The following is a 107,014-nucleotide window of genomic DNA, read 5'->3' as shown; positions in this document are numbered from 1 at the left end:
GTTATAAAATGGAAAGGATGTAATAAAAGCACACTTTGTTATTGAAATGAGAAGGATGCCTACTTTATGAAAGGGCTCGAGAAGTCGTAAACACATTAGTACCTCATTGAAAAGGGTTTGTTGCAATTCATTCTTGACAACACAATTTTTTTGCATCCTTTCCGTTCTAAGCTTTGGTAAAGGAATGACAGCCATAGTATCGCAATAATCTATAGCACTGTACTAATAACACCATATTATCAGTAACTAGTAGTCCCGCAGCAGTCGAAATTCGACTATAATTAATTGAAATTATAAGCTTGAACATTATTACAGTTCTATTGTCAAAGTAACAAAGACTAATAGATTTCTATAATCACAGATTTCCCCAAGACTACACTATACAAATAATATTTAAGATAAACAATATTATGTAACCTATTCTTAATTTGACCACAGACTTTAAGCAATAACAAAAATTTTAATATCGTAAAATATTGTACAATGTATTGGCGCCAAAATGAGAAAACTCAATGAGCAATCATATAAAAATGACAGATTCCAAATTAAAATGTAATATTTTGTTTATTTTTAATTGTAGCAGTATTTATGGCCAGACTAAGTATATATAGATGCGGGCTAAATATATATAAAAATTAATTGCTGTTCGTTAGTCTCGCTAAAACTCGAGAACGGCTGGACCGATTTGGCTAATTTTGGTCTTGAATTATTTGTGGAAGTCCAGAGAAGGTTTAAAAGGTAGATAAATATGAAAATGCTCGGAAAGAAATGAAAATAATTTTTTTTTTTCCCTTGGATGTGTACCCCGTCGGACGGATTCCTTTTGTTTGTTTTAAGTTTATTTTATACAAAAGTTTAGGTCTTTTTTTTATCGATTGAAGCACTACGAAGTCTGCCAGGTTAGCTAGTAAATTTATAAAACTAAACAACTTTTTCCATTACGCACAGATTTTTTCCTACCTATGCTGATAGCCTTGAGAGACTATTTCAGCTTCACCCTAACGTGTAGGTAAGCTCACGGGGCTCAAACCGGAGTGTTGCTAACACTGACCCTAGCGAAAGCTGTGCTTCGCAGAATCTAGCACCGGATCGGAAACGCGACCATGTGAATTTGATTTTTTACAAAAAAAACTAGTGTAAGTGAAACTATGTCAATTTGTTTTAAGTTTGCACGACTATGCGTTGGTAACTAACTCCTTTGCTTTGTAAGATATCTTTTCTGTTCATTAGAATTCTTTGTTAGGTACTTTGAATCTGTGATTATTTAATTATGCATTAAATTCATTTATTTGCGTAGTTTAAGTTAAGTAAAACATAACTGATGACTCGAATATGCTCAACGGTCTTGCGTTTCACATTTTAAAATTAAACCATTCCTGAAATTCGACAGGTTTAATACTTGATAAGTGTGTAGATTATCATGCTTTTATCCTGTGTATTTACATTATATATTCACGTTGTTAATGATTCGGGCGGATGCAGATAAGGTGCTTATCCGTATTTATCCGAAGATAAACTATTTAAAATACAACAAATAATTATTTTTTACCGGGCTTATTCACGATTATTTCATTCTAAATTTTAAGCAATTTCAATCATAAGACCCGTGGTGCAATTAATGGTTTCTGAGTTTCCGTATGCAGCCATAAAGTCTATGTCTGTTTGGCTCAGTCGTTTTTGGGCTTAGTTGCAAATATCTAAGTATTAGTAAATCGTACAGTGATTTTATTACTGATTTTTTTGTCCTTTTCATTTAAGAAAGAACGAAACAGGCTACCCGTTTTTGTAGATGTACTAAAGCTATACCTAAACACCGCTTCATAGAAACAAGTTCTTTTTTAAACCATTTTAAAGTATCTGCGTTCGTTCAAACACCTTTTATTTCGAGTTTGCCATGTCTATTTGCAGTTTATGACTGCATAAATATTAGAGGCAGTAAACAATCTACTTTCGGTTGGCCTTGCGCGTTGACTTACGGTTTAAGGTGTTTTATCAACATTGAACTAACAGTTTCAAAAATGCCATTTTTATTTTAGCTACAATAATTACTTTCTACGAAAATAATACTTGGCATTCGTTTAATTAAGAGTTTTCCATATCCGTAATTATTTCAGTGATGATTTTTAGGCAATAATTTTCTTCAAAATGATATCATAATATATTACAGAATTTAAACCAGTTATGGAAACATTTTGTTGAAAAACAAAAATATTCCGATATATTCGATATTTATTATTTATTTATTTATAACTTCATATACTAGAAAGTATAAAGGCGGACTTAATGCCATAGGCATTCTCTAACAGTCTACCTTAGGAGAGTGCAGAGATGAATCTTGGTAGGTGTATATAACTAGTCAGGTCATAAGTATTGTCACACAGTAAAAACTTTTCTTTTAGAATGCTGGCCACAAAAAAGTTTATTGAATTCGAATTTCGAATTGTTCATGAAAATAAAAATGTATACTTTTAGAATTTTACTCATTTTTAAATATGGAGTGGACGCTTAAAGAAGACCGTGTTGCAGTTATTGCGTTGCATCGTTGCGGTTACGCGCCAATTCAAATTTTTAACATACTGAAAAATTTGAATATAACCAAAAGATTCGTTTATCGTACCATCAAACGATACAGTGAAGATTCTAGTGTAGATGACAGGCCAAGAAGTGGTCGCCCTCGGTCTGTTAGGACTCCAGCAGTGATAAAAGCTGTGAAGGCGCGAATTCAAAGAAATCCCAAACGTAAGCAGAAACTGTTGGCCCTTCAGATGGGGTTAAGCAGAACCACGGTGAAAAGGGTGTTAAATGAAGACTTAGGGCTTCGGGCATATCGAAGAAAGACAGGACATCGTTTGAATGCTCGTCTAATGGACCTGAGACTGAATAGATGCCGTGCTTTGTTGAAGCGGTACGCGGGAAAAAAATATCGGGAAATTCTTTGAAATGAAAAAAATTTTACCGTAGAAGAGAGCTACAACAAACAAAATGATATGGTGTACGCACACAGTAGTGAAGAAGCGAGCAATCGTATTCCGCGTGTCCAACGAGGTCATTTTCCATCCTCGCTCATGGTATGGTTGGGAGTTTCTTATTGGGGCTTAACAGAGGTACATTTTTGTGAGAAAGGTGTAAAAACGAATGCAGTTGTGTATCAAAATACAGTCCTGACGAACCTTGTGGAACCTGTTTCTCATACCATGTTCAATAACAGGCACTGGGTATTCCAACAAGATTCGGCGCCAGCTCATAGAGCGAAGAACACACAAGACTGGCTGGCGGCGCGTGAAATCGACTTCATCCGGTACGAAGACTGGCCCTCCTCCAGTCCAGATTTGAATCCGTTAGATTACAAGATATGGCAACACTTGGAGGAAAAGGCGTGCTCAAAGCCTCATCCCAATTTGGAGTCACTCAAGACATCCTTGATAAAGGCAGCCGCCGATATTGACATGGACCTCGTTCGTGCTGCGATAGACGACTGGCCGCGCAGATTGAAGGCCTGTATTCAAAATCACGGAGGTCATTTTGAATAAACTTTAGTGTCATAAGAATCTATGTTTTGTTAAGTTCATTTTGGTATATGAATGGTTACATAATGAATAAACTTGTTTCAATTATTTTACATTAAACATGTGACAGAATTTATGACCTGACTAGGTACATATGTGTATATATAACATACATAATATTTATAGATACAAATACTCGTACGTAAATAAATACATAATATACATAAATATATACATATACATTTCATAAATATATACATATAAAACATATACAAACAAATATTATCAATTAGATGACTCTGCTAACTCTCTGAGAAACAGTTCTCGAACCTTCGTCTTAAACGCTTCACGTGTAGTGGCCGACCTTGTTTTGAGTGGGAGGGCATTCCATAGAAGAATAGACTGAATAGTGAATGAAGAATGTAAAAAGTCAGAACTATGTGGAGGACAGCGAAGAAGGAAATTGTGAGATGAACGGAGATTTCGGCTGTGGTCAGTTCTAAGTATTGAAAGGAAGTAGTTAAATAAGCAGGTGGATTTGGGGAGTGCAACAAAGAGTAAAGAGTACTGAGAGCACGCAAGCTACAGCGTTGACGAATAGGGAGCCTATTGAGTTGGGAGCGATAAGAAGATACGTGATCGTTACCAGATATTTCATTACCCAATAATCATACTTTACGAACTGTTACCAATACTGACTCACTGTTAACAAATAAAACCATGAAATATATTTTAGTAAGGTTTTTCACTGAAGCAATCAAAGAAAACACCGCGTTGATTCCACGGGAATACGATTTCACAACCCATATAATCTGGTCATTGGAAACTGGTACATACGTATTCAGTTCGTAAACCAAGTTTTACGATTACCGTAATAAACTAAACGTCGCTTGTAAAATAAGATGCCAATTATTGAAAAAGGTAATGATACAATTTTAGACAAGTAGCAAACTCGCTACATTATTTTTTACACATTTATCTAGCCATGAATTTGGCTAATCAACCTACTGCTTCTTTTGAGCAGAAAAAAAATATGACATCTATTAATTTGGAATCCGTTCCAAGTACTTTAAATTAATTACTAAGACAACAGAGTTTACCTCTTGCAGTAAATATGATTTATTTGGACACAGCCCATCAACAAATAATATTTCTTTGAAAACAACTGTGATCAACCTGGTGCATCAGAACTTACAAGGTTTGATGGGTAAAGAACTTGAAATTGATTTGTTCCTAGATTATAATAAAGTCAATGTTCTATGTGTTACTGAACATTGGCTTAAAAAATATGAATTAAAATGTAATTTTAAAAATCACCAGGTTGTAAGTTCCTTCTGCAGAGAGAATGCTATACGAGGTGGCTCACTGATCATTGTTAATAAAGATTATAAATGTAAGGAACGTAGAGACATTGTGAGCCTCTCTGTGGAACGGATTATTGAAATGGCATGTGTAGAGCTTGAGCGATTCATTGTTGTAAGTGTGTACAGGCCCCCGAATTCGTTATATGATTTTTTTGAAAATATAATGGAACGTGTTTTGTTAAAGCTTTCTGTTTCTAATAAACATGTTTTTATTTGTGGTGATTTTAATATAAATTTATTAGAAAATACAAATGCCACTATTAGACTCAGAACATTGTTAAAATCATATAACCTTAGCAATCTATTTTCAGAGCCCACAAGAATAACTAGCACATCGGCAACCTGTATAGATAATATTTTCACAAATGTAAAACCTTTACATAAATGCATTATTAATCATTTAAGTTCAGACCACAATGGACAATTCTTATCTTTTAAAATTAAATCTGTTTCAGATGTTAATAGTACAAGAAAGCTACCGTTTGTTCCTATTAATATTAGACGTTTGGAGAAGCTTAGAGGTAAAGTTTTGGCAAAAATTCCGAATGTTTGTTATAGTGAAGATCCTAATGTTCATTACATGGATTTATTTAATGTTATTAATTCTGAATTTAGTGCCATCTTTACTTCTAAAACTCTGATCTTACATAATAAAAGATCATTCAATGAATGGGCGACTGTTGGAATTCACAAAAGTAGGCAGAGATTATACGATCTCTATCATGAAAAATCATATAATCATAATAAGTCATTTCATGAGTATGTCTCTAAATATTCCAAGCTGTTTAAAAAAGTCTGTACATTGGCCAAGTCATTGCACTTAGGCAATCTTATAAAAAATGCACCTGACAAAATTAAAATGATTTGGAATATCATTAATAGGGAGACTGGGAATGTCAGAAACAGCAATGCTGAATTAACTTTAAAAATCAATAATCGAATAATAACTTCTCATCAAGAAGTGGTCAGTGCCTTTGAGCACTACTTTGCTGATATCCCAGCTTCTACCACAAAATCTTTAATTTCATCTCCTACCGTCGCCGAATCATTACTGCAAAATCATGTTGATAAATGCAGTGTTAACTTTAAGTTCACAAATATTGATATAAAGGACATAATTGATAATTTCAAGCTCATTAATATTAAGAAAACTGGTGATTTATGGGGAATTTCAATTAATGTTATAAAATCCATTATTGATATAATTGCACCTTACCTTGCTACAATATTTAATGACTGTATTGATGGTGGTGTGTTTCCTGATCTAATGAAATATAGTAAAATAATAGCGTTATTTAAATCTGGTAGTACTTTTGACCCCTCTAACTTTAGGCCCATTTCAGTACTTCCTACATTGAGTAAAATTTTTGAAAAAATTATTCTGGAACAACTTTTGAACCACTTCAATTCCAATAACCTGCTTCATAACAAACAATATGGATTCACTAGAGGTCGGTCAACTATTGATGCAGGTGTAGATCTCATTAAAAATATTTTTCAGGCTTGGGAAGAGTCGCATAATGCCCTTGGGGTTTTCTGCGACTTATCTAAAGCTTTTGATTGTGTTGAGCATAATACATTGTTGAGGAAATTACACCATTATGGTATTAGGGGCGTTTCATTAGAACTTATTAAATCTTATTTATCCGGAAGAATCCAAAAGGTAGACGTTAAAGGAACGAGATCTTCCGGTGTCTTACTTAATATGGGTGTTCCTCAGGGTTCCATATTGGGTCCCTTCCTATTTCTTGTATATATCAATGATTTACCTAAGTTTATTGAAACCCGTCACGAGGTCGTATTATTCGCTGATGATACATCATTATTGTTTAAAATTAAACGACATTTGGAAGATTATGACGATGTGAATGATGCTATCTCGCGCGTGGTACATTGGTTTAGTGTTAATAATCTGTTATTAAATAACAAAAAAACAAAATGTATAAAATTTACCACACCTAATGTTAGACAAGTTGACACTAATATTACTGTAAGTGGAGAGACACTGGAGCTTGTGGATTCGACAGTTTTTCTTGGTATAACAGTTGATTCTAAGCTGCAGTGGGGTCCTCACATATGCAAGTTAGCGAGTAGGCTTAGTTCTGCAGCGTTTGCGGTAAAAAAAATACGAATGTATATTAATGAAGATACGGCACGCCTGGTTTATTTTAGTTATTTTCATAGTGTTATGTCCTATGGCATTTTGCTATGGGGCAATGCTGCCGATGTCGAAACGATTTTCATCCTGCAGAAGAGGGTTATTCGTGCTATTTATAATATGCACCCGAGGGAATCCTTGAGGGACAAGTTTAAGGAAATCAAAATTCTAACTTTAGCGTCCCAATACATTTTTGAAAATTTATTGTACGTGCGTAAAAACATTGAAGAATTCCCGAGAGTCTGCGATTTGCACAATGTGAACACTAGGAACAAACATAGGCTTGCGTTGCCGGCGGCTCGAATTAAGAAAATAAGCAACTCTTTTAGGGGGCTGGGTGTACAGCTTTTCAACAAGATCCCACTAAACGTTCAACTACTACCTGTTCATAGATTTAAGAAAACTGTTAAGGAACGTTTGTGCAACAAGGCATATTATAAAGTTAAGGATTATTTACTAGATGGCACTACGTGGGAATGAGGCGCTCGCTCCTGGCCTTTTCATTTTTCATTATTATTATTATTTTTTTGACTTGTTTTTTCTTTTATTGTGAATATTTCTATTTATTTAAAAAAAGAAAATATTTGAGAAAAAACAAAAAAAAAAAGCCCGCTGAGTTTGTTTCGCCGGTTCTTCTCAGGACTGTGGCTTTTTTTGGAACCGGTGGTAGAGTTAACATTGTTATTTGTATTTTGACATTCAACAAGTGTGTCATACTGACATCTAAGTTGAAATAAATGATTTTGAATTTGAATTTGAATTTTGATAAATAGGTACTATAGAATTTAGAATGAGATTTTTTTGTCAAATATTTCGTAGTTGAAACTAAATATTAAAAGCATTTGCGACTAAAGCCTTGTTCGGACTAGGCGAGTATTTTAGTCGAGTACCGAGTAATTTAGTAGCTAAATATGTCTGAGCACTAAAAATTTAGTCGAGTATGTTAGTAAATAATTTAGTCAAGTCAATCCATTTTGTTCTATTTTTTCGGGCGAGTAGAGAGTAGTTTAACCACTAAATTACTCGGTACTCGACTAAAATACTCGCCTAGTCCGAACAAGGCTTAAGGGCTAGTTTTTAGTTGTCTAGTGTAGACAAAGTTAATTATTCTATTATTTTTCAAATCGTGCATTCTAGTGTATGTTATTAGACAGTATTTATCTTATCTTTCTTATACCTTTAAACGAGCAATTCTTGTATATATGTATATAATCTGAATCTCGGAAACGGCTGCAACGATTTTCATAAAATTTAGTATACAGGGGATTTCGGGGGCGATAAATCGATCTAGCTACGATTTATTTTCGGAAAATGTTGTTTTATTCGTGTTTTCAATAATCAACTCATCCCGACATCTATTAGCGAATAGTAATACTATTTTTCTTAATTGAGGGCAACTAACCGCTTTAAAGACAAACAAGATGGCGTTATCAAAAAAAAATCATCGGTCATCATCTAGTTTCAGTTTAATTGAGACTTAGTGTTTGTCTACGCGTTTACAACACATATCCGCCCGGACGAATATGCATACGCAGTGGTGCTTCAAAACGTAAGACGAGGTATTCAAGGTACGGGGTGTCATCTTCATTTGAAAAGTAGGACAGGCTGAGCCAACCCAAGCTGATGTACGGCGTAAAGGTAGTTGAACAGGCTCCTAACATTGCTAAAATCCACACTAAATGTGGAATGGGGATCCATGGACAAAACCCTTTTCCTTTTTTAATTTTCATTTTTTATGTGTAGATTTAGGATTGGGAGTATTGTTCGGAGTGAAACCCGTATTTAGGTCCTCTACTAACCAGCGGACTGCGGCGATAACCGGTTTACTGGGTCTCCTTATTAATCTGTCAACAGATCACGTTCCATGCGATGGAATCGCACACACGCCTGCTCCGCATGTCCAGGCATTACCGATATTCACCTCCAATCAGAAAAAGGAAAGGAACAGAAGTGTCTCTTCGTTACTGATTATATTAATCATCCTATTTATACTGATGCTACTCAAGCTGTTCACACTGATTATCTATTTAGGTAATACTTATGTATACTATAAATATAATATATTATTACGTCCGTACGTTAAGAATTTTAAATTAGAAAAAGTATAGGTGTCAGTTTTTATTTTGTCTGAGAAAGTAAACGCACTCCGTGTCTAGTTCACCTTCCCAACATGGCTCGAGTAAAGGGCAGAAATACAATTAATTCCAAATCATTTTCTATATTTTGTATTTTGAATTGATACGATGAGCTCCGAACGAATTTTGTATTAAGCACATTATGTTGATGTTAACAAGTTTTGGGTCCAATAATAGGGCTGGTAATCGAATAACTGTCAAGGAAGTCCGCTCGGCTCCTCTTCAATGAAATAAGCGAATACGCAGCAAAATTTTCTTCAATTTCCATTAAATTGTTTTTTGAAAACTTATATCTGAACGAGGAGTTCAGTTACAACTTTTAATATAAATTTAATTATTTTTGTGTTTTATAAGGTTTCATTGGTGCTATCGAGTAACATCGGCTGGTGATGAATATGAAATAAGACTAAAAATCCGATGTTTTCATTGGTTGTGTGGTATCTCAGGGTAACGATTTGATATGAAACTATGAATGAGTAATTTGCTAGGGTGTAAATTTGTTCCTATCTTGAAGGCTGAGACAGCTGTTATGATACAAAATTTTCGACTCTATCCGTATTCGAATGCCGTAGGCACATATCAGTTTTTGTAATGAAATACGAACTTAACAAATATTCACGATTGACTTCCGCGGTGAAGGAATAACATAGTGTAATAAAAAACAATCTCGAATAAGGAATAATTTGGGGAATTACTAGTAATAGGGTAATCTTGTGAGACCGGGTAGATATACTACCTTCCTGCCTATGTTTGCCGAGAAGCAGTAACGCATTTCGATTTGAAGCAACCGTTGTACTGTAAAAACTGAGTCTTACAACTGATGTCTCAAGATGGATGACGGCATTAACGTGTTTGATATCTATGGGCTCCAATAACCACTTAACATCAGGTGGTCCGTGAGGTCATTCAACTATCACATTGTGATTTCTATCGGCTCCAGTAACCACTTTACACTAGGCAAGAAGATAAGACCAGGTCGGTCACCCACTTTTTTTATTGTTTTTATTACCTTTGTAAGCAGATGAGCATACGGCCCACCTGATGTTGGGTGGTTACCGTCGCTCGTGGACGTCAGCAATGCCAGGGGCGGAGCCAGACCAGTGCCTACCGTAAATCTACACAATAAACCTATAAAAGTATTAGTCAATTCGACTCCGACATGCCCCGCCATTCGTTCTCAGTGGAGTGCGGAAGTCCGACTATTTCCTCCTGACCGAAAAAAAAAGATCCATCTTACACGTGTAACTTCAATGAATGAATTACCAAATTAAAATTTAATTCACAATTACCATAACCGGACTGTTAAAAAAAAAGTGCAAACATGCAAACAAAGAACTCAATAACGAAATTTTAACACCTCTCCGCGTTGATGACGTGCAAAAACATTTTTTTATGAAACTGTCACTATAAATTCTGTTCAGTTCCTCGGCTGTGTGTTCGACGAATTTATCGGATGTCACATCTGGTAATATAGAAGGGTCCTTATTCTTGTCGTCTTCATAAAAATGAAGCTTAGTCTTACTGTGCGTATGTTTGTCTTTCTTCATATCGATACCCAAATAATCATCAATCTCTTTATCATAATACAGATCGTCACTATAAACCAAAGTTGTCGTTTTTCGATGCTTCTTTTTTTTTCGATGATTCAAATTATTCATAATATACGGCTGATAGTACGTGTATTTATAAATGTCATCTGTAACAGCAGTCACGTAATATGATTGAAAAGGCACATAAAAAGCTGGATACGGTGTATACGGTAAACTCGATGGCACGCTAGCAACCTCGTACTTATCTGTATGTGTACATATTTTTGTAGAATCCGTTTGATGGTTAAAAGACGTGGGACTCTTCATCATGCAACTACATGCTCCATGCGATTTTTTAACTGATAGTCCGTGGGGCTGCGCTAATGACTCGTGTACAAGACTTCTCAGTCCCAATACTTTATTTTCTGAGTTTTCAACTAAACTATTCCCTACATGTCTAATTTCTCCTTGAGAATCGTTGTTTTGTTGGCTGTCATTTTCGCTTCTACCTGAATTAGCAAGAAACTCAATCACAGGCCATTTTTGTTTCAATTCTAATGTAGGTGTCGGAATACTAGCTTTGTTCCATGTCAGGATTGAAGGGCTATACGTCATGTCTTTCTCGTGAGACTGTTGTTTCATTGAAAGCATCTCATCTGATAGCATTTTGTCGAAAACGTTAGATTTCAAATTAGGCTTTCTATGGTTTGTATAGTTCGAGGTTAATTTTTGATGAGAATTGTGCTTGAAAAAAAAATCTGGAATCATCTCCGACATATCTGAGAAGGAAAGAAATTTGTTTAATAAGCAAAATGTGTGATACGTTATAACATTCTTTTCTAAGATTAAGAAATGACATATTTATTTTAGAAAAGAAAATATCAACAAAATTATAGCCATCAATTACAAATAGGTATAAATAGTTAAATATTTAACACAAATAACACACAGTACTCTCACAACACAGCATAATCAATCATCTTCAAAGTATAGCGAACTGCACAATTATGTCATCACCATCTATCAACGCGGTAATTTATATTAATCTCCATGTTTATTAGCATAACTCTATATGAAATTTCTCAAAGAAGATACTGTATTTTATTTCAATAGATACGTGTGATACCTTCAGAAATTACAACTCTTCGAGATTCATTCCCGTTGCTAAAATTTTTGGTCCCTTGTATTGAAAAATTGTGTATCTCGATTAGGAATATTGCAAACACTAAAATGTGAAACACAAAAATCATAACAAACTCACATAATAATAAATTTAAATGAAGGTTTTTGTGTACCTACAATAAAACAAATCTAGAAAGCCATGGTGGTTTTTTGCTATATATTTTTTTATGTCAATATTTAATAATTTATTATGATAGGACTAAAATTAAGCGTATTATTAATTTACATGATTGCTTTGTGCAGAAGTTTAACTGATTACTGTAAAATATGCCGCAATCATACGCTTTGTTTGTACTCTGTGTGTTTCTTGCTTTTCAATTTATCTTACATTTTAAACATGGGATAAAATATTGTGATGAAATATTGATATTTTATAGTCAACAGGACCAGGCGACAAATGCGATGCGTACGATAAAACTTTATTATTAACAAGCGCAGAAATTTTCCAAATTGTTAGCAGAATAAATGAAAGGAGGAATTTCGTTGCTATGGGACTAGCAAATTTTTTGCCTCAAGCTGCTGACATGAAGGAAATTGTAAGAATTCCTTATTTTCGTACAGTTCTTATTATTAATTCAAAGAATTTGATTTTACACGCAGTAGACGTTCTTTAATAAAGAAGATTTGTTTGATATGGTGAAAGGTGGGGGAGGAAAGTCCTCGAATGGAGGCCACGGATGGGTACAAGGAGCGTGGGGCGTCCTCCAACCAGGTGGACTGACGACTTAGTGCGCAGGGCGGGAAGTCGTTGGATGCGGAAGGCGGAGGACCGCATTATGTGGAAGGCATTGGGGAAGGCCTATGTCAGCAGTAGGCAGATAAAGGCTGATGATGATGATGATGATATTTGATATGACAATTTAATAAATTTTTATTGACCCATAATTCGTTACGCAAGTGTGGCGCTCAACCCATAGGATCCAATCCCATTTCCACAGGAGGTCTTCGTAGGTGAGGAATGTAAATTTTCATGACAATGCCACCCCTATCCGAAAAATTTTGGAAATATGTAGCAACATAGCGCTATTTGGAAGTGTCGGTGCACGATATTCTGCTAATAGTAGCCGCCAAGTCCCGAGCCGAGTCATGCAAGAGCCAACGATCAACGCCCTAGATACGTCCTTACGGATACTTCAGATCCACTTAGTACTGTTTCATGCTACTGTTAGCAGCGACCAAAGCACAGGACATTGTACTCGTCCAACTCTAGAACAGTTCGACGTGAAACTTATCCCAACGCATCCCGATTCGGTGGTAGAAGCACTCATAAAGCAGCCGCTATTGACTGCCTGTTAAGCTTTTTCTAGGGGCGTTCGTCGTTAGGACCTCCTCCAAGCTGAGCTCTTTAGATCTCCCATTCGTCCTAGACAAGACAAGATTCCTAAGCCAGCCTTTTTCAAAATTCTCCTGTCCAAAAAAACATATTTGTTTTTTATGCTTATGCTAATTAGACGCGAAACAGTCGCAGACACCTGACCCTGTTCTGCCAAACACCGTGATCTAATCAGCAAAGGAACAAAATTAAGGATAAAGATTGTCTAGCACAAGTACCGAAATTAAGAAGAGAGAAAATGTCAAAATTCCCAATTAGACTATTTAATTTTGGAACTACACTTCTAAATTCTTGAACCATATTAATGCGATTAGTAAACCGAACTTGGTAAATAACATTGCGTAAATTCATGTGATTATTTCAGATTTGGTCACAAGAATTAGCTAATTTTGCTCAACGTTGGGTTGATCAATGCGACCAAAATATTCAACCAGATAAAGAAGATATCTGTCGTGATTTAGGCTAGTATTATTAATGTTTAAGCCCTTTCTGTTTTTTTTTTTTTAATTAATTAATTTTTTTATTACTCTGGCGTATTTCTCTTCGAATATGTTATAGTCATATCACCACTTATATTAAGTATTTTAGGTGAGATATTTTTAAAGACGACTTTTTGCGCTTCTTATTTATCTAACTTGAAATCGATTATTGCGTTGCAATATAATTGAATCTAACAAAATAATTGATGACATTATAATATATATACGCTTAAGACAACAAGCGATTGCGACAATTATGTTCACAGTTACTGCGAAAGTAGGACAAAATATCGCCACAATTTTGGGAACTACAACAGGCCTTAATGTAAAAAGTTTCGTGGATATGTGGTTTATGCCGATACTGACGTATAAGGGAAACGTCGCCTATTACAATGAGTGAGTAACTTTGCATTAAACTAGAATCGCTTATGACTTTTAACCGATTTATCATTGCATTTAATTTTATTAACTAGCCTTTTCGGCAATGCACCTGCATTATTTTATGTCTACAGACACATTATATACGGTAAAAAGAAATCCGGTTAGTAATTTAAAGTGAAATTTTATGCATAGTCGTCGTCGTGGCCTAAAGGATAAGACGCCCGGTGCATTCGTATGTAGCGATGCACCGGTGTTCGAATCCCGCAGGCGGGTACCAATTTTTCTAATGAAATACGTACTCAACAAATTTTCACGATTGACTTCCATGGTGAAGGAATAACATCGTGTAATAAAAATCAAACCCGCAAAATTATAATTTGCGTAATCACTGGTGGTAGGACCTCTTGTGAGTCCGCACGGGTAGGTACCACCGCCCTGCCTATTTCTGCCGTGAAGCAGTAATGCGTTTCGGTTTGAAGGGTGGGGCAGCCGTCGTAACTATACTTGAGACCTTAGAACTTATATCTCGAGGTGTGTGGTGCATTTACGTTGTAGATGTCTATGGGCTCCAGTAACCACTTAACACCATGTGGGCTGTGAGCTCGTCCATCCATCTAAGCAATAAAAAAAAAAGTTGTGTTTTAAAACGGATGTGCGCGCTCTTCAAACCGAAACAGATGACTAGCTCGCGGCTTAAAAAAAGCTGAAAAAAGCTGAGAGGGTATCTACCTCTGCCGACTTACAATACACCCTACCACCAGTAAGTTGTAGTCGTCGTAGCCTAAGGGATAAGACATCCGGTGCACTAGTGTTGAGCGATGCACCTGTGTTCGAATCTCAGGCGGGTACCAATTTTTCTAATCAATTACGTACTCAACAAATGTTCACGATTTACTTCCACGGTGAAGCAATAACATCGTGTAATAAAAGTGAAACCCACAAAATTATAATTTGCGTAATTACTGGTAGTAGGACCTCTTGTGAGTCCGCGCGGGTAGGTACCACCCTGCCTATTTCTGCCGTGAAGCAGTAATGCGTTTCGGTTTGAAGGGTGGGGCAGCCGTTGTAACTATACTGAGATCTTAGAACTTATATCTCAAGGTGGGTGGCGCATTTATGTTGTAGATGTCCATGGGCTCCAGTAACCACTTAACACCAGGTGGGCTGTGAGCTCGTCCACCCATCTAAGCAATAAAAAAATAAAAAAATTCAATGTATGACTCAATAATTTATATTCTTAGCTTTTTAGTCTAAGATGTGCTTTTATTATATTATTTTATTATTACTCGTGGTAGAACATGCATGCGTTCACATTTAAAATGTTGAGCAAACGATATGCCCTCTTGTTTCAAGTTTTGAAATGGGTCTACCACGATGTAAAAATCATTTTCTATACTAATATTATAAAGAGGAAAGATTTGTTTGTTTGTTTGTTTCGAATAGGCTCCGAAACTACTGGACCGATTTGAAAAATTCTTTTTCCATTAGAAGCCGACATTGTCCCTGATGAACATAGGCTCTTTTTTTTATTTATTTTTTGTTTCATGTGTGTTTTAATGTTTCCGAAGCGAAGCGAGGGCGGGTCGCTAGTTAAACAATAAATAAAACGTATAAACTTCTTGTGTCCTTAGTTACTTAAACTAAAATTACACATTTGACTGAGATGCACGTATAGGAGGAACATGGAAAAACCCTGCGTATTTTTTTAATAAAGGTTGTTCACATCGTGTTTCCTACAAAGCGTTGACTGACAGTTTTTTTCATATGTCACGTTAATGTCAGAGCTAATTAGGGTCCGGATCAGTAAATAGCTGAAAAGTAAAGTAAGTAGGTTAATTCCATTTTAATGCTATCCATGATGACGACTTTTTCCATTGCTTCACCGCATTTTTGGGATAGCATCATTTTTTACGACGACCGCACCATCATCTGCCTAGTGCGTCGTGTGCAGGGCCCTCCCGGAAGAAGCTGTCTATGCGGTATCCATAGAGTTGATCCTTGGCTCTCTGCTGTAGAACATAGACTATGTTTAACTTTTGAGGAATGTCCTCATCTTTGTCATTTGTTTTGCCATTATTAGGGATGGTTTAGGGAATTAAAATATTGAACCAGGACGTGATGTACAGTAATACAGGCACTGTTGTTCCTGCACTGTAGGATCCTCGGAAAGTGTCGCCCGTCGATGCCCAAATGGTGGTTGGAGACGTTCGAATTCAAATAAACATTTTTTTATAATCGGCTACATCATGCTATGCAATATAATTTGTATTTAAATTCTCCTAAATGTTCACTAATACGGCGAAAACTTCGATATTTTTTTATGTCTTATAATTTGAGTTATTCGTTCCGTTTCCTCTACAGATCAGAGAATCACAGCATGAGCTATTTCACACAATTGATCTGGGGCGAAAGTGACTCCGTAGGCTGCGGCAGAGCCAGATTTTATGTAATAATTGTTTTTTAAATATAAATATTAACCTATACATTAAGTACATGTATTTTCTACATGGATGCCAAATCGGATGCATGGTTCAGTAGTTTTAACGGAACATCCGTAAAAACCACTGTAGATTTATATATTAGTATAGTATGTCTATACCTACGTCACTGAAAACACTAATTGACATTTCCGATTTCAGCTTCAATCAAAGCAGAAAATGGCTGTAAGACTTGTTTGTAATTTTGCACCCAAAGGAAATTTTCGTGGAAAACCAATTTACACAATAGGTTACCCTGCAACTCAATGCAGGGGTAATTCAGCACCCAACACAAAATATATTGGACTTTGCACTAAGCAGTTTCTTATACCAGGTACGTTTAATTATCTTTAATCTTAAGAAAGAAATACGAAATTAATGTTTCGATCTAAAAGTTTTCAAATACGGTAATAATAAGGGTTACTCATAATTAATCATGGATTTCAGCAAGAAAATTTACGTCTCGGCCTTTCCCGCCGAGCAGTTTACTCAGGATACTTAATTTATCAAATAATTCAACGAAGGATGAAATGGATTCCAATCGAAATAATTTGAAACAATCGCTTTTTGAAGAAAACGATACAAAAGATCATAGATATCAGAAATCCAGACATATTTATTTTGATAGAACAAGCGGTACGTAGAAATCATTTTAATAGTCATCAATGAATTAAAAAAAATTTTTTTTATTTTTTATTGCTTAGATGGATGGACAAGCTCACAGCCCACCTGGTGTTAAGTGGTTACTGGAGCCCATAGACATCTACAACGTAAATGCGCCACCCACCCCGAGATATAAGTTCCAAGGTCTTAGTATAGTTACAACGGCTACCCCACCCTTCGAACCGAAACGCATTACGGCTTCACGGCGGAAATAGGCGGGGTGGTGGTACCTACCCGTGCGGACTCCCAAGAGGTCCTACCACCAGTAATTTTGCAGGTTTGATTTTTATTACGCGATGTTATTCCATCACCGTGGAAGTCAATCGTGAACATTTGTTATGTACGTATTTCATTAGAAAAATTGGTACCTGCCTGCGGGATTCGAACACCGTTGCATCGCTAGATACGAATGCACCAGACGTCTTATCCTTTAGGCCACGACGACTTCCAAAATTAACTAAAAATTGTGACCATTTTTCGACTATACCATTCCTGACTAGGCTTGTAAAAGATCACTATCTAGACCAGTGATTCTCAACCTTTTTTTTTGTTGCGGCACATATTTAACGATTTCAAAATTTGGCGGCACACAAAAAAAAAGATAAAAATTATTTACTTACTACAACACACTGCATAAATAGTTTATCAAAAAATTTTAATATACGAAATAAACTAAAATATACTATAATTTTTTTTTGTGGATTTCAATATATATTCATGTTTAAAATATTTTTCTTTTAAAATGATATAATTTAATAATATTAACATTATTATATATTCGCAAAATTTGGCGGCACACAAAAGTGCCGCGGAACAGTGGTTGAGAATCACTGATCTAGACGGTCGTTGAAAACGAGCGATGCAAATATTGTAAATATCTTCATTTAAATTCATTTTGACTAGCAAAACTTTTTGCTTCCAGCTATCGTGCTGCATTTTCTAATTTTAGAGATACCTTGCAGGCGTCAAACATAAATAGTAGACGTTATATTTTTTTTTATCTATATCTGTTATGTAATCAAATATAATAATTATAGATAACCATCGAATACCATCTCATTATGGATTTCAAAAACACTCAGCTGTAACAAACATTCACAAAAGTCGAGAGCACCTAAACAAAGAAACTTTACGTATGCTCAAAGTATATTATAATCAAAGATATGATGCCCTTCAGGATAAAAAGGAAAAAAATCTAGATCTCAGAAAAAGATATGACAGTAAGAGAACCTACAAGAATTCAGCTTCTGAGAACAAAATAGACCAATGCACTCGTAAAATCACACCAACTACAACAATAACAACAACTCCAAACAAAATTTCGAAAAAGTATAGAGCAAACGCTTGCACGCGAAAGAGTAATATAAATTGCAAATCAACCACTCCCTTTCAAACAACTTCACATGGACGATGCTCTACTTTGAACGACACCTCGATATTTACGGAACTATGTCCTTGCAATAAGAAAACAACAACTTGTATAACAATTCCTACGATCTGCAACTGTTACACAAACTGCAAATGCTTAGAGAATAAGTCGCCTAAATGGGAATCGATAAAAGATTCTAGAAATTTTGTAATGGATAAGAAAGAAAACCCTAATATCAATTACCAGGAAATGTTTCCTAATATAGAAGTAAAAAATGGCGCTCCAATAATACCAATAAATCACTATCCAATATTATATCCTTGGATTGTAAATACCATGAAGCCTACAACTAATATTTGGACAGCAGCCAAAACTACACCATCAAACTCATACCTTTATTCGAATGAAAAATACACTGGCGAAACACTAGAAACACGAAAAAAAAGACAACATGGATTGAATAGTCAAATTACATTAAAACCATTTTGGCAAATGGATGAACTTCATTACAAAATGCCAACAGAGCTTAGATCTCTTCGTTATACAACAATACCTAGTAGGAGAAGCAAATTAACAACGCGGACATCAAAAATGCAAACCGAAAGTATAACAATAAGACCAAAACAACCTAAAATAAAGAATCAGAAAGACCATGTGTCTGAAAGATATTTATCATTCGAAGAACTTATGCATTTGAGAAAGCTTAGTCCTGGAGATAACAAACAAGATTGGCGTCGGAAAGAAAGTCAAGGAAATATATTGAGAGAAGATACTACGACTCTCAGTACCGATCCGACCACAGCGGAAACTTCAGAAATAACAACCAATACACCTTTTATAAGAAATAAATACTGCACACGCAAACTTACTTGTACATGGACAGCTTTTACTGGGAACGAAACTAGCAACATTGGTGGCATTATCGATCACGGCTCAAGGACTCCACCAGGATACGTTGACGGTTGTACGCGGACGTCGACTTGCACACGAGAGTTCATGGACCGTAATAAAATGGATTCTGTATCTCATGAAGATGCAGGGGCAACAACCATTGAAGATCAAGATTACTGTGAAAAACGCTCTCTGAATGTCAGAAGGAGAAATTTAGAAGTTGTTACAATAGCCGATTATTATAGCAATGCATATCGAGAAACGTATACTCACTCACCTTTAGACAGTAATAAATCATATCGTATACTATCTACAGAAAAAATAATTGAAAGTCTAAGTCCTGGTGAGGATTGTAGCTGTTAAAAAGGATAATCAAGATAAAAAACCATCGAAAATTTAGATTTTTTTTCAAGTTAGGTTTTTTTCAATACTCATCATGACTGTAAATATATTATAAAAAAAATACTTTTGTGGAGAGTTTTTTTTCAGTGCCGTATTAGAACAAATCGATACAGTCAGAAAGTTTGACGTTTTCGGTGTAAATTGTTAAGAACAATTAGGTCGTTCGTTTGTCATTAATTCCTTTAAAAATTTGAGCTATCAAGCAAGTCACTGTCCATTTTTATTTTTTTGTAACAGTTTTGTAGCTTAGAATTTGGTTAATGAGATATTTATTGGAAAATTTGTCTCAATGTATTTTTATATAGATAATCACATTTACAAACTGGAAACGTAAAAAAGATAGGTTAGATTTTGTACAAGTTTCTAAATCAATTTGTTACGCCAATAAACTTTTTTAAGACTTTATGTTCAGTTGGAGTTTCATTTGCCATGATGACACCAAAAGCATTTGCATCTTCAGTGACTTCATCGGAATCTAAGATTTCTCCTAAAAAGTCCTTGACAGTTGTGGACTTCCTTATTTCTTCTATTTCCTGCACAATATCTGATACAGCTAAGTTAGTTGTATCGTAATAGAGTTCAGTGCTGTTCTCAATTTCATCGCCACTGTCAACATCTTCCGGATAAAAGAAATGTCCTGTAAACTCTGTATTTGGTTTAATTTCTGATAGCTCTGCTTGTATTTTTATCGGATTAATACCGTTTACACTATACGTGCTTTCTGTAACTTCTTCGGTTACGTGAGAGTTACCTTAAAAATCATTAATTTATTAAGCGACTAAATAGCAAACACATCAAAATTGAAATCAAAACACCTGAAAATAAACTACATAATTGTTCAACCAATAAAATCCCTCAAAGTGAAATAGGTTAATAATAAGTATTTACATCTACATAAAGGATACACACTCGAACCTCTGAAAATAACAGCTTTAACCAAATCTGTTAGAAGAGTAGAATTAACTAAATCTTGTTCAGTTGATTTAGAAGTTGTTGTGAGCATTTTCTTGCTATAGATCTTACTCACAAATGCTACCACACTCGGATCAGTATAGCCATCATTATAAGGCGACCTTGTTGTTAGTATTTCTTTGAACATGGGGTCTTCACTTAATTTTTTTTTCAACAACTCTATAAAGTCATCCACGGCCAACGACTCTTTGCAAGTATTAGAATTTGTAGTTATTTCACTAACTGCTTGTCTTGTGAAATTGCGTAAATGAGAGAAGTAATTAAACGGTATATTAAATTCATCTTCTATATCCGGTAAGTATGTTACAGGTTTTTGAGATTTTATTTTGTTGTCTTCGCTTGTATTCAGATTGAAATTCATTGTATATTCAGGTTTATTATGATCTTTATCTCTACTTAAAGCTGTACTTGGACCACTTACAATTCTTTTTGTAGAACTTGTGGCATTATTAAAGTGCAAAGCTTGATTTCGATTTAAACCTAAAATTTTAAAAATATTTCATCACGAATTTAGCTGAGCAACTGTGTTCTATGATTAAAGGTTATTTTAATTGTAAGATTACGCAATTTCTCTTGACTTAAAATATTTCCTAATTTCTTCCAGTTGCTTCAAGTCAAAATTTACATTGTGTCAACATATAAGTTCCGATTAACTAACCACATAGTGATCTGTAGTCAGGATCGCAAAACTGTCCCTTTGGGCAGCGGGAGCATGGCATTCCGCTTAGATACACAGGCTTATCCTTTGAATTTCCACCGGGAGCGAAATTGCACACCAACCTATAAACGGTCCTGTTTTTTTGTCCGCCGGAGTCTTCGTAGCGTTCCTGGTAAGAATAATTACTTTTGTTGTATGTTATTTAATTTAATTATCACAATTAACGTACTTTAGATTCAACTTTCGAACGTCGCCTTTTTTAGGTAACTTACGTGGAATGTGTTGATTTTAATAATGGATTCTTAAATGGAGAAACGATGGTGTGTGGTACGCGTTGCTCATGAACACCAGTAATACCAAAAGCACAGATAAGAGGCTGTGTACCACTGAAAAATCTTCTCAAAACCTTCTAATTAGGTATTCGTTAATTATCGCAGTACCACTGGTAAAACATCCACAGCCATAAACAAACATTACTTGGTATTAAAATAGAAAAAAAATAATCTCGAGCGGTTCAATTAATCTCAATAGGTTTAATTAAAACACTCCGTAAATATAAATATATTAGCGTGGAAAATTGTGGCTCTCGGATGCTATGAATGGTTCGTTTGGAAATTAGAGATAATATAATAAAAAGATAAAATATTTAAATCTTAATTAGAATTGGCTGTATCGTAGAATTTCATTTTGTGATTTCTAAATAAGTCAACCATATTTCGAAGTCGTCTCAAATGGAATGAGCTGCCAAATCTCAAAATACTGTTAGCTCTTCCTATTGATGCATAATGTGGGCATTATTCAAATTGCTATCAAAAACATATTATTCGTCAGTAAACACACAAATACCAACATGAAATGTTATTGAAATTACAATACCCAGTAATAAATCGACATTTAAATAATTTTGTGCGTCATACAGAAGCTTAAGAAAATTCTTAAGAGTCTCGATTAGAAATGACTCACTTTGAAAGTTACAGCACCGCATCCAACCTGTCTGGAGTCCGCCCAAACTAACTGTGTGAAGTAATTGTAATGCGAATGGCCGGTCTCAGATGAACTGAAATTTATTGTTAGGCAAATTTATATGCAGACAATTTATCGGGGTTCCGAAATAAATTATCGTTTCCCTTAACAAGATCGGGTGGTTTGATCGAACCGGCATTGGAATGTTTAAGCAACATCAATTTTAATGGAGACTTATAAAAAAAATTGTACTCCGACCCAAATAAATACCCTTTTATGTTGGTTTCGTGTTAAATTAATAATAATAGCCGCTCCACATAGTTATCGATGATTACAGATTTCATAAAATTATTTTCTAATGTTGTTACTATTTACATTTCTAATGTTGTTGTTACAAATGTTTAGTGGGCTTCGTTTTTCCGTGTGTGTGTGTGTGTGTGAGTACGAGCACAACTACAGTTAATTTTAAGTCGAAAAAAAAAACAGGCAGCGACAATATATTTTTATTGTTGTTTTTATTAACAATTAAAATGTTATGAAGATCAGCGATAAACACGTCCCTTGATTTATTCCGATCGTTAATTCAGAACGAAATTAATCACTTTTCTCTAATTATAAAAGTGCACAGATCCCGGACGCGGCGTCAATTTTTTTTATATAAATAAGGATGCGGATAATCGCCGAAGACCACAATGTCTCAGCTAAAATGCGTAATCAATAGTATTTAATGGCGGTAGAGCATATTGTTGTTAATTTAATGTGTTAGGGTCGTTTTCAATTTTGCGGCCAAAAAATTTACGATTTCATTAATTTAAACTTTCTCTAATTTTTTATATTAAGGCGTATTCAGAATAAAAAATGCTTCATCACAATCAAGTCAATCAGTTATTTATTGATAATATTATATAATATCCATTTATATTATTTTACACATTTAATTTTGATAACGCCAATACGGATGAAAATTTATATAGGAACTTTTAAAAGCTTAGAAATCGTACTTCTTTTTTTAATAATATTCTAATATCCAATTAGTTTTCCTTTATTATTGCATTATATTATACTGATTAAATTTGCCGAATTTCAAAACGCATTACTATAAAAATAGCAAACAAGTTAGAATTTGAATTTCGAACCAGTGATACGAATGAGATATGGGGTAGTTTTTAATGTATAACTCCTAATTTAACAGTGGACTTTTGGCGGGAACGCCAGGAGTGAAGTTGTGTGATTTGTTTTATTTTGTCTATTAAGTGTTTCTTCGGGTTTAAATGTGTAATAATGGTGGTTTATTAACTGTTTAATATCTGTGAAAGTGCACAAATGTGGGAAAATTAAACAAAGCCGCTGGACGTAACTTCTCGGGATCCTCCAAAAAGTCCACTGAAAAAATCTTAGTAAATGACCACCATTTCACTGAGATTATATTTCATCTCATATCATCTCATTTAATTTCATCCCAGTTGATTAATGTCTCAAATTAATCATCTTCATTTCATTTCACTCCATAATATCATTTTTCATAAAAATTTGAATATACATTAAAATAAGACATGACTTAAAGGTCTCAGTTACCAGGTCATAAAATCCCTTAAAAAAAAAACTAATTTAACAGTGTTTACGAATATATAATTATAGGTCCACGTGCCTGATATCATGACAACAAATTTACTGTATTTATAATTACGCTAACATTAAGGTTATGAGAATTGAATCAAATAACTCGCTTTTGGCCCCAAATTTGAAAACGACCTGTTAATTCTATAATCGTATCTGCCGTCCTGCCTCTTCTCGCTACAAAGCACTCAGCTACTTCGGCTTAGGAGAAGTTCTAATACGATCTCAACATCATGCCTTCTTAAGACTTGTAGCTCATGTATCAAGGAGGGCGGTAACATTCACTGATTTACTTCCACGGTGAAGGAATAATAACATCGTGTAATAAAAATCAAACTCGCAAAAATTATAATTTGCGAAATGGTAGAACCTCTTGTGAGTCCGCACGGGTAGGTACACCACCCCGCCTATTTCTGCCGTGAAGCAGTAATGCGTTTCGGTTTGAAGGGTGGGGTAGCCGTTGAACTATACTGAGACCTTAGAACTTATATCTCAAGGTGGGTGGCGCATTTACATGGTAGATGTCTATGGGCCCCGGTAACCACTTAACATCAGGTGGGCCGTGAACTCGTCAACCCAACTAAGCAATCTATATATATAAAAATGAATTGCTGTTCGTTAGTCTCGCTAAAACTCGAGAACGGCTGGACCGATTTGGCTAATTTTGGTCTTGAATTATTTGTCGAAGTCCAGAGAAGGTTTAAAAGGTAGATAAATATGAAAATGCTCGGAATTAAATAAAAATAACAATTTTGTTTTTCCTTCCGTCCGTCGGGTTCCTTTTGTTTCTTTAAGTTTATTTTATACAAAAGCTTAGGTCTTTTATTTATCGATGGAGGCACTACCTAGTCAGTCAGCTAGTAAATATATAAAAAAGGTGCCAAGTGACCTTGGTAACAAGTTGAGGAAAGGCGAATGGTATGCTCGTCTCTCGGTCCGGATCAAACAATAAAGCAATTCGGTTTTTAAGTCAGATTTAATAACTTACGGCGTAAATTTTCCTAAAATCGAGACATTGACATGCAATAATTCCATGTACCAAACGTCGACCAGGGACAGCGGAGTCAATCCTGGGGCGTCTCCGTGTATGGTTGCGATATTTTGTCCCACAGAAACGGACCCTGAACACAATAGCTGATTACACAAGTGGAAGATAAACGAATTATCGGCCCTCTTGTGCGCGCCCTAAGAGGAACTACTCGGCTTGTGTAAAAATGAATTACCAAATTATTACTTACTAGCGGACCGCTCCAGCTCCGCTCGGGTCTTTAACAAAAATTTCAATGACAATTGTAACTACATATACTGAGACCTTAGAACTGATATCACTAGGTGGGTGGCGCATTTACGTTGTAGATGTCTATGGGCTCCAGTAACCACTTAACACCAGGTGGGCTGTGAGCTCGTCCACCGATCTAATAAATAAATAAAAAAAAATAAAAACATTCGACGTTGTTTTATTTTTTTAAATAAAAGAACACTTATTGCGGCATAACTATAATAATTAGACATAGCCTGTCGCAACACTTTTTGTAAATAGTAATGTGTTCTACAAAGTCATAGTACATTATTTTATTCTATTATCAATAGTTTTCGCAGGGCACGCGATGTAAAGAATATTCTAGGTAATTTTTTTACTCTTCGGGCTACATTATTGGAGTTTTGGTAAGGATCCCTAAATTTTTTCAAAAAAGATTATAGCCTATGTCACTCGGGAATAGTGTAGCTTCCAAACAGTGAAATAATTTTTCAAATCGGTTCAGTAGTTTCGGAGCCTATTCAATACAAACAAACAAACAAATCTTTCCTCTTTATAATATTATTATTAGTAGAGATTAAAGTGATGTGTGATGAAAAATAAAGCATGTAAAAATATAACCACAGCGTTACAATAAAACCTGGTAAAATATAACGTAGTCCCTTTGGTATTACTGTTCAACTTTTATTGACTTAACCATTTATCAAAGCGGCGTGTTTGTTTGATGCTGTGAATAACTTTATTCATGAATAACTGGAAAGTGAAATATTTTATTCGCAGAGCCTATGAATCCTGCGAAGCGAAACGATTAATACGGGTTTTCTAATTAAAAACACTGTCGTGTCGTGGCACGAAAATTACATCTACCAAATACTATAGTTAATACGAACCTAAATCGCGACAAACATCTTTGATATCGGGCGCTCTATGTTTCACACACTGGTTCGCCCATCGTTGAGCCGATTTTTGCAATTCATCGTTCCATTCCTGCATATTAATTAACGTTTAAATCGTAACGTCAATAGTAAATAATTGAGTGCCTCGGATTTGTTTATTTGAATTCGAAGCCATCTTTGAACCTAGCGTATAGGTTCAGTTTTATTTCCAAAGTTACTCTATGTTGATATAGTGGATGGGGAATGCCCGCGGCTCTATATAAATTAGCAAGGTCCACACTCAAACATAATGATGACCTTTGACATTTTCCAATAAAATCAATCAATGAAAAGTAACCAGCTCGGTCTCCCGTAACGGTAATTTTGATATCGTTACAGTTAAAACGATATTAAAATAGTTACTTAGTTAAGTATTTTGTTTATTCTCTAAAATCGTGTTTTACGTAAGCTACACAAGAAATTACATATCTATTGAAATAACTTCATATATGAAATCTAACAAGGGCAAACCTAAGTAATACATAAATCACACGAGTTCTTTTTTTTCCTGGAAGTAGCAAGTCTTTAGATGTTTTCAAAGACATAATAGAACATATAAAAAAGTGGTTAACCATTTCTTTCCTTTGATGAAACTTGTTCGTTTTCTAGTCGTAATTGTTAAACGTAGGCAAATACATTAATATCTCAACCTCTGTCCAAAGTAAATTTATCACGTTTTCCCACTGGAAAAAGCAATACTGTGCCACCACACATTCAGCTAGGTACATTTATACCAAAACGTGTTACCAATTTTAGCATATTGGAGGCAGGTGGCAGGGATCTTATTTCCCCGGCGGCTACTTTGTTACGCCGACTATTTATTTTGTCCAAAATAGCTTTTACGTCTTCGGCATTTTTAATTGTTTTTTCTAATTGTATACAATGGTCTGCCGGAGCTTCGGACTGCATTAAAAGAAAAACAATTATTAAAGACCGTTAAAAATGTAATTGATTATAATTATTTACTGAACATTAAACTATTTTGTTTATTAACAAATAAGTACATAAAGAATATTATTATTTATTATTTACTTATTATACAAGGGGGAAGTCACGGCTCACCAAAGTTAGATATAATTGATTTGATATTGAAGTGGAGCCTATTGATTCTAGACCTAAATACCACCATCCACCTAAAGATCGAAGTCTCAAATGTATTAATTGCCTAACGAAACCCATGAACGCAACCGCAGTCATGCTTCGCGGCAGAAATAAACAGGAAGGTGAGTGATATACGTTTCCGGTTTTCTTGAAATTTTGGATAAAAAAATATTAAAATTTCTCTTAATAAAGCTCGTCACTAGAAGAATACCGGCTTAATCGCAGTACATGCACTGGACATCTTAACCTTTAAGACTAAGACGGTTTTACACTTCGTTTTTTGAATTTACAGCTCTATGATGATTTTTTTACTTATGTAAATTAGTAAGTTGCATAATACCATGGACCGCCTGAATCTGATAATTCTCAGAACGCACTACCGCCCAGCTTGACATTCGAAATCAAAACAACCGACAGCATCGCTTGGAAATATGACATTTGCGTGCTTAAATTATAAAAAAATGGTATCTACCGGAGGATCAAGGTAACATCGCGTGACTTCAAACACACCAGAATACATTACAATACGAAAGCCAAACTAAAAAACGAACTGTAAGCTTTTGCCGACACACTTTATGCATTGTCATAAAAATGTTTGTATTAAATTTGAACTCGAACAAAAACTATTTCCTCGTGGTGAATTATTTAGTTAAACATAAAACATTTTGTTTCGATTTTAGATATCTAGGTAATTGAGAAACAAAAAAAAGTGAATTCAATTAAATGATAATGTAAACAAATCGTAACCTGCCTGGAATTTGCATAACGTATGTTGTTTACTGTTATTACAAATATCAGCACCACAATAACTCTTGCATTCATATTTTGCAATAAATATTGCTGAAAGAAATGTTAATAATAAAGTATTCAACGTCATCGTTAGAAAATAAAACGAAACGTAGGTATTAGACGGTCTGATCACAAATCCAGTCGGTCACGATTCGCGTCGCGAACTGACTGTATGTAGGTACTCCTTCGCAAATTTGGCACTTTACAAAGAAAGTGTGATGTATTGAAAACGTGCGGCTTGCACTAAAGCTCTGAAAAAAAACGAGAAAATGGAGCGTTGCGGCTTTCCCGTTCGGGTTTACAAAATAAACTTTATTTTCTTTACTAACTGGCCCGGCAGACTTCGTAGTGCCTCAATCGATAAATAAAAGACCAACCGAAGGAATCCGTCCGACGCGACGGGGGGGGACATCAAAGGAAAAACAAATTTGTTATTTTTATTTAATTCCGAGCATTTTCATATTTATCTACCTTTTAAACCTTCTCTGGACTTCCACAAATAATTCAACACTAAAATTAGCCAAATCGGTCCAGCCGTTCTCGAGTTATAGCGAGACTAACGAACAGCAATTCATTTTTATATAGGTATATAGATAGATAGATTACGAAAATCCTATTTCTGCGAAACTGTTTACAGCAGTATTAGTACTGGTATAGGATATTTTGAGGTTTTGGGCTAGAAAGAGACTTTTTTTCTTACCTAAGCTGGTAGCCTAGGGATTATGCCAGCGTATCCGGGCGAGTAGGTGTGCCCATGGAGCTCTAACCTGAGGACGTTGCTAACACTAGTCCTAGCAAGAACAATGCATCGCTGAATCTATCACCGGATCGGAAACGCGACCCACTGAGAAAATCCGGCGAGAAACTCAATGGGCTGTGTCTGAGGGTTAATTTGATCGCCAAGCCTTTCGTCGCAAGTGACGGGTTCGACGAGAACGGTGACTTGTCATTACGGAATCTAAAAGGACCGATAGTTGTGGGAGGATCCGAAATGAGAAGAGACAGTGTGAACATCAACGACGGGTATGTAACTCACTTTCGGGTAACTCAGTAGAGGTTCTATCCGGGTGAACATTAATATGAACATGAACAATACGAAAGTTTTGTTTTCTATGCGTGGTCTGGGGCGGCTGACTCCGAAAGATAGCGCCAGCCGCGCCATCTAGCGCTCGTTTTTATTTTGACTTCATGAATCCGAAGCTAAAATTAAAAAACCTACCTTTATAACGAAACTTGTTTAGTTGTAAGATTATTAGACTTTAGTATTTTCATTCATGACGACTCGGTGGTGCAGTAGTTAGCGGCCCTGACTATTGCGCCGAGGGTCGTGGGTTCGACTCCCGCATCGGGCAAGGATTCATGTGATGAACAGGTTAGTTTACTCATCGTCTGGATGATTATTATCTACATTAGAGATGTTTTGGAGCTCCGTATCTGTAACCGAAACTATCGGATATCCGAAATAAAAAAAATCTACATATCGTAACCGAATCCGATAATATAAAATAAAATATATAATTTCAGATAGGGCGGAATGTTAAGGAGCTATTTTAAGTACCTACCAAAATCACGGTTTTTAACCGACTTCAAAATAGGCGGTTATCAATTCGACCACCGTTTTTATTTTATTTTTATCTATGTACATTCACCGATTTCTGAAGAATACTTGAACCGATTCTTATAATTCTTTTTTTCTCTTTTTTGTTCGAAAGACTTCCCGAATAGTCCTGTAATCATCAGGATCAGGACCTGATTATGGGATCCTGGAGAAATCCAGAGAAATGTACCATTTCCAAGGCCTATCTTGAAGTGATTTGGGTGTTTCTTGTTATTCTTCTTAATCTGCGCCGGTGCGCACCGGCCGGCCAGCGCCTCATTATTACGGGCTTGATTAATATTTTGCTGCGATTTTAAATACTTGTAATGTATAACATATTTATTTGGATAAGGGTTAATATCGTCTTTATAAAAATACCTTCACAAATATTACTTTATTTAAAGAACAAATTTGGTTAGCATATAAAAGGTTATAGTTAGCCAACCTCAGAATGTAGACATATGCTGTCGCAGACTTTTTGTTAGAAATTTTAAAAGGAAACAATTATGTCATACATTATTTTAGCGAAACTTTAACCGTTTCGCAGTTTCGTAACCGCAGCACACGCTGCAGAAGCTCTCAAAAGGAAAAAGAAACCAATTTTCAAACATTCTTTATTAGTGCTCCCCTTTATTGTTCTCAGCTTGTGTTATATAGCCTACAGCCTTCTTCAATACATGGGCTATCTAACACTGAAAGATTTTTTCGAATCGGACCAGTAGTTCAACCAAACCAACTCTTCAACTTTTTAATATTAGTATAGATATAGATTAATTAATATGTAAAAAATTACGAATCTTAATTTTAATTTTTATAATAGGTGCCTATAAAACCTCAAAACGAGTAGCTAGCTGTGAGAAAGAATTACTTGTATGACTAATTTGTAAAACCTTTAGAGTACAACTAAAGTCAAATCATTTGTATTTCAATTTGTATTTTATTTTTACACTTTCTTAAAAATCTCATATCCGTAACCGAAACTATCCGAAATTATCGGATAATCCAAAATAATTTAATATCCATAACCGTAACCGAAACTGTTATAATGTTTTTCATATATCCGTATCGACATCCGGATCCGAAATTATATATCGATAGCATTCCTGATCTATATATATATGGGTTTCAACATAAGTGTTTAAATCTAAGTATGCTAATTTGGTGCCGGATAGCCGTAAGTAATTTTTTCCCATTTAATTATTGTCATTTATTTGTTTATTCATTACCATCATTATCAGCCCACAAAAAAACACTGCAGGACCCATTGTAATTAAATGTTTAACTTTTTTTCATTGATTTATGGGTAAACTTAAACTTAAAATATGCTACTGGCTCTATGCGACGCCCTCTACAGTGAATATCGGAGGATCTACTTTCGAGATTTTTTACATACTAGTAAGTTTACCAGAAACAAATTGTCCAGCTAGGCAGGTTTACGTTTTACATTTAAGAGGTAAATCATCGAATTATATTAGGATGGTAGTCAGCATTCGGAAAACTGAGCAGAATCTTCTCATCAGAAATAGGTAGGTGTGCCTCCGATGATTCATCGTAAACAATTCCCAATTTCGCTCTATAAAAAACATTAAGTAATTAGAAAGAATTTCACTCCAGTGAAACAAAAATATGCAACGAAATGATGCTAAATAAATAAAGCAGATTACGTTCTTTCTCACTGCCGCTATGCCAGATTTAATTGATAGGGGGCAAAATTAAGAGTTACTCGAAATTTACTCTTTTTTTTCCAAAATTACTGCCATTATTTTGTCAAATGTTTATTTAATTCAAAATAACCTAAACGGCGAACAAGAAGCGCTGCTAAGAATAGAGCGCGTCTTTAATTTAATTATTAGACTGCTACGCAGCGCAATTCAATGCCTATTTTGGCTATAAAGTCACGTAAACATAATTTGAACTCAAATGAAAATAATTATGTAATCCAAAACCTTTGATAATTACCTCTTAAGTTTTTGTACTTTGTCCCGGTTTCGACGAAAGAATCCCGCTTTTTTCACTCAAAAAGTTCGAAAACCCGGCATGGCACAAAAAATCGGACAATGCAGCCTGCGGCGCAGGATTGCACTGACGGGTAAATAAGACGATTTGACGAACCCAACAAGCCACACCCAGGAGATTTATTTCATTTTCCTATATTTACGCATTTTCGCAGATACTAAATGGTTAATAAGTCACCATTAATACATGTATAAACCTCAAGAAATACTTTAAAACAATTCACACAACTTCTCCATTCTCTCGTTCCCGCCAAAAATCGTGAACTTATAAACCAACTTAAGGCCTGGTAACGGGAACTTTAAGCCATGTCTTATCTTTTCTAAGACTTTTCTTCATAATTTCTTTTTTGATAAGAAAAACGATATGAAGAGAAATGAGATTATACTCAATGCGTTTAAAAGCTGTAAAGTTTCGAACTGTTGTTATCTGTGATTAAATTTAAGCCGGTTCCAGCGCACTATTTATTAGATTGTTGTGTAGTCTATATTAATTAAATTCAGACTTTTTGGAGGAAAGCGAGGAGTGAAGTTGTGTGATTTGTTTTATTTTGTCTATGTAGTGTTTCTTTAGTTTTAAATGTCACCATCAGGTGGGTCGTATGCTCGTCTTCCCACAAGGGCAATAAAAAATCTTTATCTGACTTATTAACTTACTACATCGTATTGTGGCGGGTAGCCATCATACAACACAAGATATTTGACAGGACTTTTTGGCGGGAACGCGAAGAGTGAAGTTGTGTGATTTGTTTTATTTTGTCTATTTAGAGTTTCTTCAGGTTTAAATGTGTAATAGCGGTGGTTTATTAAATGTTTAGTATCTGAGAAAGTGCACAAATGTGGGAAAATGAAACAAAGCCGTTGAACGTAACTTCTCGGGATCCTCCAAAAAGTCCACTAAAAAAATTTCAGTAAACGACCACCATTTTACTGAGATTATATTTCATCCCATATCATTCATCTCATTTCATTTAATTTCATCCCAGTTGATTAATGTCTCAAATTCTTCATTTCATTTCATATTAAATAAAAATATATATTATATAAAAGATTAGGCTGTATGGTGTGATACCTTTGCTTTTCCATTTGGAAAATAAAACTACTACTACCACACTATTGATAAGATAGCATTGATAACAAAATCACATATGAGTGAAGTTGTTTCAATAAACTGACCTATATTTTTATTACATTAGATTTAAGAGTTTGTTAATTGATGACTTGACTCAACCCAAGTCGAACTTTTGTGAATTCTAAGACTTGAAATTCTTCAGAAGAAAAATAAGATCTAAAATAAACATGACTCGTCATTTAAAAGCGCTTATTGGACCTTCAATCCTCAATGCTGATTTATCTCAATTATATGAAGAATCTCAAAAGTTGCTTGATAATGGAGCAGATTATTTACATTTAGATGTAATGGATGGTCAGTTTGTACCTAACTTAACCTTTGGTCACCCTGTAGTGAAGTGCCTTCGAGGAAAAATAAAAGATGCCTTCTTTGAAACTCACATGATGGTTGAGAAACCAGAGCAAGTAAGTCTATGTACCATTGCCATGCATAATCAAAAATCCACAATTTTTGAATTTGTACTTTGCATGCTTACCATACACTGTGGTGATCTTTAAAGAGCACCCATAGATTTCCAGACACTGATTCGGATTCGAACTTGATTATTTTAAATATGCTGCAATTTTAGTCAGAGTTTAGGTCAGAAGTTAGGAAGGCCTAACTTATTTATCTGACCACTGCCATTTATAAATTCTGACAAAAATTCTCACTATGCTGTATTTTACTCTTAAAAGTTACTGGTAAAGATAGCTCCATAGCATTTATAAAATAGAAAAAAAAAAAAAACTTTTAGTTCATTTAATTATGAAATTAGACTCAAGAGTCACTATTGAGACATTAAGTAAAATAACATATTACAAATATAATAGCAATCCTTAAATAGTCGATGTTTAGCAATAGTTTATAATTGATATTACAATTTGTTTCAGTGGATAACACCAATGGCTGATGCTGGAGTCAATCAATACACATTTCATATAGAACCTGTTAAAGATGTAATAGAAGTGTGCAGAAAAGTTAGAGAGCATGGAATGAAGGTAAATTATTTTCTAAACAAACCAAACAAATGGGTATTAAAATTTTAAAAGGATTAATATTAAAATTCCAGGTAGGAGTTGCAATAAAGCCTGGAACTCCTGTTTCTGAAGTTGAAAAATATATTTCAATATCAGACATGGTCTTAGTAATGACCGTTGAACCAGGGTTTGGTGGCCAGAAGTTTATGGAGAATCAAATGGCCAAAGTGCAATATTTAAGAGAGAATTACCCATTACTGGATATTGAAGTAGATGGTGGTGTAGGGCCATCAACAATAAATTGCTGTGCCAATGTAAGTATCAAACCTAATAACATATAAAAGCTAGAGAATCAATTGATTAATATATATTAATATTTCTGCATTTGGTTGGGTGAGTTGTTATGCAAAACAGTTCATATTGAGACAGGCCCTAGGAGCCCACCCATGGCTCATGGATCCTGAGAGGTCCATGCTTGACTTCTGCAAGTCCACCATCTCGTAGAAGGAGACGACAGAAAGTGAAAGGGAAAGTTTCATTCCTCTCCACACCAATCCCTCGCCACCGCGCTCTAGCGCTCTGCATTATGACGCAAGAGCAACCGGTTAAAGAGGTATCGCGTTCCGACCGCGTAGGGTAGTCCATGTCTGGACGGGTATTCCAGGACAACAGCAGCACTACCTGAGGCGGCCTGATGAGCTACCATGCCGAGACAACCGACGTAGGGTCATCGACTATTTCCTCGAGAACCGATCTGTCGAGCATCCTAGGCATCGCGACTTGATTTTTTTTTTCTCGTACCTAAGCTGATAGCCTTGAGAGGCTATTTCAGCGTAACCTTAACTAGTAGGTGAGCTCACGGGACTCAAACCTGACGACGTTACTAACACGAACCCTAGCAAGAGCCGTGCTTCGCAGAATCTACCACCGGGTCGGAAACGCGATCAACTGAGAAGATCCGGCGAGAAACTCAGTCGGCTGTGTCTGTGGGTCAATTTACTCGTCGAGCCCTTCGACGTGTTCGACGGGAACGATGACTGGTGCTTGAGGTACCTAAAAGCACCGTTAGTGGATCGGGAGGATCCGAAATAACGTGTTTTGGGCGACCTCGACTGCTTTCCATTCTGTCCGCAGGATCGGGAATGTAGTTACCGGCGGCCACGATAAGGGGGTTCTCGTGTCGTGCCGCGTTGTCGAAGTGGCGCATCGATGCCGACTGTAGATACTTATGGACTCTAACTCCAGATCATCATGGAGGTCGACGTTCTTGACGAATCACGGGGCTCCGACGACTATCCTGCAAAAACGGGATTGAATGACTTGTAGTGGGTTAAAATTCGTGGGGGCCGCGTGAGCGAACACTACACTTGCATAGGCCATGACGGGGCGTATGCAAGTTTTGTAGAGTGCCACCTTATTTCTAAGGGACAATTTACTTCGGTTGCAAATCATTGGATAGAGACGCGCGAATTGGTTTGTAGCGTTAACCGCGGGAACCCCGTACTCTGCTCGGATTCTCATCCCAGATAGAAATCGGAGTGAGTAGTTAGGTGAGTAGGGCCCTAAAAATGTTTTTAAGTCATCATGGCTTAAAGGATAAGACGTGCGGTGCATTCGTATCTAGCGATACACTGGTGTTCCAATCCCGCTGGCGAGTACCAATTTTTGTAATAAAAAACGTACTTAAGAAATGTTCACGGTTAAGTTCCACGGTGAAGGAATAACATCGTGTAAAAATAAACCCGCAAAATTATAATTTGCATAATTACTGGTGGTAGGATATCTTGAGTCCGCACGGGTAGGTACCACCATCTCGCTTATTTCGGGTAGGGTAGGGCAGCCGTTGTAACTATACTGAGACCTTAGAACTCATATCTCAAGGTGGGTGGTGGCATTTACGTTTGTAGATGTATATGGACTCCAATAACCACTTAACACCAGGTGGGCTGTGAGCTCGTCCAACCTTTTAAGCAATAAAAAAAACAAACATCTTTGGTCCTGCAGTCTGCTCCCAACAACTGCCGACCATCAAGTCCCACAATCTGCGACACCCCTAGGTGTGGAAACATCTGTGAGACTCAGCATACTGATAAAAAACAAAGTCCCCATTCATATTGATATTTAGGGGCTGCAACTGTATCCATGGCATATACTCTGATGTTAGTCAGTAATGATTCCTATAGACTGAAGTCACAATCATATTGCAACTGTGGCCTAAAACTTGTAATGCATTATTGCTTCTCAGTAATAATAAACAAAGTAGTGGTAGACGTGTAGGCCAGACACCTGCTTACAACATGATAACAACTTGAAGGTGGTTGAAGTTAGGTTGGAGGTTTTTGTTCAAACAATCTCACTGATCTGATAAAAAACAAAGCACTAGATGAAGGCAGTATTTCTAGGTAGTATGGATGAAGGTTTCTATAATGGTTGTCTAGTGAAGTCAAAAAGGACATGACAAGATTATCCCAAACAATTTCCCAGAGCAAGCCCAGCCCTATAACACAGAATAAAACCAGCTTAATTTTTGTGGATTATCTTAAATGTTAATTGCAGTATAGTGGTATTTTGATAAATTCATTGCAGGCAGGAGCCAACATGATAGTCTCAGGGACAGCCATAATTGGATCAGCAGACCAAGCTGCTACTATAAAATTACTACGAAGTACTGTACAGGATGCAATAAACAAATAATACTATAAGTGACAACACCACAAGAACATGCATTCCAAGAGTTTAAAGTCTTCCAAATTTTGAATTTCAGGGTCAAAATAAAAAAAAACTACTTACTAAAGCAATTTTAATCAAACCTGCTTAAATCTACATTATTTTCTGCACCAGAATGATCAGAATCTGGTTTGAAGTTAGGGAATGCAGAACTAAGAGCAATGCCAGAACCTTTAAACACCATTGGTTCATTATTTGCCTGCAATTTATTTCTCAATCCTGATAAAGCTATCAATATAGCTTCCTCTGTTCGAATTGTCCTTGATCCTTGAGACGGTAACACATTGACATAATGATTGAATAACAAACTTGCATCATTTACTTTTAATTGCTCATCACTTTCCAATGCTGCTTCTATTCCATGTAGTCCACCAAAAACTATCAAAACATGATTGTATTTGACTTCTTTATCAGGTAATGTGTCAATTGATAATCCTCTGTCAGATGTGCCTATTGTAACATCATACCTACAAATAAATTACAATATAAAATTAACCAATAAAAGTATATTATAGAGCTGTAGTACCTAAAATAGTAGACGATAAATAATATTAAAAAAGTGAGATAAAAGGTTGAAAAGCTGTATTGGTTATATATCGACGCTTGAAAGGCAAACATTACTAAGCGACAATAACTGCTTTGTACATAAATGATAGGCAATAACCATATTCGATGTGCAAAAAAAATATATTTCTAGGTCTATTAAAATCATTTCAATCCTACAGCTACTAGCTAGATTCTACTACAACTAGATTTGTTAAAATAAATTTTGTTTTCAGGTATTTCAACTTTAAATTAGTCTACTGTAAAGTTCACGCATTGTCGCTTAGTCACGTTTGCCTTTCAAGCGTCGATATCATGAATTGGATAATATTTAATAATATATTATTATATATTATTAGGCCTATTTATTAGGCTTATTTTATCTAATGGTAGTAAAGAATCCTTGAGGTTAAAAGCATATTATGAAACATGATGTCAGTTCTCTTATTATTACTTTTTGTTGAAAAGAAAAAAACCAAAATTGGAATTAATTACTATAAATACATTAAGAACTGTGTTGTAGTTTGGACACAAACCCGGACTGTGGCTTCTGTGTTACAAGTATAAAAAAATATTTTAAAAATATCTATAATTTCAGATTCACGTTTCAAATTTTACTTCACAATTGCAATTCAGTACACTTTATGAGATTACATTTGCACTAAAGTATTTTCTACATTGCATGAGCTAGATTTTAACTTGAAACCTCTTGACACTTACGAAATTTCAGGGTTCTATTGTGTTTGAGTTTAATCCAACAATAAACTAAGACTTTTTGTAATGTAATTAATTTGAGTCTTTCCTAAAAATAAACTGTTTAGTCAGTCTCCACTTTACTTTTGGTTACTTGTTACTGCTTAAAGTAATAAATTCAATAGTACTAATTGAGTAGTTGCAAACAATTTTATAAAATGATAGAAAACTTAATAGGATAATAGTATAATCAAATAATTTTGACCTCCACAAAATTTTAATGCCATCCCTAGATGTGAACAGTTTTATTTTGCTTAGTGGGTAAACAAGGTCTTAGCCCACAGTGTTGTGTGGTTAACAGAGCCATCATCAACGTAAATGCTACCACCCACCTTAAGACATAAGCTCTAAGTATGTTTTATAGTACAACACTAGTACACATTAGAAATAGGTAGGGTGGTGTTACCTACATGTGTATGTGGGCTGACAAGACACCCTAGCACTAATATAATGCTGTACCGTGAAAAAGCATTTCAGATTTAATTAGTTTTAGTCTCTAATAATCCAAAATGACAAAACTATCAAGTTAAAATAAAACAAAAACAATTCAATATACCTACCCATCTTTGTATGGACACTGAGTGAAAACTTGGCTCAATGTACTAGCAATCCTTACAGTATAACCCCAATAAACACCTGTCTCTGCCCTTGGTGTTGTTAAACTAACAATCTTCCCTTTTAGTTTCTTGCCATTTTTTAATGCAGGCAGCATTCTAACTGTAACTCTCATACCAGGATTTAGTAATTTATCAGTTGATACATCCTGCAACAATCCAACATTCACTTGCGATCCTTTACCAGGCTTCACTTTCTTATTCATAGTAATTCCTTCCCTGAAAAGTTTAAAGTTCACTTAACTATAAAAATTAGAACAAAAACTATTACTGTTCATTTGACAAATATAAATAAATATTTATTAACAATCACACCACGTTAACTGGTCTCGTGTTAAGTTCATAAAGAACTTGTGTTACAGGTACCAGATAACAGAAATAAATGTAAGATTTTTATCATACACGTACATATATTTAATATACATCAATAACCGTGGAAAAGACATTTTATATTTATCATACAAATATCTTCCCTTGGCGGGTTTCGAACCCGCGACCCCCTTGTGTAGTGACCATGTCACTTACCACTACACCAGACGGCTATCATACGACATATAATACATACCTGAATTTAAAATCATTTGTCTGTCTCAAATGATGTGGAGCATCCAATGGATTGAGTAGACCTGCAAACTGGAGATCTTTATGTATTGGAAAAAAGTGCTTTCTTAAGTATTGTGGACATTCCAAGTACTGGAGTATACGTGCTAATTGTACACAACTCTTTCTAGCCACTTTCACACCATCAAAATCCTCTAATTTAGATTTTTTAGTATTTAATTTTTCACCTATGTCATCATAGACTATTACTTCATCGACGCAAAAGACACAGGCCGCCCTGGCTATTTGTCCAGCCAGATAAGTACGTAGCTCTGCAGATTGAGCATTTTCTAATATAGAACTGGGGACAGCTATACTAACAGTAGAAATTTCTAAACACTTCTTCTCGCGCTCTTCTTCTTCTTTAGCCTTATCTTGGACTTCTTTTTCCAAGGCAACCCTTTTCTCGCGTTTGATAATTTTCTCTTCGTTACGCTTGCGTTTTAGTGACTTCCTTTCTTTGTTTATTTCACGCCAACTCTTGCCTGGAGGTTTAGTATCTACTAGTTCTGACATACCTTTTAATCCTATTAAAGTTACTTATTTTAAACTAAAATTAACATATCTCGCTACGCTATCTTCAGAACAAGCGTTCTGTTTTGATTGGAATATTGTTAATTTTTTTTGTCCAGAGTAGATACAGGCTCTAATGAATTTTACTTATTTAGTTAACCTATATTAATATTCACAATGTTTCTTGATCGGGCTTCAGACAAACTTTTTTTACAAAGTTCACGTGGGTTCACATTAATATTTTTTATTCACAAAATGACAGTAGTAGTTCCATTTTTCCAAGTGAATAGGCGAAGGTATCACACCATACATCCTAATCTTATATCATCATAATTATCTTTCATGAAAAATGATAAGGAGCGAAATAAAATCAATTTATTTAATTCCATACCTTAATCGATTGAGATGTAATGAAATGAAATGAAATGAGATAATATGGGATGAAATATAATCTCAATAAAATGCGGCTATTTACTGAGAGTTTTTCAATGGACTTTTTGGAAGGTTCTGAGAAGCTACGTACAGCGGCTTTGTTTCATTTTCCCATATATTTTCGCAAATACTACACAGTTAATAAATCGCCGTTATACACAATTAAATCGCCACTGAAAAAGTCTCAGTGATTGACCACCATTTTACTGAGATTATATTTCATCCCATATCATCTCATCTCATTTCATTTCATGCCATGTTTCATATTAATCAACTTCATCTCATTTCATAATATCATTTTTATCTTAAAAAGTTTTCATTTTAATTAAAATAAGACTTGACCTAAAGATCTTCGTTACCAGGTCATAAAATCCCTTAAAAAAACTGAACTTAATTTGTGTTTCCGAAAAAAAGCGCGGGAAACTTTGAAGTAAGCGGTGATGTTTTTGGCGTCTTTTGTTTAAAATTCATTTTATTGTGTAAATAATAGGATTATTCTAGTGGTAGTATTATTAATTTAGTTTATTTATTAATATTTGGTGTTATTTGTATATATTTGGAGCCAGTAGGTAAGTTTTATGATTTTTTTTCTTAGTCCCTGATGAATGTCATTGAAGATCCTGGGGGGACAACCCCACAGGTGTCTCATGTTGTCACGATTAATAATGATTGCTCGGAAATGGAAACTGAAAGCTCTTTATTAGACACAGATGCTTCAGAAACCAAAAGTAATACAAGTACTAAACGAAAAAGAGCCTTATCTCGTAAAATTTGTAGGCATTGTAATAAAAAGAGGAGACGTCATAAATTGCCTTCCGATGTTGTTTGTGAAAGTGACTGCCACTGTGAAAATGTTATGAAGAAAGAGTCGTCAACAGTTTTTAAGACACCTCAATTAGCACCCATCCCAGCGCCACAGCCCAAGCAGATTGATGTTACTAATACCAGTCTAACTGAACCTCGCACACCAGTCGGTAGGAAATTATATGAAGCATGTGATTCAGCTCCTTACACCATTCACATCCAAAAGGTACAATCATGTCCAAATGACAATGTTTCTATCAATCCAATTTCTTTTGGCCGTTTCTTAAAAAATAAATCCATTAAAAACATAGTTAATGGAAGCCTGAAAAAAATAGGTAGAAATAGATTAGTTTTAGCTTTCACTAACTATGCAGACGCAAACTCTTTCTTAGAGAATCAAGCAATAAAACAAATTAATTGTAAAGCCTTTATTCCTACCTCATCTGTAACACGTATGGGTGTAGTCAGAGGAGTACTAACAGAATGGTCCGAAGACGAAATCATAAAAAATATCACTGTGCCTTTTGGATGTGGAAATATATTAAAAGTACGCCGAATTAATAGGAAAAATGTGGTAGAAGGGAAGACAAATTATGTTCCAGTAGAGACAGTGGTTCTCACTTTTGATGGCCAGGTTTTACCCAAGAGAATATTCCTTTGTTATAACTCCCTTCCAGTTGATTTATACATATTCCCAACAGTTCAATGCTTCAACTGCTGCCGCTACGGTCATATTAAAGTCCAATGCAGATCTACTCCACGTTGCTTTAAGTGTGGTAACAATCATTCAGGTGATAGTTGCAACATTGATGAAGATGATGTAGTATGCTGTCTATGCTCAGGCTCACATTATGCAACCAACAGAAAATGTCCCGAATTTAGTAGACAAAAATCTATAAAAGAATTGATGGCAAATAATTGCATTTCATATGCTGAAGCTTCCAAGCTACACCCACCTGTGACAAAATCCTATTCGGATGTTTTAACATCCATTGCAACCCCTTCATCTCCTTTAAAAAATACTTTTGATATATCTAAAGGTAATAGTAATAAAACAAGCACTTCTTATAAAAAAACAGTATTTATTCAGTCAAATAGTGTTCCTAAACAGTATAGTAAGGGCTATGACAAACAAGCTCATGCCGCACTAACCAAAGACTACGACATTCCTTTGCCCACAATTGGCTCACTCAATGAAAATAATATGCCTTTATCAAATATGTCAACTAGGGATCTTATCATTGTTTTAATTAAATCATTAACTCAATCTAAAAATATGGTTGAACCGTCCAACGCTGCTATGCTAAATGTAAGTAACCTTTTTAATAATAATATCAATAATGGATCCATCAACAATACTTCAATGGAATTGCCGCAGTATTAACTCTAAAAAAAGTGATATTTATCACCTTATAAATTTGTATAAACCAGTTATCATTGCAATACAGGAAACTTGGCTAAAACCAGGTTATAACTTCAAAGTTTCCCAATATTTATGTGTAAGAGAGGATAGAACAGATGGCTATGCTGGTGTAGCTTTACTTGTTCATAATACAATACCTTTTGACCACATTCCTATTGCAAACCATAGCATTGATTTCTCTATAATAGCAGTAAGTATTAATAAAATATGTTTTGTTTCGGTGTATATTCGACATCCTACATCATCAATCTTTGACGAAATTGAAGTAATTATATCACAGCTCCCAAAACCTGTTTTAATATTAGGGGATTTTAACGCACAGCACCAAGCTTGGGTTAGCACCAATTCCAGTTACTATGGTGCAAGAATATTGGATATACTGGATTCTAACAACTTTTGCATCCTAAATACAGGAGTCGCAACACGGCGCACTCAGCCCCATGAAGGTATCAGTGCTCCAGATCTATCGTTAACCACCCCTGGCTTAGCTTCCTTACTGACTTGGAAAACACTTTCCTCTACATACGACAGTGATCACTACCCCATATTAATAACTTTGCCCAAAAAATTAGTTAGAACAAAATTTAGACGCCCACCAAGACTAAAATCTATCTATCTATCTATCTCTTAGGTTTATGGCGTTTCCTTTTAGATTTCGCCAATGTCAAGTGTATATAATACTCTGCTTTCTATAGCGGGCTTCGTGAACGAGCAAGGTCACAGATATTCACTAAGAATTAAGTGAGTAGCTAAGAATGTTTGATGACAGGATCTCTGTTGATTTACCTAAAACAAATAAGACGCACACAATATATATACAGGGGTTAGTTCGATAAAAGACAGACAAACTACAGCTTAATGTTATTTTGGTTAATGAATGAACTAAGAATATAAACGAAAGGAGAGTTGACAAGGGAAAGAAGAGATTTGAGATCAATGGGGCGAGGAATATCAGGAGGAAGGAGATCATAGAGGGAGGAAGATAGACGAGGACAACTGAAAAACATGTGATTTGGAGAGCCTTCGTCAAGACCACATTCGCAAATAGAACTATCCCTGATATGAAGTTTAGCCAGGTGGACGGGGGTACACGTATGGCCTAGCCTTAATCTACAGATCGTACTTGTAACGCGTTTATGTAAATCTTTGAAGTTGCAGAACCAAGGTCGGGGAGGAATAAAGCCTTGAATATCAGCGTAGTGTTTACCTTTATAAAAACTAGTCTTTTGCCAGCAAGAATTCCAAGAAGAAAGCAATCGTTGTTTAGCTATTGGGATTAAATCATTAGAATAAATTCTGTAATGATCCATACAGCCAGTTGTTGTGGCATCTTTGGCACAAAGATCTGCAGTTTCATTACCTAAAATGCCACTGTGGCCAGGCAACCAAGCAAGGACAACTTCAATGTTTTTAGAATGGCAGCTGAAAAGTAAATTTTTAATTTTAAGTATGTAAGGAAATTTAGATTTAGATTTAAATTGGTTAGCAACGATAGCCTGTAAACAACTCTTAGAATCAGTAAGAATAACAGATTTATTTAGTTTATGGGACTCAATGAATGATAGTGCTTCCAGAATAGCTATGGACTCACCAGAGAAGACTGAAGCTTGAGGGGGGCATTTAAAATTGAGAATCATATTGTATTTGGGAATCCAGACAGCGGAGCCAACACAACCCTGGTCTGACAACTTAGAAGCATCAGTGTAAATGATGAGCCAATCGGGCCAATGCTTGGCAATGTATCTATTTAACTGGGAATTTGCAGAATTACATTTTTTTTCTATGCCGAGATCTAAAAGAACTTGAGGCTGAAAGATAAGAGCCTTAAAAGAGATGTCGAAAAGAGGAAATTTTTGATACTGAAATACAGGACAAGGAAGGCGGAGATAGCTGACAAAACTATTGAAAAGGCAGGGATAATCCTTGTGGTACCAATATTTATTAGAAGAGATAAAATCAGAAAGGATATGAAGTTTAGAGATAAGAGGATGATAAGGGGATTGAATGACTTTAGAAAGGAACCGGTCAGATAAGTATTGTCTTCTAAGGAATAAGGGAGCATCGCCGCATTCTACCTGAAGAGCATTAATAGGTGACGATTTCATAGCTCCACAGATTAATCTCAGACATTTAGATTGAAGTTTGTCAAGGGAACTCATAGCAGATTTGTTACAAGGTTCCAGAAGGAAAGTGCCATAGTCTAAGTGACTACGTACTAAGGCGTTATACATAAGTTTTTGAGTATAGGGGTGACAGCCCCACCAGACACCAGATAAGGAACGCAAAATGTTAATATTTTTTTCACATTTTTTAACAATATGATTAATATGATGGACACCAGTTAATCTAGAATCTAATACAACACCAAGAAATTTCACATTGTCTACAACCGAAAAATTATGTTGATCATAAGATATTGAAACGTTAGGACAAGATCTGGACCGAGAGAAAACAACCACTTTGCTTTTAGGAATAGATAGGGACAGACCGTGGTCTGAGAGCCAGTCTTGGAGATAGCCTATACCTGAATTTAGGCGAGAAGAGGCCTCAACAATATTCTTAGAAGAAACATAGAGTGCGAGATCATCAGCATATTGTAGAACTTGACAAAAGGAATTAACCGAAAGCTCTAAATCGTACGTATAAATACTGTAAAGTAACGGGCTGAGGACTGACCCTTGGGGGAGCCCCTTCCACAGCTGTCTGGGAGAGGAAGAATAATTTGGAGCACGAATATATACGAATCTAGGAGACAGGAGATTAAAAATTATGTTTACAATCTTCACAGGAATACTCAGCTGGAGCATTTTCTGCCTGAGCACTGGAAGAAGAACATTGTCATACGCAGATGATATGTCCAGAAAAACACCTACTAAAGACTCATTTTTAGAGAAGGAAATACGAACGTCTGTTAGAAATATGCTTAAACTATCCATAGTACTAAAACCTTTTCGGAATCCAAACTGAGATTTAGCTAATATGTTTCTATTTTCCACAATCCATTCCAAACGATTCTTGATTAAATGTTCCAATATCTTAGCCATTGTACAGGACAAAGCGATTGGCCGATAGCTAGAAGGGTCAGAGCTGGGCTTTCCAAGTTTTAAAATAGGGATGATAATCTGAGTCCTCCATTCGTCAGGTGGAGTTCCAGATAAAAAGATATTATTAAGAATGGAAAGGAATACCCGTTTTACAGAGTTACTGCTTTTGGAAATAAAAGAGTATGGAATCCCGTCAATTCCTGGGGATGAATCACTTAAACCCTCCAAGACAGCTGAAAGTTCCTCCCAAGAAAAAGGAGACTCAAAATCATCAGTAGAATTAGAGGAAAAAGCGGAGGGAAAGGTTTCTTCCAAGCAAGGTACAGAGGGAGGAGCTAACCTACAAGAAAAATGTTCAATCCAGTCAGAAGGATCGTTAGATGAGATGACAAGAGCAGGAACAGAGCAGCGATATCGTCTCATATTCTTCCAGACTTTAGAAGGGGGAGTAATAGGAGAAAGCTCCTCGCAAAAACGCAACCAACCAAATCTTTTCTTTTCTGATAAAAGCCTTACAGTCTTGGCAGCAATTCTCTGGTAAGAGACAAGACTAAAATACAAAATATGCAATGATATTGACAGTGACAGATGGACAACGTTTCGTGAGCATGTTGCAAAGAAAGTGTCCTCGCTCCCTCATATAAAAAAAAAAAATCATTCCGTTTGTGCTGATGCTTTGGCCTTGGCTATGATAGAGGCTGCAAACCAAACATTTCTCATTAAAAAAATCAATTAATAATATACCTTCTCCTCCGTGGTGGGATAGTGAATGCTCAGCGGCAGTGAAAGAGAGGAAAAAAGCTGAAATAAAATATAATGAATGCAGCACTACAGAAAATTTTGATAGTCTAATCATGATAATTAATAATACCCGTAAATTATTTAAAAAAAAGAAATGGGATAGCTGGCGAGCTTTTTGCTCATCTTTAGCCCCTGATGTTCCTCCATCGACTATTTGGCAAAATATCCGTAGATTTAGGTCAGCATTTAAGGAAACCTTGCCACAGTTTCTTGATGAGTCTGTGGCAGATAAATTCTTAGACAAGTTAGCCCCTCCTTTTACTCCACAAATGCCCATTTTATCACCTCACCTTTCTTTTCTTCCACCATTAAGTAATTTTGCTGATCTCGCTTCTCCTTTTAGTGTTATAGAATTAAAGGGTGTGTTATCTTATGTAAAAGATTCTGCACCAGGTATTGATGGTATTCCATATTCTTTCATTGCACATTTGGGCGACTCAAGTTTGAATTATCTGCTACATCTTATCAATTCCACCATAACTTCCGGAGAAATCCCGGCTTCATGGAAAATTCACGAAATTATCCCTATTTTAAAACCAAACAGAGCTCCATCAGATCCTAACTCCTATAGACCTATAGCCCTTGCCTCAGTTCTCTGTAAACTAGCGGAACATTTAGTCAAAAATAGATTAGAATGGTATCTCGAAAGTCAAGGTCTATTGTCATCAAGTCAGTATGGATTTAGGAAAGGAAAAAGTACCATGGATAGCTTAGGTATTTTTTCTACAGATGTAAGATTAGCTTACTCAAATAATGAATCTGTTCTTGCAGTCTTTCTAGATATCTCTGCCGCATACGATAACGTTGATCTTCACATCTTAAATACAAAACTATGTAAATTAAAAGTGCCTCCAATTTTCTGTAATTTTATTCATAAACTTTTCTCTGAAAGACAAATACAAATAAATATTGATGAGTCTAATGTTATAACAAGGCTTACATGGAAAGGTTTGCCCCAAGGTTCGGTGCTGAGTCCACTTCTTTATAATGTATATACCTTTGACCTAGAATCTCATATTTCTAGTAAAGCCAATATTCTGCAGTATGCAGATGATTTAGTCTTATATGTTTCTGGTCGCTTTGTAAATAAACTGAGTTATTCTCTAAATTGTGCTCTGGAATTTTTGAAACTATGGCTGGATAACAACTCCCTAAGTCTTTGTGTAAACAAAAGTTGCTCAGTATTGTTCTCAAGGATGCGTTTACCGCCACCATTTACACTTTTGTACAATGAACAAATAATACCCGTAAAAAATGAAGTAAAATTTTTGGGTATCATATTAGATTCTAAACTGTCAGGATTATCTCACTGTTATTATGTCTCCACTAGATGTGAACGATTATTAAACATATTACGATGCCTCTCAGGTGTTTGGTGGGGATCCCATCCCTTCACATTAAAACTCTTATATAATGCAATTATAAGAAGCATATTAGATTACGGGACATGTTTTTTAGAACCATGTAGCGTTGTAGGCTTAAGTAAGCTAGACGCCATTCAATCTAAAGCGTTGCGTATTGTGACCGGAGCTATGAAGTCCAGCCCTGTTAATGCTTTGCAAGTAGAATGTTTAGACCCCCCATTAAAATTACGCAGACAGTTTTTATGTGACAAATTTTTATTTCGAGCTCTCCAATTTTCTAACCATCCTCTCTATCACAAACTAAAAAAATTGTCAGAAAAAGTTAAATGCTCTTCCTATTGGTCCCATAAATCTCCACCGTGCTTAGTTATTAGTTTCCATAAATTTATTTCATTACAAGCTCCCACTCATCGCTCACAGTTTCTACCTATATTTTCCGTCAGCTACGAAGCTCTTGTCAATCTTCCTAAAATAAATTTTAATTTTGAAATCCTGAAGAACCACCAAAACGCTAACACTGATATCAAATTTGTAATGGATAGAGATTGGGCAGACTGGCACTATATATACTGCGATGCGTCTAAACACGCACTCTCTGGCACAGTCGGAGTAGCTGTTTATCATCAGCAGTATAATATTCACCAAAAAATAAAACTACCCCCCGAAACAACAGTGTTTTCTGGAGAATGTTTTGGTATTCTAAAATCTCTAGAATATATTCTACTTGCAAAACTTAACAAATCCATCATCTTCACAGACTCGAAAAGTGCTCTACAAGCTTTGCAGAAATTTCCTTTCAAATCTTGTTTAACCTGTGTTTATATAATGGACTGTCGACAGCTACTTCTAAATTGTAAGCTCAAAGGTTATGATGTTCTTTTTGTGTGGATACCTGGCCATCACAAAATACTTGGGAATGAAATAGCTGATAAATTTGCGAGAGATGCGATAAATAGTGGTGATATGTCACCTTACAAAAATGTTGTGTCTGACCTTCTTTCCACTCCTAAAGACCATTTACTGAGGTCTTGGGAAAGTATTTGGAATAGCTCTAGCTGCCATAAAGGCCGTTATTATAAAAATATACAGCAACGAATTCCTCTAAAAATGTGGTTCTGTAAAATTAGTCTATGTAAGCTTGCAACCTCCTGTATTATAAGAATGCGATTGGGACATGTTTGTACAGCTTCTCACCTTGCTAAACTTGGTGTCATTAACAACAGTTTGTGTGCTTGTGGCGTTGGTGAGGAGGACTTGAATCACATTTTCTTTGGATGCCTCCTACGTGACTGTTCCTCATTCATAAATTCCCTGATAAACCTCCGGGTTCCTCTTCCCACATCAATCCCTACATTATTAAGTACTATAAATTCTGATTTGTATAACTTGATATAAAAAAATTTATTTAGTAATAATATTAAAATGTAAACAGTTTTAAAATATAATATTCTTTTTATTTATACCCAATCACTATATATTATGAACTCTTAGGCATTATTATATATTATTATCCTATTACATACATATCCTTTCCAAATTTCGAACCTTCCAATTGATTCCTCAATAAAACTGGTTTCCCTACCTTTTCCACACGAGTAGTGGCAAATGCGAGTCAAAATATAAAAAAAAAAAAAATTGTGTTTCCGTCTTCCTCTGCTGAATTATGTTTGTTTTTTTTTATTTCTATTTTTTGTTTAATGAACTGTGAAGCAATACATTGTTTAATCCCTATTCAGCAAAAAAAAATATCAGTTCGTCGTTCAGTTACTGATGTTAAAAACCTTATAAGATATATTTAATTTCATTGTTTATATTTTAAAGAAATATATCGAAACTCAGGTTAGTTCGAAATATTTGTCTACCTAATTAGGTATACATATGTTGTGATTTGGATATGTTTAATTTTGTAAACACTTGACCAAATAGATTTAATTATTGTAAACTGATTCTGGAAAATAACTTAAACTTCTGTGATAATACATAATCAGCATCGGGCTCGGTTTGAAGGACTACCTGAGTTGTTAGGTTAGCTGCTGGTTAGGTTAAGCTAGCTGCGGACCACTTTAGAGAGTAATTTCTATTAACCAAGTTTTCTTTTTCCTACCTACGCTGATAGCTTTGAGAGGCTATGTCAGCATAACAAGGTTAACCAAATGAGAGCTAGTCTAACTTATATTAATTTCAAATAAGTGTTAATTTTGGCCAGAAGGAAACACTAGTTTTACCCAGTCTGTGACCATAGAAACTAAAGTAGTCAAAATGTCAGTAAAAGTATAATGACAATAAAAATGTGAGATTAAACCCTAAAATAGTTTCAATTACAGTTACAACTTATGAATACTAGATTTCTTACTATTTATTCCATTGCACCATCCTGAGGTGTTGATTGCGCTCAGTGTTCCAAACAGGAATATCATGGTGCAACACCTCCCAAACTTGTCACTGATTCAAACTGTAAGAACTAATGTACTCAGATTTGCTGCCTTGTCACTATTCACACACCAGGCTAGTAATATATCAAGCTATCATAATGTTAATAATAAATAAATAAATATCACCAATCTTAGCACTGTGGGATTCACTGACCTTGTGTAGAGAATAAGGTGTAACTTTCTAATATAACATTACTTTTGGTTTATTTTACTGTAATAATATAATAAAACATGTGTATAGTACATTTTCTTGAACATCAATATAATGATAAAAACTAATTCCTGTTACTTGTTGTAGATTCTATTGAAATTTCTTTATTTAACTATCTATCATTCCACAATTACTGGTGAAAGGGCTCTGTGAACTTACTTAGGTTGGCACTACAGTCCTACACATAATCTATTCATAACCATACATATAATAATAATCATACATTTGATGGCTTATTTTTTCCAAGCCACCACTCAATTCACTTTCCCATTTAGGGATATTTTTTTATCCTACCTATGCTGATAGCCTTGAGAGGCTATTTCAGCTTCACCCTAACGTTTGTAGGTGAGCTTACGGGGCTCAACCGGAGAGTTGCTAACACTGACCCTAGCAAGAGCAGTGCTTCGCAGAATCTACCACCAGATCGGAAACGCGACCCACTGAGAAGATCCGGCGAGAAACTCAGTGGGCTGTGTCTATGGGTTAATTCGCTCGTCGAGCCCTTCGTCAGGCAAGCGACGGGTTCGACGAAAACGGTGACCGGAGAGGGATTCAAAGACTGTTACTGACTCCACCATAAAACAATGTTAAATAATTATGCTACCTTTGTAACATTAACCTTTGCCTCTGTTGTGGAACTAATTTGAGTATTATGAAATTTAAACGCTCAACTCATCACATAAAAATATTATCTATTTCACATCACAGCTTAGCTAAGATTCAACACTAGGTTGACCATTAGATTGTCTTAGCATAAAATAATTGTCAATAATACATACTTATAATATATTTTGTTTAAAATATAGTTTTCTAAGAAACAATTTCAATAGGTTTTAAACGTGATTGTATGTAGTGGTTAAGCTGTGCCCCAGAATTGCCATCTTTTTTTTTTTCTACCTATATGCTGGTAGCCTAAGGGGCTATTCCCAGCTACGTGCGGACCGGCGAGAATTGGTCAACACTAGCCCTAGGTAGAGCAGTGCTTTGCAGTATCTACCACCAGCTTGCAATCATAAGTCAATGAGCGACGGTGACCATTCAACATCATGGTGCCATATGCCAATAAAGACACAAAAAATAAGGCACTTATTTGCTAATACTTGTACAAGTATACAAATATATATAAAAGAAAAAATTATAAACATCTTGTTTACTCAATTTTATCATATGATTTACGTCCAAGATATTGATTGTACTTGTTTTGAATTGTTTTGTTGGTTCCATACAAATAGGCAATATCTTGATTGTTTTCATCATAGCTTTCTGTTTCTGTCGCAATAGGGTTGTCTTTCTCACTAGTATTATTCTAAAATACGATTTCAACTTGTGTGTGTTGCCTGGCTATAATAAACAAGGATTCCACATGACCACGACCGCTCTGTCAAGAGTAACCGACAACGTGTTGCCTGGTGCAGAGGGGTCCCTTTTCGTCATAGCGCTCATTTTGAGCTTTCTCTCTCTGGAGTCTTAACAGTTACAGTGTGCTTAGTGCGAGTTTGTTAACGTTCTCGATAGCGTAAAAGTTAGCTCATATTTGTATGGAATGGGATCGTTTGCGTACGTTTGCCGCTAGGGGCGCTGTACCAACTGCATACAAAATTGGGTTAACTTTTACGCTATCGAGAACGTTAAGAAACTCGCACTAAGCACACAGATGCCTACACGAATACTATATATAATACTCAAAAACGGTAGTATTTTTCTAAATTAAAATTAAAATGAAACCTAATTCTGATACAATAAATTTCACAACCCTGCGACTATTACAATAAAATTAATATTTTGTTATCAGGAACCCCTGGATAAGGTCAAGAATATCTCTGACTACAATAACCGCTTATCGCCCCCAGTCAACCCAAGTTCAAGTCAGTTACACAGTAGTTTTTGAGCAAACAGAACATGGCGTCAAATGGAAAACTAGGTATTTTTTTTTATATTACAATTTTTTAGCAATTATAAAGTATGTGAAGGAATTTCTCATATTTTTTTTTTAATAAAGTTTAATGTAATTGTTTTTTCGCGTATTAAACACTTCGCATTAAGTGGTTATTGGACCCCGTATATATCAGAGTCGCCACCAAAAACGCTGCTGACTATCCCACTTTTAAAATCTGAAGGCGTGAAAACTCTAGGCTGATGTAAACGGTCATTACCCTATATTACTAATTCCTTTTACGTATTTTTTTTAAGAGATTTCCTTTTTGTTTAAGTCTTTTAGTGGTTTTGATTCTTACGAATTGATAGGTTGCCATGTTAAGCAATAAATAGAAGCCACAGTACTAGCACTAGCATACAGACTTGTATCGTCCTTTTTCTTAATAGCCTTGATGTGCGAACGAGCTCGCCACCCACCCGATGTTAAGTGGTTACCCAAATTGAGATTTGAAGTCTATCTCTCAATTGTATTGTAATTACGCAAATTATAATTTATGCCGATTTAATTTATGTTACATTACATGTTAATATTCATTCTAGTGCAAGTTCATTCGTGAACATGAGTTAAGTACGTATCTCATTGGAAAAAATGATAACTTGAATTTGAACACCGGCACAGTTGCCCCGCTCGCTACGAGTATACTCTGCTTCTTTATCTTAATTACTATTTTTTTTTATTGCCCTTGTAGGCAGATGATCATACGGCCCACCTGATGGTGAGTGGTTACCGTCGCCCATAGACTTCAGCAATGCCAGGGACAGAGCCAAGCCGCTGCCTACCGCTACTTACATACTAGCATTGAAATAATAGTTATCCTACACTTAAACTAGGAGTATATGATTTCAGTAGAAAAAATTGCAATAGTATTAACAGTCCGCTACAATGTAAATGACTACGAAAACAAATGTCGATACTAAAATATGTGTTCCGGCACAGCTCTTCTCAGCGTTTCGGACAAAACGGGTCTACTCTCGTTAGCAAAGAGTCTGTCGGAATGTGGTCTACAGTTGATCGCCAGTGGCGGTACCGCCACGGCGCTTCGGAACGCCGGCCTCACAGTTCAAGATGTGTCTGACATCACGAGAGCACCGGAGATGCTCGGGGGTCGGGTCAAAACTTTACATCCAGCGGTACATGCTGGTATCTTAGCTCGGTAAGGAATGTTCAATTTAATGGTACTTCAATATCCAAACTGAAACACGATTTACAATCTAATAGCAAATTGCATAAGATATATTCAAATAGTTCGTCAAATGTTTCATTTACATAGAATACAGTATTATTATCTGGGGCTTTCAGCAGAGCTACACCTGATTAGTGACACATGAAGCTCGCATTAATTCTTGTATAATTTGTGATTTTAAGACTGATAATTTACAGTCGACTAATTAAATAAAAGACAAGCCGTTAACATAATCATAATAATACTATTCTCTTTTGGACATTTTTTTTCTCGTAAACTTGTGGTCTGAGTTCCAAGTCCCAATTGTACTTATTGTTTTGTCTAATGCTCTAGATTGAAATACATTCTTCGCTGCAGAATACAATATCAAAAGGCGACGTATATGTATGTTTCCTAAACGGTTGTACCGATTTCGATTAAAAATTAATCAACATTTGTTAATGACTAGTCAAACTCAATCCACTTTGCTGCTATAGTTAGAGCGCATAATAGAAAAGCATTGATACGTGTATTTTTCGTTTCAGATTATCCGACTCTGACCAGGAAGACATGAAACGTCAGAAGTACGAGATGATAAGCGTGGTGGTCTGTAACCTGTACCCGTTCGTCCAGACGGTATCTAAGCCGGACGTGACCGTGGCGGACGCGGTCGAGAACATCGACATCGGCGGCGTGACCCTCCTGCGCGCAGCAGCCAAGAACCACGACCGGGTCACCGTCGTCTGTGACCCGGCCGACTACGATGTTGTAGTCAAAGAAATCAAAGAGAACAAACATCATCAGACGTCTTTGGGCACAAGGTGAGGGAGGAACTATTGAACGGTAACAGTAACCTCTACGTAATGTTTTTTTTTATTGCCCTTGAAGGCAGTCGAGCAATACGGCCCACCTTACTGAATTGTATAATTTCGGAAAGGTCTTACCGTATTTAAGGAGGCTGATGCGAAAACCAGGTACACGTTCATGAAATGTACTCTGAATAATTTAAGATATAGATTGCCTAACACATGAGTTAAAAAAAGGGCTGAAAATTGATTTGCAAAATTTCATGATGTTTGTTATTTATCATGATATACATTATTATATTAGATAGTGCAGATTGTATATTAGATTATAACACAAAATATTACTTATATATAAATGTTGAGGCACACTTACCGTAGCTACTGTTTGCATAACATTAAAGAAGCATATTATTCTTACAAATAATGTTATAAAGGTGTAATTAAAACTTTAAACTCATTAAATTTCTCCAAAGAAGCTAATTATATCAATCTAAACAATATGTCAAAAACGTACTAAATCATATGTCGTGCAATCAAAAGTTATGCCAAAGTATGCAAATCTGGGGCAAGCCATAACAAGTTATCTCTTAAAATCGCTCATGGGTTTCAGTCTCGTTGTGATGCGACCCGACGGCATTCTTCTCTGAACCTTATCAATGTACCAATATGTAATAATAAACGTCTCATTAATTACAGGCAGAGATTAGCCCTGAAGGCGTTCACTCATACTTCGGACTATGACCTCGCCATATCAGACTACTTCCGCAAGCAATACTCGCCCGGACAAGCCCAACTAACCTTAAGATATGGTATGAAATTTCCTTAATTGTATCAATTGCTGAAGCATATTTATGTAGACTTGCAGTATGCATATATGAATAAATAAAATTTAATGCTGTTCATTGTAAGCCGGCTTGGGATTCGTTGGACCAATTTTAATATTTTGAAATCGTATTTGATTTGATTTAATTCGTATATGTCCTGTCGTTTATTCATGTTGGTCAAATAGTTTTCTGTAAAGGGACAGAAAAATTGACAAGAGATGTAGAAAAAAGTTGTTTTGGATGGAAGCCTTATCGGGCTCAGAAGCCTCTCCAGCTTTACCAGAATACAAGTACATTGAAATTTAGACAGAGCAACAACTTATAGAATAAACTGTATTAATACAAACCACAATATTCATAGTTAGTTACTCTATCATACAGAAATGCCCAAACGGATTTGAATGACTTGATCAATTTTATTTTTCCTACTTAAGCTGGTATTTTAGGGGGCTATGCGAACCATACAAAGATACTTTACATACTTACAAACCTGGATCAGAGTTTTTATCATAGCTACTGAAGTAACCAGGGAAAGACCTGGATATCTAATACTGTTGTGTAGGCCATCACTGTAAGGTATTTGAATAACAGCACTATTCGAAAAACTACGGCGCATTACCGCTTTGCAGTCCACAATACGTCCGACCACCAGACCACCATAAACATATTTCTTTTAAGAAGTATTTTGTGACAATTACCTACACCAAAACATAGCATAAATCTAGTAAAAACGTGAACAGAACGAGATTGCTTTCCACGCTGGCAGGTATGAACCCACATCAGAAACCGGCCCAGGTTTTCACGACCAGAGACAGCTTGCCGATCACGACACTGAACGGTGCGCCTGGATTTATCAACCTGTGCGACGCGCTGAACGCCTGGCAGCTCGTCAAGGAGCTGAAGGAAGCCCTGAACCTTCCTGCTGCGGCTAGCTTCAAGCACGTGTCCCCTGCCGGTGCTGCCGTGGGCTTGCCACTCACGGATGAAGAGGTAGTAAATAATATTGAATAGTTAAGCAACTGGTAGTTTAGATCTCGACAATTTAACAATACCTGTTTAAGCAAGATGATTTAAGAAACCGAAAAAAAGCCTAAGCAAATAATACAATTAAATCTATATCTATACTAATTATCTATATCTATACTACTAATTATAAAGAGGAAAGATTTGTTTGTTTGTTTGTATTGAATAGGCCGCGAAACTACTGAATCGAGTAGAAAAATTGATTCACTGTTTGGAAGCTATACTATTTCCGAATGACATAGGCAATAATCTTTTTTGAAAAAAATTAGGGATCCTTACAAAAACTCCAATAATATAACCAAAGGTGTAAAAAATACCTAAAATATTCTTTACGTCGCGTGCCATACGAAGACTATTTATTGATGATAGAATAAAATAATGTACTACGACTTTGTAGAACACATTATTATTTACAAAAAGTGTCGCGACAGCATATGTCTAACTATTATAGTTATGCTGCAATAAGTGTTCTTTTATTTAAAAAAATAGAACAACATCAAATATCGTTGAAATTTTTGTTAAAGACCCGAGCGGGGCCAAAGCGGGTCGCTAGTATACTATAAGTGTGTTGTGGTGCGCAGGCGGCGGTGTGCATGGTGGCGGGCGAACTAAGCGCGCTGGCGTGCGCGTACGCGCGGGCTCGCGGCGCCGACCGCATGAGCTCCTTCGGGGACTTCGTGGCGCTCTCCGACCCCTGTGACGTCAGCACCGCGACCATCATCTCCAGGGAGGTGTCCGACGGCGTCATCGCGCCGGGATACTCGCCCGAAGCACTCAAACTACTCAGCAAGAAAAAGGGCGGGAACTACTGTGTTTTAAAGGTCTGCGTCTTTGCATTCCTTAATTTGTTTTATACTCTTCAGAGTTATTATACTTTGGAGGTATACGACGAAAGGATGATCTTCCACCGAGCGGGTGACATTGCTCGGTAGACTGACGGTCCGAATGCTGTTGTTCGGAACTTGTATATATGCGAGCTTAACTTGGAATGTCGTAAGCGAGATTCAGGCATCTGTCAAATATCTTGTGTTGTATGATGGCTACCCGCCACAATACGATGGAGTAAGTTAAAAAGTCAGATAAAGATTTTTTATTACCCTTGTGGGAAGACGAGCATACGGCCCACCTGATGGTGAGTGATTACCGTCGCCCATGGACTTCAACAATCCCAGGGGCAGAGCCAAGCCGCTGCCTATCGTGTGTAAAGGAAAATGAAGAAAATCAAATTGATCTGTTCAACCAAAAAATCTGTTTTGTTCTTAGATTGATCCCACTTACGAACCGAGTCTCATGGAGCAAAAGACCATCTTCGGTTTAACATTGGAGCAAAAACGTAACGATGCGAAGATCACGGCTGAACTTTTCAAAAACGTCGTGACCACCAAGAAGGATTTGCCATCGAACGCCGTGAGGGACCTCATCGTGGCAACGATTGCTCTAAAATACACTCAGAGTAACTCAGTTTGCTTCGCCCGTGATGGACAGGTATGCAAAAATATTAATAAAACCAATGTTTGCCTCATTACTTGATGTGTACAGCTAAAAAAGATCCGGGATTTGTCACTTTGCTCTGCTGCCTCATTAGAATGAATTCGTACTAAAACTACCAAACTAAAGTTTTTTTTTTTTAAATGAAGCCGCTAAATTACAAATAAAATTATCTAACTATAGTAGCTATGAATCGTTGAATCGTAATTTCCAACCAATATTTGATTGGATTTTATTGTAATACTAATAGAATGGAAATAAAATATTACGTCAAGACAGTCTAATGGATCGACATCAGAGGAACGTCTATCCTGCAACTTAGCTATCTGTTTCTTGAAAAACAATAATCTAATCTGTTGTCAGATTTTCATCAGGAAAAGTTGAGTCAGTCATTCTACTCCTTTTCAGGCGAGAGTATCTTAGGCTGCCCTCCCCCTGCAGCTCTGCAGCCAGCTGATTAATGTGTTGGTCAAGTCGTGTTTGGTAATTCTTGCTGTATGTTTCAATTTCTTCCTTCACTGTTGTCAGATTCAAATCAAGATTTACATATTTGTTGCTTAGGTATGGTGGAATGTTGAACATGGTTCTCATTGTTTTGCTCTGAAAACGCTCTAGTATTTCTATATTACTGTGACTGGCAGTGCCCCATACCTGTATGCCATATGTCCATACAGGCTTCAGTATTGTTTTGTAAATTGTCATTTTACTGGCGTCTGAAAGCTGCGATTTGCGTCCAATAAGCCAGTACATGCCTCTGAGTCTGCAGTCCAGCTGTTTCCTTTTTGTCCATATATGCTTGCACCACGTGAGCCGTCGGTCGAGGTGCATACCCAGATATTTAGCATCGTCTGATTGTGTGATTTTACGTCACAGAGTTTTACAGGAGGACATGTTTTCCTTCTGAGAGTGAAGGTTACTTGAACCGACTTGTCTGTGTTGACCTTTATGCGCCACTGTCTGAGCCATTTCTCGATCAGATTTAAGTGATGTTGAAGCCTATCGGATGCCGCATCTTGATTTTCATGTGTTGAAAGAATCGCAGTGTCATCAGCATATGTCGCAGTAGTAGTGGAAGTGTGAGTGGGTAAATCCGCTGTGAATATCAAATAAAGAACCGGTCCCAGTATGCTATCCTGAGGCACCCCAGAATTAATTTCATACATGTTAGATGTATCGGAATTGATCTTCACTTCAAAACACCTATTTTCAAGGTATGATTGAAGTAGTGGGAAAAATGAATGTGGCAACTTTTTTTTAATTTTGTAAAGCAGCCCATTATGCCAAACCTTGTCAAAAGCCTGGGAAATGTCTAGGAAGGCTGCGCAACAATATAATTTGTTTTCCAGCGCTCTCCCAATGACATCAACCAAACGATGCACTTGCTCTATAGTGCCGTGACCTTCTCTAAAGCCGAACTGGTGGGTTGGTATTATTTCTGCTAGGTGTTCTCGCATTCTGTTTAGCACAATCCCTTCAAGTATTTTTCCAACAACAGGAAGAAGACTTATGGGTCTATATGATGTCACATCTTGAAGTGGTTTTGGGCTATTTTCCACTGGCTTGGATAGAAGGATAATCTTAGACATGCGTTTAAGATAGCAAGTATGAGCAGAAGTCCCTTTTTTGGAAGGTGTTTTAAGAGGGTAGCGTCAATGAGATCATAGCCGGGGCATTTACCTTGTTTAAGTTCTCGGATGTCCCGTCTTAGTTCATTAAGCGTGACATGTTTCAACGGTAGACACATCTGATTTGGAGAACTTAAGTATTCGTCTATTTCATTGTCTAGGCTTTGGTCGTTGCTAGGAGGTGGCTCAAATACTTTTTGTAAATGCTCTGCAAATGTAGTAGCTTTCTCACCGTCGGAGCGAGCCCAGGTCCCTAGTTGTGGTTTTATAGGTGTAGCCTGTTGTTTTGGACGCTTCATGTTTTTTGTAGCTCTGTACAGAGAGTAATTTGTGTCACTAGTAGGCGTCAGCTTTTCTGAGGTAACTTTGTAAGTTCTCATTTGCCCATTGTTTCGTTAGCGCCTTTAGTTGTTGCGATGCTTTATTAAAAGCAGTTTTGTCCCTTTTGTAGTGGTTGTTTTGCCATTCTCTGCGGAGTCGACGTCTTTCAGTTACTCTGTCCCTAATGAACGCAGGGTATACATGCTCTTTAGCACTACTAGCTTTACCTTGGGGTGTGGACCTATTAGCTGCGCTATAGATCAATCCATTTAGGTTTTCAATGGCTTGTTCAACTTCTTCTACTGTTTTCAGTGACACCATGAGCTGTGCTTCTGCTGTGATAATATTTTTGTATTCTTCCCAGTTTGTTTTTTTATTGTAGATTCTGGGTGGTGCATCATTTAATATTATCTTATTATTCAGGTTAAGAATAACTGCAGAATGGTCTGATGTGAGATCTAAGTCAGATTCCACACTGGTGTTATTGATTATAATATTTTTTGTTATGAAGAAGTCCAGTAGATCAGGAGTTTTTCGTGGATCAGTCGGCCAGTAAGTTGATAAGCAGTCAAGGTTGAGATCCTTAACAGCTTGGTAGAGCTGTCTGCCTCTAGTTGTTACAAGCCTGGAACCCCAGAACGTATGTTTAGCGTTCCAGTCGCCTCCGCTTATATAACGGTGTCCGAGTTTAGAGAAGAAATCATTATAGTCTTCCCGTGATATCTGAGGTTTGGGCGGGCAGTAGACTGCAGCAATTGTAATGTCCGAACTTTTGTCACTGACTTTGATGAGTGTAGCTTGTATCTTGTCTGTCGCGAATGGTTCGAGCGGGTGATGTTTTATGTTAGATTTTATAAGTACTGCCGTTCCTCCATGTGCACTTCCTGATGGATGATTGGTGTTGTAGATAGTATAGCCCCTTATTGAGAAAAAACTTTTACTTGTAAATCTGGCTTCGGAAATTAGTGCTATGTCAATTTTGTTCATGTTCAGGAACATTTCTAGCTCTAATCTGCGTACGACTAGTCCGTTAGCGTTCCAAGTGATTATTCTGAGATTGGAACTAAATTTTTTTTAGGCTGCTCATTAGCTGGACAAACCTGTCCATCATGTTGTCTACCATGTTGATCATCATGGTTTGAATTCTGTTGAACATCTTATCCAGGATGTCACCCAGTTGTTGCACTTGAAGCGGTTCGTTTGAATTAATTATGTTGTCTGTTTTAGATTTTATTGCTTCAGCATAAGTTAGTATATTTTTATTACTGGTACTAAATTTCTTAGGCTGTGAAATATCTACATCTGGGAGTCTGGTTTGTCTGTTTATTATATTTTTGTGCGTGTTTTTCGGTTGAATTTTCAGTATATGCTCCTTGTATTGTTTATATTTGACACATCCTCTATAACTAGCAGGGTGCTTTTGCTGACAGTTCGCACATGTAGCTTCTGTGTCTTTAGTTTTTTTACAGGTGCTGGTGGGGTGGTCTTCTCCGCACTTGACGCATCTGAAAGGTCGGTAGCACTGATTTTTAGAGTGACCAAATCTTTGACACCTTTTACACTGGATAATTTCTTTTTTCTTGTAGGGCGGTTCGAATGATACCTTCATGTGATTTAGGAATTTTAAATTAAATATATCTTTATTGCTTGGCTTGGGTTCCAGGTTTACATAGAACAAAGGTAGAGGTTCTTTTGAGGTTCGGTGGCGTACATTTACAATTTGCCTTACTTCGTGCCCGTGTTCTTTGAGTTTTTCCTTTATTTCAGTAGTATCCTCTGAGCTGTGGAGGCCTCTCAGTACAACTCTGTATGGTCTTTCGCTCTTTAACATGTATGTGTAATGGCTAATATTGTCTGAGATAAAAATTTCTCGTATTGATTTATATATTTCTATACTTGCTGGCATTATTTTCACAATGTGTCCTTACTTGAGTGTTGTCATAGTGTAGTCGTCTGCTGATGCAATTTCTTTTAATTTATTTCGGAGGGCGCTGTTATCCAGGACACCAGTAACAAATATTGGTTCTGGTTTTGGTGGTTTTTCTATTTCTATATTATTGTCTGTTGTAGATTCCTCACTGTCTAAAATATCGAATTGATTCTTTGTAGTAATTGCATAAGTGGTTGTGTTAGGCTTTTTCTTTACCTTTTCAGTCTGTGGGGAGTCGGTTTCCACTCTCTTTCTTTTGGCTGGCGGAATTCTGTCCTGTTGCCAGTCGTGCTTGATTTGATCTTTCGTACTAAATATTATGTCAGGGACGTTGATGTCTTGCGGTATAGTACCGAGTGAGTTGCTGCGTGCTTTTGTAAACATGCTCTTGTGCAAGGTTGATTGAATCATAGTAGGGTTTGTTTTATTTTTTTGTTTTTCATTCATTTTGTTCCCACGAGTATTGGACGAAGTACAAGGTCACTTAGGGGTGACGCCATTCCCTAAGAAGGCAGAGTACAACTACGTTTGCCATGTCCGTAGAGGTCGATCGCTATCGACTGATCTCCCATCAGCCATGCATTCCCTTGGCGCGAGGTCTCACCGTGAGGTGAGTCACTTGGGGTGATTTTTATAGAAGTTTTTTTCTTCGTGGCCCAGACAATGAAGCCAAGACCGCCGATCCTGTCGTTACAGGGTTGCGGCTAGTGGGGGTCATTTCCTACTCCCACTGATAGGCCAAGCTTGCGCTGGTTTGGTCGAGTTAATTTACCGCCGCTCGAGACCCGGCGTTGTTATTCATTTAGCACCACCCAGGGGACACGTGTAGGGTTATGGTTAGGTAATTCCTACGGACGCGAATAACACCTCATCTACAATCTGTGGATCAAGCACACAATACACTTGTACAAGGATTTGTGTATGTATATGTATGAATGTGTGTATGTATGTCAATTGATTGGTACACCGCGTGTAATTAGTTTCCAAACGATTCTTTTCCACCTGATGGTTGTATGGAAGAGATCGCTCTTGGCGATAAGACCGTCAATTGTTCCTTTTTTTTCTTATTCAATGTTTCGCATTGTTTCTTTTGTTGGTGTACAATAAAGAATACTCTTTCTCTCACTCTTTCTCCCTTTCTACCTACCTACACACACTTGTTTGTCGTTCCGTGCTAATAAATCATGTTGTTGAACGTAGGTGATCGGCATCGGTGCGGGGCAGCAGTCGCGCATCCACTGCACGCGGCTGGCGGGGGGCAAGGCCGCGCTGTGGTGGCTGCGCCGACACCCCTGCGTGCTCGCCATGAGGTTCAGGCAGGGCGTCACGCGCGCGGTGCAGGCCAACGCCATCGACAACTACGTCAACGGAACTGTCGGTTAGTAGATCCCGCCCCGTTGCGATCATCACGATCGGTTTTTACTGGTGGTAGGACTTTTTGTGGGTCCGCACGGGTAGGTACCACCACCCTACCTGTTTCTGTCGTGAAGCAGTAATGCGTTTCGGTTTGAAGGGCGGGGCAGCCGTTGTAACTGTACAGAGACTTTAGAACTTACATCTCAAGGCGGGTAGTGGCATTTACATTGTAGATGTCTATGGGCTCCGGTAACCATTTAACAACGGGTGGGCTGTGAGCTCGTCTACACATCAATGAAATAAAAACTAAAAATGGAGTCTAAAGAGCTTCGAAACAAAATTTTATGATTCTGAAGATTTCGCACATGATTTTATAAATAAATGACTTGACTCTGCCCCTGGCATTGCTGACGTCCATGAGCGACGGTAACCACTTACAGTCAGATGGGGCGTATGCTCGTCTGCCTACAAAGGCAATAAAAAAATCGAGATCTAAGGCTACGTTTTTTTATTTTTCGTTCTTAAATAATCCAACAGTAATATCAGCTAACAGGATTTAAGCATTGATTTAAGATGGTTGTGTCCACAAATTAACAGATTAACCTTATCTCCTGTTCTTATTAGGGTTTAGTTAATTGTTGTTTGCAAAAACGTTTTTTTTATATAATAGTTTCCGACACACATTGTACAGAAGGGAGTTTCTGCAGTACAGTTGTTCTGGCTTCGTAAACAGATTCTCAAAATTTGTACAGCAGATGTAAGAGAACCGTTTTGGTTAATAAAGACTGGTCGTCCTACGGATGTCTCCTCAATACAATAACATAAAATCTCGACTTCTAATTTTGTAACACAATAAACCTTGTATGAAAATCTCATCAGTAGCTACTAAACAATTAAAAAAGAAAAGAAAATCCGTTTACAAGCAGGAGAAAATAGTACTTAGCTGTTGTTGTTCCATATGTTTATAAATGATTAGAATCTGCCTCAAAACCAAAACCATCATTTGTAATAAATACTCTAAATACTTGATGAATAAACTTAAATTTCAATAACATATGCATCGGTATGACTGAAATCATAACTATCATCTCTCGTTACTGTACTTTATAAAAAATCAAACATGAATAACATAGCCTCAAATTAACAATAACAATAATTTCAGGATCTGATTTGCCATTAGAACAATGGGACACGTTGTTCGAAGGCAAACCACCAGCCCTATTAACGGACTCCCAACGCGAGGAATGGATCAAGAAGATGGATAAAGTGGCCCTCGCTTCCGACGCTTTCTTCCCGTTCAGAGACAACATCGACCGAGCTGTGCAGGTTAAAATATAAGCATACATTTTTTTTTTCCTACCTAAACTGATAACCTTGAGAGGCTATATCAGCGTCGTCTTAACTAGTAGGTGAGCTCACGGGGCCAAACCTGATGACGTTGCTAACACGAACCCTAGCAAGAGCCGTGCTTCGCAGAATCTACCACCGGATCGGAAACACGACCCACTGAGAAGATCCGGTGAGAAACTCGGTGGGCTGTGTCTGAGGGTTAATTTACTCGTCGAGCCCTTCGTCGCAAGCGACGGGTTCGACGAGAACGGTGACCGGTGCTTGAAGTACCTAAAAGCACCGTTAGTGGATCGGGAGGATCCGAAATGACGTGTTTGGGGCGACGTCGACTGCTTTCCATTCTGTCCGCAGGGTCGGGAATGAGCATACAACGATTATGTTTTCATATACAAAGGGAAAGGAAGAAATATTAAGGAAACTTTTGTATTGATAGTTAATTTAAAATGAAAGCTTTTACAGTACTGGCGAAGATCAATATACAGCCTTCCTCTATGAGGAATTTTCTTAACATCTTCGGCCACCGATTTCCCCAAAACGCCGTCGGTTCCGCGTCAGAAAAAAAAGTAATATCCGCCCGTGAACACCGGCATATATAAAAATATCTATATATGCCTACGTAGAATATTTAAATTTAAATACTCTGTTGTCTGGGTTGTAAATTTTTGTATTGATATATTAATATTAATGCGTGCACAGTGCAAAGGTACATGCATGCGGTATGTTATGTTGACTACATACGAGTACTCGACACGTGCAAGGAATAACATTGTAACTCAATAACAGTTATAAATATTAAAATACTATTAATATAAATATGAGTTACAACGTTATTCCTTGCACTTGTGTTGTTCTTTACTTACAGACTATTGAATGAGTCTGACTTGTTACCACTTTCAAAATAACTTATCGTTCGTATTTTTGTTTTTGTCTTTATAGTGCGGCGTGGAATACATCGGCAGTCCGTCTGGCTCGAACAACGATCAAGAAGTCATCGAAGCGTGCAACGAACACAAAATAGCGCTCGCGCATACTAACTTGCGTCTTTTCCACCATTGATGAAAAAAAAAAAAAATGGCGCCAATTTATATTAGCATTTGTGATTGATGAAAGATGACAAAATGTCACGGAGAAAAAAACAAACGCCTAAATACATTATCTAGAACAGTGATTCTCAACCTTTTTTTTTGTTGAGGCACATATTTAACGATACATTGGCGGCATACAAAAAAAAAAGATAAAAATTATTTACTTACCAACACACTGCATAAATAGTTTATCAAAAAATTTTAATATACGAAATAACCTAAAATATACTAAAATTTTTTTTTGTGGATTTAATATATATTCATGTGTAATTTTTTTTCTTTTAAAATGATATAATTTAATAATATTAACATTATTATATATTCGCAAAATTTGGCGGCACACAAAAGTGCCGCGGAACTGATCACTGATCTAGAAAATGACTTACCTAATAAAAATAGTCAATTGTTTTTAACATAAGATTTTTAAAACATCCAATTTGATTAACAAATGAAGTAAAGCGATTGTTTTGCCATGAATTCATCATTCCATTTTTTAAATCGAATATTATATTTTTAAGGATTTAGTTATATTATGAACTGATAACGAAGGTGATAACTGAATTAAGTTTACAAAAAAATTATGTTTATATTGCAAATACAGTAATGAAATGAATTTTTAGTAATATATCAACAATATCTTTATCTCTTTTATACAATTAAATTGGATTACGTAATTGTTGTTAATAATAACGAAAAAATGATCAGCTTCAGTTAGCTTGAAATATTGAATCTACTTTTGTTATCGTAGTGATAAGTGATGTAATGTGAAAAAAAATTGTAATACATATATTATTATTTTAATAAATCTCTTTTATTTTTTATTGCTATAAATTCACTAACCGCGGGCCGCTCCATATTATGGTAGATATTAAGCTGTATCAGCAGATCCCATGGACATCAACCCGTGAATGCCTACATTTTTAGTCATAACATTTATTTTATTGCACTATTGGATGCATTAGGTCATAGACATCACTAATCTCAAGTGTATATTATAAAGACTGTTCCACTCATCAAATCGGAACTAATGACCGTTTCGCGAGAGAAATAAGCCATAAGTTATTATGCAAATAGTCTATAGAACAACACTCTTGTGTTTTGGGTGTATGAATTATTTTGAGGTGGGGAGTCAATACGTCCTCACGTTAATTGTTAACATTAAAGAACGCAACAAAACAGAAGTCCGTACGCAAAGTAATTGATTAAAGAATTTGCTAAAAAATGGCCACGCCACAGCACCAACTTAAGTACGTGCAGAATATATACGCAGCCTTAAAAAAAGCTTGATTCGCCGCTTTAATGGATCACCAGTTTGGGAGGCTTAACGACGGAGGGAAGATCTTCCATCGAGCGGTTGAAATTGCTCGGTAGACCGACTGTCTGAACCTAAAATATTAAGTGTATTATCTATGGTCCGAACGTTCTTCTGGGGAACCTGTATAAATGTAAGCTTATCTTGAAAATGCCGCAAGCCAGGTTCAGGCACCTGTGAAATATCTTGTGTTTTAATGACTACCGCCACATACATTTGTTTTTTCAAATAGTTTAAAAAACCTACAACATTAACGTCCATAGGCGGTTAAAATACCTTTATATTAGTTAACCTGATGCGTGTAATAAGTAATTTTGCTACTCCATTTGAGGATCCTAATAGCCTAGAAAGTATACGAATGTTATCACACTAATCTTTTTTATCACTCTATCAGCATGCCATATTGCACAAAGTATCCGCCGATCTTTAATATATTTTGACAAATGCAATTTACAAGATTCAACTAAACTGCATATTTCAATCAAAAATTGGAATATGTACTAAAAAGATTCTGCCAAACGTAAGCTTTCTCTGCTCTCAATTAGATGCGCTACCCTAAATAAAGTTGTGAACACACAAAAGTGTTCACAACTTTATTTTGCTTTAGGATTCTAATATTCTTTTCCCAGTTACAAAGAACCTTTACTAATCATTGCTGTTATGAAGTGCATGTATTGGACCATTTTCATAATGTAATTGTATGTAATTATGTGTAGGTACCTAATTGTGAAAATAAAAAATCATTTGCAGTCTAATGTGACCCTTTATTTTGTACCAAGGTTACGGATCTTTTTATTAGGTGACAGTTTTACTTCGAGAAAAATAAAGCATAAAAAGTTAGGAGATCTATGATATATAAATAGATTTAGTATTAAGTAATTGGTAAAAGATATAACACGAGTGAAAAAAAAATTGAAACCTTGATTTACCTAGATTGCGCGGGGAATTACTGTGAGTCATTGATACGGTTCTTTCCCCGCTCCGAGTCAATAAATGCTGTGCCTATAAAGTGATGACATCATTGTAGCAAATATGAAGACGTCTCGAAAAAAGTGCCACGAAGTTGGGAAATTTCAAGAGCAACTGCATAAATTGTTTAAGTTATTGTTTTGGTATCGAATGAATGTTGTGTCTGAAAAAAAGACAAAGGGAAAGAAAAAAGTTTATGTATTTCTTGCATTACTCAATAAACGATTTCACGGCCTACCCGATCTAAAATGTTAAACGTAGCCCATAGATATCTCACGTGAGTACCGTCACCTATCTTGTTACATGTATCATTTAACGGCTGTCTCACCCTGCAAACCGGAATGCAAAATTACTTCGAAGCAGAAATAGGCAGAATTGTGGTGTCCATCCGTGTGGGCTTAAAATTTTCTCTACCATCAATAAATACGGCTAGTGATCGCAAAAAGCTAGTACAACACTCAGGTAAACCTGCGGACTATTGTCGCTACCGAGACGGCTGACGTTTCAGAGCCTTCGATTCGCCTCGAAGGCTCCGTCGGCTGGGCGTCATTGGGGTGAGCCGCGCCGCGCCGTCTGGTTGTAGTGTTGACCGCGGTAGCCCCCCTACCTCATCCGGGTTCTGACCTCGGAAGGGATTGATCGTTAGGTGTGAGAGTGCAGAGGAGTCGTTTAGTGGTTGGGCCCTAAAATCCTTGGGCCTGCGGTCTGCTCACAACACCATGCAGATCGTTGAGTCTCACATACCCCGCGAGCCCCTTATGCGCGGGGACCTCGTAGGAGGTTCGGCTCCCAGCCAGGAAAAAAAAGGACGCCTGTTTTAAATTTTATTACAAAACTTTGTCCTTAGCACATAATTTTTTTTTAGTCTTGTTTAAGAAAAGAAAGATTTGAAACTTTATAGAGTATTTTCGTTTAGTTTATCAGTAGGATCATCATTTATTCAGAACATAATTAATTTTTAGTTTCAAAATTATTAATACATCTCGAATTTTCCTTTCCTCCTTTTTCAGTCCTTTCCAGAACAACAAGTACTGTACTTTAATGCCGGCCACTTACATGCGCGCAAACATTCGTACAATGTAAATACAATTTTTTTTGACTCATGTTTGAAGGGCAGGATGGTCGTATTATTGTACAGTTGTGATGTCTTAGGCTAAGCGGCGACATTCACTTTATTTTTCTGTGCGCTTAGGTAACCTTTAAAGACGAATAGGGATATAATCTTGTTTGTCCGTCTAAAAAGGAAAAGGTACTAGTGAAGGTAGGACGAACGTCTCGGACGAATATTTAAAAAAAAAATCGAAATACAAGAGTAAAAAATATTGCAGATTTAAATTTCTACAAGAAAATACGTTCCTTTTTTGGTGACTTTTGTTAGAGTTCACTAGCAACACTGCCAGTCTTTTTTTTAATATTTTTGACAGTTAAGGCACTGGTTCGTGTCATAATAATGTCAAATTAGTGTTTAGTCTGTGCGATCTGTAAGTGGTCTACAAGTTTTTCAACTTCGGCTAACTTTTTAATCACTTGTACGGCTACAGTTGAATCTACGTTGCAACAATATTCTTCATTAATAATAATTATCTAATTATTGAATTTTGAATTAATAATGTTACAATCAACATGTTTTTTTTTCCCATTGAGATGACTTCAATACAAATAATGTAAAATAAACATACCCGAAGAAAGTGTTTTTTTTATTGTTTATTTTCATTTGAAAATTCATATTGTATACATAAAGAAGATATATAGTAAAGCAAGTTAAGTTTGCAAAAAAAATTATATTGTGGTATTGAAAGTGAGTGCAAAAGGAATAAAGTAAAAATGTCTACAACTGCCAGTGATCAGGATAGTGATTCTTCCAGCAGATCCCCACAATCTTATTATAGTTATTGTTCACCCTCTCAACAAGTACCTCAGTTGACTCCAGATTTGAACAACTTAATATATCTAGACAATGGCTCAAAGAGTAAGTAGTCAATAATAAATAATGTTAGTATTAGCATTATCATACACTTAGTATCTATGAAGTTAGCTTCAAGGAGCTTCAAGAGAAATAAATGTGTAATTGAAGTTTTTTTTATTGTCCAGGCAGGTGAACAGGCTCATAGCCCACTTGATGTTAAGAGGTGACGAGTCCATAGTCATCACAACCCAAATGCCACCTTTCCCCACCTTGAGACTTGAGGTCTATTGTCTCATTTGTATAATAATTATGCAAATTACATTTTTTATGGGTTTAATTTTTATTACACAATGTTATTAATCCTTTATCATGGATGTCAATTGGGGACATATTTTAAGTACTTATTTCATTACAACAATTGGCATCTGCCTTATTAATCAAGATAGTATTTTTATTATCACTGTCTGTCCACTAGGATTTGCTTGCTTTTGGATCACTGATTGCTAAGTGAAAAGCTTTAATTTCTGAATTAAATAATTATCTGGGATTGTAGACTTCTGTGAAGGACTATTTTATTAGCAGTAAATAATATAAGAAGCTATACAAATATTTAAGATCAAAAGAAGTAATTTGGGCTTCAAAAGTAATAGAAGAGTCATCACAGAGATCAAATCATTGACTCCACTTATTAGCTGATTTTTACTTTGGCAAATATCATCAGTTTATTATTATTATTCAAGGGTATTTTTTTATGTTACATTTGTACTTACACTAATCAACTACATCAAATACATTTAAAGGTTTTGTATTTAATGTAAATATTCTCAATTAAAAGCAAAAATAATGTTCTAGTCTTAAAACTATTCTCATGTGGAAATCGATTATTGTTTAGGAAACAGACCGTTTCTTCGCATAATTGAACAGCCACAGGACTACTTTAGATTTCGCTATGCTAGTGAAATGGCTGGAACACATGGATGTTTGCTCGGAAAGTCATCTTCAACAAACAAGAACAAAGTTCACCCTACAGTTGAGGTTTGTTTATAATAAAATGCATTTACATAAAATAGGGCAATTTTCAATAGTATAATCTTTGTTGTAATTAAGCTTTGACTAACTTAGTTTAAGTTTAATTTAAGTATAACCAATTTGTAAAAAGCTTGCAGATCCTGTTTTCATTTTAAAACCTTAATTAAATAAAACATTTAGTTTCTCTAAAATTACCATCTGTATTACTTTGAAAAGTCAAGTGACATCATTTAGTGCATGTATGGAAGATATTTGTTTTGACATACTTTTATTGGCTTGACCAGTATGTAATGGAATATTTCAATTACATTTTTAGCAACTTGAAGATGGTTGATTAATTTGAAAATAGATAAGTGAAGAACACTCAGATAAATTATTTTACTCTTGACACTTAAAAATAAAACTATCTAAAATTTACCTAAAATAATTAATCTGTCACCTAAAATAAAGAACATTAATTTTACAAAACTATTCAAAATAATTGTATTGCTGTGTTAATCGTTTTAGTCAATTAAAATTAGACTGACTCTGTGGTGCAGTAGTTACTCTGACAGTTGCATCTCGGGTTGTGGGTTAGATTCCAGTATCAGGCAAGCATTGTTAGATGAACATAAGAATTAAGGCTTGCCTCAAATTGAAATTAACATTGGTCTTTGTAATTCAGCTTGTAAACTACACTGGCCAGGCTGTAATAAAATGTCAGTTGGCACAACATAAGACACCTGAGGAGCATCCGCACAAGTTATTCGAAGAAGAACAAGATAATGATGACAGAGAAGTCAGCTGCATTGTTCCTAAACAAGGCATTTACAAAGTAGGGTAAGTGCTAAACTGAAAGCAAGATTTAGTTTAATAATAATTTTAGAAAGGACATCTTCATATGTTTTGTAGGATATGGCTATTATTATCTTTTTTGTTAAACAAAACATGTAGTATTTACGTAAAGTGCATTTCCACATATTTCTTTCTCATTAACATGTAAAATAAAAAAAAGTGTAAATTTTGCAATATTATATATTCATGGCCAAAATGAATATCCTAAATCAATTGAAGCTAATTAAAATTTTGTGTTATAACTGGACTTTTCAAAATCGACGCTTCTCTGCTAGAGTATTGAAAAAAGATACTTAATAGTGTGTATTTTTTCATAATTACTCTTTTGATATTTTAAAACATGCATCTCTATTTTGTATTGAACAACAAACTAACTTACGAACCAGATCTAACAATATACAAAACAAAACTGTGCTTAAAAAAACGGTAGGTACTTATTATAGTATCCGATAAAGAAATACAATGGGCGATTGTCATATTCTGTGAAAATAATTTTATTTATAAAAGTACACATTATAATTAAAACGTACGTTAATATTGAGTGTGATATATTTACCATGTTAAAAAGGAGAGGTCAAGCCACTGTCAGTTCATAGAAACCTTTCACAGTGACGTATCGTATCCTTGCAGAAGCACTGAGGAGTTGAGTTCTATCGAAAGCCTGGTAGTACATGAAACAATAGATATCTGGAAATGTTCTGTAGATTTTAGATCTGTAGAGTGCTCTGAGGAATTGTTTGAGATGAACCCATCATTTCGTTTTTACCATCGCACCGCCCGACACCGGACTAGAGTTCATCCATACTACCTGGAGCCACTGCGCTCATTCACAGTGCGTTTCCAGAGATCTTTTTGCCACGTACCATCCGGTTTTGGAATGAACTCCCCTCCACGGTGTCCTTCTTCAAACCAGGCTGGTGGAGAGTGGTTAACAGGAAGCAGCTGTTTGGCTCTGCCCCTGGCATTGCTGACGTCCATAAGCGACGATAACCACTCACCATCAAGTAGACCGTATGCTCGTCTGCCTACAAGGGCAATAAAAAAAGATTATTGTAAAATTTCTAGAAAATACCCATAACTTCTCTGAAAATAGTACGTGCGCTGGTGTTAGGGATCTTTGGTAGGTGGTACCTTAGATGCGACAGTGGTTATCTGATACCATTGAAACTACGATCTCATGTCCTCAAGGTGGGTATCGGCATTTACTTTGTGATGTGTATGTGCCTGGTAATTTAACGAGGCGTGAGGAGTGATCTCGTTCATAAAAACTGCTTTAGTAATTAGAATTTCATTGAGGCTGCACGGCCTTGTAAAACTCAAGTATCAATCTACTAACCAAAGAAATGAAAAAAAAAATAAAAAAAAGGAAATCGTCGTCAATACAAAAATACCATGTAATTGATGTAGTCGATACCAAATTAAAAATGACTCATTAACTGCTGGTCAGATTTTGAAAAATTTAAATGGGGTCAAATGAGAAGCACCAACTTTCAAATAAATAAAAAACATCAAAATCGGTTCACTCACGAAAAAAATCTGAGGTAACTCACATAAAAAAAATACAGTACCTATAATATTTTTTTGTAGCCGTTTAAAAATGAATTCGGATGAAAAGAAAGTAAAATAAAATGTTACTTAGTAGCTTGGTTTAAAAAAAAATAGATATTTCTAAAATGATTTTGATATAGCTGTAGCTCACGAATACTATTTTAAAAGAAAAAGTACAATCGCTTTTATTACGGTTCTTCTTATGTACTAGGTTCGGTGGAATGGGTATCATACACACAGCAAAAAAAAACGTACCAGGCTTACTGTTCCAGAAGTATGCAGAGAAGTGTAAGAACATCAGCAACAAAGAGGTAAATAGCATAAACATTATAGTAATACTACTACTATATATGATTTTTTAGAAACATAACATTTTCTATTTTCTGGACTTACCCTATTCTAAATCACTATAAACATAGTGGATTTTGTACGGTAGTCTGTGTCTGAAGATGGATCAAATATTGTTCGTAATTTATATTATTAAATATGCAAAATTTTTAGTTGTTATCCGTATTTTTTTCGACGTGAAAAAAGGTATCGAGCCGTGCCTTATACTGATTCTTGTAACTTGTACTCATTAGAGGTGCTCATAGATGTCAGAACGTGAACGTCATCACCAACTTTGAGTTGAAGCTTCCGTTGTATTGTATGACGGCTCTGAGACGCGGCAGAAATAGGCAATATCGTGTTCTTTAAACGTTCGGACTCCCGACCACCAACGTACACACAGCCTTGTTTCAACGGTTACGTAATCGGCAATTTCCGACAATGGCCCTCAAAAAGAACGCATAAAATAATTCATAAGCCCTCCTCCATCGTTTTCCTTAGTGCTTCCTTAGACTATGTTGACTAAGCCCTATACATATTTTGAATACGAGCTACATCTATATATTCGAATGATTCATTTGTGAGTGCATCGTCAGAATCAGTCCGTAGTAGCTTTTGACTTTTTTTTTTTAAATAAATAAATATTTACTAACAATCACGCCACGTTAACTGGTCCTGTGATAAGTTCGTAAAGAACTTGTGTTGCAGGTACCAGATAACGGAAATAAATGTAAGATTTTTATTATACACATACATATATTTAATATACATCCATAACCCTGGAAAAGACATTTATATTTATTATACAAATATCTTCCCTTGGTGGGATTCGAACCCGCGACCCCCTTATGTAGTGACCATGTCACTTACCACTACACCAGACGGCCGTTATCAATAAGGTAGGATAAGAAGTTCACGATAACAACGTCGTTCCAAAGCACATGCACATGTAACACGTACGTAAGAAACACAATAAGATAATAATAAAAAAAATCGATCATTCGGTTGTAATATTATTATTTGCGTAATTACAATTGAGACGACTTAGATCTCAAATCTCGCGGTGGCTCGTGGTAATATTTATGGGTAGCGGCAACCACCTGATTGATATATTTAATATTCATTAAATAATCCTTTGGAACTTCTGGATCTACGGAGGGACTTCGGTTCCCTCTATATTTTGTACCGTGTGTTCCATGGGGAATGTTCTGTGAAATTGTTTGAGATTATACCATCGTTTTTACCATCGCACCACCCGCCATCGGAGTAAAGTTCATCCATAATACCTGGAGCGACTGCGTTCATCTACAGTGCGTTTCCAGAGATCTTTTCTGCCACGTACCATCCGGTTTTTGGAATGACCTCCCCTGCACGGTGTTTCCCGAGCGCTATGACATGTCCTTCTTCAAACGAGGCTTGTGGAGAGAGTATTAATCGGTAGGCAGCGGCTTGGCTCTGCCTTTGGCATTGCTGACGACCATGAGCGAAGCTAACCACTCACCATCAGGTGGGTCGTATGCTCGTCTGTCTACGTGGAAATAAAAAGAATATTTATGTAAGATTTGGATTACATTTTTGTGTGAAGCCACTGATTAAATAAAAATATGAAAATAAATGTACTATTAGGTAAATGTATGTAAATAACTCCGAATAGAGGTATACATGAAATCGTTTACTTTTCATTTCTTTGCTTCAAATTTATTTATAGTAAATAGTATCGCCTGTCTATTTGTTTCTATGGCGCGCTTTGGTGATGACAAAAAAATAATAATACATTCATTGGTAAAACGACAAACGGACGGTGCCGATAAGGTTTGTCATTACAGACCAACACGTTACACGTGTGGCTCGATATGAATTAATAAAATGTAATAAATATACCACACGCATATACATGTAATAGTGTATTTATATTAAGATTTTTGTTATACTAGTGACTTTAACATAAAAATGTAATCCGAGTAAAGGCGATTCTGTCTTACCCAAATAATAATTTAGGATAATAGGATTTTAATAATTAAAGTACTTATTTTATGTCTTAATTTTTTTTTAATAATAATAAAACATCTCCTGAGAAAAATTGTACAATTGGTAAATCCGAAGGCAGACCGTGACACACAGACACCGTGATCGGTTTCGTAATTAAACTGTCTTCCGCACAAAAATGTGACTTGAAATTGTGAACATATAATTCAAAATCGGATGATTTCGCTATTAAGCGGAAACAATACTTCATTATTATCTTGGTGTTATACACTATAAGCATGTACAAATTCTGCTGTTTTAGTCTATAGTCTATACTGTGTATGTTAACGGCACATGTAGTCTAAAAAGTTGTCCGTTAAAAAAAATGCTTTGTACGAAATGCGGTAAGTTTGTTTTTCCTTTGCACAGCTCAAAATCCAATGCGAGAATATGGCTAAAAGCATAGATCTCAACATTGTGCGTTTGAAGTTCAGCGCTCACGACATCAGCACCGATCGTGAGATATGCGAGCCTGTTTTCTCTGAACCGATACACAACTTAAGTAAGTAGTTTTTTATTTATTTTCGTTAGCGCTAGACATTTTCGGATGGTTTCGAAACAAAAAGAACAATCTGTCCCGTGATTAGTGATGTTATCTTTTGCATGAACTACTATTGATATTTAATAAGTAAGAAATGATTTGAGAATCACACCTTTTTTTAACGCTGACCCTTTCCGGATACCCGGTCGAGAGGGTTAATAATTGTTATATGTAATAATAATAATAATAATTGATAATTAATCACACCTGCCTATTTCTGCCGTGATGAACTAATGCGATTCGGTTTGAAGGGTAGGGACAGCCGTTGTACTGTAAAACTGAGACTTAAAATTCCTGTCTCAAGGAGGTTGATGACATTTACATTGTTTATGTGTTTGGACTCCGGTAACTATTTAACACGTGCAGGGCCGTGAGCTCGTTCACCCATCTAAGAAAAAACAACAAAATTGTCATTATCAAGGTATAAATATCGCGACTATTATCAATAACAATTGACATCAAATCTTGAACAGGGCAGTTTTCACTCTCAATAATACGCATAAATAACCAAGCTGAGTTAGTTGGACAGTTTTATAATTACGATACAGCTCGAGTATTTGGTGGCGGAAAATCTATTTGTTAGAGACAAAACCTTTGACCACACGAAACAGATAATGCCTCTTATAAAGCAGCCAGTAAGTACACTAGATTAGATAAAAGATGACCTAGAGTACTCTGGCTAGCAAACTGGTAGCATTCAGTCATCCAGAATGATTTGATGGTTTTAGAAAGTGCTGCTTCGAACGATCTGAAGATATGTCGCATCAGTCGTTGTTCCGGGCGTCCAGTTGGAGGAGAAGATGTGTACATTTTCGTCGAGAAAGTTAACAAAAGTAAGTTAAATAAATATGGTATATTTCCGAATATTAGTGGTCCCCCAGGAGTCGAGATTCGACTATAATTAATTGAAATTATAAGCTTGAACATTATTATACTTCTATAATCACAGATTCCGCCAAGACTACACTATAGACAAATAATATTAAAGACAAACAATATTAATCTATTCTCAATTTGACTTTTCTTTTCCTACCTAAGCTGATAGCTTAAAAGGCAAACGTGACTAAGTGACAATGCGTGAACTTTACAGTAAACTAATTTAAAGTTGAAATACCTGAAAAAATTCTATTTTAACGAATCTAGCTGCAGGATTGAAATGATTTTAATAGACCTAGAAATATATTTGTTTTTGCGCATCGAATTTGGTTATTGCCTATCATTTATGTACAATGAAGTTATTGTCGCTTAGTCACGTTTGCCTTTCAAGCGTCGATATATATTCAGGTTGCTCTTGCGTATGAATATGGTAAAGTTGATTTCAACTTAACTCTAGTGATGCACGACTAACTATTTAACACTAGGCGAACCGAATGTGAAACACTATATGGCACTTGGTACATATTTTTTCCTACCAAATTGAACCTAAGAGGCTATTCCAACTTCGCGCGGATTTATAGGTAAGCTCACGGAGCTCAACCTGTGAGGATTTCCTAACTGTAGCACTGCCAAAAGAAATGCTTCGCTGAATCTACCACCGGATCAGAATCGCGACCCGCTAATATCCGACTAGAAACTTAGTGACCGGCTTATGCGTTGTGTCTATGGGCTTTGCTGCACGTAGAACTTTTCGACGAGTCCAACGAGAACGGTGACCAGTGCTTGGAGTGCTTAGCCCTTTGAATGCCATGTAGATTACCAGTGCCCTACGTGACGCACTGAAGTAATTATGGCGAATTCTGTTACTAAAGCGCCGGAATATCTAGTAGACTCTGGAAAATCGAATCAAAATACTGAGAAGGAATCTATATCTAAGAGACCTTAAAGACTAAAGCATACAATAAAAATTTAAAGAAGGCAAACTTAGGCAATCCAGGTGGTTAGCAACAGAAATCGACGTGTTACTTCAGTGCGCCGCTTAAGGCAGCAGTGACCTATATAGGCATCAAAGGGACAGAGTAGATTAAGATCATCCGATAGGATTTACTTAAGGCGACGGCGGTTTTGTGTTGTCGCGTCGCTTGGGTGAGGTATGTAATCAGAGACGACCGCGATAAGAGAGTTATCGTGTCGCGCCGCTTTTTCGAAGAAGCGTTTGGACGCTGTTTTCAGATACTTAAAGATTGACTATTATCTGAGGTCATCGTGAAGATCTGCATTCTTCACATACCTCGGTGCTCCGACGGCTATCCTGCAAAAAACGATTAGAAATTTTCGATAGCCTGGAGAGAGTTTATCGGGTCCGGGCCGCGTGAGCGAACACTAGCATAGGTAATGACGGAAGGTATGCAGGTTTTGTAGAAGACCGAGTAAGCACAGGGCTCGGTAGCGTACTGACTACGCGAGGACGGGTTGTCATCCCACTATCGAGGGTGAACCCCAAGTATTTGGCCTTCGCGGCCCAAGGTGTAGGCTGGCCAAAGTTTGTTGTAGCGGGAATTGGGTTGCCATGCCTAATACGGGAGGAGATATTCGAAGCGGTGTAGGAAGGGCGACCACTTTTGAAGAGCCCGGCTGTGCCCTTAGTGGGGTTGATGTCGATGCGTCGGAACCACTGTCCTAGATTCTCATTCGTCAAACCAAAAAAGTTTAATTGAAATCGATCCAGCCGTTTCGCAGTCTATAAGAAACTTATATAAGTGCATGGAATATTACTGAATGAATAAACAATAAAAGACTTAATTGCGTTTTCTGTGATATAATAAGAAAACAACATTTAAAGTCCTTAATCTCTTCTAAAATTAATATTAAAAATTAAACAGTACACTGACACTGAAGAAAAATCCTTTTTAAAAAGTAAAAAGTTTTAAATAATAAAGGTTTTTCTTTACATACATACATACACACAACACATATGACTTTTGTACTGTTTCTAAGAATTCTCTCATACCTGTGTTTGTCTTCACGATTCGATCAAATCTTTTTAATCAACAGTCGTAGTGAACAAGCGAGTTGCAATACGCATTTTTAGTATTGCGATAAAATTTAAATATTATTATGAGAGAGATATATCTAACATTTTCGTCGGATATTGACGATCATCTGTTCTCATCAAATCATATAGTGATTTCATATTATATTTAACGGTATATATATATATATATATATATATATATATATATATATATATATATATATATATATTTATTGTATGTGTGTATTTTCTTTAATAATGCATTATTAATAGTACAACGCAACATACCTGCTGTGTCTTTATCTGTCCAGAATTTCGGGTAATTAAATAAAATTAGCGATAAGACCACCTATTGTACAAACGTATCTGGTTGTGAACTGTTTTCTAATGTTAATTGTGTTTTGGTGTGCAATAAAGTATGTTCTTTCTCTCTCTTTCTCTCCTCAGAAAACATACAGATACGTTTCTTCGAACTGGACGAGAATGGCCACCGCGTGTGGACGGCTAACGGGAGTTTCATGCCTGGCGATGTTCACCACCAGTACGCCATAATCTTCAGGTACTTGCCTGATTTAAACGATTTCATTTATTTATGTTGAATTGGGATCATGGCGCATAAAATAAGACTATTCCTTTTTTGCACTTTTATTGTTTGTTTCTCAAATCATCTGTATTATTATAATTAAAAATTATCTGACACCCTTTTTTACGATTTGCTCATTCAACTGTCTTCGCCATCTTCCTTTTCTCTGTCGTTTCGTATGTCATTTTCTTTTCCCTTTCTTACCGTTTTCTGTCACTTACATTTTAACGCTCTATTTCACACTCCTTCCATACGTTCCATTCTTACCAATCCTACGGTAGGCAATCTACACCATTTTGCGGTGTTATTTATTAACGACATCGCCTTTATTAATTTATCTGTATAGCAATGGAGCCGAGCTATATGCGTTGCTTCCAAAAATATAATTGTCTAATATACTAATAGCATTATCACCACATCTCTCCCCTAAATAATAATATTGTTCACATAAATTAACTATAAATACCATTGCGCTTTTAGTATGTATCTAATATTATTTATTGCATGCACATACAATAAGCAAAGTAACCTTGTTTGCCAGTAATAACGTTATTTTTTTAATTTTTTTTTTCGTGTACCAAACCCTTAATTCCCGCACGGGGAATTACCGCCTTTTTTGCATCCGAGAAAGTTTCCCCAAATCGTTCAATCGTTTCCACGTCGTGTTTCGCTAATAGGACCCCGGCCTACAAGGATACGAAAATATCGAAGAACGTGAACGTGTATATAGAACTGGCGCGGCCCTCGGACGGTCGCACGAGCGAACCCAAGGAGTTCAAGTACATCGCCGAGCCCATATACTCGAACAGCAAGAAGAGAAGGATGAATGCCTCATGTTCCACTTCCCCTGGTGAGTTTGTTTAAACCTAACATGATATTATTTTAATATTTCACTCGATGCTTCATGTTATCATAATCATCGTCAGCCCCTAGTCGTCCACTGCTCCAAGACCTTTTTTTATTTTTTTATTGCTTAGATGGGTGGACGAGCTCACAGCCCACCTAGTGTTAAGTGGTTACTGGAGCTCATAGACATCTACGACGTAAATGCGCCACCCACCTTGAGATATAAGTTCTAAGGTCTCAAGTATAGTTACAACGGCTGCCCATCCTTAAAGCCGAAACGCATTACTGCTTCACGGCAGAAATAGGCAGGGTGGTGGTACCTACCCGTGCGGACCCACAAGAGGTCCTACCACCAGTAAGTAATAGAAACGAAACCCGCATAATTGTAATGCGAAATGTTTGTGGAGAGCGAGTGGGGGGTAGTGAGGTCGCTTGGTTAAGCACCACCGCCCTTCCCAATTCTGCCGCGAAACAGTAATGCTTTTCGGTTATTAGGGTGAGACAGCAGTAAGATAATAGAGATTTGGACCTCGTGTCTCAAAGTTTATGGCGATAATCACGTTGTGATTGTGCCTATGGGCTTTGATACTTGACACCAAGTGGTCTGTGAGCTAATACACCATTTTATGGAGTAAAGATATTTCTGATTTTATTTTTAAATGGTTTTTTTAAAAAGAAAAGACAAAAAGAAATGACCTAGTCATTTCTGTATTTTTTATTTGCCAATATACAAAAAAAAAACGGGAAATTCTCCGCATATCAATGTATCTAAACCAGTTATATGTGCTTGTATTAACATGTATATCACTACATAGTATAAAACAAAGTCGCTTTCTCTGTCCCTATATCTGTCTGTCCCTGTGTATGCTTAAATCTTTAAAACTACGCCACGGATTTTGATGCGGTTTTTTTTAATAGATAGAGTGACTGAAGAGGAAGTTTTATATGTATAATAACATCCATTAAATAGTGGAGAAATCAATAATAAATTACAGTTTCCGAAGCGAAGCGAGGGCGGGTCGCTAGTAAATAATATATAAACAAATCTATTCTGAAATTAATTTCGTAAAACTTTATGTTAAATTCCAAATATTTTATAGAGTTTCTCGGCTATCAATTTTTTTACTGTTACATTATTTATTGTCAAAGAGCGGTTGCGAAATATATAGTTTCGCTTTCATTATATTATGCGCATGTATGTTTATTGTTTTGTTCGTATTACATTGCAGCTTCGTCTGGGTCGTTGAAGAGTATCAGCGATCTGCCCGCCCTTGTGACTCTCAATAACAATGTAAGTAATAGTTCAAGTTGTAATGTTCCAACGTTTTGCTTCTAAATCAATTTAATAATAGTATTCTTTAATACGGATACGGGACTAATAAGGATATTCCTTCTTCAAACGAGGCTTGTAGAGAGAATTAAACGGTAGGTAGCGGCGTGGCTCTGTCCCTGGCATTGCTGAAGTCTATGAGCGACGGTAATCACTTACCATCAGATGGGCCGTATGCTCGTATGCCTGCTAAGGCAATAAAAAAATACCGATTGAAATTGTTATAATTCCGCATCGTTCCACCGGCTTCAGACAAACGCAAACTCAACGAAATAAATAATTTTATTTTTTCAGTTCAACGATGAAAACAACATTGAAATGCCGAAAACTGAGGTACTTGATCCATTGAATTATGTATTATAAGTAATTTCATTAAATATTCTCCATAGTGTACACACGATTCTTTACTGGTGGTAGGATCTTTTGTCAGTCCGCTCAGGTAGGTACCGCCACCCTGCCTCTTTCTGCCGTGAAGCAGTAATGCGTTTCGGTTTGAAGGATGTCTCAAGGTGGGTGGCGCATTTACGTTGTAGATGTCTATGGGCTCCGGTAACCACAACACCAGGTGGGCTGTGAACTCGTCCATCCATCAAGTAATAAAAATAAAAAAACAGGTTATTTTCGGTCTATTTTATCTTAAAATGTGATAGCAATATAATTGCGCAGTCCACTTTGATACAAAAGTGAACTACCTTCAAATCGGATAATATAATTTGATATACAAACGTTTAGGTTACGGTAGTTTTGACGTTCATTTTTATTGTTTGTTTTATAATTTTTATTTTATTCCGAAATTGTAGTTATTGTATGAATAAATGTCATATGGGTGCAAAATCTGAATGAAATGGAAAAAAAGGAAAAAAAATACAAAAAGTAACTAGTATGGTTTTAAAATATCGCTGCCGAATTGTTTTGTTACTGCACCATGAGTGCACCATGAGTGCACCACTATCTATATATATTAATACATGAATCAAAAACTTTGTACCCCTTTTTTTCGAAGATTGCACGGACGGAGGAGTATGAAATTTCGCACACTTATAGATAATATAGAGAAGGAGTGCAGAATGTTAATTTATTTTTTAAATGTGCATAAAAATACATTAAATCGATAAAAGAACATTACGCACACTACCATGTATTTGACATAAATGTATTTTCTTATTGTTTATAGTCTGGTCGAATTGAGAATAGATTAATATTGTTTGTCTTTAATATTATTTGTCTATAGTTTAGTCTTGGCAAAATCTGTGATTATATAACATCTAGCCTTTGACTATAGAACCATAACAATGTTCAAACTTATAATTTCAATTAATTATAGTCGAATTTCGACTATTGTGGGGTCACTAGTGTTTGATTAATCTTTTTCGTGGCAGCTGCCGGCCGCCGCGGCCGCCGCCTCCTCCCTAGGGCTGTGCGACCTCGCCGACGCGCTTATGGGCTCCGAGAGCGCCGTGGACCTACACTCGGTCGCCGGGAACGCGATGTGGAGCCCGAGTGCGCCCGTCGAGACAATGAGCGTCGAGCAGTTCCCGAATCTGCAACTGAATTCGACGGAGTTCGAAAAGATAATAACGAACGCCCTGCCGCCGGAGGAAAGGAACGACTTCACGGGTGGGCGCTCGCTAGTCATTCGTTCAATCGTTCACTCGTTAACTTGTCGGTCACCGGCCTTGGTGTTCGCATTTTAATTTGCTTGCTCGGTTAGGCGCGAAAATTGACCGGGACTTTTTAACGAGAACGCGAGGAGTGAAGTCGCGTGATTTGTTTTATTTTGTCTATTTAGTGTTTCTTCAGGTTTAAGTGTGTAATAACGGTGGTTTATTCGCTGTTTAGTATATGTGATAGTACACAAATATGGGAAAATGAAACAAAGCCGCTGGACGTAACTTCTCGAGATCCTCTAAAACGTCCACTGAAAAAATCTCAGTAAATGACCACCATTTTACTGAGATTAGATTTCATCCCGTATCATCTCATCTCATTTCATTTAATTTCATCCCAGTTGATTAATGTCTCAAATTAATCATCTTCATTTCATTTCATTTCACTTCATATTATAATTTTTCATAAAAATAAGAATTTAAACTAAAATAAGATATGGCTTAAAGGTCATAGTTACCAGGTCATAAAATCCCTTAAAAAAATTGACCGCACTGCGCGAACGATCGCTTCAAATGTAAGGGTTCGTCTTGCTCGCACATAAATGTCGGCACCGGTACAGTCACGTACAGTTGTGTTCTCTCATTGCTAAAATTACCTTTTTTATCTATCTCGAAGTGAGCGTAAATAATTTTAGTAAATATTTTGTAATAACCTTTTTTTAAATTGTTGATGTTCTCTTTTTTTTCAGAATATGCCCTAAGTTCGTACGAATCGTTCGATGACATCGACGATGATGTAAGTGAATTAAGTTCATTGTTCGTAGAATACTTTCACTAAAGCGTGTTGTGGGAACTTTGTAAGTTTCAAACCGTTAGACTGTGATAAACTATAATAGATTTCAATGGGCAGATAGATTCAAAGTCTACCCGGAACTGAGCAGTTACGGGAAAGATTTGACACTACATTACAGTCCGCGCGCGAGCTCGCTCCGAGGAATTTTAAGGAATGTTGATGTAGTGAGCTAGAGTTGTATCGATACTAACACATCTTAAGCCTCCCTGGGAGCTCGCGGGCGGACTGTCCATACAGGCCGATTGTGAATGGTCGCCGATGATAGCGACACAGCCAAGTTTTTTTATATTTTTTTATTGCCCTTGCAGGCAGACGAGGATACGGCCTACCTGATGGTGAGTGGTTACCGTCGCCCATGGACTGCAGCAATGCCAGGGGCAGAGCCAAGCCGCTGCCTACCGAAAAGTTTCTGCCTATCGCGTTATCGTTATCTTTGAAACCAGAACGCTTGAGGGCCGTGGTGTCGATCCTCTACCACAATTTTCCATTTCTGCCATGCGTTGTATGGGGCAGCTGATGCATTTTTTTTGTGACGTCAACAGGTTCCAATTACTCCCAAAAATTTATTTATATTATTATTGTGATTTCCTTTTTAGCCAAATGGATGGAAGTTCATACGTACGTTACAGATGATGCAAACCGACTCTGCACGCAGTAGGCAGCAGGTATGTGAAAAATAAAAATTCAACGATTGTCTTTGATGTTATTTAAATGAATCTTCTCTATGGTTCATAATAGTGTTCAATGATATTTATAAAAGTAACTGTTACATGGCTCGTCAAATGTTTATGATTTAGTGTGGTGGCAATACGGTTCATTTTGCATGTAGTATAATTTAATTGACACCTATCATTATGGAGGGTAGAGGTACGGAGAATCAACTGTGTATATAAAAAGCGTCCGTCGAAATGTATTGAATTAGGGTGGCGCCACATTAGCATTAAAGTGAATTTTAAAAGAAGCGCCAAATCTTATTAGAGTAGCTTTGGTAGATACTTTATCATGATGTTAATAAATCGATAATCGTACCATTCGCAGTTTACGAAATAAAATCATTCTTTAAGGGTTATATTTATGGCATTATTTTGCACAACGTAAGTAATTGAAATTTTCAATAATTAACAACTTTACAAATTATTATTTTTAACTCATGATACTTTAGTTCACTACTACTATTGCTACATTCACACCATACCCTTTGTCTATACCAGCGCGATTTTGAGAGGTTTTTGAACTGTTATCTATAATAATATATTAATACGTGAAGCAAAAACTTTGTATCCCTTTTTACGAAAATTGCGCGGACGGAGTAGTATGAAATTTTCAACACTTATAGAGCATATAGAGTAGAAGTGCACAACGCAAATTTTTTTTAAAATAATGCATAAAAGATACATTAAATCGATAAAGAAAACATTACACACACTACGTACCATGTATTTGACGCACACACGTATGTATTTATTGTCAAGCTTTTGTTCTTGAAGTCTGTTGTCAAATTGAGAATAGATTAATTATTAATTGTCTTTGTTAATATTTTTTATAGTGTAGCCTTGGCGAAATTTGTGAGTATAGAAGTATAAAATACAATCATAATAGTGTACAAACTTACAATTCCAATTAATTATAGTCGAATTTCGACTAATCCGGGACCTCTAGTTTATAGTATACAGCTGGACACTTTTTCAACCTTTCTGCCATAAGAGATTATTCTCCTTACCTCTGTTCTCCTCTCCTATCATGTACTTCATTGTATACTTAAACTTAGCGTTAGCGTGGTATGGACATGTGATACGTATAGAGGAGATGCATGTGACTAGGATATGTATGGAAATGATAGTGCAAGGTAGAGGGGGGAAGAGGTCGACCAAAGAAGACATGGATGCAGTGTGAGAATGACGATATGAGAGGAGTGAGTGTTCAGCTGACGGTTGATAGAAGAGAATGGAAGAGAAAAACTTGCTGTGCGGGCCTCACCTATTGGGACAAGGTGGAGAAAAAGATCTGTATCACTCACTCATAGTACGAGCCCTTTAGGTGGTATATGTGATTTGTCGTCGAAAATTTATTTATTTATTGATATTGATTTCTTTCTTGCACCTATTAAAAAAGAGATTTATAGTACTTTAGCTTTATACGAAATAGTTTACTTAGATATGTTTTTATTTATTAATTATTGAAATATTCATTTTAGACATCGCAGCCCAGTAAACCAGCATCGAAGACTGTTGAACCTCAAGAGAGCTCAGACAGGACCGAGCTGAATGTACCGTCTGATGCGAAAGATGCAAACGAATATAGCGCTTATTACAACGCTCAGGACGGACTCGAAGTGAAACAGGTTAGAATTATACCAGTAAATAAATTAATTTCTTAAATGAGATTTTACAATGAAAATAAGTTTACGTTATACTATTATAATTGTATTAAAAGTAGCAGCAGAAAGTTGCAAATCAAACCCGCAAAATTATAATTTGTCTGTATATAAGGGAAATAAAAAAAAACTCGCAGTAAACTATACTGGGGCTCAAATCCCGCAGACAGCGGTACTACTGGTAATTACTGGGGGTACGACTTTTTGTGAGTCGGCGCGGGTAGGTACCACCACCTTGCCTATTTCTGCCGTGAAGCAGTAATGCGTTTCAGTTTGGAGGGCGGGGCAGCCGTTGTAACTGCATTTGAGACCTTAGAACCTATATCACAAGGTGGGTGGCGCATTTACGTTGTAGATGTCTATGGGCTCCAGTAACCACTTAACACCAGGTGGGCTGTGAGCTCGTCCACCCATGTAAGCAAGCATTGCAATTATGTGTGTTGCGAATTCGCATAGCGCCGATTCGCAGTTTTGTGTACAAACCTTATCTCAGCGCCTCTCTTGTATTAATATCCCATTATTGTTTCACAGCTACTAAGAGAACTGACACAGATAATACGCAACAAGAAGGTTCATAAGAAACAAGAACTGAAAGACAAACTGAAGAGACTTTTCGACATAAGACTCTCGAACGGCGACACGTAAGTACACAGTTCATTCGAATTCCTTGGAAATTGTTGATTTGAAAGCTTTTTTATTTGTTGCTAAGACGGTTCATGGCCGATCTGGTGTTAAGCGGTCTCCAGAGCCCATAGACATCAACAACGTACTTGCTGCCACTCGCCTCGAGACATGATTTCTAAGTCTTAGTTTTTATAGTGCAGCGGATGTTCCGTTATTGATACACATTACTACTTTACGGCAGAAATAGGCAGGGTGGTGGTACCTACCCGTGCAGGCTACAACCAGTAAAAAACCAAAGCAAAACTGTAACGTTTCAGTAATAAGTTAATTTAAAGACATGCCGTGTCACTTTGGTTCGTTTACGATTTTTAGTTTGTGTATGTGAGTCGATTTTCACACAATATACAGTAAAGCCCTTTTGGTAAGATGGCATTTTGTCTGCACATAGTTTATTGTATCTAGAATTTACCACTAGATAATTTTTTGTTGTTGCTTGTTAATAGTTATAACGTCTTTTGTGAAGGTGCCAAACCAAAACTGGTTGTATTTAACTACTCAAGCAAAAACTAGATTTTTATCTAACAATTTAAAGACATAATATTAGGAGGTTTTCGCATTCGATTAGGAGTCATCTTTCATTAATTGGTTCTGGTTCTGTAATATTCTAGATTGTATGCGACCGTTGAAAGAAATTCAAAGTCATACCCCACCTTAATTCTGTTATGTGTGTGTGAAAGAGAGAGAGAAAGAGAGAGAGAGAGAGAGATATGAGATAATTTTTTTTTGAAACATTCTCATTACACTAAACGAATGTTGCGTTCCATTTTAGGTACCTCCACATGATACTGTGCAGCAATCAATCCAGCATAGCGAACATGGTGACGATAATTGACAGCGTTAAAATGACCCACCTCTTGGACTACAGGAATTTGAAACTACAGACGTTACTGCATACCGCCATAGCTAATGACTTGTCCCATTACGTGACATTACTAGTATCAAAAGGTGTGTAAATGCGCTTTTGTTAGCTTCTTCTATCTATGTAACGCAAAATACTTGACAGTAGTTTTCGTCACTTTCAAGACGGCTGATTAACTTGAAAATTTGCACTCGCATTAAGGATCGATGTCAGTACATTAATTTGACTTACATACTTCTTCCTAATATTTTTTTGTTTTTTTTTTTAATTATATATTATTATATTTTGATCAGGATAACATAAATTTAAATTTTGTGGTATATTTATGGAGACATCACCACAGGATAAGTATTATGGGCGTTTTGTTATTTTTTATTTATTGCTTATGTAAGTGGATGATCTCACGACCCACCTGGTGTTAAGTATTTAACAGAGCCCATAGATATACCCATACTACGTACATGCCGCCACCTACCTTGAGACATGAGTTCTGAGATCTCAGTTTGAACAGTACAACGGCTGCCCTACCCTTCGAACCGTAACGCATTACTGCTTCACGGCAGAAATAGGCTACTGCTACCCGTACGCCCTATCACCAGTAAAAAAGCTCATTCATTTGTTTAAAACCAACCGTCGTCGTAGCCTAAGAAACAAGAGGTCCGTATGGAGCTGTATTGTTATATCGAGCGATGCTACTATGCTTGCTCTATTACCGCAGTCACGTGCTAATTTTTCTAAGCGAATACTTAATTTACTTCGAAATTACAGGAAGCAGCGTGAGTTTGCAAGATGTAGCCGGCGACACCGCGTTCCACTACGCGGCCAAAAGCCACAAGTGCTTGGAGCCCCTACTAGCCGCAGTCAAGAAGCATAACATACCATTCGACTTGAACACTTATAATTACGGTAATATAGATTTAATAAAAAAAAAAGTATTTAGTTCGTGTCTTAAGCAATAAAAAAAAAAAACATGCGTCGTCACGGTGTGTCGTTAAATACAGATCGTTTTTTTTTATATTGGATCTCAATATAAAATATATATAATTTGATATGGGATTCATTCGTATGTTATGTGCTCCAGAAACACACAAACAAAACAAACATCTTGTACAAAGGGGTATCGTACCTGGATCGCGTGGTTACGGCAGGCCGCTACCCTATCGGGCGTTAATAATGAACGTTTAAACGCTACTATATAAGATAATAGGCATGATGACAGCAGTCAATTATCGCCAAAATATTTAACTGATCTTATGAAACAGGATTCACGAATTTTGAAAAATTTATTTATTCTCCTATTAATGACGAGATTTATGATTTATTTGTCAAAATAAATCTACAAAATACAACAATCAGCAATGATAGGTTAAACACTAATCAGAGCGAATTACGTCACGTCTTAGTAAACGTCATCTTGTTTGGGGGCAATAGGGGGACAATAGTTTTTCGATAGGGCTGGCGCTATTTAGTTGTTAGTTAGTTACCTAACTTTAGGTAATTAACTTTTTATCATATCTAATGAGTTACAAAACTTTGATGACTAAATTATACTAATATTTTTAATATTCTTAAACACTAAATAAAAGTAATTTTCAACAGATTTAAATCTCTAAAAACCCAACAAAAGTATACTTCTAGTCCATATTCCTTCCAATCTGCTTTACGAAAAATTAAATCGTAATTTTTTCCAGAAAAACAAGCCCCCCTGCATTTGGCGAGGACGGGACAGAACGCGCGCCATCTACTGGAGAGCGGCGCCGACCACCGCGTGCGCGACATGCACGGCCGCACGCCGCTCCACCTGGCCGCCTACGACAGCCGCCTCGCGCTCGTCGCCGCCCTGCTGGACTACATACCCTCGGTCAGATATTGTCTACCAACACCATCTGCACTAGAACACAACCCGCCCGGGCGTATTTTATTATTAAAATGAAACTTTTTAAAGTGAAACTTTAATTATTACATCGTCTCTAACTTTTTCGTCTGTGTGGTGCATGTCGCGTGACGGCCGGCCGCGGAGTAGGGGTAAGGTGAAAGCCGCTCGTCAGAGCAGCCAAGGCCAAGCGGCGTATAGCTATAGGCGGCGTATAGCTAGCGCTAGTGTATAGACTGTTACTCATTTGTGCCAGTGCTTCACGCTATTTTGTTTGTGTTTGTCAGAGTTAAATGTCTGTAATGTGAAAAAAAGTTTCACTTTTACCGTGGTTTCATAAAACCACACAATCCTTTTTTTTATTGCTTAGAGGCGTGGACGTGCCCACAGCCCACCTGGTGTTATAGTGGCTACTGGAGCCCATAGACATCTACAACGTAAATGCCGCCACCCATCTGGAGATATAAGTTCTAAGGTCTCATTATAGTTACAACGGCTACCTCCCACCCTTCAAACCGAAATGCATTCCTGCTTCACGGCAGAGATAGGCGGGTGGTGTTACCTACCCGTGCGGACTCACAAGAGGTCCTACCGCCAGTAAAAATATAGCGTAGCTGGAATAACCCCTTAGGCTACCAACGAATAGATAGGAAAAAAAATAGTAACTAGAACACGCACGCAGTTACGGAATATTAACCCTTAGAGCGCGAATCGTCGGTAAATCGACTATTAAAGCATATAAAGTGGCAGCCGTCGGAATATCGACTATGTCACAGTTTCATTATTGTTATTAGGTATCGATCTATAACTTTTTTAATAAGTTAATAACATTAATAAAATTAGTTTGCTGTAATTTTAGCTTTGACTTTGTTTTTTATAAGGTACTTAATTTTAAAAATCCGTTTGCAATATCTACAAAATACATAAAAATAAGCTCAGCAGAAAAGGGTTAAAACTTGACTTTATAACCGTAATTATTATAACGTGCGATCATAATCGTGCAGTGAATATAAGAAATTGATAAAAAAATCAAAACAAAAGAAAAATAAAATAGAAAAGTAAAATAAAGTGTAAATTAAGAGACATTTAAATTAATGTGACAGATCAATAAAAGTTTTTAGTGTCGTATAATTCTAGCAACGATCATTAATGTTCTACTATTCTTACAGAAAGAAATAGATGCAACCGATGAATCAGGCAACACAGCACTACAGATTGTTTGTGGCGGGCCCTTAAGACAGAACTCCGTGGAGATCGTCAAACTATTACTTGCGAAAAAGGTGAGTAGAACTATCATTGGTATATAATGAATGGAATTAGCGCCAGAAGTCGCACTACATGTGGCAGAAGTGAGACTTCTGACGTAAGATAAGAAGAGAATAAGAAAGATGTTTTACGTATTTTTTGAGAGATACTTTTTATACTCAAGTTTGATCGTTTTATATTTGACATGCAAAAGATATTTACCTTCAACCTGTTATAAAGATCTAAGTTGTGCATAAAGATAGTAAAATAACTTGCATACATTATGATACTGTGTTTCTCGCCGGATCTTCTCAGTGGGTCGCGTTTCTGATCCGGTGGTAGATTTTGCGAAGCACTACTCTTGCTAGGGCCAGTGTTAGCAACACACCCGGTTTGAGCCCCGAGAGCTCACCTACACATCAAGGAGAAGCTGATATATCCCTTAAGGCCATCAGCATAGGTAGGAAAAAAAAGAGCAACTTTCAAAGTTAAAGGACAAATGCCCAAAAGTGGGCCAACTTTGTGTCAAAACTATTTGTACTTGAAAAACTATGCCTTTTTTTTCACGTTGTTTAGTTTATGTATCAACATTTCTTTCACCCCGGCATTGTTTTACAAAAAAAAAAATTACTTATTTGATAACATCCGAAAACTGATACTTCCATCATTCATAGTTTTTAAATTCGCCAATAGGCAGACAAAGGGCTTAGCCCATACAGCCTTGACCACCACCTTGAATTTTCCTTTTGTTCAATTCAATATTTATATATTGTAATGATAATTATTACTTAAAACTATGAATTATTTAATATTTGTAGACATTACTGAATGATTCAATTAGTAAAAATCTCAATGGCCCACCATTACTTTTTCTTTTTATCATGGTCAGTAAGTTAAGGCATCAACCCGAGTGAAGCGTCACTTGAAGTTTTTAATGTTTTTTAATAGTTTATTGTGATATAACTATAGAAATTGGGCGTTGTTTTGCGTATTAAACGTCAATGATCGTTGTTTACGATTATAGGCATTAAAATAAAACAGTGGCCAAGATATATATGACTTTTTTTTTCAAGATAAAAGGCCTGGGGAAACTCACGCTCAGTCAATGTGCTATTCATTAAAGATTAATACCGATATTTTTCAGTATTAGCTAATACAAATATATTCTTTATGTAATATTATAATACCTTAACTAATACGGGAATATTCTGATATCTTAATATACTTCGATAAAACGGGTAAACGAGTTAAACCTAATACGGTATTCGTGAAATAAGTTAATAATCATAGATTAATACACATAAATTAGTTATTAATGATATAAATAGTATATTGTATCTAGGAATTTGACTTCATACTAAATATTTTACAAGTAATATTATGTACATTAAAATGAATATTATTATTAAATCAGAATATGGTCAACATTGTACATTAATATAAATAACAAGTTACTAATATTATTTATTTCTTATTGGTGCATAACAACATCAGCTTTTTTACGGTACGTCGCTCAGAAATGAGTATTCCAGATTGCGAAAATATCCTCTGACACGGTACTGAGGTGGCTAGTAGGTACATAACAGTTATAATATTATAATCCACGAACCGTTTGTTTAGAAAATCATTTCGATTCAAAAATCAAACTTTTATTTATATTTTGAGAAGTTCTTAGAAGATAATTAAATACCACCGCAAAAATATATTATCATCATAATTTATTACGTAAAAACACTTAATTTAGTTCTGGCCGTATTACATTTTGTGCAAAAATATTTTAAATTTATGAAATTGGTAACTAATGTCAACTACCTACTTCCGTTTTTCAAATCATCGTTTTAAAACCAACTAATTCGAAGGGAACAGGAAATAAAATTAAAATAATGAAAATAAAGCTCCCCGATTTTATTCCAATAAATGTAAAAATGCACTATTTTGCCTTGAGTAGAATCTTTAGTTGAATCAAGAAATGAAGGTTCAAACATTAAAAAGTAATGCATTTAAAAATTCCCACTAGCATCTTCGAAATGTAAAAAGTGCAATACAAAATGGTCCTTAAATATAAACATTTATCTCACTTACTCTTCGCGCATGCAGTATTGTTATGAATGTGATAGACAGATATCCGCGAGACACGTACGGCGTATGCCAGTATATTTTCGTGTGATAGATACTTCGCTAAGTAACAGTGTTCTGTGGATAGATACAACTCATACAACCCGACCGATGTGAGTTGGCTGATATTATGAATAAGTGAATACGGAATATTAGCATATCAGAATTCGACGGATTACCGTTACACGAATACAAGCTGTATTACGAATATCATAATGAATACTAATTTATCGGTCTCACCCTTACTGTTCATTGACTTGACGTCAAAACTCCCAAAAAGCAATAAAAAGAAATACATACACCGGTTTTTTATTGACATGAAAATAATATTACTACGACAGACTAGGCTGTATAGGCTACGCTCTTTGCCTGGCTATTGGCTAATTTAAAAACAACAACAACTATATCGTTTATCGTTGCCGGCTTCCGGATTTTCATTTGCTGCACTTGTTGTTTTTACGTCGAGTTGGGTTTATATTCCTCCGTATTTACTTCTACTTCTGATACGTTACGATATTTATCCTATCGAGTTGAGCGTCTCCGTTCCTCGAGTGAATTTGTGTATTGTAAGCAGTGTGAGTGTATAGACTCTTGTTTTAAAACTAAGTGAGTGTTTGCATTCATAATAATTAGTATTAACTTGAAAAATGTCTACACCTGGTCGAGCTCGGCTAAACCACCCTCTCTCTCGCCGATGTGCGAATTGTTCGCTGCGTTTGGCACCTACTCTTCGTAGAAGACCTATTGCCGAATTAGACGAACAAATGCTGAACCTTCTACAAACCTGGATAACGCCTACACCCGTAAGTTTATATGTTCAGTAAAACATTCTGAGCCCCTTAACATTCTTGATATGCATTACAAATTATTGGGTGTGACCGTGTGTTTATAAAAACATGATTCATAATAATTCTCAATTCATTATCTGAATTTGTACTGTGAAAACTAGCTAATGCTTGTGCGGAGGCAAAGTCATTCTATATTTTCTTTTTCAGGTATCCCCTGATGACATGCTATGTAATGAATGCTTTGTATTATTGCAAGAGCGAGTAATAACAAACACAGTTTCTTCTCAAGTAAATATATCCCCTGCTCTTGGACATCTAAACATATGTTTTGGATGTGGTATGTCAATTGCTAATCGCAGAACTCACAGAGTTTCGCAAGACTGTCTTCAAAGGCATTTTATTTTAAGATGGACTCCTGCTCATCAAGTAAGTATTATTAACTTGGCAAATTAATAACTTTTGTCAGTAAAAATAATTAATCTTCCATGTTTTAGATCATACGTTTGGAGCGAGTTTGTAGTGCTTGTTGGGAGGCTGCAACAAGAGATGTGTGTAGACAAGCACGACATGACATTGATAGACCTGGCTTGGAGTCAGTGGAATCTGGCAGCATTGAAGATGCTGTGATTCCTGAACCACCTCCACTACCAGTTCAGGCACCTCAAGTACAACATTTGTGGCCAATACAAACTACAATAAACTCTCTAAAATATAAACAGGTTTCTGCAAGCTCACAACCTTGCTTGTTTATTGGGTGCAAGAACACAGACCGTCTGTTAGAACCCGGAATTAGTGCTCGAATATCGAATATCATTTGTACAGCAAATACTTGGGCTGAACTACAAACTCCATACTCAGACTTTACTGGTACTCAAGTTGATGACATATTTACAAAACTTGAAAGAGCTGCTGAGAGACATGTGGACTTTAATGACATTAGCTCGATAGATTCACACTTATGCCATTATTGGTTGGGACTTAGTGCAGAGCAATTTAATGAACTCTTATACAATGATTTTCCAAATCCTTCTGTAGCTCTCAGTATATTTTTAGTCAAACTTAGAACTGGGGCCCAACCATGAACTTTATAGAAAACTGCCAAGTTCTGGGCAGTTCAACTTTTTGTCGAACCTGACAGGTTTTTAATTCGCACCATGAAGTTACTTTGCCAGACATGTAGCTGACCCTGCTTCATTGTCTCTGTCCCGTTTGCTGAATTTGGAAGCAAAAGTTCGTTCCGAAATTGAGTATTTTTAAAGTTGTATCGGTTTTTCGGTTTTTAACAAACTAATAAAAAAATCATTTGGAATACTCTAATCTTATCCTAGTGTTAATTGCAATAATTTTAAAGAAAAATTAATGATTTTCTAATATTAAAGCCTTAAAATGCACAATAACATGTAACCAAAAAACTTGTGGTTGACGCTCTCTTCTGAACGTGCAAATCACTTTGATTAATTGAACTAATTTGAAGGGTTGTTGTTTCTAGAATACATTGACTTATAAGTGGGGAAATATGCTTTGTTAAATTAATCAAAAATCATTTAACCACTTTGAATTTGAATAACCATTCGCATTGTGGCAGTCTTACTAAACTATGTTTTAGTAAAAAAATAACAACGTCTATAATTTGAAGAATTTTGTTTGACCAATTGGAAATGGTTCGGATTTTTTAAAATTCTCAAGAATATTATAACAATGTATCATAAAGAGTTCAACCACGCGAATTCTACCGTAGAAAATGACTACAAGTAGTCTAAAACTTTAATTCAGTTATTGGAGATCCCCAAAAAGATCCCAAAGATTGGATGAATGTAAGTTTTATTAACTACAATTATTTGATGGTATTGTATAGTACATAAAATCAAAGATAACAATCATGTTTTCATTTTCAGTATCTGATAGACTGAAATGTGAAATTCAAAAGGTACAATTATTAAAACATCAAAATGAAAACAGTTGGAGGAATATATGAAAAACAGTCCTGATTAATGTCAATGAAAATAAATTGATCAATAATTTGAGAAGACTGGTAATCAAGTAAAGCCATATGATGTAGAAGTTACCGATATAACTGCAAAAAGCAAATTATTCTAAATATTTTCCTAAAATCAATGCAATATTTTGATTTTGATATTCACCATGAATACTGTGTGAACAAAGACTTCAACAGCAAGTAGAAGCAAAAAATTTCAGGATAAACGCTGTTTATTCTGCACATGATCAATAAGTTGCCATCTTCTAGTAAAACCTTGTTACAGTACAATATTTGGGAACTTCTAGCGGTCCGTTAATGTTGTGTTGTTGATCAATCTTCAGTGTTGGGAGGGGATGGTTATAGTTGGTCTTCTTACAATATGTCCTCGGTTGCCATCCTGCTTTTAAGTATTTACTCACTAAATATCTTCATATCAGAATTACAAATCTAAAAAAAAACATACTAAACACATACTCTGAGAATTCTGTGTTGTAAATGAATGATTTAACAATATTTTCATTGAAGTATTTTTACTACTTACATATTTTCCAACTATAGTAGAATTATTTTGTCCATGCAGTTTGGGTCATAAAACATAGCCCGGCTAGGGAGTGAGCATGTTGCGCGGGCGCAACGCCATTATCAACAAAAACATATGAGTTATCGAAGGCGGTACACGGCGGCGGGGTGGTATACGAAGGGTGGTGAGACATTGTTATGTTATGAGTCATTTGTTGTACCTACCTGCAAATTATAGTACATATTATGTCGAAAAGAAATGTAATTTTGTGCATTCGTTTTCTGAATTTTGTTTTAGTGACACAATGGCTACTCCTTTGTTTTGTACCAAAATATACCAGCACAAGCACGTGTTTTTATCAACAATGTATTAATTTTTTTTACTGAAATGAGAATATATCCCGAAAAGTTACAAAGTGTTAATTTCTGCCGTTCTCGTTAACTTGCTGCGGTGATATGTGGTGTAAGTGTTCGATTAGTGATTTTTTCTTTCATTTTTATCACTAACCCACAAAATGACAAAACTAAATACACTATCGATAACGCTTATCGACAACATGATGCGCATCACTCTGCCCGTCCATAAGGCTCGTGAGTGGAAGAGAGAGCGAAATAATCGCTGCATCGCTCCGATTTTTTATGACCCAAACTGCACGGACAAAATAATTCTACTATAGGTAGTATTAACATGTAATGTTAATAAACAAATAGATGTGCATTACCATTTTTTATTATTAAATTTTATAACAAGTTTTATCATTTATAAAATAACTTAATATCATATATGTAAGTAGAAAGTACATATTTGAATAAAGATTTTCATACCAATTATTGCAATATTGTTTTCTATAGTAGGGATAAATGTTCTTTATGTACCATTGATCTTTTGATTGTTCCATGTGCACTATCAATACACCCTCTGACATCTGAGTATCTTGGTATCCCAAAAAATCTAAAATTTAAGAGATATTAATTAGTTATAGTGAGCTATGTTTTACAAATTAGACAGAATTCAAAATAATTGAAGTTCTATGTATTGTAAACATTGTAAAGATAAGATTTTAGTTACCTTTTATCTCACTAAAACTGTTTTTAGATAGAACTTTGGTATTAAATAATGTGAAAAGAGTTAATTTGTTATATCCACTAAGCAATCTTTAAATGATATCGAAATAAATAAAACTGTTTAATGTGTGATAAAAAAAATACACCACAATTCACTGAATTTTAATCTAATGCTGAAGAATATGTTAATATTGCTCAGACTAGATTAAATACAGTAAATTATCTATCGGAATTTATTCAACGGGAACATATAAATAGAAGACGTACGATTTTCCAAAGAATTAACAGCAGTGCTCCCTCCCGATTTGGATAGTTTTCCAAGACTAACATTAAATGATTTAAGAAGATTTGCATTAGGATCATACCAACTTAAGCAGGCGAGGTCCTATTATGGGGAGCATGTGCGAGCAAATAGTACCTATTGTATAGAAATAAGCAATGAAATAATAGAAGATTTGCCCTTAATATTGGGATAAAATAATTATTTACTTAGGGCAAGAATAAAGTCACGACACGTAAGCAATAGGACTTACTATACTTATCTGTTGATAGCTAGAGAGCAAGAAAGGGTAAACTCTTTAGAGAGCGTCATTGCTTATTACTGTACTTGCTTAGTGGGAAATCGTACAGTAAGTAGGGTGCTGCGCTCATACGATGACCGTATTATGGTATTTAAGCTGGGGACGTTTTACTGATATAAGCGCCCCAGCACTGTCACTAAATGACATATTTTATGAAGAGTAAATGTTTTTTGCAATTGATTGGTGTATTATTTTATTTATACTAATATATAAATCTACAGTGGTTTTTACGGATGTTCCGTTATAATTACTGAACCGTGCATCCGATTGACTTGAATCTTGGTATCCATGTAGAAAATACATGTACTTAATGGATAGGCTAGTATTTATATGAGTGTTGGACTCCCTACACCAGTTTCGGGGGCGTTAATGATGAGAATCTTTGTGAGGGTGAGATCTAATAATGTTAATTTTAAATGCCCAGCGAAGCGGACGGGTACAGCTATTTATTAATAAACCTGTTATCAATATTGTCAGAATGACTTACAACTTCCATACACATAACAATTGTAAGTGTATATATATATATATATATATATCTATATAAAGTGTCACATAATTAGTGCTCCATTTCTGACAATTATCGATAATGTAATCAACCCCTTGAAAGCAAAATGGTGATCTCACATGCTATAGACTGCTGTATATGGCTGCTACTCAAACCTTTATCTAGTTTTATAATATTAATAATGTAGGTACAAAGACATTTACTTTCTACCGAAAGAAGGGTCGGTGAAGTCCATTCTCAGAAACCATCGTCATTTTATTATTATTATTGTATAGAATATTAAAATGTATAGGGCTTATTTCTAGCAACATTAAGCACAATTAACTTATTTAACATTGTAACTATGAGATTAAATTATGAGAGCGATTATTGATTTCGAAGAAAACAGGTACCTATAGGTACATAACCTTCATTTTAGCTGCAGAAAAAAAACAGATTTCCCTTAAACCTGGGTGAGAATATAAAAATCGTTTTCTTAATATGAAACGATATTTCTTTGTCTATCAAATTAAGTTAAAACCATCATAACACGACAACTTTCTTGGGGCCCAAACGCTCATAGAAAATGGGCATTGTCCTTTGATACTTGACAAAACCTGTTTTTTTTATTCACAGGCCGATCCTAACTTTCACGGCGCTCAGAAAGAATCTGCCTGGAAAATGTCTGCCGATAAACCTGAACTAAGAGCACTTCTCTTGGAAGCTATCGCCTTCGAAGACGGCTTCGAGAATAATAGTGTGAAATCTGAACCCGATGACGAAATCAAGTCTGAACCTGATGACGAGATCAAATCTGAACCCGAGGACGATTACGATTCAGCCGATGAAGGCGTAAGTGATTAAATTAAGATCTATTTTTTATTCATCGATTGAAAAATATATTTTTATAAGCACCCTAATTTTACTACAAAAAAAGCAACGAAATAGCCTAGGTAGAAATCACTTTTATTGTAATCAACAATGTAAATTAACTACTTTTAACGTAATGAAATCAAATAACTTTGACAATAATAAAATACAATAATTGTGCAACGATGTGAACGTCCATCCGTCCCGACGGCCGCGAGCAAAAAGAGAGCGATACCTTGTGCCAACGCGCCCCAACATCACGCCACGCGCTTTCCCGACAGCACACCATCGTTGACGTCACTTAGGCCACGCCTCCAATGCCATCATCATCTTCTATTTAAATATATTTTGCTCTCGTTAATTTAGTAAAACTACGCTCGGGAGTAGTTTTTCCTCTTTTTGAACGATTTTCTTGAGTATCCAAGTTCCTTTGTTTATAATTGATGAGAGAATGTTAAGTAATTAACTCTTGTTTTCATGTTCTTTTCAATAATTTTTTTTTTATGTCGTACTGCTAACATTTCAATTTAACCTATTTTTCCGCTGTTTGTAAAATTGCTGTAACACCTCATAGCGTGTTATAAGAGATTGCTGTACATGCCTGTAACTGGCTTACATACAGTATGCGCGCGAGTTACTGCATGTCCATCGGGGCCAGCGACAACGCGCGGGGTGCAGCTCCGCCCGCCTCCCCACTGTTGTCTGATGTCTAGTGTTGTCTTTGACAGTTGTGACGCGCGCTTATCGATACCGAAAATTTACGCTAACGCTATTGTGTTATTTCATGGTGAATAAACCATGACTACTTCGCTTCCAACAGGTTCAGGTAGAAAAAAACCTACACTGATTCGGACTCTGATCTGTCGGCTGTCTTTTCATCTGATAGTCATTGATGTGGAATTTAAAAAATATTTTTCTCTATTAGAAATAAATAAGGAATTACTTATCACATTTATTTTATAATTTGCAAAATGACCTAGTTACATTAAACCAAATTGACAGCTGTTGACTAAATCGGTAGTTATTATCGACATTACCATAATTAACTACGTCACAGCACTACCGCATTCCTCAGGATGAACATAAACTCGCGCGCCTACTGTATCAGTACTTAATTTTATACATGTTAATTTTAAGCTTAAATGTTTTGTGTGTATTGCTGTTGGTGTGTCTAAATCTTATATATATGTAAAGAAAAACCTTCATAGTCTAAAACTCTTTAGTTTTATGAAAAGGATTTTTCTTAAATGTCATTCAGTGAAGTTTGACATTAAGTAAAAAGAAAGTTCAGTTTGTTAATATAATAATTTTATTAAATTAAGGGCTTTAAATGTTGTTTTCTCATTATACACATAACAGAAAACGCAATTAAGTCTTTTATTGTTTATTTATTCTGGAGTACCCAATATCATTATAAAATGAATTGCTTATCGTTAGTCTCGCTAAAACTCGAGAACGTCTGGACCGATTTGGCTAATTTTGGTCTTGAATTATTTGTGGAAGTTCAGAGAAGGTTTAAAAGATAGCTAAATATGAAAATGCTCGGAATTAAATAAAAATAACTATTTTGTTTTTCCTTCTATGTGTTCCCCATCGGACGGATTCCTTTTGTTTGTTTTAATTTTATTTTATACAAAAGTTTAGGTCTTTTGTTTATCGATTGAGGCACTACGAAGTCTGCCGGCTCAGCTAGTAAATAAATAAATAAATAAATTCGTTCAGGAGGAGACAAGTGGCAGCACGGCACTAGACGGCATGGGCCAGTACTTGGGCGAGGTGAGCTCGCTACTGGACCGGTCGGGCAGCTGGCAGGAGCTAGCGGGCAGGCTGCGGCTCGACTCGCTGCTCTCCCTGTACTGCGCGCAGCCCAGCCCCACGCACACGCTGCTGCTGCATCTCAAGGTACTAACTTCGCACTACCCTCTCCACAAGTCATTCCTAAGCATCTGTATTACAACACTATTGAGATCTTAGGACAAGGTATTTTTATTTTTTATTGCTTAGATGAGTGGACGATTTCACAGCCCACTTGGTGTTAAGTGGTTACTGGAGCCCATAGACATCTACAACGTAAATGCACCACCAACCTTGAGATATAAGTTCTAAGGTCTCAGTATAGTTACAATGGCTGCCCCATCGTTCAAACCGAAACTCATTACTGCTTCACGGCAGAAATAGGCGGGGTGGTGGTATCTACCCGTGCGGACTCACAAGAGGTCCTACCACCAGTACACCAGGTAGAAGGGAAAAAGACCACCCGGCCGGCCGCTAAACCGTTGGTCAGATCAGGTAAACGCGCTCACCGGAATTTCTGTTACGACCGCCCTGAGAGAAGCCGAAAATCGAACGAAATGGAAGCTGATGATACAAAGAGCCGCGAAGGCCTTTCAGGGACACGACCTTCAGCAATGAAGTATGCGACTAAGAAGAAGAAGAAAATACTTTACATTTTCGTCGCATGCAAACGTATTGTTAGCGCATACGTCATGGTAACGTGTAAGTCTCTTAATAAAAAAAATCACATCTGCCAAATAGTTTGACAGTTCGAAGTCGGAATCACTATATTATATGTAAAATAAAGGGCGACATACATAATATAATCTAATCTTCGATAAAAAAATGTATATATATTGTGTAGGGTAAACGATCTCATAGTCCACCTGCTCTATAGTGGTTGTTTTTTACAACACTCAGAGGAAGAAATAGAGCGGCCTCATTCTAAGAAAATACACGGCCGATTATTTACAATTAAATTTATGTCATTACAGGAATACAATGAAATATCATCGAAATCGTTAGCATTCATCCTAGAAGATATGGGAGAGTTAGAAGCGGCTGAAGTTATAAGAAGATACGTTGAATAAATTCTGTCGAATTTATATTGATCGCAAATTTATTAACACTTTGACCTGTTAATGCACTTACGTGAGCCCGTGACTTCAAACCCGTTTTAAAACTGTTTTTCTTAAAACCGAGAACCCAATTGTTATATTCACTTATAAAAATTTGGATTATTAGTGATTGTTAAATATTTAAATATATATTTTTTATTATAGATGTAGATACAATGATAATCACAATTTACATATTAATTTAAAGTTTATAGCATTAATGTATATAATAAGTCTGCAACAAAATTGTATTTAACAAAGAATTAGGTACATACATTTTTTTTATTTAAATTAATCGTATCCTATGAGAGTATTTGAATTGTCTTATTATCTAGTCATTTATTAAAAAACAAAATTTTGATTTTGGGCAAAAAATTCAACCCACAATTTCTATTTGTTAAAATCTTTTAAACAAAAATTTTATGATTGGATTTGCTGTGTGGTCACATGAGAAGTAATATTGTTATTGTTTTATCACGTTCGCCCTTGTATTGCATTCGAAATGGAATACGAATAGGCGGCTCTACGTTGGAAGGAACATCTTTAGTTGGAATGTTCAAAATAATACCTGAAATTTCCTCAAGCGGATATTGTAAGTTTAATTTTATGTATACATTTTAATGACAATTTTGTATTATTTGAAATTATTTTGTGGTTGTAGTAATGAGGAAATTTTAATATAATCGTGTAACGATAATTATCTATGTTTTTTTTAGAATTCACATATAAAACCTCTCTTAAAAAAAAAAACAAAAATCAATTTATCATATAGGCACAGACGTAACCCCTTACATTGATGATGTCCATGAGTGACGGTGACTACTTACCTTGAAATGAGCTGTATGCCCATCAGCTTAAAAAGGTAATGAAAGAAACGAATCTAAAATATTATTTATTACACCACAGGATATGTCCCGTTAAAAGTTAAAGATAATAACGACATACCTATACATACATTATTATTTTCATTGTGATTATGGTAGGTGTTTAAATTTACTTAATAGTTTTTTTTAGTCCAGTATAATAGGCCCGGTATACTTCTTAACTACTTAACTCTCCGACGGGTCGATCTAGATCCACGGTAAAGGAATATCACCGTTTAATAAAAAATAAAACTCGCAAATTTTCACAATAACTGCTGGTAGGGCTTATTGTAAATCTACATGCTTAGCACCACTGTCCGACCAATATAATAGGTTGGGGAAAAAGTCTTTTCGCATTATAGTATGTATGAACTTGTAATAAAATCTCTTTGGCTATACTATATGTATCTGGTTGGTTTTGGTATCATTAAAAGATAAAATTTTAAAGAAGATAATTCCAAATTCAAATAGGAAATTTTCGTACTGTCAAGATGAGTGAATCTAATGAAAAAATTCGATACATTTTAAAATTTTACTACAAAAAAGGTAAAAATGCAACACAAGCCGCGAAAAAAATTTGCGATGTTTATGGACCTAGTGTGTCCTAGTGCAGTGTCTGCGAGAGTAGCACAAATTAGGTTTTAACGTTTTCAATCCGGAAATGTTGATGTCAAAATCAAACCCGCAGAATGATAATTTGCGTAATCACTGATGGTAGGACCCTTTGTGAGTTTGCACGGATAGGTAGGTACCACCACCCCATCTATTTCTGCCGTGAAGCAGTAATGCGTTTCGATTTGAAGGGTGGGGCAGCCGTTGTAACTATACTGAGACCTTAGAACTTATCTCAAGGTGGGTGGCGAATTTACGTTGTAGATGCCTATGGGCTCCAGTAAGCACTTAACACCAGGTGGGCTGTGAGCTCGTCCACCCATATAAGTAATAAAATAAAATAAAAGTCAAAGATGCACGTCGCCCTATTAAGCTAAGCGTCCACAGGTCGGTATCGTACGCATCGGACGCATCGCATCAATCGCATTATTTTTTCATACTGCGTCCACTGTATCGGCAGCGATCGGATTGCTGACGCAAGTACCAGCAATTTTCTTAGTGATCGAGCTGTGTTTGTGAGAATGGAGGAAAGCGAACAATTATTTGTCATTATTGCTTGTTTGTTAGCTGAAGAAGAAGAAAATACAGGAACATCTAAAAAAAGAAAACATAATATCTGGATACACGATATATTAAAGAAGAGATCGAAACATGGAGAATACCACGCATTATTTCCTGATCTGTTAAATGATAACATCAAGTTTTTCCAATATTTTCGGATGTCTCAAGCTAAATTAAATTTTCTTGTTGACATCCATCCACAAATGGCGGATGACGCGGCGCGAGCGCGATGGGTGCGTCCACTGGTCGGCATTCCGTATGATGTCATCGGCACGCATCGCAAAAGTTGCCTCTCGGAGCATCAGTGTCTGCATTGCCGATGTGCGATCCGTACAATGCCGATCAGTGGACGCACTTGTATGACTTTCTATACAAAGAATACTACGATCCGTTAAATGCGATGCGTCCGATGCGTACGATACCGACCTGTGGACGCTTAGCTTTACGGAGGGATATAAAATGGATGCCATTTTTGAAAAAGTGGAGCAAGATCGGCATATCAGTAGTTACGACGTAGCTGAAGAACTGGGAACTGACCACAAAACAGTTTTAGTGCATTTGAAAAAAAAACTGGGTACACAAAAAAGGTCGGTATTTGGGAAGCCCCAAAATTTCTATAGCAATGGGATCATGTCTCTACCTATAAGATGGCAAAAAGTTATCGAACAAAATGGTATCTACATACTTTAGTTAAACGTAAATAAACCATATTAAAAAAAAATTTAAATTTTCTTAAAAATGCGAAGAAACTTTTTCCCCAACCTATTATGTCGCGAAGCAGTAATGCGTTCCACTTTGAAAGGTGGGTAGCCGTTATACTAAACAATTGAGGCAATGACTTGATCTCTCTGAGCTCTGAAAATCATAACTGCGGGTGTGTCTTTCTTTATAAGAAATGCATGGCTCTTTTCATTGGGTTAAATTACTTTTCAGGCACACTAAATGAGATAATTGTGTTCAACTTGCTCAATAGTTTAGCTTTATGTTAGTTTAGTATATCTAAATAATAATAAATAGTTTCGCAGAAAAATTTATCTATTAAAATCAAAAAAAATATTAATTTCATAAATCATGAAATGATGACTTTATGTCTAGAAAACTTTTGCAATGATCTTTTATTTACAAAAATAACGCAAAATATATTTTTAAATTTACTATTTGTAGACAAAACACTTCTTTGTTAACAATAAACGTAGGTATGCATGTAAATTTTACTGCCAAGATAACGACCTTTCATTTTTATTTTTGTGACTGCACACTGACATATACTGTGTACTTTGCACACAAAATTAATTAATTTATCAACATTCACCAATATGGTTCACATAAAGTGAAATACAGTAAAACATAGCTATATTATTGATATAGTAAAATATGACCACGCTTTGCTGCTATTGTGCCACTAATGATATAGGTAGTTACCTACATACTTAATTAAAATACTCTCATATTAAATGAGTTAAAACGCTCACTAAATCCTGGTTACACTTGATTATTTTTGTTAGTAATTGGATTAACTTTCAGGGTGAATGCAGGTAAAACTTTCAATTGAAATTAAAATATTTCAAGCTATATGAACCCTTCGAAGCTTCGTAGTACGTTATGCTGAGAATCATTCTAAAAGAAAATTTTATCGGCACTGTAGCCAAGGTCTTATCGAGGTCAATCGATGTCTTTTTAATATTAATGATGAAAACGTATTTAAATAAGTTACGTAATTTTAATGTTCTATACAATATAATTTCGCTAATCGAGGCTTTAACCAGAAACAATTAGGTAGGTATGAATAGAAAAGTTTATCGAACATTCGACGGTCTTAAAAAGTAACTAAGTAAAGATTTCATCATAAAAGTTTTACTATGAATAATACGTGTTTTTTTTAAACAAAAAAGATATAATTATAGGTTTTACAAAAACTGGATTTTTTTACATACCTAATGTCATATTTATAAACTTACATACAATAAATTAGTGGAATGTTACACTTATTTCAGATTGTTTAAATTAAACAGTAGACATGATTATATTTCTAAATGTACCTATTTATGTTAACTTAATTAGTGCGCATGTAGTTTTGATATATGGTTATTTTAAAGTTTAATAAGTTAGTTAATTATGACTATTCAATCGTGCCTTAATACAGACAATTTTATATTTGTGCGAAGAAAACATACAGCTCTAGGCAATGATGTTATAGTAAAAAGTTAAGTCTTTTTACTGTAACATCATTGGCTCTAGGTTATAAGACTAAGTTAAACGTTGTTTAAATAAAATATTATTAAAATAAAAGTAAATGAATTAAGGTAATTTAAGTTTTTTTTTTTACTCGAACCACCTTCACAATGGCTAATGTATGTTTAGTTTAATAAAAATATTTGCTTCGCACTCTCCGTCGTAATTGTCAGTAATTGACGAGTTCGATAAATAAGGATGCTGATCGGTGCTTGAAAGGCCTAACGGGAGTAACGGACGACGACGGCTTTGCGCTGCCCCGTCGCCTGGGTCAGATATATAATTAGCGGCGCTCATGATAAAGGGGTTAATATGCCCATTGTTCTGGTCTAGTAGTCTCCATATAAGTTATAGAACTCAGTAAATTGCGTTTGTTGATCTGAGAGATTATTGCACTTCATGTCATCTAACACCTATTGTTAGATGACATCCTAGATGTTATCTTATACCTAGGTACTCATTTAATTTCATTCGATTTTATGCAATACTATGAATTTATTTCGTTCTATTTCACAATTCGTACAACAGACATGCTTTTTGCTCCGGAATATTTGTATTGTATGGACTTGGTTTCTTTTGCTTTTCGGGTGGACATCGTGGATAATATATATCATTATTATCTAGACTTGTGTTGATAGATGACAGGACTCTGGCGGGAACGCGAGGAGCGAGTTGTGTGAATTTTTCTAATTTGACTATAGTAGAATTATTTTGTCCGTGCAGTTTGGGTCATAAAAATCGGAGCGGTGAAGCGAGTATTTCGCTCTCTC

The 107,014-nt window shown here is 36.0% G+C and overlaps 8 protein-coding genes and 1 long non-coding RNA gene across 9 annotated transcripts; 5 read left to right on the top strand and 4 right to left on the bottom strand.

The window, feature by feature from the left end:
- Positions 1-9,350: 9,350 nt before the first annotated feature.
- LOC114239680 (uncharacterized) lies at positions 9,351-12,293 on the bottom strand. The gene is made up of 2 exons (XM_028169967.2): positions 11,819-12,293; positions 9,351-11,471 (listed from the first exon to the last, which is right to left on the bottom strand). Exons 1-2 carry the CDS (start codon positions 11,940-11,942, stop codon positions 10,438-10,440), a joined length of 1,158 nt encoding a protein of 385 aa, XP_028025768.2. The 5' UTR covers positions 11,943-12,293; the 3' UTR covers positions 9,351-10,437.
- LOC114239681 (uncharacterized) lies at positions 12,142-19,895 on the top strand. The gene is made up of 8 exons (XM_028169968.2): positions 12,142-12,165; positions 12,252-12,410; positions 13,572-13,668; positions 13,953-14,082; positions 16,429-16,513; positions 16,707-16,878; positions 16,992-17,180; positions 18,245-19,895. Exons 1-8 carry the CDS (start codon positions 12,142-12,144, stop codon positions 19,828-19,830), a joined length of 2,442 nt encoding a protein of 813 aa, XP_028025769.2. The 3' UTR covers positions 19,831-19,895.
- A 68-nt stretch (positions 19,896-19,963) lies between these two features.
- Positions 19,964-28,333, bottom strand: LOC114239677 (uncharacterized). The gene is made up of 8 exons (XM_028169964.2): positions 28,125-28,333; positions 27,020-27,175; positions 26,228-26,324; positions 25,068-25,200; positions 22,463-22,556; positions 21,500-21,668; positions 20,779-21,321; positions 19,964-20,620 (listed from the first exon to the last, which is right to left on the bottom strand). Exons 1-8 carry the CDS (start codon positions 28,248-28,250, stop codon positions 20,238-20,240), a joined length of 1,701 nt encoding a protein of 566 aa, XP_028025765.2. The 5' UTR covers positions 28,251-28,333; the 3' UTR covers positions 19,964-20,237.
- A 4,558-nt stretch (positions 28,334-32,891) lies between these two features.
- Rpe (ribulose-phosphate 3-epimerase) lies at positions 32,892-37,077 on the top strand. The gene is made up of 4 exons (XM_028170111.2): positions 32,892-33,307; positions 33,773-33,880; positions 33,952-34,173; positions 36,446-37,077. The coding sequence occupies exons 1-4, from the start codon at positions 33,071-33,073 to the stop codon at positions 36,551-36,553; spliced, it is 675 nt and encodes a 224-aa protein (XP_028025912.2). The 5' UTR covers positions 32,892-33,070; the 3' UTR covers positions 36,554-37,077.
- LOC114239748 (28S rRNA (uridine-N(3))-methyltransferase) lies at positions 36,643-40,415 on the bottom strand. The gene is made up of 3 exons (XM_028170110.2): positions 39,062-40,415; positions 38,443-38,715; positions 36,643-37,053 (listed from the first exon to the last, which is right to left on the bottom strand). Exons 1-3 carry the CDS (start codon positions 39,610-39,612, stop codon positions 36,660-36,662), a joined length of 1,218 nt encoding a protein of 405 aa, XP_028025911.2. The 5' UTR covers positions 39,613-40,415; the 3' UTR covers positions 36,643-36,659.
- Positions 40,416-40,493: 78 nt separating this feature from the next.
- On the top strand, positions 40,494-43,462 carry LOC149502383 (uncharacterized). Its single transcript, XM_089730086.1, has one exon. It carries the CDS (start codon positions 40,643-40,645, stop codon positions 42,227-42,229), a length of 1,587 nt encoding a protein of 528 aa, XP_089586212.1. The 5' UTR covers positions 40,494-40,642; the 3' UTR covers positions 42,230-43,462.
- Positions 41,908-44,559, bottom strand: LOC149502382 (uncharacterized). Its single transcript, XR_016323611.1, has 3 exons — positions 43,860-44,559; positions 43,476-43,690; positions 41,908-43,054 (listed from the first exon to the last, which is right to left on the bottom strand). It is a non-coding gene; the product is annotated as an uncharacterized LOC149502382 (long non-coding RNA).
- Positions 44,560-48,632: 4,073 nt separating this feature from the next.
- LOC114239770 (bifunctional purine biosynthesis protein ATIC) lies at positions 48,633-65,831 on the top strand. The gene is made up of 11 exons (XM_028170152.2): positions 48,633-49,316; positions 51,913-52,041; positions 52,993-53,209; positions 53,764-54,039; positions 54,721-54,833; positions 55,615-55,838; positions 56,453-56,692; positions 57,135-57,356; positions 62,436-62,613; positions 63,754-63,917; positions 64,878-65,831. Exons 2-11 carry the CDS (start codon positions 52,020-52,022, stop codon positions 64,995-64,997), a joined length of 1,776 nt encoding a protein of 591 aa, XP_028025953.2. The 5' UTR covers positions 48,633-49,316; positions 51,913-52,019; the 3' UTR covers positions 64,998-65,831.
- A 2,898-nt stretch (positions 65,832-68,729) lies between these two features.
- Rel (relish) lies at positions 68,730-102,732 on the top strand. The gene is made up of 22 exons (XM_089730072.1): positions 68,730-69,276; positions 70,106-70,248; positions 70,907-71,061; positions 72,836-72,935; positions 75,346-75,478; positions 76,246-76,350; positions 78,876-78,987; positions 79,689-79,861; positions 81,087-81,148; positions 81,482-81,520; positions 82,567-82,804; positions 83,544-83,590; positions 84,244-84,312; positions 85,842-85,988; positions 86,553-86,662; positions 87,475-87,650; positions 88,333-88,470; positions 89,256-89,425; positions 90,607-90,717; positions 98,852-99,067; positions 100,808-100,987; positions 101,854-102,732. Exons 1-22 carry the CDS (start codon positions 69,132-69,134, stop codon positions 101,947-101,949), a joined length of 2,865 nt encoding a protein of 954 aa, XP_089586198.1. The 5' UTR covers positions 68,730-69,131; the 3' UTR covers positions 101,950-102,732.
- The last annotated feature ends 4,282 nt before the right edge of the window (positions 102,733-107,014 follow it).

This window comes from Bombyx mandarina, chromosome 09 (genome assembly GCF_030267445.1).
Source record: "Bombyx mandarina strain Sakado chromosome 09, ASM3026744v2".
Classification (NCBI taxonomy): Eukaryota; Metazoa; Arthropoda; class Insecta; order Lepidoptera; family Bombycidae; genus Bombyx; species Bombyx mandarina.
The sequence above is the reverse complement of the archived record's forward strand: the minus strand, read 5'-3'. Positions and strand labels throughout refer to the sequence as shown.

Bases quoted from the DNA above. Each gene is read 5' to 3' on its own strand.
- LOC114239677 (XM_028169964.2), bottom strand. From the start codon at position 28,250: ATGACGTTGAATACTTTATTATTAACATTTCTTTCAGCAATATTTATT. The intron at 26,325-27,019 runs GTAACACGTTTT...ATTAATATGCAG, and splicing joins CCTCCAATATGCTAAAATTG to GAATGGAACGATGAATTGCA. The intron at 21,322-21,499 runs GTTAGTTAATCG...TTAAAATTTTAG, and splicing joins TGACTACAGATCACTATGTG to GTTTAAATCGAAATCAAGCT.
- Rpe (XM_028170111.2), top strand. From the start codon at position 33,071: ATGACTCGTCATTTAAAAGCGCTTATTGGACCTTCAATCCTCAATGCT. The intron at 33,308-33,772 runs GTAAGTCTATGT...AATTTGTTTCAG, and splicing joins TGGTTGAGAAACCAGAGCAA to TGGATAACACCAATGGCTGA. The intron at 33,881-33,951 runs GTAAATTATTTT...TTAAAATTCCAG, and splicing joins TTAGAGAGCATGGAATGAAG to GTAGGAGTTGCAATAAAGCC.
- LOC114239681 (XM_028169968.2), top strand. From the start codon at position 12,142: ATGCCGCAATCATACGCTTTGTTT. The intron at 14,083-16,428 runs GTGAGTAACTTT...TTTCCTCTACAG, and splicing joins AACGTCGCCTATTACAATGA to ATCAGAGAATCACAGCATGA. The intron at 17,181-18,244 runs GTACGTAGAAAT...TAATAATTATAG, and splicing joins TTATTTTGATAGAACAAGCG to ATAACCATCGAATACCATCT.
- LOC114239748 (XM_028170110.2), bottom strand. From the start codon at position 39,612: ATGTCAGAACTAGTAGATACTAAACCTCCAGGCAAGAGTTGGCGTGAA. The intron at 38,716-39,061 runs GTATGTATTATA...TAAACTTTTCAG, and splicing joins ACAAATGATTTTAAATTCAG to GGAAGGAATTACTATGAATA. The intron at 37,054-38,442 runs GTAGGTATATTG...ATTTATTTGTAG, and splicing joins CAGTGTCCATACAAAGATGG to GTATGATGTTACAATAGGCA.
- Rel (XM_089730072.1), top strand. From the start codon at position 69,132: ATGTCTACAACTGCCAGTGATCAGGATAGTGATTCTTCCAGCAGATCC. The intron at 88,471-89,255 runs GTAATATAGATT...AATTTTTTCCAG, and splicing joins CTTGAACACTTATAATTACG to AAAAACAAGCCCCCCTGCAT. The intron at 99,068-100,807 runs GTAAGTGATTAA...AAATTCGTTCAG, and splicing joins ACGATTCAGCCGATGAAGGC to GAGGAGACAAGTGGCAGCAC.
- LOC114239770 (XM_028170152.2), top strand. From the start codon at position 52,020: ATGGCGTCAAATGGAAAACTAG. The intron at 52,042-52,992 runs GTATTTTTTTTT...GTTCCGGCACAG, and splicing joins GGCGTCAAATGGAAAACTAG to CTCTTCTCAGCGTTTCGGAC. The intron at 62,614-63,753 runs GTTAGTAGATCC...CAATAATTTCAG, and splicing joins CTACGTCAACGGAACTGTCG to GATCTGATTTGCCATTAGAA.
- LOC114239680 (XM_028169967.2), bottom strand. From the start codon at position 11,942: ATGATTTTTGTGTTTCACATTTTAGTGTTTGCAATATTCCTAATCGAG. The intron at 11,472-11,818 runs GTATCACACGTA...TTTCCTTCTCAG, and splicing joins AAGAGTTGTAATTTCTGAAG to ATATGTCGGAGATGATTCCA.
- LOC149502383 (XM_089730086.1), top strand. From the start codon at position 40,643: ATGAATGTCATTGAAGATCCTGGGGGGACAACCCCACAGGTGTCTCAT.